At 38.5% G+C, this 138084-nt stretch overlaps 6 protein-coding genes across 19 annotated transcripts; 3 read left to right on the top strand and 3 right to left on the bottom strand.

Moving 5' to 3' along the window:
• Positions 1–916: 916 nt before the first annotated feature.
• LOC117663984 (uncharacterized) lies at positions 917–64364 on the bottom strand. Its single transcript, XM_034414654.2, has 8 exons — positions 64326–64364; positions 15236–15661; positions 13644–13756; positions 12746–12843; positions 7986–8030; positions 7489–7616; positions 4251–4341; positions 917–1603 (listed from the first exon to the last, which is right to left on the bottom strand). The coding sequence occupies exons 2-8, from the start codon at positions 15481–15483 to the stop codon at positions 1592–1594; spliced, it is 735 nt and encodes a 244-aa protein (XP_034270545.2). The 5' UTR covers positions 15484–15661; positions 64326–64364; the 3' UTR covers positions 917–1591.
• BAK1 (BCL2 antagonist/killer 1) lies at positions 23877–56159 on the top strand. 2 transcript variants are annotated; one of them, XM_034414662.3, is made up of 6 exons: positions 23877–24104; positions 36017–36130; positions 46524–46659; positions 46740–46883; positions 49272–49452; positions 50796–56159. In XM_034414662.3, the coding sequence occupies exons 2-6, from the start codon at positions 36049–36051 to the stop codon at positions 50898–50900; spliced, it is 648 nt and encodes a 215-aa protein (XP_034270553.1). In that variant the 5' UTR covers positions 23877–24104; positions 36017–36048; the 3' UTR covers positions 50901–56159. The 2 variants fall into 2 exon arrangements, with proteins under 2 accessions (XP_034270553.1, XP_034270554.1); XM_034414663.3 differs by having other exon boundaries at positions 23881–24591.
• Positions 64365–74682: 10318 nt separating the features above from the next.
• On the top strand, positions 74683–84256 carry APOBEC2 (apolipoprotein B mRNA editing enzyme catalytic subunit 2). Its single transcript, XM_034414659.3, has 3 exons — positions 74683–75040; positions 81448–81983; positions 83677–84256. The coding sequence occupies exons 1-2, from the start codon at positions 74895–74897 to the stop codon at positions 81980–81982; spliced, it is 681 nt and encodes a 226-aa protein (XP_034270550.2). The 5' UTR covers positions 74683–74894; the 3' UTR covers position 81983; positions 83677–84256.
• A 444-nt stretch (positions 84257–84700) lies between these two features.
• On the bottom strand, positions 84701–92522 carry OARD1 (O-acyl-ADP-ribose deacylase 1). 3 transcript variants are annotated; one of them, XM_087889548.1, is made up of 6 exons: positions 92466–92522; positions 91692–91767; positions 88598–88742; positions 87385–87443; positions 85934–86046; positions 84701–85183 (listed from the first exon to the last, which is right to left on the bottom strand). In XM_087889548.1, exons 2-6 carry the CDS (start codon positions 91725–91727, stop codon positions 85081–85083), a joined length of 456 nt encoding a protein of 151 aa, XP_087745674.1. In that variant the 5' UTR covers positions 91728–91767; positions 92466–92522; the 3' UTR covers positions 84701–85080. The 3 variants fall into 3 exon arrangements, with proteins under 3 accessions (XP_087745674.1, XP_034270555.1, XP_034270556.1); XM_034414664.3 differs by lacking the exon at positions 92466–92522 and adding an exon at positions 92157–92297; XM_034414665.3 differs by lacking the exon at positions 92466–92522 and adding an exon at positions 91983–92269.
• On the top strand, positions 92505–116117 carry NFYA (nuclear transcription factor Y subunit alpha). Of its 10 annotated transcripts, none has more exons than XM_034414647.3 (10): positions 92536–92696; positions 99656–99772; positions 100628–100714; positions 103595–103741; positions 105197–105328; positions 105506–105611; positions 106560–106726; positions 107663–107836; positions 109817–109918; positions 113103–116117. In XM_034414647.3, exons 2-10 carry the CDS (start codon positions 99698–99700, stop codon positions 113154–113156), a joined length of 1044 nt encoding a protein of 347 aa, XP_034270538.1. In that variant the 5' UTR covers positions 92536–92696; positions 99656–99697; the 3' UTR covers positions 113157–116117. The 10 variants fall into 10 exon arrangements, with proteins under 10 accessions (XP_034270543.1, XP_034270538.1, XP_034270542.1 ...); XM_034414651.3 differs by having other exon boundaries at positions 106578–106726; XM_034414649.3 differs by having other exon boundaries at positions 100628–100711.
• Positions 116118–121406: 5289 nt separating this feature from the next.
• On the bottom strand, positions 121407–132294 carry ETV7 (ETS variant transcription factor 7). Of its 2 annotated transcripts, none has more exons than XM_034414666.3 (8): positions 132027–132294; positions 128937–129066; positions 128009–128173; positions 127308–127430; positions 125754–125987; positions 124857–124999; positions 124018–124118; positions 121407–122775 (listed from the first exon to the last, which is right to left on the bottom strand). In XM_034414666.3, exons 1-8 carry the CDS (start codon positions 132030–132032, stop codon positions 122670–122672), a joined length of 1008 nt encoding a protein of 335 aa, XP_034270557.2. In that variant the 5' UTR covers positions 132033–132294; the 3' UTR covers positions 121407–122669. The 2 variants fall into 2 exon arrangements, with proteins under 2 accessions (XP_034270557.2, XP_034270558.2); XM_034414667.3 differs by having other exon boundaries at positions 122394–122775; positions 128924–129066; positions 132027–132272.
• Between the last annotated feature and the right edge of the window lie 5790 nt (positions 132295–138084).

Below are 138084 nucleotides of genomic sequence, written 5' to 3' on the forward strand. Positions count from 1 at the left end.
TGTTTTCTAATAACTATTACTTTGGAGCACTTCATACTGAAAAGAAACAAGAAGAAACAAGGCTTAGAATTGCACAAAGCTTGTTCAGTGTTTGAGGTCAAAATTTACCTTTAAAAAAATCAAGATTATAATGAAAATTTTAAAGTTGGAATTCCAAAATTGAAATAGTGTGTACATGGTAGCATTGTGTTTTTAAATATCTGTATGAAGGAATCTATATCTCTGCATCAAGCAGTATATGCCTTCCTTAATTTAAAAGAAATAGTAAGAAGAAAGGAATAGGAATAATATTTTTAAGGACATGGTAGGTATTTTTCCTCTGATCCAAGGGGACAATGCCTTAAAAAAAAATAGGAAGCCATACTACATCTTCTTCAACCATGTTTTTCAGAGGAAGAGTTATAACTATTTGCCCCTTGTGATGAATCTTTGTGACAAATGTCACCTCAGCTGTGATAAAATGTTCACTGAAATCCATTTTCTGTATGTGTTATTTCAGTGAGGATATTTTTTCAAAGCACAATGGCTGTTGAGGAGGCATTTCTACTGAATGCAGTGCAGGCTCCATTGTGTTTAATGTGTGACTTTAAGCACTTGCCAATTTCTAGCAATGCAAGTACATAAAATATGAGATTTGTGTTCTGTCAATGAAGAACCCTGCAAAGGGTTCTGCCAGGTTTGTTTCAACCTATTTGTGAACAGAAAAGTCTATACAAAAACTATGTTTAACAATTTTTTTAAAATGGCTGCTATGCACAGAGTCAGATTTCATTTCTGTACTTGTGAAGTACTGTAGCTTTAAAAAAAATAGTCATTTCCTGCCCATTTGTTTTTTCTCCCCCAAATAACTGAGACCATGGTGTACAGTTTCATATCAAACTAAACTTTTCAAGTCATGATACATCAGGTAAAAGGATTGCTTTAGTGTCTCTTTTTATTTATTTTTTTCATTATCAGCACCATACTCCTTACAATGTTCCAATAAGGTATAACTTTCCCAGCTTCATTCCTAGATACACAAGCCAGGTAGTTTTGCTTCTCTACCGATTCCATGCAGTTGGACCTTAAAACTACTCTTTGTAGGATGAATCATAAAATATTTTACTTAGTAGTGTTTAGAAATTGTGATTATCCCAAACAACTGCTATAAACACAGGCAAAAAAAAAAAAACAATCCAAACTCAGAATATTGACAGGAAAATAGACAATTGGGGAAGTGCATCATGTGTCTTGTGAATGAGCTAAGTGCCAGGATAAATGCTCAACACAAAAATATAAATTCATTGTAAAACTGCATTCTAGGAGGAGAAAGAAAGAAAGAGAAGCAATAGAGTTTGAGAGAGGGAGGATAGAACAATTTATCTGTCTGAAACATATGCTAAAACACATCTGCTAATATTAACAGACTTAGTCCACAGAAAATAAAAGAACATAGATAATGAGCAGCTATTTGTTCCATGAAGAAGAAGAAAATACACAAAAATTTGAAATGTCCTGGTGGATAGAAAATACTTTTTTCCAGTAGATCTGCCCTGTGTAAAGTTGAGAAGGGGAATGCTGTCAGACTCAAGTTGAATCCAGCAATATTATTTCACAACATGCTCTAAAAATAATAAGAGAAGACAGAAAGAATGTTACAGTACAGAAATAGTCAACTTTCTGTTGTCTTATTCTTATATTTGTTACAATGTTGTCCTTCTCACTAGCCACTCTTGAGAAACAGTTGAGTGCAAGAGGTACTGTAGGACCTTGCCAAGGATAAGTTCAACTACTGTTTTGAGATGGGGCTTCTTAAATGGTCTTCCTCTTATGTGAATGAGCCTTTGCAATAGCACTTCTGACAGAAAGCACTAGGAGGAATTGACTTGTTCAACAAAGCATGTTCTAAAATATCTTGGTTTGGTATCATGCGAAAAGACGGTGCTGGGTGACTAAAATCCAACATTTTGATATTCCACAGTGTGCCCAATACACATTGCTTTGGACATCATAATTTAAATGAGGGCTATCAGACCCCCTCCTCCAAAGCTAGAAAAAAGAAATCTACAATTTAAAAGTAAATATATAGTTTCCTACCATTAGTTACTGGTCATTTACCTAAGATTTCCATAATTTTCTCCAAATTAGTGTCATATACTGGTCTACAATTCCAGCAACTGACCATCGTGGCTGGGAATTTTAAAAACTACAGACCCAAATCTAGAGAGAATACTAGTCTGGAAAAGATTAGCTTGTCTCGCAATCAAACTATTATACTTTAAGGATATGCAGAATCTATTTTTCTGACAACTATACAAAATGTTGTTTGCTATCCTGCCACCTGAATGGCACAAGCAAAGAATGCCTCATGAACAGGCCTCATTGCTTTCATTGGCTCTAGCTAACTGCCGGCAGCCATTGCATTTTGAAAGATTTCAGAAGGCAGCTGCCTTTTATGATGATCAAGAAATAGTTTGTTTCCAATCTGGATAATGTTTGTTTGTTTTTTTGTTTAAATTTATCCTCCTCCACAACTCCAATGGACTCCAAAGGTAGCAAATGAAAGAATTCAATGAGATGGCAATAATTATGCTCTTTCTTCCAGCCCTTCTAATCCTTTAATTTCAGACAAAAAAACTCATAAAGCTTCATGGTTAGATTGTTCTTGAGCAGAACATAAAATGCATCACCATTCTTGAACAATTATACTTCAAAAAGAGAAAAACAGAAAATGAGATAAAATAAAGTAAAAAAGAAAAGGAATAACAACAAGGATGTGTTTTTGTAGGGCAGTAAATTATAAATACATACACATGCTGAGTAGCAGGCACTATTGTATGCTATTACATTCCAAACATTTTTTTGTGCATATGGAAGAGGCAGTTGCTGTCTTTGTGTTTTCTGCCACCCTTTGTTCACTGCAGATATTTGGAATTTTTGCTTAGTTGAAGCCAGATGACAGTCTGGTACTCTCAAGAAACACTGGAGAGTTGATTAGGAACTTAACAGTCATATATTGCATAAATAATGTTCCAAAAGACATAATCTCATTCTGAGCTCATCAGATACAAAGGTGAAAAAAAATCATATTGCAACCAAGATATGGAGTCTGGATTGGAAATAAAGTTGTCTTCTCACATGACACCAAGTCAGGATATTTTAAAGCATGCTTTTGTTGACCAAGTCAATGGATTTCTCTCTGCATTATGCTAAACCACAGTGGATTATTTTTTTTGTATTGTGCTAAACTTAACATGGCTAGTTTGTTTTTGGCTCAGGATGATGTAGTGCTAAGCATGAGGGCTAATGTCTCCAAAGGTGGATTTTCATTAAGATGAAATGTCTATTCTGTTTTCTCATCAGCAGTTTCAAATGATAGTTCAAAATATAGGGGAAAGAGGAAGGAAATTCAGTTAGAGAATGCCACACAATTCTAATTTTAGAATTGCTGAATCAGTATGTGTCTGCAACTCAGACATATGATGTGTTTCTACTTAAATTAGTTTTCCAACATCTCACATTAGGCAGGATGTTGTGTGCAACCGATGAGGTCTTGACAGTTACTATATCTTGATTCCAAAGCTCAAATGTTCTCTGAAGAAAAGATGGCCACAGCAATGTATGGAATATTGCAGCTATAAGTTTCCCAAACAAAAATCTACAGTACTTCAGGGGTGGGTTCTAAATATTTTTACTACCGGTTCTGTGGGCGTGGCTTATTTTGTGGGCATGGCTTGATGGTCATGTGACAATTATTTAGGATTTAGCAGAGGTACTGGTCTACCAGGCTTTTAACTGCTTGCAGAACTGTACCGATCTACCCATTTATTTTTTGCAGGCACTGGTCTACCCATTTATTTTTGCAGGCACTGATCTACTCATGTATTTTTGCAGGCACTGATCTACTCGTGTATTTTTGCAGGCACTGGTCTACCCATTTATTTTTGCAGGCACTGATCTACTCATGTATTTTTGCAGGTACCGCTCTACTCATTTGTTTTCTTTTAACACTGATCAGCTGTAGGGTGGCCCTTTGAAGCCCCACAGCAAGAGTTTAAACAGTTTTTTTCCCTCTAGTCATCAGCTGGGACTCAGGAGGCAGCAATAGATTGGGGGTGGGGCCAAATAAAAGGTAAGAATAATGTGGGGGGCGGGGGGCGGGGGGGGGCAGAACCGGTCCGCTGATGTTATATTGTCACTACTACCGGCTCGGGAGAACCGGGCCGAACCGGGAGGAACCCACCACTGCAGTACTTGAGTATACACTGTACCTGAAAATGCTTCGGACTACCATTTGATCCTGTATCTTGACATGCTATTTCATGGTCATCAGCCATTTCCCTAATTTCATTTTCAGGCAGTCTTGATTGGAAATGAAGCATGGGAAGACAAAAAGAAGCAACATTACACATATTAGAAACAAATTTAGAATTGCCATAACTTAGCAAATTCTTGCTTTTTTTAAATTGGAAATAGAAGGGTCTTTCTTGGGATTACTATGAGTTCAACAGTACTTTCATTCCATTTTCAATCTTGCCTCTAAATCTAAATGCTGCAAACAGCTTCTACAAAATAATAATAATAATAATAATAATAATAATAATAATAATAATAATAATAATAATAATAATAATAAGTAGTAGTAGTAGTAGTAGTAGTAGTAGTAGTAGTAGTCGTCACCCATCTCACCACAAGGCAACTCTGTTCAACTCTGTTTTGAAAAAATGTCATTTTCTGCTGTCAAGACTTCTGTCCTATAGGCTTAACATAAAAGTATGCAATTTTAAACCAGCTGAAAAAACATCACAAAACTTTTGGAAGAATCTATTGAACTGCTTCCTAAAGGTCAATGATCAGAGTTCTACACAGATTTCCCCATATTGTATCTTATTAGCAGGTCCTCAATGCTGAAACAGAAGAATAATGAGAGCTTAAGATAGCTCATCACATCTCACATTATTTGTTTCCGTGTTTCTGTGGCTGTATTTCTAATCTATCACACTAAGAAGAAACTATGCAGCTGCAGGTGGAATATAAACAAATAGGGAAAAAGGGGATGCATGCACGCTAGGTTTGGCCAATTAAGCAACTGAGGGTCAATTTAAACTCTATGAAGGAAGTTTCCTGTAATCTTAACATTAGGATAATGCAACACAGATTTTGTACCACAGTGCAGAGAATGCTGAATAAAGGTTGCTCATGATCCCCTTATTTCTGAAAAGGAGACTCAGGAGTTAGAATATTAACTCATATGGTTTGGCTTTCTATTATTATCACATTTGCAGTGGCATGTTATCAGTATTCTATAAATATATATGTGAATATAAAACAATAAAAAGATACCATTGTGAACATAACATTGGATCAATCCCCCTATTATTTGTTGTTCAGTCACTAAGACGTGTACAAGTCTATGCACCCCCATGGACCATGGCATGCCAGGATCCCCTGTCTCAAAAAGTTTGTCCAAACTCAAGCCCCCTGCGTCATTGACACTATCTAATCATTTCATCCTCTGCCTTCTCCTTTTGCCTTCAACTTTTCCCAACATCAGAGACTTTTCCAATGACTCCTCTCTTTTCATTAGATGGCTAAAGTATTTGAGCTTCAATTTCAATATCTGTCCTTCCAAAAAACAGTCAGGATTGATTTCCTTTAGGAAATTCCGCATATTAAAGATAAATATGTTCTTGATATATCCATTGTATTGGCTAAATAAATTATCATATAACATAGAGAAGGTGCCTCCATACTTAATTTGCAGGAATACATTTTTTATATGTGTTGTTTGTCGATATTTCAATTCTGGGACATCGATATTTCAATTTCCAACATAAGGATGAAGAAAATTTTCAAGCAAAGATTTTCAAAGTTGTTTGTTTGAAACATAACATTCCAGAACATTTGTTTCACGCCTCAAACTTTTTAAAAAACTATTGTCTTTCCATCTTTCTCCTGCCCTTTAAAAATTATTACAGTGTGTTATGATTATTTTGCTCCATTTACTAAAATTTGTGATTGGTATCATTGAAAATAAGCTTCAGTAAAATTATTTTAAATTGGACAGTGACACCAAGTGGTCATACCTAGTATTATCCCCAGATGCTACCTGTGCTCCAAATTCAAATATGCTTTTTATCTTCAATCCATTTAGTGAAAATTTTAAAAGCTGTCTTTGGAGAATAAGTTTATCAGGTTGTCACTGTTTTACTCTCTCTTTCCCTCTTTCCCTCTTTCCCTCTTTCGTTCTCTCTCTCTCTCTCTCTCTCTCTCTCTCTCTCTCTCTCTCTCTCTCTCTCTCTTTCTCTCTGACTCTCTCTCTCTCTCTCAAACACACATACACAAACATTGTGAATTTGTAGAACATTTTCTTAGAAATACAAGCATGGCTTCCGACAGGATATACTTATCAGAAACATGGCAAGCTGAGAAACAAAATTGCCTCTTCCAATTTCTATTGCACCTAATATTTCTGTAATTAAAATGCAGATTATTCATAGAATTAACATTGGTTTTGCTTTTGCCTTACAGATGGTATTGACTTTATTCAATGACTTTTATCCAACAGATACTGAAGTAGCTGCTCTGAATTTGTTTAGAAACATCCACTCTGTCCTCAGCTCCTTTCTTATTAAACTAGCAGTAAACTGAGATACCACTTCCTTTGGAATGAGCATACATTTTGAAATATATTACTCTGTGAATTAAAAAAATAAATAAATTGCTAAGCTAAATCAGTGGCCTCCAAGATGTTGGGTGCCCAGTGAAGGAGACAGAGAAATGATAGCAATAGCAATAGCAATAGCACTTAGACTTATATACTGCTCCATAGTCCTTTACAGCACTCTTTGGATGGGATGCAATGTCAGCATATCATCCCCAACAATCTGAGTCTTCATTTTACTGTCCTCAGAAGAATGTAAGGCTGAGTCAACTTTGAGCCAGTCAGGATCAAACTCCTGGCAGTCGGCAGAGTTAGCCTGCAATACTGCATTCTAACCACTATGCACCACAGATGATAAAAGGGAATTGTGTTTTTTGACCCCGAACAATTATAATAGAGGTAAAGGATTAAGAGTGGCGAAAAGGACATGGATTCATGGCGTTAAAGATCTCTTTTCTCTGCACAATATAGTAATTAAAAACAAAGATTTGTATCTGTTAGTTCTTAGTCTAAACTCTTTATATACTGCATATAGTACAACAGGAAAACAGTGAGAAAGAAAAGGCTACCTTCTTTTTCCTAAATCTACCCCCACAGATCTGTCAGATTTTTATACCACGCTAACTGAAATCTCTAAATTGTTTGCTAGGGTCAAGTTTCTTAACATAGTTCTTTTCAGAATCATTAGACTCCCATTATCTATAATGAGCATGAGCCGTAACTTTTGTTTACACATCCCTATTATTACATTAGGTTATGGGTGTAACACTGCAGATGGTTTGACTTTCAGGGCTGTCCCCCTCAAGTCTCCAAAGAATGAGAGGTACCCTTCAAAATATACTTACTCTAAGATGCAAAAAGCCTTAGGGGAACTTGATGTTGTAGCACTGGGGTTTGCAATTCCATATATCATAAGATCCAGTGTGGCTTCATCTTCAGTTACTGGTTGCGTTGGAATAATCTGAACATTGGACTACAAAACAGTACAGGCAGAACACAGATAAGGAATTATTTGAAATTGCCCACTGTGTTAACTGAATCAGTAAAGTAATGTTTTTGACTTTACATGGTGCAAGTTATTTTCTACTTTTCTATTAATAAAAAAATGTTTAATTATAGTCAATTAATATTCATAGACACTCAAGAATCTACTTGTCATTTCAAATAATTTTCAATGATTTATTTTATATAGGATCATATGACTGCATTACATTTTTATTATTTGATGTTACCAGAAATGATGTTACCAAAAAGACCTAAGATTACATTGGGGAGCATACATATTGAAAGTATATGCATAACATGTGAAAATCATGTCCCTTACAGCCCCTTGAAGACTTACCTGGATGGGTAGCCACAGTGGAATCTGCAAATAAGAGTTATTTGCCTGGTGGGTGATCATATAAATTGAAGAAATAAAGCCAATAAATAGTTAAACAAATAAAACTGAAAATGCTTAACATCACACTGATGTGATAATTTGCCATAATTGTTCTCAATGAAACAAGGCATTTTAAATTCCTTTTCTTCCTACTGAAGGCATACTGAAGGATATCTTTGTGCCAGGTCCAAGCTGGTACAGGTAGTTCTCAACTTACAACCATTCGCTTAGTGGCCATTCAAAGTTACGATGACGCTGAAAAGAGTGTTTTTCATACTTATGACCATTGCAGCATCCCCGTAGTCATGTGATCAAAATTCATATGCTTGACAACTGGTTCATATTTATGACAGTTGCAGTGTCCGGGGTCATGTGTTCACCTTTTGCGACCTTCTGACAAGCAAAATCAATGCAGAAGCCAGATTCACTTAACAACAGTGTTACTAACTTAACAACTGTAGCAAGAAAGGTCATAAAATGAAGCAAAACTCACTTAACCATCTTGCTAATAACAGAAATTTTGGGCTCAATTGTGGTCATAAGTCGAGGACTATCTGGACCAAGTTCCACTGTTAATGAAGATATGAAGTATATAACCACTATAAGATGCAGGGAAGAGCAGTATAAAATATGTAATAAGTACAATCTTGGCAATTTTGACAATGTCTACTAATTTACCAACAAAATAGTTCTGCTAGAACTATTTGATGGTACAAGTGTTGCAGTGGGGTCCTTGTCAAGTAACTTACAATGTTTTAGGCCTTCTTCAACAACCCACATTTACTGCTTTTCTCTCACAAAGCAAAAATAGAGCTTTCAGGTGTATTTTATGTAAATTTATATCAAATATCAACAACAGAGGCTATAAATCCAGCAGAACATTCATATCTACAGCAAAATTATTATACCTCAGAAGACAAAAGGATAGATCTACCTAGAAAGATGAAGAGACTTCCGTCATTCATAATACAACAATACTTTCATTAGAAAAAAGCAGAAGTAGGATAAGCCAAATATTTAGTCAAAATAATAACTACTATTAATACTCTTACAAAGTAAATTTGAAAGTGTGCTTTTACACAAAAGGCCCACAATGGAAGATTATTGTCATGTTCTTAAAAGTCCCTTCCATTTGCAGCTTTGCAATTCCACACTTTAAACACAGAGCCTCACAGAGAGGGACTCCTCAGGGTGCCGTCGGCCAGACAATGTCGGCTGGCGACCCCCAGGGGGAGGGCCTTCTCTGTGGCAGCACCGGTCCTTTGGAACGACCTGCCCCCGGAGATCCCAGATCTCCGTGCTTTTCGCCGTGCCCTTAAAACTTTTTTATTTCATCAAGCTGGGCTGGCTTGACCCCCCCCTTAGATATTTTTAATTGCTAAATTGGTTTGAGTTGGGATATTTTAAATTTTATTGGGCCAATACTAGTTTAATTCTTTTAAAATTTTAAATTTTGTATGCGCTGTTTTTATCTTTGGCTGTGCACCGCCCTGAGTCCAGCAGGAGAAGGGCTGTATAAAAAATTGAATTAAATAAATAAATAAATAAATAAATAAATAAATAAATAAACAAACAAACAAACAAACAAACAAACAAACAAACAATATCAGCTCTACATATAAAAGGAGGTACTGTACAACCAGAGGTAGCTACAGTATAGAGCTCTGGGAGCTTCAAAGGATACATCAGGTCTTTCTCTGAAAAGACCTGATGTCTGCCAGGTTTCTGGCGTGCATGCGTGCATGACGATCAGCTGGCTGGCGCACATGCTCATGCAGGAAAACGGAAGACTAGCTCTTCCAGTTTCTAGCACTGCTGCACGCACAAAGGCCAGCTGATCCTCACGTGCGCCAGAAACCCAGAACATAAATGGGTGATGCTGCGCATGCCAGGTGACATGGCTCCGCGTGCCCGAAGTGGCACCGGTGCCATAGGTTCGCCATCACACTATAGCGTGTCCAAGATACTTTGTTGGTTAAAACAAATAACTCCTCCCCACCTACATTCTACATACAGAAATTAACTGGAGCTGGTAGATATCTTTAATAAAACTATGGGCAGTAGGTCAAGTGGTGGCACCTAAGTGACTTTGTATAAAGTGCCAAAGCTCAGATTTTATATTTAGTTGGAAGACTCTCAAGAAACCCCAGAGATGCATCTTGGACTAGGAAAGTTAAAAATGCACCCCAGAAGAAGACAATGGCAAACTGCTTTTGCATCATAGTAAGAAAATACCACAGATATGCCCTTATTGTTATCAGAGATTTAATCTGGCTGGGGTAACACACAGCCCCACAGAGGGAAATGGCCAAGGAATTCAGAAGAAAGACAGGGGAGAAAGTATTTCCCATTGCCTCTTTTGTATCAGACCATTCCAGCTTCCTGAATGACCATCACTATAGAGAAGGCTTTGTTCCATGTCTCAGCCAATTGCACCTCAGTAGTAAAGCAAAGCAGTGCAAAAGCTGTGAGAAAAATAGCATGGGCAGCCTCTTAATGCCTAGCATTCTGTTTTTCTCATTGTGTTCCAAAATTGTACCAGCCCAAAACATTATAAAATGGTTACACTACAAAACATGGCAGCCATTATGTTTTTTCATTGTGGCCATTTTGTTTTCCCCACTCCGTTGCACACTGATAGTGTCCAGGACAACATGGGAAAAATAAGAACGCGTATGACAGCCAAACTATAATGATTCTCCCAAGTCACTGCTTTTTTATTCAATTTTTACAATTGTTTTTTATTGTAATCAAGTAAGTAAATGTGTCTGTCAGTTAAGAACATTCCTTACATCTAATGTAGTAGATTGCTATAATAAGGTGAAACCTGATGTCAGTTTATTTTTCCAAAGTGAAGCCCCAAAGGCAAAGCTGTTAAGCTTTTATGGAAGAGACAATTGTGCTTTTCTGATATCAGAAGCAGACACATAGCAGGCTTGTAAATCAGGTTATATCTAATCAGCCACACAAAGACTTAATGGGAAACTTCTAAAAAGTAAAGAAAGTGAAGAATCGATGAAACAACAACAGCAACCCTGAAGACTAAACTAAAACTTAAACAATGACTTTAACAGCAGCATTTATTTAGAAATAGCTGTTTAGGAGAATACTTTTGCCACCTTGGCTTGGATGTACCATGCAGCTTGACAAGACTTTTACACAACAGTAAGTCTGCCTTTCTAATGCAGATCTATAATTTTTGCTGACAGAAACAGACACTCCTAACTATGGCAGAGGCCATTTCATCTCATACAGCTTTGTAGGACAATTAGGGCAATGTTTGAAGGCATGATTCAGCTGTGAATATATTGCAAAAGCATGTTAAAAGAAGATTTGCTCTCTCCAAAGTATTGAGTTGTCAAAAATCACAACTACAAAGGTTTCCATCAGAAAAGAAATCCCTGAAGATTAGATTTCTGGCCGATTTCATTATGTCATTTGTTTCCTTAAAAATGTCTCGTACACTTCAAAGGTAATCTTTTTTTTCTTTGAGCAATTTGTAGAATGAATGAAAGCTGAAGCATGGCCGTAACTATGGAGCTGGGAATACAGAGTGCAAATCCTGTCATCATTTACTTAGCCTTTCTATATTTTAAGAATCTAAATACCTCAAAGAATTCTGCTTTACTGTGTACTAAGTACAAAAGTATTACAACTCATATATAACTACTACTTCTTTGGGTTGGATTTTTATATAATCTCAGATCACCCTAAATGGACCTTCTTAAACAAAAGACATTCTGGGAAAGACTAATGTACCCCTTCCAAAATGTTTAGATTATTTCTGCATTTATATCCTACCTTTTCTCTTAGAGCTCAAAGCAGCAGGGAGGGGGTGCTCCCTCATTTCCCACCACCACCACATATAATGTTGAGAGAGGGAGGGAGGGAGAGAGGGAGGGAGGGAGGGAGAGAGAGAGAGAGAGAGAGAGAGAGAGAGAGAGAGAGAGAGAGCACTTGAGTTCAAATCATGCTGTGAGCTCTCTGGTTGACTGGGGACTTGAACCTGGATTTTCACTGTCAAATTCCAGCATATTTATATACATATGCCAAAATATATGCATACATTTGTACACTCAAGAGCACAGACACACAGACTCATACTTCTGACTGTGCTCTTTCTGAAAATCTTTCCTTTTACTGCACATCAGAGTAGAAATAGTAGAGCTACTAATATTAGGAGTACTAGTGGAAGTAGTAGAATTGCTACTATTACCCGTAGTAATAATAACACAACAACATACTGTTTCTGATTCCAGGAAAATACTTTGAGCAAAGGAGGTGGTGACAGGGTAAGATGACCTATCAGCATCTCCTTAAACCTGTATATTTCTTGGAGAACCTAAGGAAACACGTGGTTTCTTTAAGCAGGTCTTCAAACAGAGGCTGGTTGTCAAGTTTCATGTTTCAGCCAATAGAAGACCCGGCACTGCAGCAGCCAAACCAGATGATCTCTAAGGTACTTTCCATATCTAAAATTCTACCTCTTTGATCTAATGGAATACATCTTTTATGTTCTCAAACAATTTTCTTGGAATCGTGGAATGTGTGCGAGCCTCCAGGATCTTGCTTTTCGCTTATGGCTTTCTTACCTTCCTCAATGGAATTATATTGCTAATATAAAAAAAAAAGTTCTTTGCAGCAGCAGCAGCAAGACAAGCGAAGAAAGAAAAAGAAGAGAAAGAAAAGGCTTTTCTAAAAGCTTCCTATCTCATAATTACCACTTTAGAAGCAGGAAGCCTCCGGCGCTGCTTGTACATATTGATGAGTCTGTTCCAGGGAGAGAGCTCCGATTTTGGAGATTCTTTTTGTACATCTTCTACAGGAAAGAAAAGCCACATCACAACAGCTTTCAACAGCCAGTGTTTTCCCAGGTTCTGCCTCTTCACTTAACCCAGACAATAAAAGTATCATGTATTTGACTCTATTTACTCTACTTTACTTTGTGTGGTGCAAAGAAAACAGGCAAAAATCAGAAGCAATTTAAAGGAACAAACTGCACACTTGCCCAGAGCAGCAGGACATTTGCACATGAAATGGGAGTGTCTTTGTATTTTCCAACAATTGACCAAACCTACCTGCAGCTCCCTCAGCCTTTCCTTTTGCTCCAGCTCTGTTCAATTAAGAAGTGGAAAGAAAGGGCCCTGACTGGCTGTATTAGCTAGGAAGTAAAATAGATATTGTAGAACAGCCATCCACAATAGCCAAAAATCACAAGTTGGTAGCACCTTTTCTGACTAACACATTTTATTAAAAGGCATAAACTTTTGTGAGCATCTAAAAGCACACAGTATGCTTTTTAATTAAATGTGTTGATGGGAAAGAGTGCTACAAGATTCCTTCTAATTCTAGGAAAGTAGAGTGTATCCTGCTTCAAATTATATAAGAATAGGATTATCTTCTTCCTAAGAGAACCAGCCAATATAGTCAGATGGAATGTAGTGCTCCCGATCATTCATTTTAATGGCCCTTCTAGCACAATATAGTGTAACATGTCTCCTGGTTTCTTTAAATACAACTTTAAACTCTCAGTATTCATGTATCAAAGGAGATGCAAGCGATAGGATTAGCCATAGCTATTTGAAAAATAGATCAGAATAACCATCCTCCATTTTTCACCTTTCAGCAGATGTTCCGTTTCATCTTCAACATTACAATCCTTAATATCTGCCATGGATCCAGCAGCCATTGAGACTCCATCTTCTGCATATGTAACTGGAGTGATTTCATGCCTGAATCCAAAACATGGTTTTTATGAGTACTCCTCTGAAGAATAAATTCCCTGCACTTGATTCTTTACCTATCATGGGGAAGGGGAAATCCCCATTTCTCTTCCCACCTTAATACCTATGCCCAAATCCTTTATTTATTTGGTATATCAGTGGTACCACATAAATGTAGGCACAGACGTTGCCAGAGTCAATAAAACCAGCACTATTGACAACAGTGTTACATGGAATGAGGAAGGAGAGTGAATTGGATTTCCTAGGATCACACATATCCGGAAGCTATACCCCTTTGATTGTATAAATTAAGCTATTAATCTTTTTGCTAATCAGCCCAGTGACTCAGTCCCCATGATTATAATTATAGAGTGTGGAAAACTCTTCACTCAGAAAAGCTTACATAAAGCATTAGTCCTGGTGTCATTGTTTATGTAAACCATAATACTCAAAGCTACCTTCACAGGATAACTAATTCTACTAATTCCTAATTACTACTAATTCTCTCACAAAAGCCCCACAAAAGATTTAGCTTATGGAAGGCAAATTAACATTGTCACATTTTATTTCAGAAAAATCCTTAGGATTCCCCATCTCCCACCCCTTTAGAGTAGTGTAACATACTTTGTTTGGAGCGTGTTCTAAGGCCTTTCTTCTGTGAAAGGAATATTCTGTTTTTGCTGCTGGGTTTCATCAGTCTTCCAGGAATTGGGGCACCATAGGATGAAACAAACTGGGGCTTTTTCTGAAAAAGCTCGTCTAAGAGCAGCAGCTCAGAGACAAGCAAATTTGTGCAATGTTGCCAAATGAATTCCAACAAATGCCAACATTCACTTCTGCATATTTCTCAATAAGAGCAGCTCTCCCACGAACAAAGTTACTATTATCATGTATTCATTAGATTTATATCCTGTTTCAGAGCCTACATGTGTCCCCCTGTGCTAAGTCTAGTTCTGCTGGATTTTTCTCTAACTTTGCATCCTTCACTCCTGGCAGCACGTCAAAATGATAACAAGTGGATGCTGTGAAACATTGGCAGGCTGCCAACTCTCCTCTTCCTTCCCTACATGCCTTTATGAGCCTCATACCACGGGCTTTAGTTATCTGAAGACCCTCATGCCATCAATTCAGTGTATGATATTCTATCTAAAGGAAAGTTAACAAGGAAACCTATTGTCTTAGCCAATCATAGCCAAATAAAAATAGAAACAACCTGACCTCTATAACTAGAAGCTAATTAATAGAAATCCCTGTTGGATTATTATCTAATTCTCTGTTCACATTCTGCCATGAATGAGACAGGGCTTAAGTGAACTATGCCAGTCAATCAAAAAAGAGAATCACTTTTACTTGTCCCCGATAACATGGGAAAGAGCCAGTCTCAGACTGTACACCATGAAAACTAGAAGTCTGCATAATGTGAGGCCAATCAGAAATATTGATTCACGTTATGATGTGTAACCACAACATTGGTAGTACAATACTTACTTTCCTAGTGTTCCTCTATCACTAGAATTGTGGTCCTCCTCTCCTGCAGCAGAAACTCTTTCATTGTTACTTAGCATAGATTCAGCAAAGGGGGCTGTGTCTCCTAGGTCCATCCTTGTTGAGTTAAATAAAGCAGAGACGTTGTTCTCATCCTTAAGGGCAGTGTCTCCAAGAGTTGCTTCCTTCATCAGGGAGAGCTCTTCAGTGGGGCTACTCATTACCACCGGGCAGATTTCACTTGAAGTCATCTTGGGAACGGAAGGCTCTTGGCTTGGGATGGCTACTTCAGTGTCAGACAGGGCACAGTCCAAGAGCTCACTTTTGATGTCATCTTTCTCTTTCACACCTGCCGTAGGTTTTTCCCCTTCTTGGGTCACATGCCTGCTGCCTCCAAATAGGTTTCGGAAGAACTGAAGCACCCAGGCCCTGTTAGAAACAGAGGAGGCTGTAAGAGTTTCCATTCTGAGCCACTTATGGGGCAAGATGGCTGCTCCACTCAAAGGATTGAAAGCAAGGCTTCAAACTGAAAACCCAACTGCTCAGAATCCTCTGGGAATTCTGAGGTTCTCTAAGGGGGTGGGGTCTAAGAATAGGGACTTCCTGGATTTCAGCATCTTGGATTAGATGTCTATCCCTCCCGTTACACTTTCGTAGTCTAGTGACTTCCAGATGTATTTGGACTGCCTCTCATAATTTCAATTGCCCTGCTGAGAGTAGAAGTCATAATCTAATACTCAGAAATTCTATAATAAGGAAGGTTTCCACATAAACAGCTGTGTCTTAGACCGAAATTATCGATCTCTTGGTAATTAATAACATTTGAATAATGATCTTACATAGGAGATAACAGGATACCTATAATGCAGCCCAACAGTGGGGTGCATCATCATTCATCCAAATATCCCAGTATTGCCTTTTACTGTCTACCAGTGTTGCTGTGAAGCTCAGGCACCATAAGTTTGGCATTATGCCGATAAGAATTTGATCCCTGAATGTGAGAGGGATACTTTTACCTTTGCAAAGGGGCTTCTCTGCCCACCTAAAAATATGAATCATCAAGTACAGTAATTCAGGCAAAGCAAAGAGCCTTTAATAAGGGGGGAATCAATTCTTTTTACAGGGCACAGAAATAAAGGATTCATATATTCAGTTTCTGTGATACGTTAGAAAACAAGTGAATCAAACAAAGAAAGACAATGATTACATGTGAGACTTGAACAATAGAAATGTGGCAGGTGGCAAAATTATGGGTTACATTACTCTTTCCCAGCTGAATTTGTATCTTCCTTAAACTTGCAAGTGTATTCAAGGACTTTCAGAATACAGTCTTATTGTTTAGTGCTGAAAATACAAGTTCTTGCATAGCAAGAAATAAAAACTGCTTTCTTAAAGATAAATAAAAGACTAGACTGCCATGTTAAAAGTATTAATATCACCTTTTAAAATGCTAACAATGAAGCCTAAAACACCAGCAACCTCTCCAGAATCTTAAAGAGAAACGTCATGTCTCACATTGTTTGACTTTTTTAAATAGAAGTACTACAGACTGAACCAGGAATCTTCAGATGTAAGGCATGTGCTCTACTAGCAAAATGTCAATATCTTCTGGGATAAATAGCGTATTTCTAGAGGAAGAAACTTTGTGTGTCTTTGTGTATGTACACATGAGCATATGCATACTTGTATGAATGTGTGGCACTTTTCAAGGAATGTTTTCTTAAGGCAGCTCACAATACTATCAGGTTATAACATCAAATTGCAGTCAATACAAGCAACGGTTAAAAAAAACCACAAGAAAACAAAGCAGTATGGAGCTGTTAACATGACCCTGCCTCACGACTTTGTGAAGGATAGCAACTGACTGGTTTTTCTTGCATGGCTGGCTGGTGGGAGTGCACAATCGTTGGGAGAGGCAAAGCAGACACCAATAGCTGCATTATGAATGCCCTCATTCCAGGAAATTATTAGAACAGCAGCTCTTGCTTTCTTTATTCCCAAAGCAGAGAAGTGACAGTCTATCAGGACAGAGGAAAATTATACTGGCAGTCTTTATGCCATTTTAGAGACTGAAGGCAGCCATATTAAACCCACTATCTCGATATGCCAAGAGTGCTGAATTCTGGAGGTGTAAACCAGTGGTGAAATCTGAACCGATTTGCTACCGGTTGGCTGGCCGTGCGTACGCACTGCGCTCGCACGCATGTGCAGTACGTGCCAAAAGGAGGCTTGGGAAGGTAAGTAGAGCAGCGAGGGGGGGGGAAATCAGCTGTGCTGCGCGATTTAGCTTTGCTAGAAAGCAGGATTTCCTGCTTTCTAGCAAAGCTAAACCCCGCGGCACAGCTGATAGTCGGAAATACTGCTGGTATTTTAAACTGCCGGTTCTCACGAACCGGTAGCTTTTTTTTACTACCAGTTTGCCCCAACCGGAGCAAACCGGTAGCATTTCACCCCTGGTGCAAACTCACATTTTGTGGGCATGCAGCTCTATCAAGTTTACTTCTCCCTTCATGAATCTGTCTGTCTTATCTAGATTGTGTTCTTTTAAAATTTCAAGCATAATTCAATTCTACATATACTCTTGATCCTCTATTCTCTCTCCAAATTAATCAGTTTCAATTTACAGCAATTATTTTTTCAACAAATCCTATCCAGGTCCACTCAGTAGCATTTTCATTAACTGTTTTCTGGTAATTGCAGCAAAGCTAATATTGTTGTGAACAAAATAGATCCTTGGACTAGCAAGACCTTAAATTTTCAGGCTAATATTTGAGAGCTCTTAATAAACAGAACATATTATCTCAGTGTACTTAAAACTAAATCAGACTTCTAGTCTAAACACTCCTTTCTTTTAGCGCCTACATTGCAAATACAATCAACAGCAAAATTAAGTATTGAAATGCTTTGCCCTTAGACTTTAATAGGCCATGGTATCATCAACCACAGGCTATTTATGATAAATAATATAGCAATTCTCCCAGATGTAGGATAGAGCTAGTTATGTGTTAGGTTCATCACTCCTTAGCTTTTGAACCCCAAAAGGCTGCCGTTTGTAGTCCTTGACTTACAACCATTCATTTAATGACTGTTCAATGGCACTGAAAAAAAGTGACTTATGACCATTGTCCACACTTATGTGCAGGATCCCCATGGTCATCTAATCAAAATTCAGATGCTTGGCAACTGGCTCGTATTTACAACAGTTGCAGTGTCCTGGGATCATGTGATCCATTTTGCGACTTCAGAGAAGCAAAGTCAAGAGGAAGAAAAAATCCAATTAACAACCATCTTGCTACCTTAAAACTACAGTGATCAGGGCCGGATTTAGATGAAAAGAGGCCCTAGGCTATTCCACTTATGAGGCCCTTTCACCTATAGTGAAAGTGTAATTTTAATTTTGCTAACAATTTGAATGTAGGCCCCTCTTGATCTTGAGGCCCTAGGCTGAAGCCTAGTTAGCCTATAGGAAAATCCGGCCCTGACAGTGATACTTAACAACTGAGGCAAGAAAGGTCATAAAATGGGGCAAAACTCACTTAACTGTCATATCAACAGAAATTTTGGGCTCAATTGTGGCCGTAAGTCGAGGACTATCTATATCATTGCTCAGTTACACTAGCAATTACAACTGCAAGTCCAGAACTCTGGAATCCTCTGGTTCTCTTGAAGTCATCATTTCTACTAACACAATGGCAATGGAAAGAACCTTTGTTTGGACTCAGAAGCTAAGCACCGATGGGCCTAATAAGTACACAGATAGGAGATGACCAGATAATTCCATGGTATACGCAAGACTGGGAAGCCAATAGCCCAGAAGAAAGCAATGACTTCCATCCTCTCATCACAAAAATTTCATGAATGAGTCCATGACATCACCAGAAGTGCAATTCAACTCGAATAAGTCTTTGTTATTTTTATTTGGTTACAAAATTATCATGCATGTGACACAGAGGAGCCCATGAAATTTTAAGTTGTGACTTTAATTAAACTTTAAGCCATGTTAAATGTTTTAGCTCCTGCGTGCCACAAGAATCTTTTGTCGTAGATTTCTGTGTTCTAAAAAGGTTTATGTATGCAGTCTGCATAGTGTCACAAGAATTATATGGCAGCCAGCAGAAACATTTCTGCTGTCAGATGGCACATAATAAAGATGTGTTTGATCTAGAGAACGCCTGATGGATGCTCTGTCCAGACCCCTGCATGATTTGAAGCTTCTGTCTTACCTTTGAATTGGCACAACTTTCATCAGACAGAAAATAAAGAATATGTCAACAGCTAACTGCATCACACTCATTCATTTTTCAGAACAAAAAAAGCTCCATAGAAAGAAGCTCATACCCAGATTCCAATATCATTAGTGATAATTATCTTCAAGAACTTCCCTATTATTATTTGGGTACATCAACTGAAATAAAAAATATGGTTCCATCAAGCTGTAGTCCAATTCTCTTTCAAGGAGACTCATTCCGATATATCATGTCCATTTTTTTTTTACTATTGTATGTTGCAGATGTTTTGTGCTCTTATAGAAATTGTCACAGGATTAAGATCCACCATTTACAGTGCTTTGCTGTTCTCCTTTTTTTTGGAGGTGTTGCAGAATTGTCAAATGCAAACTGTCAGATACAGTCAAAAAAGCGTGCATGTCAACTACCAAACGCAGGAAATTATGCATGATTTTAAAATTTTCAACTGCTTACAGGTAAGTTTCTCTGCCATTTGTATTACAGGTAATCCTTGATTTACAACAGTTTATATAGTGACCGTTGAAAGTTACAACGGCCCAGAAAAAAGTGATTTATGACCATTTTTCACACTTACAACCATTGTAGCAGCCCCATGGTCATGTGATCAAAATTCAGATGCTTGGCAACTGACTCATATTTATGACGGTTGCAGAGTCCCGGGGTCATGTGATCACCTTGACCGACCTTCTGACAGTCAAAGTCAATGGGGAAGCCGAATTCACTCAGCAACCATGTTACTAATTTAATAACTGCAGTGATTCACTTAACAACTCTGGCAAGAAAACTTGTAAAATGGGGCAAAACTCACTTAACAACAGAAATTTTGGGCTCAATTGTGGTCGTAAGTCAAGGACTACCTGTATATCCCATTTTATACAATTTTATTTAATGTATTACATTTCTACCCTGTCTTTATTACTTTATATATAACTCAGAGTAGTGAACATACATAATACTCTTTACTCCTCCCACAACCTCTGTGAAGAGGGTTGGGCTGAGAGAGAATGACTGGCCCAAAATCAGCAGCCAGTTTTCATAACTAAGGCTAGAACTCAGAGTCTCCTGGTTTCTAGGCCAGCACCTTAACCACTATACTAAACATTATGTAGTCACTTGCAGGATTTTTGTTATTATTAGCATTAAAGATGGGTATGGAGAAGTTAATTGATACATTCTATTGCTATTCTTCTCCTATATTGATTCATGTGGAACAGTTTTACTTCCCCTTAAGTTTTCAGAATTGTGCATGTGGCACGGATACAATGTTTTTCAACCTTGGCAGCTTTAAGATGTGAGGACTTCAACTTGTTAAGTGGAATACTATGGTCATTAAACTAATCTGCAGTCACTGAGTGAACACCACAGTCGTGTGAACCCATTCTTCCGAAAAATAGCAAAAAAGGTTGCAAACCATAATCACGTGACCGCAAGACACTGCAACTGATCATAAATGCAAGTCAGTTGCCAAGTGTCCAAATTGCGATCATGTGATTGTGGGCGTGGTGTGATAGTCATAACTTTTTTTTTTATTGCAAAAGTTTTACAATTACATTTTCACCCCTTTTCCCCCCCCCCACCCCCCCAAACTTCCCAACCTCCCTAACCCTCCCTAACTCTCCCCTCCCCCCAGACTTCCCTATAATATACTCATAACTCGTAAAAAAAAAACACACACACACAAAAAAAAAACCCCTTAATATAACACTTGTGTAAACTTGAACTCCTCCCTCCCCTGTATAATTTTTCTTTTTACCTCATTACATTAAAATATTTCTAAAACATTATTTTCAAATAAAAGCTATTTGATACTTTCTAGTTGTGTGATAGTCATAACTTGTACGTGCGAAGTCCAGAGTTTTTTTCAGCACCATTGTAACCAGGGGTGGGTTCTAAAAATTTTTACTACCGATTCTGTGGGCGTGGCTTATTTTGTAGCTTGGTGGGGGTAATGTGACTGGATGGGCGTGGCCAACTTTTTTTTTTTTTTACTTTTAAAAGCATTTTTTCTACAACCTTAAGAGATTGCAGAAAACAATGCTTTGAAAAGCCTCTGTCGATCAGGCAACTCATCTGAGATCGTCAGAGGCTTTTCAAATCTCAGCTGAGCCACGGGATCATCAGAGGCTTTTTTTTTTTAACTTTTAAAAGCATTTTTTCCATTGAAGAGGTTGTAGAAAAAAAATGCTTTTAAAAGTAAAAAAAAAAAAAAGCCTCTGATGAGGTGGGCAGGGTAAGCGAGCGGCGACCGGGCCAGGGACCGGTTCGGGGGCGTGGCCAGCCAATGTTATTACCAGTTCTCCGAACTACTATAAATTTTTACTTCCGGTTCTTGCGAACTGGTGCGAACCGGGAGCAACCGATCAGCAACCGATCGTAACTTTGAATGGTTGCTAAATGAATGGTCACAAATCAACTGATGAAGCTTCTTAGATGAGAAGCAAAATGTTTTCTTCTTCTTCCTCCTCCTCAGGGAAAAGACAATCCAGTTGCCTTTTGAAAAGGCACCTTTGAGACAATCTTACCATTATTCCAAGTGTGTCTGATCTTTTAGTTCATTTATAACCTTCTTAAATCAGATTTTTATTTACCTTTTCCATTTATGTCTAATTCTTTATGTCCTTAAGCTTATAGCTCATTTTTCTTTTATTCAAAATGAAGATAGTCATTTTCAAACTTGTTTTCAAGACCTCCAATATCCTTAATGCAGTTGAATAAGTAATTTTCAAAGGTGATTAGAAAGTGAGTTAATAAACTTGGTGTCCTCAAAAGTTGAAAGCATGGTCGAAAGCATGAGGGTTCCCTTTGCCACCTGACATTCAAACCCATGGGAAACTTCTGTCCTGTCCTGCAACCTCCTCCCAAGGAGCAGCGATACAGAGCGCAAGAGGGCAATCTCTCATCCTCTCCTTGTCCAGAAAGGTTTTGGGCGACCAATCTACTTGCCAATTCTTTATTCTTAGCCATGATCATCATCTCTATCACCATTACAGAGATATCTTAACTCGACATTACTCACCAGGAAGCTCTAGTACCGTTTCTATTTAACATCTACATGAACTATTAGATAAGATCATCTGCCATCATTATATATCTTGGCGAGATGAGGTATCAATACATCTTTAACCCAATGAAATAAGTGATGCTCTTGATGTCCTATCCCAATGCCTGAAATTATGGGGAATAACAGGCTTCAGTGTTGAACTCTGGCAACACTGAGTGCATTTTAAATAATGAATTAAGAATCAAGTCACAGCAGAAATATATGAAAGAAGAGTGGATGAGCAGAGAAAAGAAGGAAGCTTGCAAAAATACACAGTTGAATGGAATTAATGAGAAAGGTGAGAAACTAGGCAATGTAGGAAATGGTAAAAAGCAAAAATGGTTTTCAGAGAGATAGGGAGATGTGGTGTTTGAAGCATTGGGTAAGGCATCAGGCTAGGAACCAGGAAACCCTCGGCCAGTCACTTTCTTATCCCTAGAGAGGAGGCAATGGCAAACCACTTTCAAAGTGATTGTCATTTGAGACTTTCAAGAAAAGATTGGACTGCCATTTGTCAGAAATGGTGTAGGACTGTGATGGCTAACCTTTTTGCCATCGCGTGCCAAAAGCTGGGGGAGTGCAGGGTGGACACGCGCATGTGCCACCCATAATTCTATGTGCCCTGCCCCCCCTACGCATGCTCCCCCCACTTTTGGCATGTGATGGCACGGTGGGCCAAGTAGGCCCATTTTTTTGCCCTCCCCAGTCTCCAGAGGCTTTCTAGGAGCCTGGGGAGGGCAAAAACAGCCTTCCCCACCCCCACCCCCCGGAGGCCCACCGGAGGCCGGAAACAGCACATTTGCCAACTTCCAGTGAGCCCAGAAGGCCCAAAAATCAGCTGGCCAGTGCACGCATGCATGCTGGAGCTGAGTTAGGGCAATGCTTGCGTGCCTACCAATATGGCGCCATGTGCCACCTGTGGCACGCGATAGTTCGCCATCACAGGTGTAGGGTCTCCTGCTTGAGGGGGGGAAGGGGTTGGACTAGATGACCTATAAGGTCCCTTCCAACTCTGTTAATCTGTTAAACAAAGTACAGGGACTAATCCAGGAGTCACCACTAAGAAAAAAAATGAACACAGGATGAATGGTATTGTCCTATAGACTTAGCAAGTTTTCCTTTTGGATTTGGATTAAACCCTTTTTCTCCGCTTTCCATAAACCACAGGGGCTACAGTAGTGTAACCCCCTCCCCGCCCCCCGTGTACGAACGTACGTTTTTCGAGCCCCATTTGCGGAGGGCAAAAGGAAGCGATTCCCTTCCCACCCCCCATTTTCCTGCACAACATACGGCAGCTACGAAGAACACGGCCTCTAGAGGGCGCTGCAAGAAGTCCCGTTGCTTTCACCTGGCTTGTATCTATGATTTTTTTTGGGGGGGGGGGGACGGGACTTCATCCTTCCTTTCGGAGCAAAGAGTCTCTCGCTTTTGCCTGCCCGGCAGCGCAAGACCGCGGGCGGCAGAGAACGAAAGCGGTGCAAGAGCTTGGCGAGGCATCGTCCAGACTTCCTTCTGAACAGCCCGTGGAAAAGCCGGCTGGGGTGGGAAGGGCGCGGCCGTCTCGCCACCGATCCCTAGAAGCGGGGTGAGTGCCGCGGCCGGGAAAGGCGGGGAATCCGCGCGAAGGCGGGTCCTGACGTTGTGGGATGCCCGTGCCGTGCAGAAGCCGCGATCTTCTGCCTCTTCCCGGCCCGAGGAAGCAGGAAGAAATATTGCATCTATTTCTTTGGGGGGGGGGTCGGTCGGTTCTCCTGTGGGTGGGGTCTCTCTCTCTCTCTCCGGGCCTTTGGCTGGATGCGGAGCGGGGGATGCGAGGCTCTGCTGGCGACGCTTGCGCCCTGAAGCGCCGCCTGCTCAGGCTGAGCAAAAGTGCGCCGCAGGCCTAGAGGTGCTTCCGAGGAGCAGGAGAGTCAAAGCAGGGAGGACCCCGGGAAGAAGGACGAGGAGCCTCCAGGCGAGAGATTGCCGAAAAACAGAACGCAATAACAAGCCACCTCTTTCCTCCGAGCTTCCTCCGAGCTTTGCGGTGCATCGCTGGGGAGAAAACCTCGCTCTCGTCGTTTAAAGATATTGTAAGTTGGGAACTACGGGCTGGCAGATATCCAGGATTAATAAGCGTATGACCCGGGGCGTGAAATTTAGAAAGGGGTGTCCGTGTTTTCCTAACGGATCTACGTTCATTTTTTCCCCCCCCCTCTCAGCAATGGTACTGTTAACCGTGGCAAGTTTTCGAGCTGCGTTATCAATGTTCATTGGTGGTTGTTTTGACTTGGTCCTTTTTTTTTTTTCTTGTGCCTTATAATGTAGGGCTGCACGAAATAATTGGCTGACTTTTCTTGGGAGTAACAAAACCCACTTTAAAACTAGCCCCCGGAAAGTGTAAGGCTTGCTCCTATAACGTTGCGAATTTATTTATTTATTTATTTATTTGTTCAATTTGTATGCCGCCTTTCTCCGAAGACTCTAGGCGGCTTACAATGCATTTAAAAACCATATATAAAACATTAAAAGTTAAACCATTAAAAACAATTAAAACCCATGGTATCCCTAACTAAAAACTTCCGTTTTAACCGACCACAGCAAGACGGGTTATCACAAGTATTAAGTGTTCTGGTTGCCAGAGTTAACATTTGTTTCACCTGAATAAAAAAATCAGGGTTTGCACAACAGGAAGCATATGAGATGGGACCTTATTGGGTTGCCTGAACCTAGCCAGTTTAGCTTTAACTTAAGAGTCATTGTGTTTTGCCAATTCATGCATTTGCATGGAGTTGGTTAGTAGATAGTTTGATTGTGCTTTGGCAAAATCTAACTTGTGATATAGCTTTAGAATATTGTTTTCCAACTTTGGCAACTTCCAGATCTATGCACTTCAACTCTTCAGAATTGTGGGCAGTAGACATACTGGTTGGGGAATTCAGGGAGTTCAAGTTTATGTATCTGGAAGTTGCCAAGGTATTTTACAGCAATATTTGCATTAGTTTAAGAATGGCAGTATAAGGTGGATTTTTTTAGGAATATGGTTTTATAAATTGTTCCTTTAAAGATTAAAGTATTATTAAATCTGACTGTCTTAATACTATAAATATAAGGCACTGATTCAGCTTAGATATCAGAAAATGAGGCTTTTCTGAACCTCCTTTACCTAACGATTAATCATTTTGATTGTTTGTCCTACGCACATATGAATACAATGTTTTATCCAGGACAAAAAAAACATACATAGCATAGGACTGACTTTAGGTGGCTTCTACCCTAATTTGTATAGCCCAGATATATTTGACTTTCACTTTCATAATTATCCAAAAAAAAGTTATCAGTTCAATCTATCAGACACAACTCTTCATTTTCAATTGCCGATTTAATTTGGGGATAGCTGAGGAACAGGAAGGCAGAATAAAGGAGAAAAAAACCCCAAGGAATTACTTTCACAGTTGTTTTCCCTGTAAATAAGCAACAATATACAATATACAAAAGCAACAAAGAGCTGCAAAGTGACAAAAATGAAGTAGTATAAATACTCCATGCATTGCTTTTTTCCCCAGGGGTAGAGTCCAATTGAGATTCATTCTTGGTGCTTTGTTATCAGTGTGGTTTTATTAACAGCAGTAGGGAAGTGGTTTGCCCTTAGTACCTTCTGAGATTTTTTGCAGGGGGCTTCCAAGACCACTTTCGTGCCTTGATATTCCTTGATGGCCTTATATCAAAGTAAGAACCAATCCTAGCCTAGTTTTGCTATTTACTGTGAAAGAGAATAAACAAACAAATAGAATTCCCTCCCCCCCCAATTTAGATGCCAGTTGAATGAATTAACAAAATGACTTGCCTGTTTAATACACTGTTTAGCTCCTGTATATTTCACGATTTGAGAGAATCTGTTGAGTTCACAAAACACGCTAAGCCAAAATTAAACCACGTGATAAAAATAATGGGATATATAAACTCAGTCAGCTGTGTTTATTTAATTAGCCATGGTTAAACGAAGGTATTAAGTTGTTTAGAAACACATTTCCCAAGCACATGGTGGCATTTGGGCCAGTAACAACTGGAATAATTTGTTTAACAAAACAGCCGTTATGTTTGATACAATCAAGTTCAAATAGGGCTTCTTAAGAATCTGGCTCAGTTTTAAGTCAAGCTTATGTTCTCTGTAACCTTGCTACAGGCAAACCAAGGCTAGGATGCGTGGTAAATGATTTACTGTGATAAAAGGTGAGAGGAGTGTTAACACGGAAGACTCTAAATTTTTTTGTGTGGGGCAGGCCCAATGGATTGTTTACTCTAAGAAAGCAAGAGGAGTCTTGTATTATGTGCACTGAGGTTATCACTGCCCGTAACTATTGAGAGCTGTAAAAATAAGCGAAGGTTGGCAACTGCATGTGAGGAACATTTATTGCCTGGAGTTGCCGGTTGGTTGCCTGGAGGAACCACTGAGGTACTTCGGTTATTTTTTATTTTATTTTTTTTGTTATTATACAGGTAGTCCTCGACTTACAACAGTTCATTTAGTGACCGTTCAAAGTCATAATGGCACTGAAAAATGTGCCTTACGACCGTTTTACATAGTTACAACCTTTGCGGCATCCCCATGATCATGTGATCAAAATTTGGATGCTTGGCAACTGGTTCATATTTATGCTGTGTCCCAGGGTCATGTGATCACATTTTGCAACCTTCTGACAAGCAAAGTCAATGGGGAAGCCAGATTCACTGAATATCCAGGTTACTAACTTATCAACTGCAGTGATTCACTTAACAACTGTGGCAAGAAAAGTTGTAAAATGGGACAAAACTCACTTTAACAAATGTCTCACTTAACAACAGAACTTTTGGGTTCCATTGTGGTTGTAAGTCAAGGAACTTCCTGTATTAATTTGCTAATTGTCTTTATAGACTTGGTGATGCATCATTTCTTCTGTGCTTGACAGTTGTGGTTATTGTTGAACCTAGTTCTCTAACAGCAGGACAGATTGCTCTCCCGTCTAAAACTGTACCAGGAAAATTAAAGGGGAAAGGGAAGAAAATGACTGCAAGAGAAACCAGTGAAACAAAAAGAGGTGATTGAAAGCTTGTCTTTTGTTGCATTACAATGGAATATGGGAGCAATACCAGGGAATTGAAGGAAGAAAAGAATAAGGTACCATAATATGCTTGGGAATTCTTTTTATTGGAAACAGTTCTGAGTATTATAGGTGCTTCACTAAAGCTGACCAACATTTTTCAAGCTTCCACACAATCCTGAAGATGATATTCCTTTCCGAGTTGCTTTTATTTGAATGGGGGGAAACCCTGAAGAAACGTATGCTGGCTTTTGAATAGGAGAGAGGTGTGGTGTTCCCATGATCCCTAAAGCACTTTTCCCAAATCATTTTTGTGGTTCTTAATCCAGCTCTTCCCTTCATTGCCAGAGAAAAGGGATCAGCTTGAAAACACAAAACGATATTAAACTTAGAACAGCTTTTAGCTAATTTTCCTGTTCTAGAGAATAGACAACACTTGGAACCAATGTTACCTTTATGCCATTTTGTTGTCTTCCTCTTGCAAATTATAACTTTAATTAGAAATTGGAGAAGATCTTATTTATCTCTCTAGCAAGGGTAAATTCTATGTCCAAAAATGAGCAACTATAAACTGGGTATGTCTGAGCCTCTCTGGCAAGAAAAGTTGGCAAAGAGTCTGGTGGTAACAATAGCCAATTCGGATGGTTTTAAAAGAGGACTGCGCTGTGCAGGTTCATAGAGGATTAGACTTATTAGTGGGTAGGAATTTTGATGGCTGTTTATCATTAAATGAAGGAAGAGAGGTGGTCTGTGGGATCACTTCTCTCCCCTCATTTCTGTCTATCTCTCAAAGTCTGATAGAGCAGACATATTTTATGTCCCATCCATTAATCAATGTTCTCAGATGAGGTCTTGTAAACAGGGTCTATGACAATTCACTACAGCCAACTCACCACGGCCAACTCGCCATACCAACTTGCCGCAACCAAGTCACTGTGGAACAAGAGTTATACTAATATCAAAGAAATGGTGGAATAGAATAATTAAATAAAGGATGCAAAAGGAGGGACAAAATGAAATTTGAATGACAAAAATTAAAATATTTTTTTATTTATTTTAAATAATTAATTTGAATTGTCTAATTGTCCCGCCGTGAATTGTTCTGCAGCAAGTTGGCTGTGGTGAGTTGGCTGTGGCAAGTTGTCCCATTCTGATATAAGTATGCCTTCTCTGTTACAGTACCTCGTCTATGGAGTAGGTCTTTGATATTCAAAGAAAACCTGTTGTGGCCACAGTCATCAGCACCATGCCTTAAATGCTGGGAACCAATAAAGAAAGATACCACACTCTAGACAAGAATTGCAATTTTCCCAATTGGAAACTAATTGGCCACTATGTTAATTAGAATGCTGGACTAGATAGTGTTCTTATGTCATCTGAAGTATTGAAATATTCTTCTGAATAAACACATTAGGGTTATTATATTTGTGTCCAAACAGTATCAAAGCATATACTGATTATATTATTTTTTTCCTTTAAAATCTTAAGATTTTTTTAAAAGCAGCAATAATTTCAAATATAGTGTTCATTTAGTTTGCCATATGGGTGGTAGACTAGGCACAAATTGTATCTTTGATTTGTGCCTCTCCAACATAACTCTGTCTTCAAGTTCTAGCATTAATTCAGTCTTGGGGGGAAAAAAAACAATATTGGTTAGGGGGAAAAATAACCAGAGTATGGGAAAAAATCTTTACATAAGACCAAGAGGCTGAACATCAGGGCTTCCATTAACTAGAATTGTTGAATGGGCAAGGACTGTGACCTAAATAATACATTTTATATTACATTCACTTGCCATTGCCTTCAGTCAACAAGCTATATTATACAGGATTGACAGTTTTTCCCCCAATAGGAACTCTGTGCAAATAAAGAAAAAAAGGAACAGCCAAGTGAATTATGTATCTGTAAATGAATTATCAAATAAACAGTCAGTAGAGGAAAAATGGGCATACTCAGCCCTGGCATAATGTGGTAAATCATGCTACACAAATTACCTTCCTAGTGCAACCCAATATTATTTTGAATAAAACCTTTCAGGAAACTTAAAGATTTAGAATTCTGTGAAATTCCTTGGCAACATTGATCTCACTGACATAACTTGATGCAGTGGTAATTTATCAGTTGCCATTATTAATGGCTTTAGTTTTTCATTTCAGTGATGTATGGAGGGCTCATTGTAGTCTCCATGGTGATTTTGTACAATTGTATCATTGTACAAAATTAGTTGCCAACATGCAGTGACATCTTTTCACCAAATAAATAATGAAATAGGAATAACATTTGAAAAAATGTTTTTATACACACACACACACATACATTCAGTGCTAGACATAATAAACTAAGTGGGCTAATTCTCATGGTGTTTCCTATTCTTTTGTATGTGTGGCAAAGAATTCCTTCATATAAATATAAAATAGGCTCAGCAGATTATTTCATTACTGTCAGTAATTTACTGAGTGCCCTCATAGAAGATGATGTGTCTTTTCCCTTTTATCCATCTGTGAATTATTCTGAAAAAAATACCGATTATTATGACATTTCAAGGACTCAGAAATTCAAGTAAGGGAAAGAAAATGTTCTGTCTTAAGACTAAACCCTTATTTACTTAGAAATTAAGATCCCATTGCAGAAATTAGTTATTTCTTTACACAGAGGTTCTCAAACTGTAGTTGTTGACCAGAGTCCCAAGCAACTTAAAGAAGGGCCTGCAATATGCTTCAGGCATGGGATTCAGGCTTGGATCATGAGTGGTACTAAGCTTACAAATCAGTTGTCCACCTGCTTACATTTCTTAGTAGAGGTGCAAGGCTTCTGTGTGTCAAGATCCTTAAATTATAGCGCGAAAATCTGAAAGGAATATTTGTATACTGTCATGTTTATTTGGTTTAGAAAATGTTTACATTTAGGCATTTACATCTGTTCTGTTAAAAAAAAAGTTGGTAAGGTTTTTGTAATTTGATTTTATTGAAAACTAATGCATTTGTGGATGGAAATGGATTGACCTCATTGAGATGAACCAGTCTCTCATTTCTGCATACTGTAATAATACTTGATATTTGTTGATCATGTAGCAAACTATTGCCACATATTGGCAATCCACCGGATGTCTTAAAACTAAGTACATGGCCCCAGCATCTCTGTGAATGTATTAGTGTTATAATGTAGCTGTTGTTTTTGAAATGTCTGCAGAAACAAACCTGTTAGTGAGAGTCAGTGTTTTCCTTTATTTTCCTCTATAAAATTGTACCATTCTATTACTGTTTTTCCTTGAGGAAGAACAAGGAAAGTTTGAAAAAGCACCTTTGGGACAACCATGACCTGGATGACTGAGAATCTCCTTAGAAAACTGTATGTAGTATATTTCTTGCCAAACAGAAGCCCAATGAAATAATGCCTTTTATTTATGGGGAGGGGAGTTCCCATACAACCATATATGATTTATCATGTTAGAGGATCACATTATCTCAATAATTTGAAGACTACCACCTCCTTTAACAATAAGGCCTATTAGAAGGAAATGAATCATTGCATTTTCCCTACTCCTACAGAGGCATTGATATTTTATCATATTCACATGTCTATGGAGAAGGCAAGGATGGGGAGACTCTCTGGATCTCATCTAAAAGCTAGATCCACCATCCCAACAACCAGATGACATTATAGCAACCACAAGACTATTTAGGTGATTATGCAGCACAAAGCACCTTAACATCACCCTGTCTTTTACTGTAAAGGATCCCTCGGGACTTAACATTGTATTAAGCAATCCACACAGGACATGTTAAAATCTTCCATGCCTCCAAGTATCAAATTCTTCCATCAATAAATTGATTGCTAAAATGGTACGTACAGATCATTAAAATGTATTTAAAGTGTATTGGACTCTCCAAAGAGTATATTTTAAAAGATGGACATCAGATTTTCTATTTTGGAAGTGCAGTATAAAATGTTTGAGGATTCACCAACCCATATGATATAATCATTGGGTAAATTGATATCTCTTTGGAATAGTGTGTTAATATGTATAAGCAAATTTATAGGAAACTCTCTAAACGTTAAGGATGTTAATATGAGGTTGAACTATTTACCAAAATGTTGGAATCTGTACATCAGGAATTGTAGGTATAGCAAATGGAGGAGCTAGAAGAATCATATTGAGAAATTGGAAAAATGATACTTAAAATGTTAAGCAGTGTTTGTCAAATACATGATCTATCTAGTTTGAAAAAGGCAGTATATTTTACTAATCAGAAGACGTTGTTATTATGATAGATATATTTTGTAATATATAAGATAGCAGTATATTTATTACTAGCTGAATACCCATGCTCCGCTACAGCTCGATAAACTGATACTTAAGAGTGAAAATTAATGAGTATTATTTATTAATGAGAGAGAGGCCTCTCCTCTCCCCTTCTCTCCCTCAGGCTGGCCCCATAGATCCTCTCCTCTCCCCTTCTCTCCCTCAGCCTTGCCCCACAGAAACATCTCCTATCCTATCCCCTTCTCTCTCTCAGGCTTTCTAGCTCCTTCTCTCCATAAGGCTTGCCCCACAGAAGCCTGTCCTATACTATCCCATTCTCTCCAGAGTTATTTTCAAGTGGGGGAGGGGAGTAGAACGTCTAGCTAATTAGCATCAGAGCGTGTTATAATAATATGGGAAATACTAATGCTCTGATGGTCATTTTGAAAAATCCTTTCTTAGTGAGCACCTAGAAGCCAAGAGGAACATACGTGGCAAATTTCAAGTTTGTAGGCTTTACAGTTCTGGAGATTTCATGATTAATGTGTGAGTGGTTTTCGCTTTTATATATATAGATTATTTATAAGGAATGTTTTTATTTTTTCTGTTTCTTAGTTTGTCTGGGATTGTATTTTTTCTAACTTTCTTTTGGTTCAGTCTCTGTTTAAAATAGAAAAGGGTTTTAAAATATTTTCATCATGCATGTTAGAAATGTAAAATAAATCAATGTACAAGCAAGTTCAGGGCCTCCGTCAACTGATTGATGTATCATCATTTTGAATCCTCGGCACCACATAGATACAGATGTAGATGCTCTCCATGACAATTTATCCCTAACTTGTTCTTTCAAGTCTCCCAAGGATGCACATGTTGCCTTTGTTCATCCACCTTACTCCTCTTCTCTTCTCTTTCCTTCCAACTAGAAAAGAGTTAATTCAGCACAATGCTAGTGGTTTTCTTTTGCAGAAGAAATGAAAGAGGAACCAGAACCAGTCCCAAGTAAATAGATGCATCAGTAAGCAAAGCCAGGAATAAGCAACTGCTTATCAGTTTGTCCAAGTCATACAGGTCCTTAGTGCTAACTATAAAACAGACCTTTGCCTCTTCAGTCTTTCCAACTCCTACAGTAGTTGCACACAAAGAGCAACAACTTCCTTCTTTCGTGAAACCCTTTCTTTATCAAAATTATGACTAAGGTGATTCTTGGAAATCATTGCATATGACAAACAATAGTGAAAACAGAAGTAGACTCAGGAAGATACGGAAGCTGATAAATCTAAACCTCATAATTCCTTACATAAGCAAGAGAAGGGGCACTCCAAAGCAATTAACAACATCTGTATTCAACTGAAAGAGTCAGAAATTGGGCCTTGAGTCTCATTAGATAGTAAAGTGGGTTTTTTTCCAGGGCAGATTTATGGGATTGTGAAGGGGTTTAGAATTGTTGGGCTGCATTAATCAGAAATAAATAAGCAGGGCACCCAGCCAACCATTGCGTTGTATACCCACTGAATGGTGAGTTTATCATACTCTTCCAGAATATCATTTTCTTTCCCTCCTCTTTCAATAGTAGCTGTTTACCAGACTGTCAGCCAGCCCTTCACAGCAGCACCAGATTCTCTGCTTAGTCATATCAGCATTTACTTCAGCTGCATATTACTTTGAGTAGATCTACATTGGTTTGGGCACATAAGCAAATCACTCCCAAATTTCTCATAAAAGATCAAAATGGCCATTACTTTTAAAAAGCAGTCTGGAGTTGCTGAAAGAAAGGCTAAAAATGAGTGGCTTCATGCCATCTCAGATATAAACATCTCTAATTTAAGCTGGAGTTGGGAGAAAGCAGGTATCAGAATTGGGACCATGGCTCATCTATTCTTTAGAGGCCAAGAAAGCCAAGAATTGCACTATGTTTAATTTAATAATAAACACTTATAGGAAAAGAAATCTATTGTTTTACACCAAGCATAATTGGAGCACTCAAAGAGATACATAAAAGGCTTCCTCAATATCTGGAATTATTGAGTTTATCAGACCTGAACACCCTAATTTTACAAAAACCATTCTGCATGGAATTGCAAAGAAAGTTACACAAATGACTGCCTCTCCAGCAGGACAAAAACTGATAGGAGATATGTTGGGAGGTGAGAAAGCAGGAACCCCAATGAATCTACAAAGTGGGCAGACAACTCTGAATATGATTCAGGAGGTACTTCTGAAGACTCAAGAATCGATTGGAAAGAATCATGAGGAATTGAAAAATGACATGGACGAAGTTAAAGGCGCCATAAGAAAATTAGATGATAGAATAGGAGAAATACAAGAGACAATTGTTAACGATCAAGCAATAAAGGGTTTGAAAGTCAAACAGGAGGAATACAAGGTCCAAGCATTCGCAGATCTAGTTTTTATCATGGAAGATCCTTTGGAGACTGGAACCATCTTGATAAATGAAGTTGAAGAATTTGGTAAAGTAGTGGGGCTTAAAATAAATAAGGAAAAAACCAAAATGTTAATGAAGAACTGTACAAAAAGACAACAGGAAGAATTGGAAAGGAAATTGGGGATTCAAATTGATAAAAAGGTGAAATATTTAGGAATTTGGCTTACGGCAAAATGTTCTACAATAAAAGAAGACAATTATGACAAACTAACACAACAAATACAAAAAGATTTAGATATCTGGGCCAAATTACAGTTATCCTTAATAGGTAGAAAGCCGTAATAAAGATGAATGTATTACCTAAATTGTTATATCTGTTTCAATCGATACCAATTAGACTAGGGAAACCGTTTTTTTAACATCTAAATAGAATAATAGGTAAATTTATTTGGCTGGGGGGAAAAGCCCTAATAAAACATAAACTTCTGCAGGACTCCAGAACCAAAGGAGTATTCGGCCTACCCGATTGGGAATTATATTATCAGGCAGTTGCAATAACTTGGTTAAAAGATTGGGTTCAAGTAAGAAACAAGAGAATATTAATATTGGAAGGCCATGACCTCCAATTGGGATGGCATGCGTTCTTTTGGGAAGGGAAAATTAAGACACATACATACTTCCAGAGACATCTAGTGTGAAATGCTTTGATCAATATTTGGAATATTATAAAGAAAAATCATTATATGAAAGTTCCAGTTTGGATATCAACAATGGAGGCCATAATCTATCCCAACGTATTGGTCTTAAATAAAATAGTAAGATATTCGGACCTATTAGATGAACTCAGAAATTTAAAGTCAGAACAGAATCTAATAAAACAAGGAATAAAAATTGACTGGTGGCCATACTTACAGATCAAAGCAAAATATAAAAAAGACAAGGAACAATTTGGCATATACAGAGAACAATTGAAACTTGATAAGATATTATACTTAAGTTTTATTTATAAATATTTCTCATTGCTGTGCAACTTCATCAGATATAGACATATTTATGTCAATCTCAGAATTGAGATTTTGCCAATCTCAGAATTGAAAGTATGGGTATTGCATATATAGGTATATGTTATTTGATTATAGACGTCTAACGCTGTCTCAGCAATTATTATTTTATTATTATTTTTTCTTTTATATGGTGTTTTTATATCCTTGTAAACTGCCTTGAATTGCCATGTGCGAGTAGACAGAAATATAAAATTTCTGACAAAATGAAAGAAAGATCTAAAGGTGTGTTAAATATTGGTTAAAAGTGAGTTGAAATGTCACCAAGTACTATTTATGTAAATAGTTAAAACACTGCACATCCGATACTAATTGAAAATGTTATCATACTTATGTGTTTTATGTTTTATGTTTCTGTTTGAATGTTTGTTTTTCCTTTTTCCTTTTTTTTTTCCTTTTTATTCTTTTTGTTTTGTAAAAAACCTCAATAAAGTTTCTATAAAAAAAAAAGAAATATAAAATTTCTAAATAAATAAATCAATTCAAACCATTGCAAGTTTTTTTAAGCAGCTCTCATTTCCAGTCTGCTTTTCAGGAACTGTTTTGTTGTATATCTATGAGAACAACTGGAATGATAATGTCAAAAATTAAGTTAAGGAAGTTAAGGATCAATGTTTGGAGGGAAGGAATGATGGTGGGGGGGGCATTGCTTTTCTAAGAAAGTGAGGCAGACGTTTTGAGTGATGAAAGCGAGAGTTGGGCTTGTGATCCTGGAACAGTTATAAGGACTATTTTGTCTGTCTTTTTCAGATTAATTCGGTTCTACCAAAGCACATACCAACATGGCCTCATGGAATGGCAGCAACCCAGCAGACAGGAGAAGAACAGGAGAAAGGCGCAGATCATCTCAGGAAACGACATCAGGTAAACATGGTTGCCTCTAGTGATGAATAACCGTTGGCAAGCTTCTTAAGCTTGACAGTAGCAATGGCTTTTGCTAAGAACATAGCTCTACCACATTTTAATGCTTTTTGTAGGAATTTATGTAGCAAGATCAACTCAGATCAGAAGAACAAATGGATCATGGCATAGGGTACATCAAACACGCCTCCCGAGGCCAAATCAGAAGCACCAGGATTTAAACAGAAGGTGGATTAACATATAGGAAGGGGAGCAACCCTTCACTTCTTGAAGTAAATTATCTCTGAGTATACTAAGAATTACAATCCTCACCTCCTGCTTCCCAGTGTGCCCCATCCCGAACATAATACCTAATTAATACCTAATATTGATAATGCCCCTGGATTTAGGGGGGTTCTAATTTGGAGCAAGCTTGTTTAGTACTTTTGTATTCAGATTTTGAGCAGGCATGTTAGGACTTTCTGTCTTTCTTTCTTTGAATTAATAAGTGTGCAGTAACTGCTTTTCCTATTATTTAATTCTCAAATTCAAAAAACCTACATCCAAACCAGGGATGAAATGCTCCCGGTTCGGACCGGATCACCTGATCCGGTAGTGATGGCGGTGGGTGGTTCAGAGAAAATCCCTGCAACTCCCCCCCCATGCCCAGCTGAGCCGCACGATCATCAGAGGCTTTTTTTTTTTTTACTTTTAAAAGCATTTTTTCTACAACCTCTTCCGATGAAAAAATGCTTTTAAAAGTAAAAAAAAAGCTTCTGATGATCGCGCAGCTCAGCTGGGATCATCAGAGGCTTTTCAAAGCATTTTTTTCTGCAACCTCTTGGCCGAAGAGGTGGTAAAACAAATCCTTTGAAAAGTCTCTGGTGATCCCAGCTGAGTTGCCTGATTGGCAGAGAGGTATTTTTTAAAAAGCCTCTCTGACGATCCCAGCTGAGTTGCCTGATCAGCAGAGGCTTTTCAAAGCATTAGAAAAAAATGCTTTGAAAAGTTTTTTTTAAAAAATGTTAGCCACGCCCACCCAGTCACATTACGTTCCAAACCACGCCCACAGAACCAGTAGTAACAAATTTTACATTTCACCCCTGATCCAAACCTTTTGCTTAAGTGGAGAAAACACTTTTCTCTCTCTTTTTGCTTCTTTTTTCCTACTCCGACAAATAAAGTTGCCAGCAACGGACGCCAAGAATTTGTTCCATCTCTGGCTCCTGATAGAGTTGGATTGACAGCACATATCAGCATAATTGATATCCCCCCCCATCCCCCATTATCACTGTCTCAGATGCCTTGGTCTCAGAAAAGTCTCGTCCATATCTTCTGCCCACCAGGTGACCGATAATAAACATCCCTATTATTTGGAGGGCACCCAAGTATATAATCAAGCCATTGCAAAGTGACTAACCATATATATAATCAGTATTGCTTTTGTATCAAGGAGATAAAGGGGAGTACTATATGAGTAATCATCAGGTTGAAATAATTCTTTGTGTTTTATTGGTGGCTGTCACTTTAGAACAATTTTTGCTGGACATGATAAGCAGCTATAAGGGGGAAAAAATCCACTGAGGTTTCATTCAGTTACCAGCATTTGATATATGGGAACCATAAAATGACATCTGCATCAGCTCTTGATAATGTGGAGTTGTTGATGTCATGGTAGGCATAATCTATGTGCAGTATTTTATGACTGCGCCCAAGAATTTATTGGCACCTCTTTCTTTCCCAGAAAAAAAAAATCCTTTTTCTGTATTCTGATATGAAGGAGAAATGAATAAGTATCTGGTGTAATTTACTCATTTGACAAGTCTGCTTCCAAGGAGAGGGTTTCAAAATTATTATTGGAGTGTGTGCATTGTGTAGTAGACTGTTGGAAGCTCAGCTACAATTTTGAATAATTCCTTCAGCTTGGCAGTCATATTTCAGCGTCATCCACCCATATGTGCAATAGTCATTAGAAAAAATTGATCAATGTGTAAGCTCCATCTTAAAATATGTCACAGCAGGTAAATTTATTTTCTGAGCATAGGGGACTTTTGGTCTTATTTGTGAATTACCAGGGTATGAAAACTTTTAGATTGGGGCCAGGGGTTCTGCTGGGTTAGACTCTGCAGACGCCTCAAGTTGTTTCCCAAAATAATTGTCAAATATTTTCTTGGAGTGTGTTAACATCTCATTAGAGATAAACTTGTTGCAGGTTCTTATTTCCTATCCCAGGGATGCAGTTGCCTAAGACTGTGCAAATATTAAATTTAAGCATAGCTTTGTCACTAACATACAAATAGCACATGGGACAGTATATTGTTTGGAATCAAGTCCAAGATTATAATCTTGGACTATAATTATAATTATAATTTGGATTATAATTTTACAGATTTCTGTTTTAGAAGAAAATTTAGTATGCTGCTATAATATATTCATTAATACACTAAACCACTTAGGACTGGCATTTGCATTCATCTCACCTATAGGCAGCTTCTTCAATTTTGTGGCAGTTTATAGGCTATTTGGTTCAACTTTCCCATCCATATATTTCTTTTTCATTTTATTTAATTTATATACCGCCCTACTCCCGAAGGGCAGTGAACAGGCACAAGATAAAACACATAGAATACAAAAATTTAAGAGCAGAAGTAAAATCTAATTAAATCAATTTAGCCCAAGACAAATTTAAAACCCCAGGTTAAGAACAAATTAAAAATTACATTAAAATTTACATTAAAAAGAGAATGGCAGAGGTTAGGCCAGACCAGCCTGGTGAAATAAAAAGGTCTTGAGAGCGCGGCGGAAGGTGCGTAGATCCGGGATCCTCCGTATCTCTGAGAGAGCTCGTTCCAGATAGTAGGTGTCCCCACAGAGAAGGCTCTCCCCCTGGGGGCCGCCAGCCGACATTGTTTGGCTGATGGCACCCAGAGGAGTCCCTCTCTGTGAGAGCGTACCGGCCGGTGGGAGGCTGTTTGCGGCAGCAGGCGGTCCCATAAATAACCAGGCCCTAAGCCATGGAGCGCTCTAAAGGTGGTAACCAAAACCTTGAAGCGCACCTGGAAGACCACCGGGAGCCAGTGCAGCTCGCGCAGGAGAGGTGTGTGTATATATCTTGTGCGCAGATTTAACAGGAAAAAATTTGCTATGTTCTCAATGCAAATGTCTTAAAACCCTTGAATTTTTAAAAAACTATAGATAAAGTGCTTAATATTAGCCTCAACCATATGGGGATAATAATCTTAAGTGGATACCTGCTATATAGATTATCTGAGATAAAATGTTAGTTACTAGGGTACTTGGCTCTTATACCACTGCATAGTCTTGAGATAAGAGTTCTGCAGTATCATTTTGTATGCATTAATGCATAGAGTATGTTTTCATTGCTACAGCTTCATTTGCATCCAAAGAAATTTTATTTTAGTCATTGACCATTAAAAAATGTTTGGCAAAACAAGCAATCCCCTAACATCAATGACTAGCAACGATTTGTGAGTGAAGTCCCAAAGGTGCTTTTTCAAGTTTTGTTTTTCCTTACATTTCCATAATTTTGCTCCATTATGTGTAAGCTTCGCTCCCAAATGTCTACAGAGAATGTCAGTCATCCAGGTCATGGTTGTCCTGAAGGTGCTTTTTCAAAAGTTCTTTCAAAAGCAAAATGTCTTCAAGGAAAAATAAAGTCCAGTTGCCTTTTGAAAAAGCATCTTTGAGACAACCATGATCTGGATGACTGAGAATCTCAATAGACATTTGGAAGTGAAGCTTACACATGACGGAGCAAAATTTTACTACTTTAGAGAGATTTATCCTAGATATCCAACAGATATTGCAAATAAAAATGATCAGGGTACCCCTGAAATATAGATGAAAAGGAGGTAATAATCTGGCCGCAAATATCCCTGTAGAACTCACTATACAAAAGAACACACCTGCCCAATGTATGATTATGAATAATTCCTAATCTATGAATGATAGTGGTGTTTTCAGTGACTTTGGGATCACATTGGCTTATTTACTGAATTTTTAAAAAGTAAATACACAGAATTAGTGCAGAGTTAAAATCATTGTTGAGATATTGGAGCTTTGAGATCAAAATTAAGAATATGCATATGAATATGCCCTTTTTTATTTTGAAAATTTTGAATATTTAACTGTGTTTCAACAACTTGAATGAATGAATATCTAGCCTATTTAACTTACATAGGCTTGTTCCAAAGCAGACTTAATTATATGATATGGAGCAAAATATACTGCATGACCAGGATTTTTAGCTAATGTTACATAATTTGGTCTACTTCAATTATTATTTTTATCCTTTTTAAGTTTTACAGGGGGGAAAAAACAAATGACTAATTATAAAATGTAAATATACAAAAGTTTTATTAGCAATGTGAGATACTTTACAAAAGTAGAGAATTAATTCTGGGGTTTTTGTACAAATTAGGAATCATTTTATTATATTCCAGCAAGCACATTTCTTTCCCGTTTGTGCTACAATAACCATCTCTTTCTTTAAATCCTGCTGTATGAGCTAACTCATTGACTTCCTGCATGTGAGATACTTATTTATCACTCCACTTATTATTCATTGCTGATTGCCTATGAGGCAACAATTTATAGTTCAAGGAGATTAATGCAAGAGGACTAGCAAGGAGGAAACAACCAGTTTTATTTGAATTTGTTAGTGAATTACAGTAGAACAATTTTAAATGGCCCTATGAGACAAGAAGAATGGGCTATTAACATCCAAACTTAAAAGCCTATTTAAAAGCATGTTGAAAAAGATCATTATATAATGCCATAAACATAGTGTGGTTCAAAATTGCATGGAGCTGTGTTTTTTTTCTTTTTCTGAAAGTTACATCTTTTTCTGTCCTGGAATAGTATCCTTTAAAGATGAGTAGAGAGATGCATATTTTTTGTGTTTTTTACGGCTGCTGGTGACATGATGCTGGTAGAATGATGTCACCAAAGGAGGATGAGGAGGATGAAATGTTTAGCTTTTCAGGCAGATTAAGTAACAAAATCTACGCTGTCAGGTTTCTCTTTGGGTTGCGGGTGAAGGGTCTTAAGGCAATGGAAAATAGTGTGGACAATAATAGGCTGCCTGATTTTTTGGTAACAGAAGTTATGTTAACATGTCTAATAATACCTGACCCAAATGCAATTTTATAGCTGTTTTTTTAGAGACAGTTCACTTTACATTTTAAATGTCCTGAAAGTTTTCTTTTAAGCAGACTAAAAAAGGAATAATTTTCAAAAAATGCTCTTTTGCTTATTTTCCTATCCTTTTCAGGATTCATTTACAGTACTTTGCTAAGAAATGGTAGAAATAGAGACTGTGTTCTTAGTTAGCTAGGTTGCAGAGGGAAAAGATTTCTTTTAATTGTTTGCTTGTAACTTGTGGGTGATTTTGCAATGCTTCAATGAAAATATGAGTCAATTACTTACTTTTTCTTTCTGCGGCTGTTCTCCTTTCCCAACCTATGCTGATCTGGTGCAAGGCACTGATTTCTTCTGATTTTTCAGCCATATCAGGACCCTCCATTGTACCTCACCTTAATTAGCCTTCCAATGAAAGTTCAGCTCTTGAAAATAATTTAAGTGGCTTCTTTAAGTGAAAGATGAAAGACTTTCCCATATACTTCCAATCTTCATGCTATAATATAGATACTGTATAAATATGCAATTAGTTGGAGGAGGGCTGCAAATAGCTTGGAAAGGTCAATAGCTTGGAAAGACAGCAAGAGGTTCACTGACATAGTACAAAAAATATTAACTGCATTACAGCTTTCATGGGTATAATTTCTTATTGACGATACTAGTTTTATTTTGCCTTTCATAATACAAATCCTACTAAGGAGATTTATTTAAAAAATATCAAAAATCTTAGCAAAAGGAAATAACGTTTTTGTAAAGAACATTGGTGATTTTTCCCCCCCCAATGGCTGTTGGTAATAGTGCGGTCTTGTTGGAGGGGAAAGGAGAGAAGAAGGTTTGGTGAGGGGACACAGAATATTTCATAAGATTGCAAATTGGTTGGTTTAAAAAAACTCATGTCTAACCGGAAACTAAAGAACACAGCACTGCACTAACCACAAAACCTCATTTAAGGTTGTAGGTTATAGCTATCGTCCTTTGCAATCCTCTGAAAATTAATGTTTTATTTTAACCTGCAGTGTCCATACATGACATAAACATTTGACGAGAGGTCTTAATTGCATTTAGAATAAAGATACTAATCCTAAACCCATCTAGAAGCTGAATGTCAAATGTTCAGCCCAAACATTGTAGATGATAACCCACCCTGGCCACATTCAGCAGTACTAGTGGCACATACAAGGTGTACAGAATTATGGCATCAACTTGCTTCTGACCTTAAATGATTTTGGGAATGACAGTAAGTACATGGTGAAGTATATAGCAAGTGGCAGGAGCATACAGGACCTACATGAAACTTTGGTGATTTTAAATTTTGTTAGATATAAAACATAAATGATAAATATAACATAATCCATATAAAAGTACATGGCATCTCATAATGATTCGTAATGCCCTGTAGAAGAGGGCATTTTCAAGATCATTCTAAACACTCCAATCTCTTTGCCACAAGACTTTGTGACCTTGTGTGGGCTCAAGAAATAAGCAGAGTCAGGTTTACTTAGCTCTTGGATGGAGGATCATAAGGAAATCCCAGACAGGAGGACAGATCACAAAAGACACTGCAATTGTGATACAAGATCCATCCCATATTCATTGTAATATTGTACATGAAAGAAGCAACTTTTATGTGGTACTATCACCACATTTGTTTTGTCGTTTTGACAAATTTTGCAGATGCTTCTGTCCCAAGGCTGTACTTTAAATTGGGAAATTGGCGGGGGGAGGGGGGATCACAGAAGAAGGCAATAGCTCTTACTGTGATTAAGAAAAATAGTATGGACATGTTTAGTTTAGTTTAGTTTAGTTTAGTTTAGTTTAGTTTAGTTTAGTTTAGTTTAGTTTAGTTTAGTTTAGTTTAGTTTAGTTTAATGCGATTTATATGCTGCCCTATCCAATGGACTCAGGGTGGCTCACAACAGTAAAATACACATGTATCTAAAGTCACAAGGAATTGAACTTGACTGAAGCTTACTCCAAGGAAGTGTGTATATATATATGATAAGCATTAGTGTCAATATGTTTGCATTACTGCATTCTGATTTTGTGCTGTCTGGCCTCAGAATTTTCAGGACACATAGCCATTCCCCAATACCTTCATAATAATCCTGGAAGATAGTTTAGGCTGAATTGTCCTAAAATCATCAGTGAGCTATAGGGCTAGATTTAGTTTTACCTTGAATTTCCACAATCCAGCATTTTACTAGCATTGTGCTGGCCTATGATAATGATCCTGCAGCTAGAAAGAATCTTTATTGCTTTGGATATTACCTTACAATAGTTTAGTGCAATAGAAAATGTCCTGCTTTTTTGTTGGGAAATGAGAGGAACAAAAGTTTGCATTTCTTGGCTTTACTTGTTAGCTGAAAAGAAAGATAATGGAGCAAAATATCTAAAATAATATCCATTAAGCACATATAATCATATTCTCAGTTGAAATATAGGGGAACAGAGGGTAAAGTACATGCAGCCCTCTCTATTATGGCTTTGTCTTTTGCACTTCAGGAGTAGAGAGGCCACACACTGGCAATAGGCTTAGGTCTTTTATCAAAACAGCTAAAAATAGCTTGGGGGGGCAGGCACGGTTTAGAAGAAGTAACCAATGACGAAGGGTTAATCTCTTTCTCTGCTGCCTTCTCTTCTGCATTTCTTCTCATCCAGCATATGAAATATTAAAATCGGTCAGCCCTCCAGGGTAAATCAGATCAAGAAATAGGCACCACAGGGATTCGAGGAACGCTATTTTATTATTGCAGAGTATATTAACAGAATATGTATTATCCTCTTTTTTAAGAACAACACAGCCAAGACGGAGCTATCCTGATTCTCTTTGTCACGTTTTCTCATACAGTTTGTCAGGGCTGAGTCATTTCACTTCTCCCACTTCCTTTCTCAAGGCCAGAGTAAAATTTCTCAGCAAAATCTTTTTGGGTGTTTTAATGGGTAAAAAAAAGAGTTATGGGAGAGAGAAGTGTAGAGGGAAAAGCAAATATGGGGGGGGGATAATCCTATTACCAGCTGTTTTTCTGCAGATTGCATTGTCTTCTTCCGTGTTGCTGCTCTGTTTAGTGAGTTCTTAGTTGTGCACAGTTATAGTTCAGCCTGCATGGACTATGACAATGTGTGATGAGTATTATAGGCCAGGCGTCTCCAACCTTGGCAACTTTAAGACTTGTGGACTTCAACTCCCATTATTCAAAATTCAACAAATTCATAAGCAAAGCTGGCTGAGGAATTCTGGGAGTTGAAGTCCACAAGTCTTAAAGTTGCCAAGGTTGGAGACCCCTGTTATAGATTACTGACATCTGTACCTCACCTGTGTATAGAACGTAGCCCATAAGTGTAGACTGATGGAGAATAAGGGGGATTGAAAATTTGAGCCCAATTTCTACTTCCAGCTCCTTCAAGGCTGCCTTCCTTAAGTGAAATTTGACCATCTGATGAACTAAAAAAAAGAAGGCTTGCTGCAGAATTGAGACTTTGGGCATTTCATCATCATGGGCTCTTAGGTGAGAGTTCTCTGCAGTTTTTCCCCTTTCTTTGGAAAAAAGAGGTGCTCCCAGAGATGAGAACTACTGTTTCATTTAGGAAAGCTATGAAGACCTGGCTTTTTAGAGGTCTTTGGGATGATGTGGTGAAGTGGCCCATAGTATATTGTAGAAGTTTAAGATACTATCATGCTTAATATGATTTGGAAGATTTTTTTCTGTTATTTAATATATCAGTGACCAAATTACCATGAGGAAGATTGTAAGCCATTCAGTTTTTACTGCTTCACCATTGCTCTTTCCTGCTGTTCCTAGGTGTCAGATATTAAGTTCTGTAAATTCATAAGTCACAGTTCTTTTTAAGAAGTTTCTTTGCTCTTTATATTGCAGAAGGCAAATATAGTTATTTTGCTGTTTAGTAACAGTAATTCTTCCTTTGTATGTAAAGACAGCAGTTCAGAATGCCATGTTGTACGTATTTGCTGAGATTAAAAAACAAAACTGGATAAGAAAGGCAATGGAAAAGCTCTTCTCCACCCCTCCCCCATTGAGTTAGACTCCCTTTTGGGGGATTAGCAACATAAAGAAACAAGTTATGGAGATTTTCAATCATTCAGATCATGGTTGTCCCAAAGATGCTTTTCAAAAAGCAACTGGACTCACTTGAACTGAAGAAGCTTCTTGGGTGAGAAGTGAAATGTTTTCAAGCAAAAGAGACCAAGAAAGTTCAGTTGCCTTTTGAAAAGTACCTTTGGGATAAAGAAACAAGCTGCAGATTAGCTAAGATCTAGAATTTTAATTTCTTAAAGATGAATTGTGAGTCAAACTCTGTCAATATCCTTAAGCAGAAGCTGCCTTTTTCCATCAGCATCTGCGGTATAATAGACAATGTTGCTGAACATATTTGGAGAGAATTAATTGGAAAATACTTGAACCAGGAAAACAAGATTCAAGTTCTGACTTGACTATCAAGGTCAGTGATGATCTTGGCACATTACTATTAGGTGATGTTCTGTCCATAAGCAGCTTTGAGCAACTTTTAACTGGGAAAACATATTATTAAATCCAATGAGGAAAGTTTTCTGGATTTATAAGCAGAAAAAATTGTCTGTCCTGCTTTACAGGGTTTTGTGATAATAATATAAGCAAGTAAAGAAGGGAAAACCATATCTGTGTGGCCTGGACTCCTTGGGAAAAAGTGGATGTGGAGAGGTAGGAAAAAAATAGATGTGTTATTTCCTTTAAAGCAGGGGTGTCAAACTCAAGGCCGGTGGGTTGAATCCAGCCCACAGATCCAGCTTGAATCCAGCTTAGATCTGGTCCGTGGGCCCACCCTGGAAACAGCAAAGGACTGGCCCATGGTACTTCTGCCAGCAAAAATGGAGCTTCGGAGGGCCACACATAGGACTTCTGGGCTCTGTTTCCTGCCACAATGGGCTCCTGCAGCCCTCTGCCAGTGAAAACAGAGCTCGGGAGGGCTGCATGTTGAGCTGACCATGCCCCCCCCGACACCCGCCCCCCCAAAGTCAAACACAATCCTGATGCAGCCCTCAATGAAATTAAGTTTGACACCCCTGCTTTAAAGGCTTAAGAGACATTCTCGGTGTTTTAGGAAGGGGGCAAAACATGTCCTGCTGAGCGTTGGTGTTTTTGCTCGTGACATTCAGTGGCCTGATCTGAGAGGAGAGGGCCTTGGGCTTCAATGATTGTGACCTACCTCTGCTCAAAATGAAGCTGCTGATCGCTGAAGGATCCTGTTATCTCTTCTGCAGAGGACTTGGTAGCTCAACAGACTGAGGAAGTGTTCCAGAGCTATGCTTTCCATCGATACCAGCAGGAGCAGGAGCAAACTGAGGGGGATGTGCCAGTTGATCCAGAAATTGCCGCAATTCAGCAGGAGCCAAATAGGTAAGTACCACAGGCTCTTAAATGTTTACTTAGTCTGCCTCCATGTTCCAATTTAACCGGTTCATTTGTTCATTGTGCAGCATCAACAGTCAGGTGGGTCGACGCTTAGCTATCATTGCTGATGACATCAATGCACGGTATGACAAGGAGTTCTCTGAGATGCTGAAGTCCTTGCAGCCTTCCCAGGACAATGCATATGAGTACTTCACCAGAATAGCCTCCAGGTAAGTGAGACCATGGCCATCTACCAGAGTTTGATGCTTATGTTTTTTTTAAGGTTGTGGTTGATGTTAACATCTCTACTGCTTGTACATGACAAGGATCCCTGGTGGATGCAAACCAAACAAATAACAAGAATGGAGCAGACTAAAATCACAAATCTAAACTCTGATCTTTTGGGGGGGGGAGGGGGGGTTGCTTTCCATCTAGCTTAAGCTATTCTCATAATCAGATATATCAAACATTTTTTAAAAAAAATATGCTAATTATTACCTTGGTTCCAAAATCCAGCCCCTAATTTAATCATATGTTGCTGTCGCTTTGGGTAACACATGTTCTGTGTAAATGGTTTTTAAGCCTTCAGGAGAATTGGAGGATCTTCTTTATTACATAAAGCACCTCTTGATAGCAGAGTCTTGGATTTACTACTGTGTAGGGGGAAAGGCAATTGGTTCTTCAGTTAAAATATTTTTTTTAATCTTCTGAATGTAAGGCCAGCCTTGTGGCATCTTACAAAACCTTACATATTTGCATTCCTGTTTACTGTATTAATTACAAGGAATCTGCAATTCTATGGCCTTTGGAAAAGGTTCCCACAGAGCAAAGGGTATGTCAGATCTTCCCCTGTGAAGGTGGAAAGAAAGGATCAACTTTGGACAAGGTGCTCTGACTTCAGAAGCTGCCTCGCAGCCTCACTGAAGCTACATGAAACCAAATCACACCCAGGATATATCTCTCATCTGGAGCTCCATGCAGGATGGGGTCCAAGCCAGATTGGAAAAAGAGGGTGGGGTCTTCAATCAATCACACACAGCAATGGCTGCCATTCAGGGCTGGTTGATCGGGTACAGCAGCAAGAGTAGTCTACTGACCTTGCCAGATGTGTTACCTTAGCATGGGAAAGAGGATGCTGGACTAAAAAAATGGCCTTTGATCTGATTCAGAAGAATTCCTCTTCAGGTTCTTAGGCCATCAGAAGTATCATGAAGGCAATGAAAACTGTTATGAACCTGGAGATTATAATGATAGTGATACCCAGACAAGAGGCTGTATGGAACTCCAAAAGTGGTTTAGGGTGTTCCGCTTAGGAAAGATTTAGCCACAGTTTTCCCTTCTGTTTCTTTCTTTCCTTTCCCTTTGATTTTTATTAAAGAAAAGAAACCACAAAGTGTAAAAATCACCAACAGAGAGAAAACAGTGACAGTATGTATACATGCATCTTTACATTCACAAACAATGTTTTCCTGTTCCATCTAAAGTTTATTTAACTCTCTTTCCTATCCTCTTTTCTTGCTGTCCCCTCCTTGGGAAGCCAAGTTTCACCATTTTGCTGCCTTGAGGTAAAACAGCACCTACTGTGCTTTCTCTTTCCTCTTTCTCAGTTGCTATGTACGGGAACACACTCCATGCTATGCCTGCTATGTTTTCAGCCACATTGAAATTCTAATGTAATACAGCTGATTTTTTAAATCGGATATCAGACTCACCCTATCAGATAGCTAAAGATTATTTCTAAGCAACCATATACCAAGTTAAAAATGAAACATCTATAGCTACACGCAAGCACAGGTTTTTAAAAAAGGATGCTGCCCAACATCATGGTGGCAGAATAAGCCTTTATGGACATTGTAGCAGAAAGACAGGCCAGCTTCTTTCCCTCCAGAGTGGGATAGCCAGGTTAGAGCTGATCCTGCAGATTTAAATATTTATGGAGATTCTCAGTCATCCAGATCATGGTTGTCCCAAAGGTACTTTTTCAAGAGGCAACTGGACTTAGTTTTTTTTCTGCGGACAGGCAAAACATCAAAGGGGGGGTGGGGAGCTGCATTTTGCTATTATTTTCAGCAGCCAGTGACCAGAAAGGCAAAGCATTGTACAGGCAAAGAAATGTACAGCTGGGTGTCATCTGCGTACTGGTGGTATCTCACCCCAAAGCCACGGATGATCTCGCCCAGCGGCTTCACATAAATGTTAAACAGAATATATAAAAAAGCTGGAATCAAAACCTAATCATCATGATAATGATTATTATTGGTCTGGGAAGCCGATCAGATTCAGAGGAAGAAAGCTACTTTACACAGTGTTTCTCAACTTTACGGTGAGTGGAGTTGGCTGACTGGGGATTTCTGGGAGTTGAAGTCCACTCATCATAAAGTTGCTACGGTTAAGAAACACAGCTTTAGAAAGTGCACAAGTACACATATAACACCTGTCAGCAGTTTCTTAAACTGCAGAAGTGTTTTCCCAGGATCAAGCTGCAGTTCTTCTTCCCTTTAGAACCATTAGTATGAACGAGATATTAGTTGCTGTGATCGTGGCATCAGTGTAATGCCGTTCCTAAAGCAGAAAAGAACCGAAAATCTCTAATTGCAGCTGACCATTCTCTTCCCCAGTTTGTTTGAAAGTGGCATCAATTGGGGGCGTGTGATAGCCTTGCTGGGCTTCGGCTACAGGATGGCAATCCATGTGTACCAGCATGGCATAACTGGCTTCCTGAGAAGAATTGCACATTACATGGCTGAATTTGTGCTACACAATCGCATTGCACGATGGATTGCTCAGCAAGGAGGATGGGTAAGTGAACCAAAGAAGCATGAGTATTCTTTAGTTTGTATCAAGTCGTCTTCTCCATTTAGGCAACTAGAATCTATTCGGATAGGCAAGAACTGCAGGTTCGAATCTCACCAGGCTCAAGGTTGACTCAGCCTTCCATCCTTTCTAAGGTAGATAAATTGAGAACCCAGTTGTAGGGGCAATAAGCTGACTTTGTATAAATATACAAAAAGGATGAAGGCTATTGCTTAGCGCATTGTAAGCCGCCCTGAGTCTCCGGAGAAGGGCGGCATATAAATCAAATTAAAAAAAAAAACTACCTAGGGCCGTGATGGCGAACCTGTGGCACGCCGAGCCATCTCTCCAGGCACACAGAGCCATTGCCCATTGCTCTTCTGGGTTCTGCCACGCACATGCGCTGGCCAGCTGGTCTTCATGTGTGCATGCACGCTAGAAACTGGAAGACCAGGTGACCGGTGTGCATGCGCATGCCGGAAACTAGAAGCTCAGTTTCCTGGTGCGCACATGCACACCAGGGAACCGCTCTTCTGGTTTCTGGTGCTCCCGCGTGTGCGCACCGGGGAGCTGCTCTTCCAGTTTCCGGCATTCCCCCACGCACATGTGTTCCCGTTTCAGCACTCAGTGCTGAAAAGGTTCGCCAACACTGGTCTAGGGCTTCTAGATGTAATGTGGAAGCCTAACATGCTATTTGGTTCCTTCAACTGAAGAGGCCAAAGAAAATGCATAGCTGCTCTTGACAGGAATTTGAGCCAGAGACCTTTGGAACCTATGAAGCTGTCTTTTCAACTGGGTCAAATGATTGGCCTTTCTAGCTTTGCCTTGTTTGATGGAGGCTGTCCAAGATTGATTGATTGGCAGATGGGTTGATTGCTTTGCTATAATTTATATGCCACAGTTAAAAATTGCTCCAAATGGTTTCCAGGAAGGGCATTCGTAAATCTATCTAGGGATACTGAGGCTAATATTTTCTGTTTCTAAAGCATGCATACTGCCTCTGGACCATGATGCAAAACAGCTAAACAAACAGTAAAATAACACATGGACCTTGATGAATAATTGTGAAGAAAGGCACAGTAGAGAGTTGTCTTCCTTCTAAAAACCAAGTGTATACTTTTTAGTTCTTCAGATACTAGTGTCCCTTTCTGGAATTACTCGGGAATATGCTGAGAGAAGATCTTAAAACAACCTGCCCCAACTTAATGCTTCCTCTTTTGGGGGCTGTAATTCCCAGTGAGCAGGCTGATGGCAATGCAGGAAGTTTAAGACCAACACTTCTAGATAGCACCAGGTTTGGAGAAGGCTGATACAGAATTGGATCTATAACGGTACTGTTCTCTCTCTAGGTGGCAGCACTGGACTTGAGCAATGTTTATTGGAAATACATGTTGATGGTAGCAGCCGTGATTTTGCTGGGCCAATTTGTTCTACGGCGTTTCTTCAGTGAATGACAGGAAAGGAAAATGCTGCTGGTTTGTTGCATAAGAAAGAAAGATCCAAGAAACAACAAAAGGGGAAATTATGCATGTTACCAGCTTCTATTCCACCAGGACATCTATTTATTTATCCTCTGCGTGGTGATTCCAAAGCTGAAGAGCCTGTAGTTTAGTTAAAAGAAGAGTGGAACCAAGCCTGAGGCAGAATTTATTCCATCAAGCGGCCATTGACCAGCAGTTCTTCCATGGGAAACTCCATGGTATTGCAGATGAGAAAATTAGATGCACTTTCCTCTGCAAGGTCTTTTTAAGAAGAACACCACCTCTTTGAGATCATTCTCAGGACTAATTGAATTCTCAATCAGCTGAACCTCATCACCATAGAAAGAGTAAAACCACAAGGGGAATGTTCCTTGATCTGGTGCAAACCAATTTTGAGCAGTTCTGCTCCTACGAGCTGGACAAGGGCTGAAATAATTGAGTAATTGTAGAGCTCTCAGGATTTATCTGAGAATCACACACAAGATTAGATATGCTAGATATGAATATATATCTAGATATTCCAGAGGAGATGAGAAAAAAGTGATAGTAGCTACACTATTTTATAGGCACTTTTTCTTGCACTTGATAATTGCTGTCCTAAGTTGGTTATAACATGGGCAGAGTAGCTCCTCTTGCTTTGAAACAATATTGTAATGACTCTTCTGAGGTGAAGAGAGTCAGCTGCTTGTAAAGATTAAGAAATGAGGCTTGCTTCTTTTCAAAGGATGGTGCTCTATTTCCCTTTTGATTAGGTATGATTGTGGTTCACCTCAAAGGTGGATGTGTGTTTGGGATTGGGTGGAAAAGAAATGATAACATTTCTTCAGGTTCCATTGTACTTGTTTAATATTTTTTTTTGACAATCGTTAAATCTGTCTTACCCAAAGGATGGACAAAATGTGATTTCCTGCTGTCACAGGAGTTGGAATCTGCTTTCCCTAATGAAAAATTGGCAAAATTCAGCCAAGTTGAGCAAATTTTAAGGCCATTTCCTATTAAATTAGTGAGGCTCGCTTCTAAGTAAATATGCATATAATCAGGCTGCAATCTTGTATTGATTTCAGTGGGAAGTTGAATATGTGTTTAATCTTCCATCTGAAATTGGTGGAATATACAAGTGTTTAACATTATTTGGATCATGCTTAACTAAATTTCTCGTTGCCTGTTTCATGAAACATCTCAATGGGAACACAGAATTCTTTGTAACAAAAGCAGGCAAATATGCAAAGCTGAAATTTTCTGTTCAAAATAATTGTTTTTTAATCTTGGGGTTTTTTTATTTTGGGTTTTTTTAAAAAAAATCCAAAGTCAATTCTGGGTTTTTTTCCCAATACTCTTCCAAATGTTTACTTTGTATAGCTTTTTTCTAATGCTGAGTCTCATTTTGACATCTGAGATAAAACTACTACTATGTCAGGAAAAACTGACGTTTTGGATACAACTCTGTTCTCTTTGCACATTTCATAAAGCCATAACTCAATAGTGAAACCTAAGTAGTTTTTCCTGCCATACAATTACCAAAAATTCTTAAGCAGGTGACTTGACTTGACTTGAATATATTATGAATAGTTTTTATATTTCTGAATTTTTTTTAAAAAAAGATACTCCTGAGATTTCCTGAATGCATATGTCAATTTATTTTTAATACTGAAAAACATTAGCAGTTTTCAGTTTAAAGATAGTATCAATCTGAACCTGATCATAGTCTTAAATTAATTGTCATGACAAAGGATAGATAAATATATCTATTTCCTTTTACCTGAATCAGTGTTTGAGGATTTGGCCAATGTTTGAACCTCTTGTGGCAGAAGAGTAATCTAATATACTCATTTTAAAGCACTTTTCTTCTTGAGCTTTCTTTAGAAACTGTATTCATATAGACATAATATAGACATTTTTGTGTGCACATCTCCTTAATATATACACTTATATTATTATTTTTGAATTGCAAATTGTGCAGATTGCAATATGTAGATTCATACTGGTGAGCCTGGTAAGTTCCTAAATTAATTGAACAAATTTCTCTCTTATTCCTAAACATGGCACTCTGCCATGTTTATCTTACACCTGCTTATTTCAAAGGGTGTCCCCTTTTTTGTGCTGGAACTCACTGGCAATGCTTTCAATTCTGGAATATAATCTTTAGAATAAATCTTATTTCCAGAAATTCTTTGTAAAAGAACCCTTTCTAAAGACCTTCATGTTTGAATGGTTCAGCACAGTAACTTAAGATAACTTATAGTTGGGGGTTCAGGCAGATGTTTCTTGTAAGTAAGAGTTGTATGATGGTCATAATTACAACCAGAGCAAATAGAATACAGTTAGTGTCACTGAAGCTTGCTCCATTTTTCACCAGTGCAGTGAATAGTTTTATCTGTAGTCCACAAAACCAGTGCTAAAGCAGCTACTGATATGTAGCAGTCAAGAGCAGAAATTTGGAAGGGCATTGAAAAAAGTCATCTTTTTTAACATTAGGATCAACATTGGGATCTACAAAGTACTTGAAGCATCTATTGCAGTTAATTTTGCTTCCTCAGTGCTGCAAATGAATTGGGCATTTTTCCTCAATAACTTCTTCTGAGGTCCTATTTCAAGTTTGCCTAAAGGGTTCCCCTTCACTTAGTGGGTGAATCTACCTCAGAATTCTCAGGTTTGGGTCCAAGGGAAACCAAGGCCCTATCACTGAAACTGACCATAGTTAGGAGAGGAGCATCATTTAGCCGTTAACCTTAACACCTTATATATGCTTACAGGCACTATAGTAGGCTGTGTTTTTTCCCCTATTATTGGCTCTAGAGTTTGTTGAGATCTAGGTTTCTGGTCCTTCCATTGACTCATTTATACCAAGCAGCAAAGTTTTCCTCTCTCTGCTGCCATTATTCTACTGTCTTTGACAAGTTTATGTGAAGGCCATCATCATTCCCAAACAGTTCTCTTGCTTTAGGCTAACTTTGTCTATAGGCAGCATTGAGGCTACCTTAGGTGCCTCCTGGAGGCCCTGGAACTGATTATTGTTTTTACAACAGGGGAAACTGGAAGTTGTGGATTTTTTTCTGCCTTGGGTGTCAAAATAATTTGGCTAGTTTTGGAATGATAATCCTTACCTTTGCAAGCAAGAAAAGCAGCAGGAAAATTTGCTCTTCTGCCTCAGGTGACAAAACATTTTGGGCTTTATATGAATGAGAAAGTGAGCCCTCAAATGCATAAATAACAAAAAGAGGATACCCAATGAGATTTACAACGCAAAGCTGGACATGACTTCTAAAGAACATTTTCCAGAAGCTTGAGGAACTCCAGGCAAATAATTGCATAGAATAAATGCCTAGTTGCAGATAGGCTTAAAAGAACGTCATTTGCCTTGCTGCATAAAATGTTCATATGTCCACCTTTTATCCTCCCCTGCAAGTTGGAGAAAATGCGGGTCTCATTTCTACTGTGCTCATGAGTAAATATGCCAGAAGAAGTTTAATAAATACCCTGTGATGCCTCTTACTATATAGCATGGTGCTTTCTTCTGCCTTTACCAACTGTGGATGCTTGGGACGTCGCTTTGTCAGGTTTCCCCCAAGAAAAGACAGCATGTGGCCTTCTAAACATTTCATTATAGGTATAACTGTCATGGAATCCCAGGACCCTGCCAGAAATCCTGCTGCAGGTTGCAAGGCACACAAGATGCTCTAGCATTGGTTCTGCTACTCAGTCTGAACTGAAGGGTTGCCTTACACCACTATCCGCTCTGCCTGACCCGCTAGGAAAAACCATGGAAATGGTAGAAAGTTCTTTTTAAGAGAAAGTTGCCTGCCATTGCTAATCACACTGAGTTTCCCCATTAAGATTTGAAAGTGTGACAGGACTCCCAGCCCAGTTTAAAAATCGACATCATCTTGCCAGTTACTACAGTATTGTTTGGGGGGGAATGGGGGAGAGAACAACAATGTCTAATAATAATGTTTTCATTTTTGGTTTAAAATGTGAATAATCTGAGCATAGTATTTTAACCCATAAACATGTAACCCTGAGCCTGATCTTTGTCACCCTGTTGATTTAAGATGTATTTGCCTCAGTACATAAAGGACTTGGCATTAACTGGCTTTTGAGAACTAAATAGTATCATTTGATTTAAATTCTCCATCTGAACCATGGAATATGTGCCTCACTAAAGCATTGTATACATTCCTGATGATATTTGTGGCAACTTTGAATTTACATACATGAAGGCTGAAAACAATGGAAGTAAAATAAGAACTGTCCAGTCAATGAAGAAATATGTTGCTTTTTTTCTCCCTTTAGCTATAGTTCTGTTTTTATAAGTTAAATACTTGAAGGGAATATAATAATGAATGACGTTGCTTCATCTCTAATTTAAAAGGCTACTTATTATTGCATCATACCCTGTTTTAGAACCCACTTTCCTAAGGAGTTTAAAGGGAAATAAATTAGTGCAACTTGCCAACTTTTAAAATGTGTGGACTTCCCCAAATTCCTGTGCTGGCTGGGAAATTGTTTAATAGGTACTAGCCTTTCTGCTAAGCAGCCAGAATCACCTTTTTTCCATTATTTTATTTAGAAATTTGAATTGCCAGAGAAAGCAAGAGCTTTCCACTCACAAAATACCTCTGGAAGTTTTCAAATCACTTACTGTAGGTAGGTACAGTCAAACCCAACGATAGAAAGACAGGTTTTGGAATCAATTCTTTTTTTGAAGGAAGTTGTTGAGATCTTAACTATCCTTTCTACTTGCATTGGGTTGAGGTTTGGAAATACAGTTAAATACAGGATGGCAGCTGGTAGAGGTGCTTCATCTGGCCTCAATGTATCAAGGAGGAGAAACTTTTCTGTTGTTGTTGGATAAAGAAGATAATCAAATCAATCATGTTTTAAGGAAAAAAGAACCACAGGTGGGTTCCATTCTACCTCTATCATAGGAAAAAAAGGAAATGAACCTCTATTGGGGGGGGGGCTGCTATTATTTCTGGAGATACAAAAAATATGCCTTATCATATACCATAAATGTACAAGTATTTCACTGTATGCCATATCCATGAGGAAATGTATTGGGTTTTTACCAGAAAGCTGACTCTTTTATGTACTTCTTTTATTAAAAAAAAAAAAAAAAATCCTCAAATTGTGAAGTGCCTAGCACGTTGTTTGTTGGTTAAAAATAAATGCTATACAGCAGGGTCTGTAAAATATATATTATATACACACATTAAAATAAAACATGTTTATTCATATGCTTCTCTATTCTTTGAGCAGAGAGCTCCGAATTATATTTGAATCTTCTCTTGTTTTTAAGAAAATCATTGAAAAGGGCAGGTGCTCTGAAAGGTACCTATGACTTACAGTCATCACCCTGGAGTGTGAATGCCGTAAAACAGTGGTCCCCAACCTTTTTATCGCCGCGGCCCGCTGAGCGCGCGCAGGGGTGGGGGCACGGCCCAGGAGCTTTTGCGCACGGCCCATTGCGCACGGCCCAGGAGCTTTTGCGCACGGCCCAGGAGCCTTTGCGCTGCAGCGTTCATGTCCCCCGGCCGCTGCGCAGCCCGGTGCCAGGTACTCCACGGCCCGGCACCGGTCCGCGGACCGGGGGTTGGGGACCACTGCCGTAAAAGGTATTGATAATGCTATATCCAGGACTGGATGTAGCAGCTTGAATATGCAATGTTTTTTTCCTTCCTGTTTTTCTGTTTCTAAAGTGTAAGATTGTATTTTCCATGTTGGCAGTCTGATGAGCATAGACAATTAAAGGGAATTGGAAATGACCAGAAGTTAATGAAGGAAAAAGTCAGTTAAGTTATATAGCCATAATGTTTGAAATGGAAAATAGAAAGGAGGACTTAGATTGCAATCTGATACAGTGTGGAGGGGTGCAGCCCTTTTGGAGCTGAGGGCCATTCCTGGCCTTTAAATGGCACGCCAGTGACCCATATTTCAAAAAGCAAGGCAAGGACGCAGAGCTGTATTTCAATTCATTTCAATTTCATTCAGTTTAAAATTTTAAAAAAATCCCTTAAGCGGTTTTCTTTATTGTTTCAATTTTCACAAAAGATCTCCATTCGCCCATTCACAAAAAGATCTCTTGTCAGAATCCACAGCAGCTGGCTGAATGTTCTGTCTCAGGGTGGGATATTTCATACACATACAAGCTTAGGATGGATCAAAGCAAAAATGTTTTGCATAGCTGTTATTAAACCTAATTAAATATAGCAATTAGTTGTATTATTTGCTTCCACATTGAAAATTACAGTTCACAAGGACTTTTGGAAAGGCTCTGGAAGCATTATCCAAAGTGGGAAGGAGGAAGCAAATTGAGCACCTCTGCTGTCCACTCTTGCTGAAGATTAATTGGCCTGATGAATTCCAATAGGCTTATTTATCAGATATGTAAGGAATTGCACAATTGTACACTTTTCATAAAATGGAGGTTGTCATCATTTTATGGTGAGCATTCATTGCATGCCAACAAAAAGCTTGGTTTCAAGCAAGTGTATATATTATTATAAGATAATAATAATACTGTTCTTTCATTTATCTATTATGCACAGGATCCATTCCAAAAAACAAAAAACCCAAATTAAGTCATACCCAATTTTGCGTAGTATGAGGAAGACAGTATTTGGTTCTCCAAATGAATATTTGACTCCAGTTTCTATCACTATTTGCCAAACATACTGGGAGCAATAGAAACTGGACTTCTCACAGCTCCACCCATTGCCCAACTCTGTTGCTGAAAAACTATCAATGTTTTTGTTATAATATTTCATTATCGTGGTTTGCAATCTATTTGAACATATAAAACAACAGAAAGAAGAGTATTAAATACCTGAAAATTTTAAAGTTACTGGTTTTGACTGTTGGCTTGTTATAGTAATTCCTATGGAAGCTATTTAGCTCCGTGTCTGCAGCTGTTCAAAGAACTCTTGGGGATTTTGCAGTCTGAACAACCATAGACACACTCAGTCTCAGTGACATTACAGCTATTTACTACAAAGAGCTCCCTTTTGGATCTGAGGGCCTTCATTTTTTCCCCCCTGAGTTTTGGGCTTCTGCTCTGCACAGGTTTAAACATTTAGAAGTCTTTTTCCAAAATATGTAAAGTATACCTCTCCTATTTTCAGGCAGGAAAGGAAACTTTACACACATTTTTAAAACAGAAGCCTCAAAATACTTCGCATTAGAAACAGAATTTGGAATTTTGAGAACCTACTGTATGCTACCAAAGAAGACTAATCACAAAACACTAATTTCTAGAAAGCAAATACGTTTCACAGATATTGCAATAAGAAAAAAAAGTCTCAATTTGGAATAAAACCAACTCCTTGGAATGTTCTTTTTCCTTGAAACATTTTGCACAGATTGTATTCCAAAAAAACAAAACTCAAAAATTTTGTGTCCTATATATGGAGAGAAATGGAACTAAAAACAAGTCTCTTGTTCCCTTCTATAAAAGTTTCTTCCTCACTGAGGTGGTGATGCTATAGGGTGGACACTTTCGGCTAGTAAGTTCACCAAAGAATTGACCAAGGGAATGATTATCTCTAGAGCAGAGGTCTCCAATCTTGGCAACTTTAAGATTTCTGGACTTCAACTCCCAGGAATTCTGGGAGTTAAAATCTACAAGTCTTAAAGTTGCCAAGATTGGAGACCCCTGCTCTAGAATAATTTTGAAAACAAATTTTAAAACATGTTTTCTTCAGAGCTCATACATTTGGAAGTGGTTGGCCACAGAATGTTTATTTCAGATAATTTTGTATACTTTTAATGCTTTGCCCTCTGCCTACCTACTGTGGCCATGGAAAGCTGCACAGCTCCACGTCAAGGAGACACTTCAGTGTCAGTTGCTACAACGATCCAATTTGAAGTATCTCCTTCAGTCAAAAACTCAAGTTTCTCCACACTGAAACCTTAATGCTGGTGGAAAAAGTCATTTGCTCCAGTGCTTCAAAGGTGGCAGGCAGTGTACATAGTTCAAAGGGGCTTGAAACAAGCATTTTACTGTAATTCAACAAAATGTGGAGCAAATTAGTTGTATCAAAGTGCTTGTTTTAAGCCTCACTGCCTAATCCCTTCCAGAATTTATTGTAAAATGCCTCCAGACACATGTGGAATTCCGAGGCTTCTTTAAAACATTTCTTAAAAAATAAGACTGAAGTTGGAAATTGATGTTTGATTGACCTCCATTTTGAAATTATAGGTTGGGGAAAATCAGATGGGACAGAGGCTGTCTGTTGCCAAGCACCATGTTGGATATCTCGGTTATAAGGAAAGAGGGCAGCAATCTTTTGTCTCTTAATGGGACAAAAGAGTTGCCTCCAAGTTTAAGCCTCCCATAAAAATGTATAGACTTGACATCATAGGAGAACCACTAAAGCTGAATGAAAATAGTTCAAATAACTAAATTAGAAGGTTAAAATTCTTTATTGGCCAAGTGTGATTGGACAGACAAAGAATTTGTCTTTGGTGCATATGCTCTCAGTGTACATAAAAAGAGAAGATACATTCGTCAAGAATCATAAGGTACAACACTTAATGATAGTCATAGGGTACAAATAAGCAATCAAATCATACTAGGAAACAATATAAATCGTAAGAATACAGCAACAAGTTAGTCATACAGTCGTAAGTGGAAGGAGATGGGTGATAGGAACGATAAGATTAATAGTAATAGTAATGCAGACTTAGTGAATAATTTGACAGTGTTGAGGGAATTAAGAGGACAGTCAATATATACACTTTCTACTGACACAGCAATACTGAACAACAGTATTGTTATCAAAGGGGTGTCCATGCTCGAAAATATTCCTTTTGCTGAGTAATGTTCCCATCATACAACTCACAGCAAAAAGCCCTTCGGTTCTACCTTGCAACCTACCAACCTCAAGGATGAATGGAGCAATGAACCATAGTTCTTCCGGCACTCTTATTTTATACCTAGTCCTTGAATTATGAGATCATCATCTATTCTTAATGCCCTGCCTGTTGGAAGATTGGCCAGTGGCCTATAGAAAGAGACTCAGAAAGAATGCTTGCAGCCGCACCTGCTATCACAGGCTCTTTCCCCCTTTGTTCAGAGAAAGGTTAAATTGTAATGAAAGACAAACGGCCCTCATAAAAAGTGCAGCTGTCTACCCTGCTGAGCCTCCTAATGTGAACACTGCCTCTCCACATTGTCAAAGGGATGATATGATAAATGAAAAGTTTGCACACACGGTCTTGTCAACGAAGCCAACATTGGAGTAGGGATATTTCAGTCCAGAACCATCTTTGCTCCTGATTTTCTGCTTCATAAGCAACAGTTATTGTCCTGGGTGAGAGAAAGAAACCAGATGAGAGCTAGCAAAAGGGAGAATGGCCATAGAGAAGAGAATCGACAATCGGAAAGGCCCTCAGACTCCACCCTGCACAGTTTATAGTGGAAATGAACACTTTTTTATTAGGATTCTTAAACTCAAATTAAATACAAGAAGAGGTGACGAGAAGGAGCTGACCTATGCCTTATTGCCTGCAATCTGTTTCATTTCCTTCAAGTCCTCAGCTGGCACAAATGCAACAGATTTTCCACTCCAGCACCCTTACAGGCTTTGGACCGCTAGGATTAATTCAAAACTGTCACGAGTGTTTCCAGGATTGCTGTGGCTACTTGCCTACTCACAAACAGTATGGTTTCAATCAAGCCATCTCCTGTTTGTAATTACCTGCAAGCCTTCCCTGCCCTAGTTAATTGCAGGTTAACTCCCCATATAAGCAAGGACCTTTTCGCTTGCTACTCGGGCCTAGACTCTGGTTTAGGCCTAAATGCACAGCTCCTGCAGGAAGCTATGTGCAAATGCCGCAGATGGGAGAAGAATGCAGATAAGGACTCCAGACGCCGTTGCAGAGAAACTCCCACTGATGCTTGCCTTTTGCTGTTTTGTAGCACGCAAGCTATCATCGGGACTGCTGTTGCTGGACCTTCTTCCTCCCACAAGCTTCAAGCAATGTTTGCTGTTTGAACTGTTTTTACTTCAGGTGACTTTTAGCTGTGAAGTTTGTGCTGCACCCCTTCTATTACCTCGATGATGTATCGACGCCGAAGCTGCTTATCTTCATGTTAGCTTTATTCTCTTGTGAACTGTTTCGGTATTGTGGAGAGGAATCTAGGGAGATAGCCTTGCTTCACATACCCAGATAAGACTTTGTTTTTAATGTGCTTTCTTAAAGACATAGTGCTTTTTAAATGTTTTAAAGTAAATTATATTTGTACACAAGACGCCTCTGTCAGATTTATTTCAGTCTCAGTGTGTTTGCTCATGAGCTGGTTCACGGTCCGGGGTACCCCTCAACCCCATTCCCTAACAAAAACGTTTATTATTTCCTTTTATTTCCTATATATTTTAATCTGCACCAGCGTCTTCAGGGAAGGGCCTCCCTTCTAGCTTGGCACCAAGTTGAGCAGTTTAGAGCAGGGTTTCTCAAGTTCAGCAACTTTTAAGATGTGCAGACTTCAGCTCCCAGAATCCCCCATGCTGGCTGTGGAATTCTGGGAGTTGAAATCCACACCTTAACCTTGCTGAGCTGGAGAAACCCTGCTCTAGGCAGAGCATCCCCTGCAAAAGGAGGCCAATCCAGTTATTCCATTTGTGGCTCCAATATCAATTAGACACCTGGAGATTAAAAATAAAAAGCCACATTCCAAGCTATTTGTGTAGGCACTGCACAAAATAAAATATTTGCAGAAATCATTATCAAAAGTCCAAGGAAAACACTGATAATGTGGCAGTGCTGATATATATATTTTTATATATCTTCCTTTTAGCAGTCAGATGGTGGCTGGGAAGCAAAGGAGCCTCAGTCTGCACCATGAAAACATCTTGTTACTGACTGGCTAGACTACCCACTAATATATCTATGTATATCTCCATCACCCTATATATGACCCTTTGGGGAAAGCAATATTATGAAAAATGCAGAAAAGTGGTAAGAAATCATGAACAAAAGAAAATAAAGGCAGGAAATAAAAAGAAAAAGTAAAGCAAATTCAATTGAGTCAGTACCAGTACCCATTCGCTATTGCCTCTCCATACATTTCTGTCCTTGCAAACCATTCCACTTCCATCTCTCCACACGTCCATCCATACGCTGCCTTTTATCCCTGAAGTTTAGATGCTCTCTGGGGCTGCCTTTGAAGATCATCCAGAAGGTGTAATTTGTTCAGAATGCAGCAGCTCTCAATGAACGTTTATTGCTGGAGAAATATCTGTATTGTAAGCACTGCATTGGCAGCCAATAATTTACCTGTACAATCCGAAGTGCTAGTTGCTACCCATAAAGCCATTTATGGCTTGATGTTTTGACACTGTTCTGCCCCAGCTACAGACCACAAAGAATGCAGCACACACAAAGTCCATACAAACCTTAGTTTACTAATTAAGGACTTCTAATGAGTTTTCTTAGTAGTTGTTCGAACACAAGTACAGTTTAAATCAGTCTTTTCTGAACAAGGGCTGGTAATTTAACTTCATTAACAGGCGACAAGAATCCAAAGAATAATAACTCAATTCTGAAGCACAGTGTTTCAGATAACCGTAATCTTACTGTGGTTGGCAGAATGCCCAGAAGCAATTTGCAGGAAAACTGACAAGAAAGAAGCAAGAGCCAATCAAACGTTTCTGGAATCAAGATGCAAAAGAATATGAACAAAGTTGTTTCCTGCAAATTGCCTCAGTCGTCGTCCTTCCTTAAATAGGCTAGGCAGTGGCCAATTAGCCCCAAGCCTTACTCTCGAGGAGACCTCCTCCTGAGGAGCCACTCCTGCCTTTTGGCAGCTCTGCACGCTCGTGCATCAAGTAGAGGCTCCTCCTCTTCTTCCTCTTCACTTATGGGAGCTTCTGGAGGTTCTGAAGGCCCTGGCTGAATCCCCGTCTCTGGCACCACATTTTCTCCACCCTCCTCATTGTCTGACTCGAGTGCCATCTGCACAGGCTGCTGGTGCATCACCACACCAGCCTCCTCGCTGTCGGAATCAGCTACTAACTGCACAGGCCGCTGACGGGCCACAACAGGCACATGCAGGATCTCCTCTAAGAAGAGTCAATTCTTCTGAGGTTCCTCCTTAAAAAACTGTTCATGGTGCCCCATTTTTGTGAAGTGAAAGAGGCTGCTTTTTGGTAATCCCCCTATATTTCGGAATAAGCTCATCCAGAACTAGATTAGCTCTTTATGGTAGTTATCTAAAACTGAGCTCTTCTGGAGAGCATGGGGGATTAATGAGAAGTTGCCATCTGTGTCAAATTCATTGCTCGGTTTTATATTTATATTTTTTACTCTGGACATTTTATTTCTTTGCATTGATGTCTGTATTTTCTTTTGTTGTTGCTGCCAGCCAGTGGGATTTGTGAGTTATACAGGCAGCATACAGACCTAATAAGTAAATAAATTTTTGAAGAAAATGTTTGCTGAAAGCCTCTCTTGCATCAGGCGCATAGTATCACAACTCCAGTTCTTGATTTAATTCATATGTTTTACTATTTGAAGAGACAGCTGAAAGCAGTTAGTTAATAGCACTTCCAGAAAATTCTGGGTAATCCCGTGAGCTAAGCATCTGCTCCTTAAAACAAATGACTTCCACCAAATAATTTTATTCAGTGCTGTTTGAGCATCATAAAACATCACACTAATTCTTTGCAATCGCAATAGTGCTAAATTCCATCTGGACACATCAGCTCTGCTTTAATGCCATAAAAAATGAAATAACTATTTACAGGCAGTGAAGAAGTTTTAATGCTCCTTACATTGCTGGCAAATCCCTAATGGAAATTGATATCTAGCTTTTATTTGCATTTAACCTACATCTGTAATATTGTTATTGTGTATTCAAATAGCTTGTACTAACTTTGGTGAAGACGTGTTCCCAAGTGCATATGGTTAATGAAGGCTATGAGGAAAGAACATCAGTAATTAAACTGCAAATCCAATTGCTCCAATGTTTATGCATCTAAGTTTGTTACAGTACAGGCCTGTTTGAAATGCATATTTGGGGCTGATGCTGCTATAAACATAAGAATATAAGCAGAGCATTTTTTAAAAATTATACTGTATACTCAGCCACTGCTGAGCCACTGTCAGTAGAAATAATCAACAGGTGATCCTAGAAGTCAACTAACAGGTGGCCCTAAAAGTCCAGAGCACTTTTTCCAAATTATTTTTCAAATGGGCAGGATCTTAGTAACTATAGGGACCAGCTAAGCTGATGTTTTCAATCCGATGCCACCTTCCTAGATTCAGCTGTCCAAGCAACAAACATCTGGAATAGGCAACTGGGAGCAGATTAAAAGCACATAACTGTAAACCATTTAGGAACATCATACTACAATGCCTCAGTTCAATAATCTGCTTCAAAAATAAAAAGGATAACTCTACCTTTGCAAGGAAAAAGGAAGCAAGCTTGAAGACGCACTTAAATGTGTATACGCATGTATATATATGTCTTGCTAGCAGTCCATGGTTGGTAACCAGCTTGCTTCATGGATCCTGTCAATGCAATATTTCTACTTCAGAATCTGGTGTGAAAGACTAAAGAAAATACGGTGTTCATCCAATAAAATATTCCCATTGCTTGGACTCTACTGTAAGCAAGCATGGGATGAAATGGTCTGTTTATTTCTTGGCTTCATCTAAGACAATTTTTCTAAAACAGAATATGAAGCAGGACTCAGTATACAGGGTCATACTGAGAGAAGTTGTCATTATTTTACTGCCCCAGAGGTAGATTCTGTAGTGCACTTAATGAGGATACCATCTCCAGTTATCCATATCTTGGAAGATAAGAGTTAATTATTGTAAATCTCAGAATGATGGGTACTGTTTATTGCAGGTGCCTTGGGTTGTTTAGAATGTTTACTAAATCATTCAATGATTGTTCAAGACAAAGAGTAATAAGCTTTGGGATATAAAGCAAATCCTAGTAATATGAAGAAATGAGCAGCAAGGTACTAAAGCAACTAAATCATTAAATTTCTTCTACAGTTTTGTATTCTGTCTGTTTGAAATATCTACAGATAAAATTTCAGCAGTGCCATACTGTAACATCATTGCTCTAAGTTACATTTAACTAGAGTAAAGCTTATTTTGGAAGTTGGGCTTAAAGAGGATATTAGCCACTAAGTTCTGACTTGCTTTTCTGCAGCAATTCTTCATATTTGGTGTGGAAGGACTTGCATAGCTTCAGCAACTGAGCAATTGTTTCATAGCCAAGGAGTTCCATTTTTCCTAAACTAAGCAGACTCTGATATTTGGAGCTCATAAACTGAAGCCAGTAAGAATCTTTTTTAACGTATAGATAATATTGATGCTTGTATTATAAATCTTTAGTTAGACATCTGCTAGGCTTTCAATCTGCTCTGGAATGGGGAAACTTTTTCAAAGGGAAAAAAAATCTAATTTTTGTTGTTTAAATGTACCAGGAAAGTGCAGAGGAGTCATTGAGAAGTTTAATACTCAGTTTAACCAAGGGAATAGCCTAGGAAAAAATGATGGCTTGATAACATTATTTTCTTTAAACAAATGCCCCATGCCAGTTATACCAAGACCCAGTAAACAGCAGTGTAAATGGAAAGAGTTGATGTATTCATAATCTTGTATGGAAAAGTCACACTTGCTTCCTCTTAAATATCATTTTTATTCCTCTAGCAATTATTTTTACTGTATACACAGGGTGCCATTGGAAGAATTCTCCAATGCACCCCATTTTTCTTCAAACCTAGACATGCTTGCCAGAGTCTGACATAAAAATATAATTTCCAACTGAACCAGGGAATTGTTTCCTGCAAGTGTTTTTGACCTCTTGATTTGACCGGAATATTACCTTTGCACGAAACCTTGAACCAAATTGAGTATATGCCTTGGGGGGAAGGGGAATGTATCACATAATTAGCTATAGCTAAAAACAATATTTTTTTCAAACTATGTCCCCTTAATCCCTTCAGCTGCCCATCCACTGCATAACATCCTATAGTGGCAATATCCTATCTCCAAACAAGAATGGTTTTATAAAGTAGCGAAGTATAGAGGAACTCAGGAAGGCTGACAGAAAAATACATCCAAATACTCAAATACTTTATCCATTTTCAATATCTAAGTGCAAGCAAGTGGACTTCACTTATCCAATTGAATGTTCAAGTTGTTTACCTACATAAAGTATCATTTAGCTGGTTCTGCAAAGTTAAGCAGGATCTATCTTGGCTAGTACTTTGATGAAGGACTAGCTGGGAAGTCCAGTGTTGTAAGCCTGACTTGGAAGTAAAAAAAAAATCCAGAAGATACAGCAACCCTCATTTATGTTATGTCAAGGAAACTAACTCATCAAGATATGAGCTCAACTCAAAGGTGACATACTAAAGAACAACAAGCCCCTAAAAATAAAAATAAAAATCAATATTTGGACTGAATTACATTGGGAATAAAGATTGATTTCTGTAGGTTGAAGAGGGGCAAAGGATATATCAAGGTTCCCCTACCCACTTCTTGAACTATATTCTGTGTTCAGACACATCCAGATCAAAATCTATCTTAATCTTCATTCCAGACTGAATGTTCTGTGACTCAGCCTTACAGTATGCTTGGCATGGTAGAAACACCTGGAAGACACCAGATCATCCAAGACATTAAGCATTATTTTGCTTTCTCTTCTTGGAAAGTATTAAAAAAAAAACCCCATTCATGTAGGATAAAATTGCTTTGCCTTCAAGAAGTATAAAAACCAGAAGAGCCTTGGTAGTACAGTGGTCTAAAGACCCTGTTATTAAGACCAGCTGCCTGCAATTACTGCAGGTTCGAATCTCGCCAGGCTCAAGGTTGACTCAGCCTTCCATCCTTTCTAAGGTAGGTAAATTGAGGACCCAGTTGTTGGGGCAATAAGCTGACTTTGTATAAATATACAAAAAGGATGAAGGCTATTGCTTAGCACATTGTAAGCCGCCCTGAGTCTCCGGAGAAGGGCGGCATATAAATCAAATTAAAAAAAAAAAAAAGAAGTCTTGGGATATCGCTGGGTAAAGGTAATCCAAGATTGATTTATGCTGATTGAAAACCTTGGTATATTTAATCAATTCCCTTTTATAAAATATCTGTTGTTTTATTTAATTGATCAATTCAGACTCTTCTCTGTTGGATTAATTAATAATCTGAATACACTGAATTGGGAACTAGAAAGGTTTTTGTTTTTTTTTTAATATTGTCACCTCACCTGGTGTGGGTGGGTTTATTCATGTACCAGACTGCTGCATACACTTCCTGTGAGTTTATGCATTGATCAAGACTCAAAAGAGGAAAGGTAATTTGGGATATGCAATGCATGAATGCCCATCCTGTACCTCTTAAGAGTTAAAAGTATTTTTTACAAGTCTGCAATTCCAGGAAAAGGATCCCCCTCTTTAAAGTATTGTTGTCAGATTCAGTGTGTCCACCTATGCCAACATCTAATTGCAATCACTGCACATGATCTAGCATTTAAGAGGGAAAAAAGAAAACTCTGAAAAGGAGACATATCCTTCCTAGAAGGGCAAACCTTAGGGCTAGATTATTGTGTGTCCAGACTGTAATTTAGCAATTGTTGTAAATCATGGGAGTGATGACACACATAAGAAAACCTGACAAGCTGTTATACATTCCCCGCTCCACTCCCTCACTCCCAGGTTATCACAAAGGTGAAAAGGTTTTAGCACAGATACAATATCCTGAGCAATTCTGTTCTTCCGAATACCAGCACCCTGATTTCCACATGTTCCCAGCTCAATTATCTTGGCAAAGCAGAAGGGGGACAATTCCTGAAGGGAAAAAATTGGGACACATACGAAAGATAGCACAGCTTGGCCCTGAGTTCTGAAAGAGATTGTAGAGCCAGGGTGGAGTCAGTTGCTCTGATAGCTGTGATTTTGCCAAAGCAGTAAGTGGATGGTGCTGTAAGCCACAAAGCTGTAGCTGGGTTTCCATCTCCTAAAATGCATGCAAAGATTCAAATGTTTGGAATGGAGAAGGAGTAATTTCCAGTAAAATAATCTTTTTGCTACTGCAAGGTGAGGTGGAGGGAGGGAGAGAGAGAGAGAGAGAGAACTTTCCAATACAGAGATACTGGTGTTTAAACTAAAGAAGCTCCGTTTGGTGCTGGGGTCTGTAGATTTTGTATTTTGAAAAGGCAAGAGAAGATTTATTATCCCTTCTTTGTTCCAGAAGCCCTTGATATACCCTGAAATCTTTTCAGCATCCAAGGGAATCTTTAATCTTATTTAAAATAATCCGTCTGAATTCCATGAGCTTTATTCCAAGGTAACATAAGATTGCAGCATAAGCCTACATGGGCACAGTTCCGGCATTTCCATTATAAACTGTGAATTTTGGGGCTTCAATACCATGCTCTGCTCTCCCCCACCCCCTTTCTCATATTTTATTTCATGCCAACCTGGCAAACAGTTGAATAACTCAAAAGCTAGCTAAAGGTTGTGCCTTGTTCTAATAGAGGCATTACCTTGCCAGAGATTTTTTTTTTTATGTTTTCTAACTTAGCTATTTTTCACCATTGCATGGATCATGGGACAGCTGATTAAAACTCCATCAACATGTTTTTTGGCATCTGTCACTGGGAGCATATAACAAACCTTACACTGATTCCTGGGTACAATTTAGGGAGCCGATGTTAACTTGTAAAGCCCTTTTAAAGCTTGGCACCTGGCTAACTGCAGGACCAACTATTCCGATCAGGAACAGACAGTTAATTAGCTCAGAGAAACTAATCTCACATTTTTTAAAGTTCCAAGAGTCTGAAACAAACAGGCGTTGTTTTCCCATGGCAGTACTGATTTTGTGGAATAAACTCTCGGTTGAGATCAGATTAGCCCATTCCTTGTTGTTATTTCAGAAGCATTTTAAAAAACAATTGTTCTCCTGATTTTATTCTTCCCACCTTCATTTTCTCTTTTTATTATTTGTAGTGTGCTGTTTTGGTTGTGTTGCTGGATGTCTTTGAATTGCAGTGTATGTGTGCATGTAGAACTATGGGATAGATAGATAGATAGATAGATAGATAGATAGATAGATAGATAGATAGATAGATGGATGGATGGATGGATGGATGGATGGATGGATGGATGGATGGATGGATGGATGGATGGATGGATGGATGGATGTGGACGGATGGATAGATATAGATATAGAGATACAGATACAGATATAGAGATTGAGATTGAGATTAGATATAGATTAGACAGACAGACAGACAGACAGACAGACACATGCACTGTGATTTAGCAGGGCTTTCAATGAGAAGGAAAAATCTGCTTTGGAGGTTGTGGGAAGTGGATATAAATTTGTTCTTCCTGAAACCAGGAATATACATTATTTTCCCATAATGGCCTGCAGCTGCAGATAGCAGCCACCACATTGTCCAGGAAAAGAAATGGCTGCTTTAAGGAGCTGCAGATAGGTTGTATGATAATCCTTCAGTGCACCATCTTTGTATCTGTACTGCTTCACATAGGCTGTACAGCCTATGATTTAAAAACATATAGCACCATCTAGTGACGTGAAGAAAACACAATTATTCCTCATGACAAAACATTGTTTTTTGGTATCTTTTGCAAACACTTAGGACAGTGTTTTTCAACCTTCACCACTTTAAAATGAGTGAACTTCAACTCCATGGGGAATTCTGGGAGTTGAAGTCCACATCCTAAAGTGGCCGAGGTTAAAAAAAACACTGGTCTAACCAGAGAGGCACTTGCTCACTAGAATTTCAAGCAGGAGCTTTTCCCAACATGGCTTGGATATTCCAGGAATAGAATTTGGAATCTTTTGTAGGCAAAACTATTATGCTACAAGATAGAAAGAAAAGAAAGTTTGCATAGAGCTAGAAGAAAGTGAGCATGGCCAGAACAAAAGCATACTTGGAAGCACAGCCAATTTCATACCTACTTCGTATACAGAATGGAAAACTCTAATACACCGTTATATGTACAGAGATACAAGTGAAATATTTTAAACAACTTTTAAAAAATTATGTACTTGTAATATTTATCTAATTTTTTGTTCTATGCAATAGCATTTACCTTCTGAGACTTCAGTTATGGAAATCTCAAAGCAAGCAGGAATAGGAAGTATGATGAATGGTAAATTGCTACTTCCCATTATCATGTCCCATAGAATTACCTAGTGAAGACTTATGTCCCAGAACTCTTTGATTTCCATAAAGCAAATGGGTTGTCTAAGTTTATGGCCATTTACAAAATATACCTAGCTATTAGATTATTCAAGCATATCTATTGCAATAGACTCCTCTGAATTAACTCATGTCATCTCCTACAGATGTACTTGCATTCTGAAAATCTTAATAAGGATGCTGATCAGTAGGGAAAAAATTCAAACTAATTCTAGAAAGATAATGCAAGCTATCATATGACATGAGCATTTCTCTCCTTGATTTTTTTTTCCATGCTACTGCTACTCCATACTGAGCATAGTTCTACAATAGGGAGCAAATGCTATGAAAGATTTCAGCTATGAAATCTTATCAATCCATTCCTGACACTCCTGGAAAAATTCCCAAGAATTAGGAGTGGGGTAGAGAGATGCTATAGCCTACAAAGCTGGAAAAATAAAGGACACACACACCCCTAGTTTACTATTTACTAATTCATTGTTTATTGCTTTGCAATAGTTACACAGGAAGGGACAGTGAAGCTTTGGAATTACTGCCAGACAACATATCCAGGGATATGTTTTATTTTGATAACCAGCTGTCCCTTTTATTCTAAAGAGCACACCTCATCTCTGCATGATACAGTGTCTTATTTCACTTTTGCCTTTGGCCAGCTAAATATTTTCTGATCCTGTACCCGTGAGACTGTTGCTCTTCAGAATTCTTTATAATTAAAAAATAACCTAGTTAGTTTGCTGGACATCCAGCAAAGCTATGGTAATATAGGCATGCAATCCAACAAAGCATCCCTTAAACAATTGATTGACAAAAGATCCTAAACACAAACATAATTTGAAGGAGAGCTGTCAATAGATAGAGCCAAGGCAATTTTGACTGCTGCACAATATTTATAAGACAATGAGATAAAAGCTAGCTTTAGTCATAGTGAGTAAAGTTAAGACTAGATCACAAATTGTGATTGACCAGCCTTATAAGTGATAGAAATTAAGATTGTTACTGTTTTAATATGTTTGAACATTAAAAAGAACAAGAATCCCTGCATTGTTTTTAATAAACTTGACAGATTGCAGGACAATTTTGGCAGGGCAATATAGAAGTACTGAATAATATTGGACGTAACCGTATGAGATGTGTGTCAGGATGACATTTGAACTGTCATAGAAAAAGTGACTCATGTCAAACTGCAATTATAAAAACAATGAAATAAAAAAATGAGGACGTCAAAGGTATGCTATAGAAAATCATTGCAACCGTTCTTTTTAAACTCTATTTACTTATATAACAAAGCAGCCTTAACATAAAATAAATTTCCTAATTATTATACAAAGCTGATAAGTCATCCAATGTGGATGCTACTGCATATTCAGCAAATGGAACATCTAAGTATATTGTCCCATATGTATCTAGACTTCAGCTCTCATAACTATCTAGCATAGCCAATGACTTGTAAGGGATTATGGGAATTGAAGTCCATCACATCTGGAGAATGCCAGTTTACAGAAGATAGTTTTGCATAAGGATCACACTACTTTAACAAATGTGTTGTAGAGCTTGCTGAGAACACCAATTTCCCTAAGGTTTTCATAGGCAGTTGTCCTTACATTGGATCAAACTGTGGCTAACAATGGTATGATATGTGGCACTTTTCCACATCTTCAATCAGGAGACTTTCTTAGTTATAACTGGACTAGAAAAATCCAGGGTTCTGCTTCTTGTTATATTTTCCCCATTCTAGTTTGGGGGAGGATAACATACTTTCTTCCACAATGGGCGAGGCCTCTTTTTTTATCAGGCATAAGATGAATCAACTGATTTGAAAACCACCAGGGGCAAAAAGAGATGAAACGTAAATCTGTAACATGGACTGTTTCTATTTCAGTAAAGTAGTTTAGGTTCCTGGTCAGCATCCTTTTGTTTTGCAATGCTTTCTTTCTATTTCTAATAGATTGGGGGGGGCGGTATGTGTACACATACACCCGTTTATGTCTGCAAATAAACATAGCTTTTTGTATGTATAGAATCAAATAAACCATTTGATCTGTAAAACATAGCATCGCTACGTAACATCTGTGGCTGGTCTACGCAGAGCCCTTGGTAGTCTGTCTGTGCAAATGCCGAGTTCTGCCCTAGAAGGAGTTCAGCAGCAGCTGAGGAGAGAAAACTTCTAGGCCAGATCTACATTCCAGAGATAAGATTAAAGCTGAACATTGATCTGCAAGGCTTGGCTGGCTCCAGTGAAAGTTAAAGCAGTAAGAATGATGGGACCCTGATTAATCCAGCAGTCAAGAGTTTCCAAAAATAAAGCTGGCCAGAGGGACACAAGAAGAGGAGGGGAAGAGTATCACTCAACAGCTCAGGATTCCCATCCCTATAATTCCTCTGTAAAATGTCAAATGTGACAGTCATAGGTTTGGAATACTGGAATTTAAACATAAGTTAAGGGAAAAAACAATAAAACTTTGTGCCAAAAGTATTTCATATTATTTTTTAAAAATTAACAAAAAACACTTCTCCTAATAAGATGAAATCAAAGAGTGCCCTTTCGATATATGGTACAACCACTATCATGATCCCCAGCTACCTGGCTTGGAATTATGGGAGTTATGGTCCAACATGGATCTTGAATGGGTTACGCTGCAATATAGATATATGATTGCAATCTACTGGTATATATCTAGCATTTGTTCTTAATTAGCCAATTTTTATAACAAAACCCACACCAGCAATGCAGGTTACCAAATACACCATGACTGTTCTACGCATCCCAACAATCAAGTCCTGGTACTACCTGTTAATCGGTACCAGTACAATGGAAATTCTGCTAAATAATTCTGAAGCTTGAACATTGGCAATCATTTTGTAAGTACTATATTAAACAGAAGAACTGAAGAAAAAAAAATAAAACATTTCATTTAGATAAGAAAAAGTTGAGTTAGATAGACTGAAATGCTCTTACAAAGGTTTACTGGGTTATTTTGAGAGTTAGCTTTGTTTTTAAAAATCTACTTTTAATTTTACAAGACAGGGTATTTCACTGTTCCCCGTTCTCTCTAACATAGCCATTTGTGCTATATTCGCAACCATTCTGGATATTGTTTTCAAACATTCAATTCTGAAAGAGCTGCAGAGGGTAAAAGAACCAGCAAAAAAAGTGCTTCATCTTTCATAAGCCGAAGTACAAAAAATGTCACTATTTTTAATTAATTTATTAATTTATTAATTCAATTTGTATGCCGCCCCTCTCCGAAGACTCAGGGCGGCTCACAATGCATTTAAAATCATTATAAAAAACATTTAAGAATTAAATACATTTTAAAAACATTTTAAATTCACATCACATATTATTTTTGTAAATTACACAGATTACAATTGTCAATGTGGCTAATATATATTTGCAAATGTATACGTTTTACAAATATGCTTGTTGAGTGCTTTGTTGTGTGTTTATTTTTTCAAATTGCCTTTCTATAGAATAGGTATTTATCAGAAATAATTGAGAATCATGGGATATATCAATGTATAACAGTAAGTCAACCATCTAAGCAGTTTTGATATCATAATACTTTTTTTTAAAAGGTTGTAAAAGTGAGTACAAAGTATAAGATTATCTACCATACTTTAGCTTCTACCTTGCATGTCTCACTAATACAATTATCTGCAAAATAATATTGCTGAGTGAATATGAATAATGAGTAAGCAGTATATTTCTTAAATCCTCTAATAAGAAAAATTAGTGCACTTTCATTTCTTTGCTGCAGCACCAACTGCAGTTCAGAGAAGGAACCAAGTTTTTACTTCTTACAAACCAGCTGCAGAGTCCATCCCATATCTCAAGCAGAATCAATTTCATACCTCATCTAGTTAGATTTTTCACATTTCCATATTCATTTGCACATTCTTTTTCTTATTTTAATATCTTGCCTCAAGATAATAGCAGTTGGTGCTGGTCCCTTAACTTGGAATTCCAGCTGAGCACAATATTCCCACTGCCAGATTGACTGTAAGTCACAAAGGAAAAAGCCAGCTGAGCATTAGAAGGCTTTTATAATAGCATTCTTAAATCTTCAATGAAAGTCAAACTGTGTCCAACAGGTTTTCTGTCAGCTGCCTAAGGAGGTGAGGAAACTGAAATCAATTAGGTTCAGATAATAGTGCAATACTTTCACCTGAAATATTTTCAGTCTGTGCTTTTCAATACATCTGCCTAAGAAGTAAGGCATTTTAAAGCTGTCACTTTCATGTCAGGAACAAAATTCAGGTTTGAACAAAAAAACCAACCCTCTGACATTTTATTTCAGTTCCACCTAATAATATCAGGAGCATTCTTTTTAATAAAGCTACCTGCCTCTTTCTGACACCTCTGGAAGGTAGTCCCTCAAGGGCAGGAAGAAGGCATCTCAGTAAGTCCAAGAGCATAGGAAAGCGGCCAGCTCTTCTGCACCGTGTCAGATTTCTGTCATGGCTATGGATAAATAGGTTACTTTTGCATCCCCCATTACCTAATCCACCCACGCTCCACTCATCACTTCATATTTAAAATAAAAGAGGAGTAAAAGAATGTCTCAGGCCAGAGTTAAAAGTGAAGGAGGTGATATCTGAGAGCGCTGGGGGTCATCCTAGCCTATTCCCATCTCTGCCACTGCTCCCATTCCATATATAGCTCCTGAGAACTGCCATTTCCAGCTCTCTGTCTCCCTCCCTGCTCCATTTCTGCTTCTGAAGCCTGTGCCCAATTCTTGGCCACTGCTGTGGTCTTTGGGCACCCACTACAGTACAACAGGATGGCTGAGAAGCAGGAACAACCTCCAGTAGCCCAGAATGGTGAAAAGGCTGAAAAGGCAGAAAATGCAGAAAATGCAGAGGAATCCGCGGAGGGGGAAAAGCCAAAGGAACTGGAGGAATTGCCACCCTTTGAAATTGTCACAGGGTAAGAGCCCTATTTCATTGCCAAGTTGACAGAGCAACTCCTTGCTTAGGAATCTGCGTAAGCTAACATGTTTGCAAGTTTCTTTAAAAAGAAATGCCAATCTCACATGTGAGGATTTTGCCATTAATAATGAAAGCAGATTGTATCTGAGTCCTGCAATAAAATGGGGAGAGACTTAAATTATATCCAGCCAGGCTGAGCTGAGATATATTTGGAGCAAAGCCACTTATTTTAGCATGATCATGTGTGGCACTGAAATGATTATTCTCCCTTTGCAAATGAAAAAAAGAAAATAAATCTTATCCATGACTTAGCTGTACAGTATTGCTTTGCGAAGCCCATAAGACTGCTTAAAAGCATGCATTTTTCCACATCAAAAATTCTGTTAAAAAGCACTGAAAGGTAAAGTGAAAAGGTAGACAAACTTAAGGCTAAATTCATTCCCTGGAAAAATAAGAACTGCTTGTTTATTTGGAGGTATTTAAAAACAGATAAACAGAAAGGCCTAATTGCAGCAGTGAGTGGTAAGTAAGTTCATTGGATAACTCTGAAAGGATTGAGATAAGAGAAATACATTTTAAAAAAACAAACCTAGCCTGAGTGATCATTCTGTATCAGGAATTCTTTTCTGCAATCATTTATAGAAGGAGGGGGGATCAAAGAAAAAATAAAATTTGTTAAGCATTTGTACAGTTTAGTATGTTATTAAATATAATTGAATTAATATTATAATTGAATTAAATATTCATATGATTTCAGAATCAAGCATGTAGCATTATCTTGGTGCTTTTTACAACTAACTACTGTAATTATATTTCCTGGACAAACTCAATCTGTGTAGTTGCTAAGACTCAAATCTGACTTGATGGCACACATTCAATAAAAAATCAACTAACTGGTTTATCACACCTTTAATCAACTAAGTACACACAAATTTGTTGGATTTCAAATCCTACAATCTCCTAGATGGCATGTTGGAACCTCAGATGAGCCAGTTCAGTTTTCATTTTGTACATTTAAAAAAAAAACAGAATTACCATAAATGTCAGTGAAGGATCTAGATACGGTATGTATTGTCAAGTCATTGTCAGCTGGGATCATTGTCTGTCTGTGCCATTTGCTTTTTTAGTAATACATATGACCTATGAAAAGTAAGTGTTAAAAAGTGAAGCTTGCAGTGAAACCCTGAGACTATACTTTGCTATTATCCAAATCTATAGACAAATGCTAGATGAAAGCTCTCTAAGGTTCAGTTCTTATGATAGGCATTAATTTTTCTAGCCTAGCCCATTAAGTCATGCCAGGGTGGAGCAATGGCTAAATTTTAGTCATTCCTTTGTCTAATGGCAAAAATAGCAACAAGGCAATGTGGGCCAATTTGTAAATGTCAGTGTTGCTGCAGAGAATATTGTATTATTTGAAACTACAGTAAGAATGTAAGCAAATGCTCCATCTTTTAGGCAATAAATCCCACTGAACTCCTAGTAAGATTATAAACTAGAGCAGGGGTGTCCAATCTTGGCAACTTTAAGATTTATGGATTTCATCCCCCAGAATTCTCCAGCCAGCCATGGTTGAAGTCCACAAGTCTCAAAGTTGCCAAGGTTGGACACTCCTGCACTAAAGTCCTTATAAAATAATCCCAATTCATGGTTCAAAAATGCCTTTGGGCATTGCTTCTGGTCAGTTGAATCAAAGCTTCCCCAAGATATTCTGGTAGCTGAATCAAAGCACACAATGGGATTTCTCCATTCCCTTCAGAGAACCTTGCTCACTTTTGAGGTAATGGTGTTTTAGCAGCGTACAAGATTAACAAGGCCAGGACCGATACACAGCCCTCACAGCTCCCTCTTCTAACCCTTTGGAGATATTCTGTCCTACAGGAACTGCTGCCTAAAGGAATAGTTTCTAATGCAAAGGATAATAGTACTGACTGAAAGACGAAGCCCATGTGTGTGTGTGTGTCCCCATAGGCAATGGCACCCAGAGACTGTCAAAAGTTGTTAAACTGTAATTTTAATCATAACAAAAATTATCAAATGTGTAACTGAAGGATACCCATTAATATTTATTAAAATATATAACATTACTTAGATATGTAATTTTAATCTTACCTGTGAGTGGAATAAATCATATTTAATCTCTGGTTTGACCTCAATAAGTCTTTTTGATGTGTGACTCCCCATCATGTCATTCAAGTCCAAGTGCTGCCCTTCACCTGAAAGCAGATGTGACTTAAACTTAGGGGTAAGATCCTATGTAGGATCATTTATTTATTTAATCCTCCCTCCTATTTTCTCACATCAACCAGCCTGTGAGGTGAGTTGGACTGAGAGAAAGTGACTGGCCCCAAATTAAAAAGGTTCATGGAAGGCAGAGTCTATAATGCTGGCAGTTCTGTTTAGACTGCTGGAAAAGCAAATTAGAAAATATGTACCCTGGGGAACTAGGAAAGCATAATGTTTAATTTATTGATTATATTTATATTTCATGTTATCTCCAAGAAGCTAAAGGTCACACACATGGTGAGGTCTTTCTCACCATCAGCCTCATGTCATCATCGCAACAATGTCATCATAGATTAGTTTAGAATGATTGTATATTGGAATTTTATCCCAGTCCTAAAATTTTCAGTTGAGTCTGTGTCAAATTACTTTCATTTAATAGATTGAGTCTTATTTAAAATAAAAGGAACATTAGTAGCCTACTTTTGTAATGTTGTTAAATTTCTTTACATCTTCAATAAGATGCCTGTTTTCTTTGTCAGGTTTAATTTAAACGTTTTATCCATAAAACAGTATTATTCTAAGATTTACATCACCCCCATGGCCACAAAATTAAGTTATAGTTTCAATTATTTACATATTAGCATGATGAAAAAAGACATTTAGCTAATGAGGAATTAAAAACCTTAAGAATAGCAACAGTGCTGCCTAATTATCCCTGGCAGTTGAAACATTTCAGCTACAATCACTAGATTACAAGTTTGCTTTCTTGCCAAAGTTTCTTTTAACTCTGCCCCAAGCGGATGTATCTGTGGAATTGTGTGCCCTATGGCCTGATCAGTTTTTAGAATTAAGATTATTCCTTGCTCCATTTTTCAACACTCCATTTTTCAACAATCCATATTTCTTGAGATATATGGATCATTCATTTACACTACATTGTTCTGCAGCCAAAATTAAGTAGTTAGAACCACTTCATGATTATGTTATCTCCCCTGCCAGGTAAATATGATGTAATCCTCAACCTGTCCCCATCACACTTTAACCAGGTGAAACTGACAAGAGTTCTAGCACTTTCCCCTTCTAGCCCAAATGATGAGTTGTTGTTTTTTTCTTTATCAGTTCACAGCACATTCCCAAAGATATCCACTAAAAAGAAAGTAATTGGTGCTTCATTGAGAGGGGTAAGAAGCAGGAAAGTCCACTAATCAAGAATAATGGAACCCAGACATAATCCTGGTCAGCATAGTTGCCAAAACCTGAAATCCATAATTATTTTTTAAAAGCCAGTTTCCTTTATAACCAGTTTTATCTAATAAACTTAAACTTAAAACTTAAAAACTTAAACTTATGACATAAGCAATTTAGCAGGAATAGCATCCTATCACTGATCTCCAGGTAGATAGATGGCTCTCTTCAGGCAGAAGAATGTTAAAAATATAACTTTTCATAAAAGAACTAATCTAGAAGTAATTCTTTACTTCTTTAATACAGATTAAATAAAGACCAATCCATTCACTAGTACAAGAATGCTAATGTAACCTAATAACTCTCTTGTGCATAGCTACCATTACTTTTTGGGCTTCTATATTTTATTTCAATGTGGAAATGAAACTACATTGTACTGTAGTTCAGAAAATCTCGTGAAATAATCATTTTTTTAATCTTAAAGATATCACAAAATTTTCTGCTTTGTCTGTCAACAATAGAGCAATCTGGCCATTTATTTTATTGCAATTTTTATTTAGCCAAACAAAATCTATCCTTTCTTTTTTTTTAAAAAAAAAAACAATTTTATGAGGTGGAAGATTCAATTATTTTCAGGACGCACCCTTCATATAATCATATTGAAATGATTGAAAATATTTGCCTAGTAGCATATGGATATACAGGTAGTCTTCTACTTACAACCACAATTGAGCCCAAAATTTATGTTACTGAGACATTTGTTAAGTGAATTTTGCCCCATTTTATGGCCTTTCTTGCCATAGTTGTTAAGTGAATCACCGTAGTTGTTAACTTAGTAACACAGTTGTTAAATCAATCTGGCTTCCCCATTGACTTTGCTTGTCAGAAAGTCGTAAAAGGTGATCACATGATCCCTGGACACTGCAACTGTCATAAATGTGAGTCAATTCCCAAGCGTCCAAATTTTGATCACATGATCAACAGGATGCTGCAATGGTCAGAAGTGTGAAAAAGGGTCATAAGTCATTTTTTCAGTGCTGTTGTAACTTGGACAGTTACTAAATAAACTGTTCTAAATCGAGAGCTACCTGTAATTCCTAGGGTAAATAAAAATAATGAGAAAACTACTTCAGTATTCATTAATAGTGAGCATGCTATTAAAAGCGCCTTGGTAGTACAGTGGTCTGAAGCACCCTGTTATTAAGAACAGCTGCCTGCAATTACTGCAGGTTCGAATCTCGCCAAGGCTCAAGGTTGACTCAGCCTTCCATCCTTTCTAAGGTAGGTAAATTGAGGACCCAGTTGTGGGGGCAATAAGCTGACTTTGTATAAATATACAAAAGAATGAAGGCTATTGCTTAGCGCATTGTAAGCTGCCGTGATTTTTCGGAGAAGGGCGGCATATAAATCAATTTTTTTAAAAAAATGTGTAGTATAAAAGTTTGCTAGTTGGAACCCAGAGAAAAACTAATAACAGGGATGAACAATTTTTCAAAAATAAAGACTTAAAAGTTTTCTAACTTCAACTTTCCAACAGCATATATAAATTGTACATCAATATTATACAGAAAGGAGAGCTTAATTTAAAATCTGTATATCTCATACTTCACAGCAGTATAGATCAACTGCCTAACAAATCAGGATAATTGAAGAGGTACTGACAGCTGAATTTCCTGGCAATGATCATTATAAGGGAGACATGCATGCATCCAAAGTCTATGAATACATGTGTTATGAAGATTGCTTTGCTTTCCTTCTTAATCTTTTAATTGGACTGGACTGGAGTAGAAGGGATGGGGCATTAGAGATTGTCTGCAATGAAAAGGCCAAAAAAAAAAAAAATCTTATCCATTGCTATTGCCACAGACTTGCAGAAAAAGACTTGTAAGTGTTTTGGAGGTACAATCACACTGTTTCTACACCATCATCTTATACTGCAACAGCTAGGCTACTTAGTATTGTTAATATTGTCACTTGGGGCACTGGGAGAAAAAAACAGGACAGGAAAATTAAGAATTTTTCCTTTCCTACCAATTTACCATTGAAAATATTCTGCAATATTCTCACACATTCACGTCTCACTGAACACGTACTTGGGAATCTTTAAAAGAATAATAAAGAAAGGAAGACATTATATGATTTACATTTATTTTCCATAAGGCTTCTGGTATAAAAGTTATTTAAAGTACATTGCAATTAAAGAAGAGTGCTAAATGTTTTTAAAGGTTTATTTTCAAGGACTCAAGAATTATGTCACCCATTTTCAGTAAAATAAGAACTATTTGTGCTTTATTGATTTTATTCTTTTATATAAAATAATATTGACTGGGTAATGTGTATGAGTTAAAACAAATCTATTCTGAGGGGAAAACTGGTAGAAAAGTAAAGAAAATGTGAGTAAAGTGCTTACTGGCTTCTGGCTTTAGAATGTAGAATAATTACATACTTCTCTAGTAGACTGCATCACCATTCTAAAAGAAAATAAGAAAATGAACAAAATGTAAATTATGCTTTTAATTGGATGTATCTTCAATAGAATACAAAAACAGTACATAGCACACAGCCTACGCTTTGCACAACTTTCCAGTTTAAATCCCAATAAATTAAACTACTGAACTGAAATTCTATTAATTTTTTTTATCCAGGTGAGAAATGTTGCCCAATACATTTAGACAGCACTATGTTGGAAAAAAATTTGCTCTAAAAAAAAAAAAGCTGGTAATAGTTGTAATATTGTGAGATTCGTCTTTTTACTTTTTCTCAATTCAAAGCAAATTCCTAGCAATTCCTATTCCATAGCTCCAGAAAACTTATTGGTGAGGTTTCTTCTACATAAACTGTAAGGGGGAAATAGCTATTGTCAAGTTACTTTCCACTTGTATACTTTGGGGAACAATAGTGTTGTCATAAAATTACCTTAACAAAATCGAAACTGTATAAGCAGTTACATTATAACCTCTGTATCCACACTGATACTTTCACTCCTCTCTCCAGGGAACGGCTTCCAGCCTTCTTTTTCAATTTCCAGTTCAAGAATGTTGAATACAGTTCAGGAAGAAACAAGACCTTCCTATGCTACATCATAGAGATTCAGGGCAAGGAGTCAAAAATATTACGGGGCTACCTGGAAGATGAACATGCAGCAGCCCATGCAGAAGATGCCTTCTTCAATACCATCTTGCCCAAGTGCGAGTCTGGCTTGCGCTACAGTGTCACCTGGTACGTCAGTTGTAGCCCCTGTGTAGGCTGTGCTGATCGGATAGTTAAAGCACTTCAGAAGAATAAGAACCTACATCTCTCCATTGCAGTTGGTCGTCTATTCATGTGGGAGGAACCTGACATGCAAGCTGCCTTGAAGAAAATGAAAACAGCTGGTTGTAAATTGAGGATCATGAAACCTCAAGATTTTGAGTATCTCTGGCAAAACTTTGTAGAGCAGGAGGGAGAAGCAAAGGCATTTACACCCTGGGAAGACATTCAAGAGAACTTCCAATTTTATGATGAAAAGCTTGCTGAACTTTTGCACTGAGGTTAGTGTTAAGTGTGATTTTGAAATCTCCCTGTTTAGGGTACTTTTTCAGACCATCATAAATTTAATTTTGGTTTTTAATGTAGCAGCTTTGGGTAGATTAGAGCACACATCTCTGCATTTCACTGCAGGGGCATACTGAATCTTATTTTATCAACCGCTGGCACATTGCAGGAACCCCTCTAGATTTATTCAGGAGACAGCAAGGAGAAATAAATGTCCTGGCAGTAGGTTGATCAAGGAGAAACATAATCTGATCCCAGAATAAGTATCAAGAATTCAAGTCTTTTCTATGCATATCAAACGTAGAACACTACAGGCTGAAAAGGCACAAAAGTAAAACAAATTGACAGTGATTTCCAAAGTTGCTTTCAGCTACAACAGTATTCCCTCAGACTGGATTATGCACAAAAATAGCAAAATTCCATAGCTCAAATTGGCCTCTAGATTAGAATTCTAATCTGCATGTTTCACTAATCTCTAGCTATGTATTGTAATTCCCCAATCTTTAACAGAGATTTCTGCATGACTGCAGGTAATCCCACTTCTTTGGTGAATGACATGCAAAATACAGAGTTGCTCCCCCTTTTTAAAAGAAAAATCCCACCTCTTTATTGCTTCTTTACAAGATTGTTTCTGCTCCAACCTTGACTCACAGCTTGTTTTCCCATAGTGCTTCTAGAGTCTGGATCCCATGGAATCCATTCTTTCTTCACTCACCACACTTCCATAGGGCAATGATTCCATTAGGTCAGTTAGAAAAACCGATTGGTGGAAATAGCAAATGAATACAGGAATCAGTCTTACAAGAAGCCAAACCAATGATCTATCTATTGTAATTCAGTATTTTTTCAAACTTGGCACCCTTAAGGTGTGGACTTCAACTCTCAGAACTCCACCCATAAAGTTGCCAATTTTGAAAAACACTGATCTAATTCAACAGTTGCAGCTGCTTATGTTTCAGGGAGCAATACTTTAGTGGAATTGAAACACAATATTTCTGAATGCAAAGGAATGCTCTAACACAGACAGGGGTGTCAAATTGGTGGCCCATGGACCAGATGAGTCATGCACAGGCCACACCCACCCCAGCTCCGCGAAGGCGAAAAACGTAGCAAAACATCATGTGATGGCAATGTGACGCAGCAAGTTTGACATCTGTGCTCTAACACTAAACTAGGTCTCTCTCTAATCCATCTGCTATGCTGTTTAAACAGAAATATAACAATTATAGTGAAGCATTTTTCAAGTGGTGCTGCATTTTCTGCAGTACAAATTCCATGCTGCAAATCACATCAATTTGAATCAGAATATAAAAAAGAACATAAATAATATTTTACAGTATTTTAATCAACTAAAACAAACATATAATTACAATAAAGTTAACCTAGAATCTTAAAAGTATAACATTAAATTTGCTTTGTTTGTTTAGGAAATTTATTTGCCACCTATCTCATATCCTATATGGCAAAAATCTCAATCTCTATAAAATTATCAAGAGATTTGAAGAAGCTATTATGAAAGTGTCTCTGGCTACATAAAGGGTGACAAATGAATTTTATGAATTTAGAACAGTGAAGAAATCAAACCCCCTCCAAAATAAGGAACGTTTATATTAGTTCTCCTATTTTGCAAGAAATAAAACACCATATTGCTGACAAAACCACTTTGTGCCTGTTTTTCTGTCTCTCCAGGAAAAAATGTGCCAACCCATGGAGCAACAAGCATGATATACTCTCAACATTTGGGACTCTCAATTCAGTTTTCCAAAGCTGCTTTGAAACAGGAAACACCAGAAGTCTCCAGCTGACTCACTGCTATGCTGATAGACTAAAAATACATTTATTATGGTGCATGTAGGGATTTGATTTTTTTAAATACATAAACCTGCAGTGCTGTTATTCACATAGAAGAAAAAATATTATAAACAAAGAACAAAATCAAAGCAAAATTCTATCACTTGTAAGTTTAGAAAAGTCCCCTCCAAAGAAACTTTAAAAAATAAATTTAACAATTGCGTATTTTTAATTTTTAAAATTTTAAAATTAATATGCAGTGAATAGTAGGAGAAATCAAAGGGAAATGTTAATAGGGAAAGAGATTACTAATTATTTTATTGACAGTGAGCATTCACAAAGCATTGGTTGAGGGAGATAGAAATATTTTTTGCACTTGTGAACTGATTAACATATATATTATAAAAAAGTTTGGTCTCTGTTAAACAATGAGAAATAATTTCCTAATAAATGTTGGCTTAGCTGCTTATAAAATTTATTTAAAGCATTTTTATTATAATTTTTTTAAAATTAAACAAATGACAAGAATACAATCTCACTAAATACACCTAGTTTTCAGTAAGTTGTCCCCAATTACATTTCTAATTTGAAAAGACCTCTTTCACGTAAGAGATTTAAAATATGATTTTTATTCCATTATCCATTTTTATTATAAATTTGGTCTGGAGATAGTCAAAAATTGCCCTTATATTCACACTAAATTATTTTATCTAGCACTCATTTGCTACTTTAGCAATAAGTACTCTGTTAAAGAAACCACCTAAGCAAATCTGATCCAGCATTCTATGATGTGTATGAACTTGTTCATGGAATGTTTAAATAGCACCCCCATACATTTCAACAATGGACCTGGGTGGACAGGAATAATTTTACATGTGCAACTGATATACTGCAATATTTCAAAAGCATAAATACATAAAACTTGTATTTGGAAAAGCTCTTTTATTTATATACGTGAACATCTGATTTTTTTGTAAACATTTAAATCTTTAACTGAAACATAACTTTCCACCTTATTCTAATTTCTTGATTAGAATACATGATTGCCAATCTAGATCAAAAATTTTCAGTTTTATTCAGTGTTTTTCTCAAAATAACATCTTCCAATTGCTAAATAGGAGATAGATACACAAAGTATCTGAACACTAGAATGCACATTTTGACTTTTTAAAAAAAAATTGAGTAGAGCAGATGACTTAAAGAATTGTGGATACTGGAATTGAGATAATTCTATCTCAAGATAGAAGTCTATGCCAGTTAAGATACAAGGATATAACAACAAACAGAAAATTATACTAGGAATTAAAGAGTATAAACTGTAATATGAATATTTGTATCTTCAAATACTTCTTCAAGCATTGTTGAAACTTTCTTCCAGTCCAGTCGGTCAAGTCCACAACCAATCCTGAAATATAGAGGATACAAGATGTCTTTTTGGGATATTTTCTTTGAAATATTTATTTCACCATGATTTATAGGAAGCATATAAGCAATGCCAAAATAAGGATTAGTTCAAAGCAACATATTAGGTGCAAATATGAGACAATACTAATCGCATGGCAAATATCTCAATAGTCACACTTATTGATTTCTTCTAAAGAAACATCCCCATTATTATTAATATTAGCCCACATGTGGAAAAAAGTCTTGTGGCTCACAAAAATATGAGTGTGTGTGTAACATTCTAAGAAACTAAAATTCATTCACTAACTTATTAGGTATATCACTAAACTAAAATCTAGATTTAAAAAAAAAACCTCATCCATAATTATGACCATCTAACAAGCAGCTTCATTTTAGGTCACATTTTTCAAGCTATAGAAGTGTGACGCTCTCAAACACTGTACGTTTTCTCAGTTATACAATCATATATCAGAACTTGAAAAGTATTCTCTTCCATTTAATAACACCTTCAAATTTAATGAAAACAGGTCTTTTGCTTTAAATATACAAAAATATGTTCTGAATGTGCTTAATCTAAAAAGTCAGCAGTTCTTCCAGTTCTTTTGGACTTATTATGAAGCCTTGCTTTAGAGCTTTTACAAAGACAAAATATTTCAATATAAATAAAAAATTAGATTTTCAATTAATGAAAAACTATTTTGTCAATGTGTAAATATAATATAGTAACTTTATAATATAAAAATGAGCTTACTTTGGCATAGAAATGTGAGTTACTGCATTTTTCAGACAATGGATTTTCATAGCTTCTAAACTCTTCCGTAAATTGTCATATGTAGGTTTATGAAAATATTTGTTCTTTGAGATCTAAAAAGTGGTAAAATGTAGATTAGACACATTTTAGATTTGATTCCTTTTATGTTGCATGTTATGTGTCTACTTAGAAATCTTGTCAATTCAGTGGAAAATCCTTGATAAACATGTTCCAAATAGCAGCCTTAACCCAGGAACAAATCCTTTGCTTCTGGATAGACATACAAAGGATTGCAGTTAACTAATATATTATGGTCATGTATTAGATTTTAAATCTTTAAAATTAATGTTTATGAAATTAATACAGTAATTACTGTAATGGGATTCTATAGACTGCATTGGGAAAGAGTCATATAATGATCCTCAAAAGTTTTCATTGATTATGTATTGCATCAGCCCCAACCTTTTGGGCACCAGGGACTGGTTCCATGGAGGTTTTTTCCACGGACTAGAGGGGGCGTGATTTCACATGTTGCTGCATCCCACAGATGGGGCTTTACTTGTTTGCACAGCCTGGTTTCTGGCCCAGTGCCAGTCCATGGACCGGGGTTTGGGGACCCCTGCTGTAGTGATTAATAATAAATATAAAATGGCACTCTTAATTCATCAGTCAAAGGAATTCTTAGGTGTTATAATGTGTGCTGTCTAGTGGAAAAAAAGCAGAAATAGAATAAATTCTAAAATATCTTTTTGGATGATAATTTAGAGGATAATGATAAATGAATAAAATTTAATTAAAATCTTTCAGACCCATTCACTACTTGCTTTCAGATAGACATAATAGGAATATACTCAAATTATAAACACAATTTATTTAGAAGAAATCTGATTTAAAATGTTACTTCTAAATGATTTGGTTTAATCATTTCAAATGATTTGAAAGAGATCGAAGTAAAACTTCATGAATCATTGAATATCTTTGATTACAACTGAAACAATACCACTTATCACAGGAAAACCGTGATTATCTGATGTCAAGTGAAAACTTATTAGATAGTAATAGCAGTTAAACTTATATACTGCTTCATAGTGCTTTACAGCCCTCTCTAGACAGTTTATAGTCAGCATATTGCCCCCAACAATCTGAGTCCTCATTTTATCGACCTCAGAAGGATGGAAGGCTGAGTCAACCTTGAACCAGTGAGAATTGAACTGCTGCCAATCAGCAGAATTAGCCTGCAACATTGCATTCTAAGCACTGCACCACCACAGCTAATCTCTCATGCAGTAAACATTGCATTTCTATAGCAATTCCTTCAGAGAAACTATTAAAAATTTCAGCAATATTTGTCAATAGAGAGGATGTTTAACTTTTGCCAATCATAAATTCTTGATGCATAAATCATATATTTATCTGTAGAATAAATATCAATAATGTGCCCAATGACATACCAAGTAATATATGTATCTAGTTTCTCTCTTCAGAATAGCCACATCTCCAGTCTTCTTGTCTATGTCAGATTTTTTTAAGAAAAATCAGTTAATTCCTAATCTCCAGAGTACTGAAAATATGTTTGAAAAAAATATTTTTCAAAACTATTGTAACAAACATATAAGAAACCACTATGTCTTCCCCTATTCTCATGTATTTTTAGAAAGAAACTAAACAATATATAAATTGACCATGTATGAAAAATGTACAGCATAGGATTCAATGAGTTACAGATGAACTACACTTAATCAAGTGTAGGTAAAAATTAGATAAGCGCTTATATAAGATTTGTTCTAAAAAGGTGAGGTAATATGATCACTGTCATATTTCTAACATTTCCAAGTTACAATTCCACATTATACTAGGCAGTAAAACTGAATAAACTGGTTACAAGTGTATTAATAGTCTACATCGGGGTGTCAAACTGGCAGCCCATGGGCCAGATGAGTCACACGCAGGCCACACCCACTCCACCGCCGCGAAGGGAAAAACGTCAATGTCACATGACAGCAACGTGACACAGCAAGTTTGACACCTGTGGTCTACATATAGGTCACATTTAAAAACTATAATGTACTGATACAATTCCTGCCCCATCAATAGTCTCCAAAGTCCCAGGCATAGAGCTAATGTACAAAGTAAGCTCTTCAATCACCTAGTGGTTCTATTCATTTGTTGTTGCTGCTGCTGCTGTTGCTAACACAGGCCTTGTTTAGATACTTTTAAACAAAAGTAATGAACTTCTGGCTGCTTGTTTCACAAGGCAGGGGCATACAATGATGAAAATTAGCAGCTCCATTTAAAAGAGTCATATAGCTACAGCAAGTTAAACCTCTTCTGAGGCAAGCTTAACTACTGATTGTTATTTAATAATTGTATTATTTTTGTTACTGTTAACTATGTTTATACTTGTTTTAAATTGTTTCTCATGGAAACAATGAAATAAGAAGGGGCAATTATCCCTGACCACTAAATGTCCTCAAAAGCTAGTCTAGAAACTCCCGCACTCAAACCCCCCCCCCCCCGGAGCATATTATAAAGGTATTAGTGGAGCAGGATAGAAAAAAAAGTATCTGCCATCTGAAGAAATCTATTTGCATAATGCTCACTTTTACTGTATAGTACCTAGATTCTGTGGTTCTATAAACTGCTCTACCATGGCCCTTTACTTACGTTGGTTCAAAAGTTCCTGAACACCACCAAACTTCTTCTTAAAAACAGCAGCTATGCCAGCACTCATGTGACAATCCTCACTAATACAGTGCGCCAAGGAATCTGTTTCTGGACAAGTAAAAAGATCTCCCTGCACATATTTAATCTGGGTAAAAATGAAAGAGAAGACTCAATATATGAGATAAAATTCCAGAACTAGAAAATGTAAGGCAATATATAAAGATAATATCACAATTTAAGCTGCTGACTGCTACACATGAGAGATTTTAAAATGTATTTACTAAATTTCTTACTATATAAAATAGAGCTTCTTTTGAGATATGCACAAAATAAAATAATAAAATAGAATTTATTTCCGAGAAAAATATGCATTATGCCTTCAGTAACATATGCTGCCAGCATCCATAAATTGAGCTTAACTCCTGGTGATTTCATTTAGTTTTCTGGGCAACAGTACTATACTGGCTTGCAACTGCCACTTTCTCAGACATTTTCTTGATTTCCTACAATAATAAGTTCAAAGCTGTTTTCTCTAATATCCAAAGGATGGCACATATCCACATAAATATTAAAGTCTCTTTATTTCCTTTCACAGCTGTACATTGTGCAAAGAAACAGAAGAGACTTTTCTAAAGTCTAACACCTAGATTCAGGATCCTCCTCTTTGTGGAGATTTGATACTAAGTTGGCTTTATTTTAATGTCAGCTTCTTACCTGGCTGTTCATCTGTTGACAGCTCTATACGTTTTGGATTACTGACTTGTTTTATTTTAATTTATTCAACTGCCTTTCTTATTTTTAAATTTGTATTAGGAAAACTAAAATTTTACATTTTTCTTTTGAATCATCGTCATAATTCTCTTCAAAAGGAACTTCCATTGAATTAAGCAATCATTTTCTTAAAGCCTTCAGTGGAATCATTACACTGACTACTAGCAACTATAGTTAAAACAGACACAACTGGTTAACTTATTTTAGAAACAAAATTCTACAGTTGCTGAGTTAGGGGACTCTGAGTTGTGGACTCTGTGAACGGCACTTGGTGAATCTATAAAACAGAGAATTACGCCACCAGTACTTATAGAGTGCCACTGAATTTTTTAGTATGCTTTTCTAAATAGCAGAATCTGGTGTGTTTCCACTAAGAAAACATACATCACTGCAAACATATCAGGAAAATAATAATTATAAACCTTTAAGGGAGTAATTATTTTATCTCTTGCTACTGAAATCTAAGGCTTCATGCTATATAAAAATAGATTTTGAGATATTGGGAAACTTCTTATATAGACTCATGCAGCAATCTATTCTGGGAACTCTTATGCTGTAACATAAAATCAATTTAAGTATTCCATGCTAACAATCAACAAATCATTTATTCTCTAAACATTAGAATGGTAGAAAACTCTTCTATTCTTTCTAAAGGTACATGTCTCTTACCGCAGAACTTTAGGACAATTTCTGTCTTAATGACCTGTGATACTGGATTAAAGGCTTATTACCTGTGATTAACAATTAACAATTCTTAAACCTTCATTTTCTGTATCAATACTAAAAAACAGTCCTATCAAAATTTCAATAGGTCCAATGAATTATATGCAAGTTCCAATTACTTTCAAGTAAATATACATGATTTAAATTGGGTTAGTTTATATTATGGTTTGTTTATAATATAATCAATAACACTGCAGAAGGTAAAAACGCAAGGGAGCTTCACCTTGACTTCACTTTCTATAATTATTACCTCTTTGCAACCTGCAAAGGAGAAATTATTTGGGAGAGTTTTTGTCCTTAGATGATCTATTCTAATTTAATTAATATTCTAATTTAATTTATATGATAATATATCATATAAAATATCACTTTTATGTATTATTATATATGATGTATATCATATAAAAGTGATGTTCACAGAACACACTTAAGTTCAATCAGATCACATTAAATTTCACATAATTTGGAATTTTATATCACTGTGATTTTCAAGCATGATTTATGACTTAGAATATAGCAAACACAGCCTCTGCACAACATGCTTAAGGTCCATAGTCTGCAAAATAATGCAATATGCATGGAAGCAAATATACATCCAGACATATGCACTGACACCAATGACACAGACTTCAGAGGATAATTAGAACTGCAGAAAAAACAATTACTACCAACCTGCCTTCCATTGAGGACCTGTATACTGCACAAGTCAAAAAGAGGGCTGTGAAAATACTTAGACCCCTCGCATCCTGGACATAAACTGTTTCAACTCCTACTCTCAAAACTACCTATAGAGCACTGTACACCAAGACAACTAGATAGAACAGTTTTTTCTTGAACGTCATAACTCTGCTAAACAAATAATCCCCTCAAACTGTCAAACTATTTACTAAGGCTACATTACTATTGTTATTGGTCTTCTCATGGTTCCTGTTGGCCATCTCCTCCCACTTGTGACTGCATGACTGTAACTTTGTTGCTTATATCTTGCGATTTATATTGATATAGTTTCCTAGTATGATTTGATTGCTTATTGTATCGTATGATTGTCACTGGGTGTTGTGCCTTGTGATTTTTGACGAGTGTATCTTGTCTTTTTATGTACACTGAGAGCATATGCACCAAAGACAAATTCCTTGTGTCCAATCACACTTGGCCAATAAAGAATTCTATTCTGTTCTATTCTATTAGGCTCCAAGCCTCACCTTTCTTTTAGCGTATTTATTTGGAACTATTCCTCTTGGCCCCATAAAGTTTCTAGTAGATAGTAGCCACTTTGTTAAAAGGAAAACAGCATTGACTTAAACATTGCAGAATGTATTATTAGAGGATGGATAAAATATAAAAAGTAGTACTGAAAATGGATTGTATTATAACCTATTTGGCAGAACTATATTGCTAGCATTTTATGATGAAGTGAAACCTATGGAAAAATTAATTCCAAGTTTTACAAATATGATTTAGGATTTTTTTCCTGCACAAACAAAAGCCTAAAATCAATCCTCCATAGCAAGATGTTTTTTTTTTAAAGAGACCAGCTAAAACTATCTTTAGAATTCAAAACTGAATTGCAATAAATTTTTTAAAAAACTCCACTACAAACCCTTTCTTCATTTCCAGAAATCCGGGTATTAGCCATAACTGAGTGGATCACAGGGGGTTTTTTTCAGCTACAAGGACTAGAAAATAATAATGTTCACATTCATGGCAGGAAAAGCAAACAAAGAGAAATGACTACTAAATATATATATATAATTGCTGTAAACCCAAACTATCAAATACGAATTAGGGCACCAGTTACGTAGCGATAACCTTCCCCCCCCACCCACCCAAAAAAATATTATTTCTGAGACTTTTTAACACATCCTTCGCCTTCTCGTGTGAAAAGGCCTACCCAGGGCCACAACAATACTGTTTCTGAGACAACCGGCCAAGTTGCACCAAAGGGCGGGCGGCTGCCTCTCGAGGCGCCTTCAAGGCATGACGTCTTTTTCCTTAGCCCGCCCCCGCCCACGAACTCTCTAAGCCAGCGATGGCGAAAGTAAGGAGAAAAAAAAAAGAACCACACCGGCCACCAGCCTTGTACATATACAACGGCAGCAATCAGTTTCGCCTCCCACTAAGTTCTAAGTTCTGTTATGGCAACCGTCTTTGGGAGCCCCTTAAACAAAACACACAAAATGTCAGCCTTCGCGTGGGCCTCCCTAGGAAGAGGACTCTATGGCACCGGCCAAGAGCATGCGTTATAGAAAGAAGGGGATCCGTGAAGTGCCATTGAAAAAAAGCTTCTGGGGGGAAAAAATTGTCCCGCACATGCGTAGAAAAGCCATCTCGAGAATGGAGGGGTTGAAAGGGGACAGAAACGGTCCAAACGCACCCGTCAGTTCGAAAGAAGCCAACGCATGCGTGCAGTTTTAAACCAGCGCAAGCATCCGCGGGAGGAACTTTTCTACCGCGCCTGCGCGAGGGCACCCTCGCCTTCTCTTTGTTGGGCTTCGGGGGGTTGGGCGCCATTTTGCGCGGCGGCTGAGTGGAGGCGCTGATTGGGTTTCGGGGACCGGTGGCGGAGCCAATCAGAGCGGGACCCGAACCGGGGGAGCAAGGCACGGTGAGTTCGAGCAGCCAATATGGAGCCCCCGAGCGCCGGCCCAAGAGCCGGGATTGGCGGGGCCGAGTGGCCAGTCAGAAGGCCGCGCGCGGGCTAGGGCTGGGCGAGCGCTGGGGCAGCGAGTGGCTGTGGCCCGTTGGCGCCCGGAACCTACATCGAAGTGGGATGGGTGGCTGACGTGGGAACCGGGATGTCACTGTTTGGGGCGAATAGGGTTAGGTAGTCCAGTCTTGGTCGGCCGGTCCCCGCGGGACCGCCGGAGGACCTTCGGAAATGCCTTTGTGTGGCCTTCGCCCGAGGAAGGGGACGAGAGAAAGCCCGTGGGGCGTTTCCTCCGGTGGCTTCACGGGGCGGCTTTCAGTGGCCTGTGTAAGAGGTTCGCCATCCTGTGTTTGGCGGCCTCTGGCCCTGGAGGTCAGTTTCACTCGCACGCCTTTCAGGGCACGGTCTGTAACCGAACACCGCGGGGCTGGGAGCGCTGCGTTTCTCCGTCAGCTGCTCTGCCAAATTTTTGCCTCTAAAAAGTACGCCTTCGGTCGAGACCGATATTGTAACCGAGAAGGCCTCTTCGTAGCTGCTTTTTCCCATGACACAAAACAAAGGGGTTTTCCTTACATATCGGGTTACAATTATACTAAAATAATCTGCCTCAGATGAAAGCCACTGCTGCTTATGCCCGTTATAAACTGCTCTCATACCTTACTACCAATGTACATTGCATAGGCTGACCGGTAACCCGAAAGAAGAACCTTTCAATAAACGGTCGAGTTAAGGCATGTTTTTCTTCTCTCGTGTTAGAATAACGTTATGGTGATTTATTGTATTTTTTTGTGCTTGAAATCTTTTTATGTACTTCCTGTACAACATCATTTAGTGGCTTTCAACATAGTTCCATATGACAAAGAGTATATGGAATGTAGTATATACTACATACTATATAGTATGTAGTATAGGATTTCTTAAATTCAAGGTTAGGGAACAATAGATTTGTTTTTGTTTTGTAGTTTCATTATGTTCTGTGTTTGTTTATATATTATACCATTGAACATAAAAGCTTACAGAGACCGTGCTTTGTGGCAGAAAGGGAATGGGTTGTATTACTGGCTTTTTTATAAAAAAAGCTAATCAAATTACTGTTTATATGCAAGTATAGGTGAAACTCGAAAAATTAGAATATCATGCAAAAGTTCATTTATTTCAGTAATGCAATAAATGGGGTTTTCATGACAATTATGATAAATCAAAGCTTGAATTTTCTCGCTTTGCATGTAATGAGTCTATCTCATATATTAGTTTCACCTTTTAAAATTACTGAATTATTTTACTGAAATAAATGAACTTTTGCACAATATTCTAATTTTTCGAGTTTCACCTGTAAGCTTAACATGTAGTTAAAATAGAGAAAGGAAGGCGATATTTCAAATATAAGTACAACAGTTTTCAATTGGCTATCTCTGTAATTTGACAAATGTGCATCATTTTTCTGCTGAAAACAAAAAGGATAGAATTTAATAGTAACAAAATAACAGTTGGAAGGAACCTTGGAAGTCTTCTTAATCCCAACCCCGTGGTCAAGCAGAAACCCTATACCATTTCAGACAAATGGCTGTCCAATCTTTTCTTTAAAATCTCCAGTGTTGCAGCACCCACAATTTCTGGAGGGAAGTTATTCCACTCATTAATACAAAATCTCACAATAGTATAGCTTGCTTGTCTCCTCCTTGGCCTCACAATTGAATTTAGAAGGAAGTCAGACCTCAGACCTGAAGTCAACATCAGTAGGATTTGCTGAAATAATGTGTCTTGTACAAATACATTTGATGAAAAACAATTCCAGTTTCTTGACTGAATTAACATTGGCAGTGTCCTGCAAAATTAATCAGAACATGTGAATATTTGAATGTTGTTTACCTGAACCATTGTAGTCCCACTCCTGCTGGTTTCAACCTACCTCATGCTTGGATCTGTTGGAGGTACTTCCACTACTTCAGTCTCCACCAATCCTAAGGCCAATATACTTAGAGCTGTTAAGTAGGAAACTATCAGATGTTTGTTGTTGACAATTATAAATTCCTTTCCAAGAGGATGTAAATTTCCCACTGAACAGTTTGCCTATTACCTTGCCTATTGTTGATGGGCGTAAAATGAGTAAAAACTCTGTGCATTCTTGAATTCCCAAGAGGATAAGAAGGTATAAACTGAGTAATAAATGCAGTAATACCTATAGTAAAAAAATTGCTTGATAAGTGCATGCCCAAGATGGCGGCTCCTTGCTGAGCCGCGATTACCGAAGGGGTAATACTGGCAATTACAGGGGGTCTCTGGGGGCCAGTTGCAACATCTAAGGCCCCCACCCGGCTAGAGGAGGTTTTCGCCGACCATTTGAGAGCTTTCTTGCTCTCCAGGACATGTTTGACCGAGAGGAGTCGGTCATGACATGGAGGAAGTGCGGGGCGGCGTTATTGGCCGGATGGCTGCGGCGGCGTCAGCAACACAGCACCCTCGGTGGGTACCTCGTCAGAACCCTGGAAGCCCAGCATGTTTCTAAGGGCTAGGGGAGACGAGGATGAAGGCGAGGTGGCTGACAGTGGCTGCGATGGCGGCGGCAGCAGAGGCGGCGGTAATGGCGGCTGCTGGCTGGTGGTGGGATGGCGGCAGCAGCCGAAGAGCTATGAGGGAGGTGGTGGGAGCAAACCCAGCAGTTTTCTACCCTGGACTGTTCACCACCAATGTCTTGGGGGTGATTAAATGGGGCAGCGATGTGACCAGGGAAAGACCTGGGGGTGATTTGGGGGACTGGAAGATGATTTAGGGGTGTTTTCCCCTGGACACTTTTGTACTGCTTCCCCCCCTCTCTTGGGCCGGCTTTCAGGCCTAGGATAGTCACTTGCTACCCGCCTATGTCCAGTCTGCTGGAAACTACCATCTTTCCATCTACTCCCCACTTTATTATCTCCCGATATGGCCGCTGCACTGACTTTGTAGACTGACTTCTGTTTCCTGGCCACATGGACTGACGTTGCTCCATCTTCTCAGACAGAGAATCGTATCTTGGGACATGAGTATTGAGGGAGTCGGCTCCTGGCAGTTATTTTAACATCAACACCATTGATACCTTGGATTATCTTGAGACTCCTCCCACTGCCATGAAAGGGCAGTGGAGTTTCCAAAGTACAAATACCTAAGACTTATGTTTTCTCTTTGTTGGACTTCTAAATCATCATAGTCGACCCCCTGATTATAAGCCACCATTTACTCCCGATATTTGATGTATTCAACAGCTGAGCTCCTTGGGCTGCGAGACTCCCCCATCTCGCAGATTTGGCCCTCTACCCTATCGAGGGCCTACCTTGATGACGGGTCTTGGAACCCCGAGAGGTGGCATGCAGCAAAAAAGAGAGTGAGGGATTTTTAACGAAGGCTTGTGTAAAGTTTTGAAGGGGTTTGAAGGGTGGGAAGGACCTGGGGGGGTCCACAGAACCTCAGAGCGGCTGAGTGGGTTTGAGGGTCAAGGCGGGAGGAGAGAGGGAGGGGGTTTAGATAGGGAACCGGGGGCTGAGGTGAAGGGCTATTCCATCAAAATAGTGGGTGGGAGGGGCAGATATGGCGGGCGTAGGGGGGGAAATCATGTTCGGGGAGTACGCACCCGCTGCCTACAAGCGGTGGCATGCTCTGACCCTCAAGACGCCTCTTGTATTCCAGGTTGTGCAGAGTCTCAGGGCCCGAACCTTCAGCTGCTGTTGTGTAATGTCAGGTCTGCGACTAAAAAAGCCCCCCTCATTCATGATTTAGTTCAGGAGGGGGATGGGGACCTGGCAGGGATTACGGAGACCTGGTTGGCCCACGGGGGGGGGGGGTTCCCTTCATGGAGATGTGCCCACCAGGCTTCCGTGCATTTCATCAGCCAAGGGCCCAGGGGAGGGGCGGGGGGGATAGAGGTGATTATTAAAGAAAGTCTTAGTCCGAGGGAGGCCACTGTTCCTCAGATAGCCGGCTGTAAATCCCTCCTTGTGAAGTGGGGTCATGGGGTGCAGATGGGCTTGTTGATTGCGTACCTGGCTCCCTGCCACGTGACAGCAGCCCTGCCTGAGCTGCTCGACGTAATAGCCGGGGTGGCGGTGGATACCCCCAGGCTTCTGGTCATGGGGGATTTCAACCTGCCATCCGTCGGTGAAACGTCAGAAGCAGCTCGGGGGTGTATGGCTTCCATGACGGCCATGGATCTGACCCAGTTAGTTCATGACCCCTCCCACATCGGGGGACACACGCTGGACTTGATTTTTGTCTCTGGTCAGTGGTTGAATGATCTTACAATAGGAGACCTAGTTATTAAGCCCTTGTCATGGACAGATCACTCGCTCCTTCAGTTAGACTTTCGAACCGCTTCCCCTCGTCGCAGGGAGACGGAACCGACCAGGTGGTTCCGTCCCAGGCGCCTGATGGACCCTGAGAGATTCCTGACAGAGCTTGGGCCATTCCCAGAGACTCTGACTCGCGACTCGGCTGAGGAACTGGTGGCCGCCTGGGATAGGGCGGCCGCTGGAGCCTTGGATTGCGTCGCGCCTTTGCGGCCTCTGACTCGGTGCCGATCTCAACCAGCTCCTTGGTTCTCCGAGGAGCTGAGGGAGATGAAGCGCCGGAAAAGATGCCTAGAGAGCGATTGGAGGTCCAGCTGTACTGAATCTGACCAGACACTGGTGAGTTCTTATATCAAGACCTACCTAGTGGCAATAAGAGTGGCAAAATCCAACTATTTCTCCACTCTTATTGCATCTCCAGAGAACCACCCAGCCGCCTTGTTTAGGGTGACCCGCTCTCTCCTACGGGAGCGAGGGAGGATCCCTTGCAGGGTAGAGCTGAGGATTTTGGACAATTCCTGCATGATAAAATCACTCAGATTTGGGCCGGCCTGGACTCCGATTGGATAGCTTCGGACGGGATGTCGGAGGTGAGTCTTGAGAGTGTCACCTGGGAAGAGTTTGACCATGTGACTCCTGAGGACGTGGACAGGATTTTGGGGAGGTTTAATGCTACCACATGTTTACTGGACCCGTGTCCCTCCTGGTTGGTGCTGGCCTCCTGGGAGGTTACACGAGGCTGGTTTCAGGAGATTACCAACGCTTCATTGAGTGAGAGGGTCTTCCCATCCACCCTGAAAGAGGCGGTGGTGAGGCCCCTCCTCAAGAAGCCTTCCCGGCTGTATTAGCTAATGTCCTGTCTCCAACCTCCGCTTTGCGGCGAAGGTTGTTGAGAGTGTGGTGGCGCGACAACTTCCTCGATTCCTGGATGAAGCTGTCTATCTAGATCTGTGCCAGTCGGGCTTCAGGGCGGGTTACAGCACGGAAAGGGCATTGATCGCATTGGTTGATGATCTCTGGAGGGCCCGGGACAGGGGTTGCTCCTCTGTCTTGGTCCTCCTAGATCTCTCAGCGGCTTTTGATACCATCGATCATGGTATCACGCTGCGTTGGCTAGAGGGGGTGGGAGTGGGGGGCACTGTGCTACGGTGGTTCTCCTTCCTTTCTGACCGTACACAATTTGTGTTGACGGGGGGCAGAGGTCGACCTCGAGGTTCCTCACTTGTGGGGTGCCGCAAGGGTCGGTACTCTCGCCTCTTCTGTTTAACATTTATGTGAAGCCGCTGGGTGAGATCATCCGTGGCTTTGGGGTGAAGTGTCAACTGTATGCCAATGACACGCAGTTGTACATTTCTACCCCAGGCCACCCCAATGATGCCCTTGATGTGATGTCCCGCTGCCTGGAGGCCGTGCGGATCTGGATGGGAAGGAACAGGCTCAGACTCAACCCCTCCAAGACTGAGTGGCTGTGGCTCCCGACGGCCCGATATAGCCAGCTGACACCATCACTGGCTATTGGGGATGAGATCTTACCCCCCTCAGAGAGGGCTCACAACTTGGGCGTCCTCCTGGACTCATGGCTGTCCTTGGAGGATCATATGACGGCCGTGGCCAGGGGGGCCTTTTATCAGGTTCGCCTGATCTCCCAGTTGTATCCCTTTCTGGATCGGGACGCCCTGCGCACAGTCACTCACGCCCTCGTCACTTCTCAGCTGGACTATTGTAATACTCTCTACATGGGGCTCCCCTTGAGGAGCACCCGGAGGCCCCAGCTGGTCCAGAATGCAGCCGCGCAAGTAATAATGGGGGTGACTCATCGCTCCCATGTAATACCCATCTTGCGCGAGCTGCACTGGCTCCCGGTGGTCTTCCAGGTGCGCTTCAAGGTGTTGGTTACCACCTTTAAAGCGCTCTATGGCTTAGGACCTGGTTATCTACAGGACCGCATTCTGCCACCGATTGCCTCCCACCGACCAATACGCTCCCACAGAGAGGGTCTCCTCAGGGTGCCGTCAGCCAAACAGTGTAGGCTGATAATCCCCAGGGGGAGAGCCTTCTCTGTGGGGGCCCCAGCCCTATGGAATGAACTGCCCCCGGACATACAAAGGATCCCCGACCTCCGTGCCTTCCATTGCGCTCTGAAGACCCTATTATTCCAACAAGCTGGACTGACAGGATAAAGGTTTTTTAAATTGGGTTTTGATAGGGGTTTTAAAATGATCTTAGTTGGATGTTTTAAATTTGGCTGATTGATTGAATTATTTTAATAAGCTTTTAATTTTTGTTGTACATTGTTTTTACCATGGCTGTTCACCCCCCTGAGTCCCTCGGGAGAAGGGCGGTATACAAATATAATAATAATTTTTTTTTTTTAAATCCTCCCTCTCATAACTTCTAGAGGCTCAGTACTTTAGCCCAGTCATCTGCCCCTAATGCCACCAGTAAGTTTCCCTTTTGAAATTCTGCTTCACCTGGAAATTTTCTTCGTTTCCCAATTTCTACCATTTTACTATGTTGCAGTTGGACCCACTTTGATAGTTTAGGGTTCCCAGATAACTTGCACTCAGTACACACTGACAATGTTCTATGTTTTTTTTTTAGGTTTCTGATTGAAGATTGGATAAAGAATCGATACAGAAAACTATGGAGCAGTATACCACAAACAGCAGTAGCTCAACAGAACAGATAGTTGTGCAGGCTGGACAAATACAGCAACAGGTATGATAGTTATTTGTAATTCAGATTTCAATATGTTGGTTCTTAACAGTTTTAAGTGCCCAGAAGAATAGGTACTTCCATATTCATCGTTAGAATTGTGCAAAGTATTGGGTTATCCTTTTTGCTGCAAAAGAAGCATCACTTCTTTGAGTGTAAAAGCAATCATGCTCCTCCCCAGTGTTTTTGCCCATATATGTGCACAGAGGGTACGTCTGCCAGAATTTCTGCCAAAATGAATTGTACTTCCATATGGTTTGCATAGCCCTACAAGGGCACATTCAGTCTCTATACATTAAAATATAATTATGAAAACTAAACGGTATGTCTATTTCTTGGCCCGGTCTAACACTAATGTAATGATTTGTTTGTGGGTGATGTTTGCATAAGATAATTTAATACTTAACTACAGTACTACGTATAAAGTTAGAGATCTCTTGGATTAATGTAAATTAGGTTATGCTTATCATACTGGGGTTTGTTTTTGTTATCTATGTTTCTTAAATTTCAATGCTTTTTTCTGAGAGAGATCACAGTATAAGGCTTACACTGATTTAGGCACAATACAATATCAGTGTGTTCAGATTTCTTCCTTCCAGAAGCCACAAGTCAGTCGTCTGTTTCTTTTCTGTCCTTATTTAGAGCTTCCAAACTTTGCACTGAGAAAGGGTGTACTTTGCTTCTTTTTGACCTGAGAATAATATTCAGATTAAACATTGATAGGCTACCACATTAGAAATGGACTCACTCATTCCTCCTTGTAGGGCCTGTTGTCTCTTCTGGCAGTTTTTTTTTTTTAATCTTGTCTTGAGCATTTCCTCCTGCCAAGTTTCAAGCTCTTCCTGTTCCTGTTCCCAGCAGCAGGGTGGTGTGACTGCTGTCCAGTTGCAGACTGAGGCTCAGGTGGCATCTGCCTCAGGCCAGCAAGTTCAGACCCTCCAGGTAGTGGTGATCTATCTGTTGTTTTTGTGTGAGCACTGCATGAATCACACTATCACTGCATGTTCAATGCTGTGTTTGCACTGGGGCTTGAAATGGAAACAGAAAAATAGTGGCAGTTATAATTATAAATAACATCTCATGTTCCTAAATGGGATGGAATAAGCTTCTCAACCGATTCTCATGCTTGCTGTGAATCAAAGGAGTTATAGTTCAATATATGAACTATATGCATATGTATGGGTGATAGCTCATTCTAACTGTAGCAGATAACAGTCAAATTAACTGTTAAAATGTTGGATTATCCAGTTAAAAATGCATGTCGCAAACTAACTTATCTGAAACTTCTATTACTACAGATTTTTAAAAATAGGGATAATATGCTGGGGGGGGAGGGACTGTGGGCTTGCCACCCTTCAAAAAATCTTTTTAATAAAGAATACTTAAAATTATATATTTGAGGGGTTGTTTTCCCTTTTACCAGTGAGATTTGCAAAAAAAAAAAGAATTTTAGTTTGAGAGATTTAGTTAATGGATTATGTTTAGGACAAAAATCAATAATATATGTTAGCTTAAAATATTAAAATACTGGAGAACAAAGATTTCAGATCCTGATTTGTGTTCTTCTGAAATGGTAAATGTCATGTGAAGACTCTTATCATTTGTTAAAAAAGACAAGAATACTATTACTTTCCGTTTCCTCTGCCCTTTTAAGGATTAGTGTTACAAAGCACATTAACATCCATCTTTTGATGTCATCAGAGGTATCTTTTTTCTTGTTTAGAATTTTTTTTTGCATTATTACACTTTTCAAAATATTCAGTATTTTATTATATCTAAGAAATAATAAAATAATGTTGATAAAGTTTATTTGCATTGCATTGACCTACTCTGAATTTTACAATATGTTCCTTTTTAGCTCTTCTATTTCTTGTTTTGTTAGTCTTTTCCAGCCTAGAATTATCCATATATATTCAATTTCAAATCCATAATTTGGTAATTATGAAAATAAAAATCCAGTGTTTTGAAATAGTTTTTATTTAGCTGGCCTAAGTCGCATAGAATGTCTCCCTTCAGAAGACATTCATATTTTATATTGTACTTGGATTTCCATTTCAGGTCCCAAATACGTCTGAATTAGTTACAAGTGCACATACAGGTAGACCTTGACTTATGACCACAATTGAGCCCAAACTTTCTGTTGTTAAGCAAGACAGATGTTAAGTGAGTTTTGCCCCATTTTACAACCTTTCCTGCCTCAGTTATTAAGTGAATCACTGCAGTTGTTAAGATAATAATATGGTTGTTAACTGAATGTGGCTTCCCCATTGACTCTGCTTGTCAGAAGGCTGTAAAAGGTGATCGCAGAACCCTGGGACACTGCAACCGTCATAAATACATGCCAATTGCCAAGTATCCAAACTTTGAACACATGACCATGGGGATGCTGCTATGGTTGTAAGTGTGAAAAACAAGCATAAGTCGATCTTTTCAGTGCCATTGTAACTTCGAACAGTCACTAAACAAATGGTTGTAAGTCAAGCACTACCTGTATTCATAAAAACATTTGAGTTTCATTAAATTTAGCAGCCTATCTTCAAAAGATACTGCTACTTCTTGGTGTCTCAAATTAATAGGAGATGATATAGTATGCAGTTCTTTGGATTCAGTCTTAGAAAAACATGGTGGCTGCTTTGAGATGTTGCAAACAGGTGGTCTGTTTGTATCCTGTGCACTCAAAACAGTTGTTAAGTGAGTTGTGCTCAAATATGCGATGTTTTTAGCCTTGGTTGTTAAGTGAATTACTGCAATTGTTAGCTGAATCACAGTGTCATTAAACAGATCTGACTTCCTCCATTGACTTTGCTTATCAGAAGCCTGCTGGGAAGATCAGAAATGGCAATCACATAACCCTGTGATGGTCATAAATCATAAATCACTTTTGTCAGTGCCATTGTAACTTCAAATGATCAAAATTCGATGTTCAGGACTAGCTATATGTCGTTGGGAAACAGGTTATGAGTTTGCACCCTGCAATTTTCAGGGTCATTTCCCTTTTCCTCCTCCTCTTTCTCCTTCTCGATTAGAAATGGTCTTCCAGTTGTTAGCCATTTTTTATTTTCTGATGCTTCCAAAACCCTCAAAGATGGGTTTGCCAATGACTTTAGTCAGAATCCATGGAGCTCAAATTGCTTGGCCCATGTACTTGGCCTATTGTGACTCCTTTTGTCCCATAAACTTGTCCCAAATGTTAGGGTTGCTTTGTCAGGCTTTTCATTTTTTGTGGTCAGTCCTTTCCTACTTTCAAGAGTTTTGTAGAATTAATGCTGATTTGCTCTAAACTGCAAGTTATGTTGGAACTGAATTATTCCATTGTCATGTCGCTTGATCTTCTCTATAGTGGCACGATTCTTTGTTTTAGTTGCTCTGTAGCCTCTGCAGTTCTCCTTATTGTGCTTTACATACAGATTTGCTTTGTTTTTTTTATTTTTCAAGTTTCCTTGCCTCAAATTCTTCAAAGTGCTCAAATCTGTGCAAATTTCTTTATCTTTAATTCCAGTCACATTTTACATTTTGTTCTTTTATTTCTTAATAATGTCATTCCTTTGTATTTTTATATATTTGTATTTCCTATTATTCCTTCATATTTTTATATTATTATGTTTAGTCACACAGTCATCAGATATTTAGACTTGATTTGACATTTTTATTCACCTATCCAGGCCTTTTCAGGGACCTAGAATAGGCAGATACTGTTTTTGATGGCATATTATGATGATGATGATTTTCTGCAGAACTTCTACATAGGAAAATGTTGGTGCCTGAAGCTAATTGCTTATCTGAGCTTGTGTTTCATTGTGGTTCTTTTCTTTTCCCATTCTTTAGGTCCAGGGTCAGCCACTGATGGTACAAGTGAGTGGAGGCCAGCTAATCACATCAACTGGTCAACCAATTATGGTACAGGCTGTACCTGGAAGCCAGGGTCAAACTATTATGCAAGTTCCGGTTTCAGGATCACAAGGACTTCAGCAGGTCAGCATGCCCAAATGATGTACAAATTAGTGTTAAGCAATGCAGTGATTCTATTAAATCGGTTTTCAATCAAATCGATTTACCAAAATCAATTTAAAGACTAAATCATCAAATTACTAGCTTCAGATTGATTCAGCAATTTGGAAAAGGTTCTGTACTAGCATTTTCCCTAATTAATTTGAAGGATCAAATCAATTAGTTTGAATGGGTTCAAATTAATCCATACATTTCTAGATAAACCAGCTGTGTCTAGAAAAATACCAAAAATATTCCTCTGCCTAGGAAAATACAAGGAAGCTCAAACTGAAGTAACCATGACTTGTTGCTTTCCCCATCAACTGAAATTTAAAGATGCAATATGTCTGAATGAACAGAAACTCATCTATGTTCTTTTTGCTAATAAATGTAAATTATTTCAATAAATTAGTTTAATTCTTTTTTTAAAAAAAGTATTACATTTCTGTGAAGAAATTTCTTACATTTTTACTCTGTGAAACAAAATAATGTTTGTGTTTACCATTTTTATTGTAATATAGGTAGGCCTTGCTTAACAACCAGGTTTTTTTTAACCAATCCTTCAAAGTTTTGACAATCCCCTCAAAAGTACTGATGACCCAGTTCCAGAGTTCTGATGACAGCATAATCATGATTGCATTTCAGGCCCTTGGGAACCCAGCACACTTTTACAGCCAGTTGCAGTGTTCCTTGGTTATGCTTACAACTGCCATATTTGCTTAATGCTTAATTTGCTTAACCACAAAAAAGGTCATAAAATTTGGTTGGTCACGTGGGTGCTTCAACTTATGACTGTAATGACTTTAATGTAATGACTGTAATGACGGACATTCCAGGCTCCATTACAGTTGTAAGTAAAGGACTACCTATAGGGCCTCTCAACTTAATCCAGTTGGTGCTTCCCAAAATCATTAGTACTGATGGTGGATCTGTGATTCTCCAGATGTTGCTGGAATACTTGGTAGTATCACTTGGGTTAGTTGCCTAGCCTTCATCTTTAAAGGAAGAGACTTATAACAATAAAAATAATGCGCTGCTTCCAAATGATGAGATTTCAGCTTCATTTTGTAATCTTTGTAATAAAATTAGTTTAATGTTATTAATTGGGGTCATATTGAACATTGTGCAAGAATACTCCCCTGCTTGATAAAGAAGAGCTAATACTATATGTTAAAACACTTCTTGCTTAAGACTTCATATTCTTTTGAATTGTGAAGAATGTTTCCTAGGAGTATTTTTTAATACTCTTGCTGTAGAAAATACGTATAGTGGTGCAGCAAACTCACTCTTCAGCATTGTTTTATTGTTGCTTTTGTTATTTAATGTGCATAATTTCCCCCTAGCTTTTGTTTGGTTAACAAATCACCTCAGAATAATCAATTAAAGCCATAATTAGGAATAGTAGATAACAGCATCTTCTTCTATTTTATATGTCCACAGATTCAGTTGGTCCAACCTAGTCAGATTCAGATTCAAGGTGGACAAGCGGTACAAGTTCAGGGCCAGCAGGGCCAGACACAGCAAATCATCATCCAGCAGCCACAGACAGCAGTAACAGCTGGCCAAACACAGGTAGCATATTAAAAGGGGGAAGAAGTTGGAGAGGGGTTCAACTAAAGGGAGGAAGGTCAATGGAACATGCAGGAAAATTGATTTTTGGCATAGTGTTTTATGTGAAACCATGGGAAATTCCAAGGTATAATAGTTTTATATTATTGTTTTAATTTTGTGTGATGTTTGCTTCTGCAGACCCAGCCACAGATTGCAGTCCAAGGACAACAGGTAGCGCAGACAGCAGAAGGTCAGACAATTGTCTATCAACCAGTTAATGCTGATGGAACAATTCTTCAACAAGGTAGGAATTCTATGTGATACAACCATTTTCTAAGAAATATTAACTGTTTCAGAATTACATGCATTTTTTAAAATTTCTGGAACATGAGTGGGTAGCTAACAAGTTGTATACAGTCCTTGTCAGCCTCTCTACAGTGTGCCCTTTAACAAGAGCTGTATTTGCTCTTCTGGTAGTTTTCCAGTCTCCTGTTAGAGGGGAGTACTAGAGAGTGCTCCCTTTCCCAGAGCACCAGTGTTTTCATACTGACATCTGGTTTACATACTATTTCCTGATCACCTCAAAGCTACACTGTTCTCTTTCTTCAGTTCCATGTTTTACCAGACATACTTTCTTAGAGGTATGTATATATGCATGTCAGTAGCATCTATACAAGATAAAGATGTTTCTGTTTTAACAGATGTCAACAGATGCTACATTTGCATTTCACTTCAAAGAGCCTAATCTAAAATACTATGGTCTTAATTCTACTCAAAGCTAACATGTAGTATGAATTTTCTGCTAAGTTATGCATAAGATAACAGACATCCCTGTTCCCAATAGCTAATATTCAGAAATGCATTCCCATAGACTGGAAAGCCCTTTAGCACTTCCTGTCTGTAGCATTCTGTTCCATGAGTTTATTTAAGCCTATATAAAGCTTAGTGGACATTATTATTCTTTTGTGGGAATGATACAGTTCAATTAGCAACAAGTGAAAAGTAAGTTATCACTTATACTTTAATACTTATTGCCTTAACAATAACGTATTTAGCAGAAATCTTGAATTTCACGCTAGGTTAGCTTTGTTTAGAAATACATGCTTAACTCGTATGTGGATAGGTCATTTTAGATCTCAGTTTAAAAAATCATATCCAAAACATCCATAAGCATGGCTCAGAATGAGGGAATAACATTTGAAATGGGACTAAATTTGTTCCTTATTTTTTATGCGTTCTGTTCTGTTTAAAGTTACAGTCCCTGTTACAGGCATGATCACCATCCCAGCAGCCAGTTTGGCTGGAGCACAGATTGTTCAGACTGGAGCCAACACCAATACAACTAGCAGTGGACAAGGGACAGTAACAGTGACTCTGCCTGTTGCTGGAAATGTGGTTAACTCTGGTGGAATGGTCATGGTATGTATTGCATTCTATACTCCCCCTTCTATTATTGTGTATTATTGTATACCACAAATGGGCAAACTTTGTGGCCTTCGGGAACATTGCCAATTTTTTTCTCATGGCTTTTGTCCCAGCAAAGTTGCTTAAAATAACTAATTTTCCTGAACCTTGCCAGCAGGACAAACAAACAAAAGATATAGTAGCATCATTGGGCAGGAAAGTACTATATTAGCTCATCTACTGATAAGCTGAACTTCAAATTTTTAACCAAAATATCATTAAAAATGTGCAATCCGCAGATATCACCTATCTACATTTTTCATTGTATTTTGGTTAGAAATTTGAACCTTGGGCTTATCAGTGGCTGAACATATATGTGAATATATATGAGAAATGTAGTACTTTAGAAAAGTAGCATGGTATTTATTTGGGGCTAAATCCATACATGGATAAGCCAAAGTCAATTTTAGGTCCATTTTGGAACCTAAAATACTCAAATTATCCATGAGTATATAGAATAATGAAATTTCCCTCCATTCCAATGATGGGTTGTTTTATTAGTATGTGTGATATATGTGAATGAGTACTTTTGAATGATTGCAAAGCCCCTTCTCAGAAACATTCATGAGCCAGAGCACCAAAAAGATTGCCAGCTTGATTTATAAACTAGATCATTTCTTTTTATCTTGATATCCATTCGCTTTTTTATTTTTAAAGAAATTTGCTTTGATTTTGCATATTTGGAATATAGTTGATGTAATAGAAATATTCAAACTACAGATACTTTTATGTTAATTTCTATGAGATTTGCTGCAGAATTTTGAGAATATTTTTTCAGGAAGTGAGTTGAATTCTAGGAGTTGGTTGTGTTCACTTCCCACTCCTACTTTGTCTTTCCGTGCCTCTTGGTGAGAAACAATTTAATCAGTATATTTCCCTGCTTTGATGTAGATGGTGCCAGGTGCTGGATCAGTGCCAGCTATCCAAAGAATACCTTTGCCTGGGGCTGAGATGTTGGAGGAAGAGCCACTGTACGTAAATGCAAAACAGTATCACCGGATTTTGAAGAGAAGGCAAGCAAGAGCCAAGTTAGAAGCTGAAGGAAAAATACCTAAAGAGAGGCGGGTAAGATTATCAATTGCTATTACAATTCATGAGGCGCAGAAGATAAATAGCTATATAGCATTACGATTGCTCAGTAACATCCATCTGTAAAAGTCTTTTCCCATAATTATAATGAACCATATTGGACTCAAAAGGATACCATATTTACAGTATAAACTGATGCCTTTTTGTTTAATGAATAGAAATAGATTATTGGTTTTCAAAGTCTTTCTTGGCAAGTCACTAGAAGTAGATTGCCTATGTTTTTTTAGTCATAGAAATTGCATACACTTTAATGAGTTAAAATAAATTTTAGTTGAAAATTACTGAAAAAGTTCTTAGCCGATCATAGAAGGACGAGAGAAGATGTGTATAATTGTACATGTGGAATACAATGCATTTTCACAAGCAGTACAATACATTAATACTAATGCCTTGTTTAGACAGTGACACAAATTTGTTTAGGACAATGGTACAAATTTTGGTTATCTCTTGTTAAGAAATACAGACTTGACAGTGCAATAAATGAGCAAGATGTAGAAATGAATCAGTTATCCTGGAGAAAGAAATAAGCAGTCTTTGCAACTTTAATTATATGAGGTAATATGGAGGCTTGGTTATTATACAAGGGATAGTTACATAATACAAAGTGACTCTATGAACAAAGAGATGGGTTCTGAACATTAAAAGAATAAAGCTCAAAATTATTAGCCATGTAGGAGTTTCCATATGTTTTGTATTCCTTTCATTTTTTTTTGTTTCTTCTCTAATCTTTCTAGCCAAACAAATAACTTACCCCAAAATATCATTATTCATTCTTTTTCTCAGATCTTTGAGCAATTCTCTTCTTTATTTTTTCTACTAGAGATGCCTAGGAATTAGAATTAGATAAAATGCCTCTGTAGTTAAATACCAGAAGAAGCTCTATAGACATGCCCACATTTCCTTTTTCACTTTTATGCACTCCAGGTTAACTTACAGGTCATTCCAAATACTGTCTTGTTCTTAGTTAAAGTAATATTTAGCAATTACTCCAGCTAGATTCCAGGCCCAAGATCTCTGAGTATTTACTTATACAGGCAGCCTATATAAATCTTCAGGTCCCAACTTTTCTGTTTGATGATTTGTGTGGGGAATTAGTGCACATTTGTTAGACAGTTGGCAGTTCCCAGATATTTCTTCTTTTATCATCATGAGAGCTGGGAGGAAAAAAGCAGTAGCCATAAGAAATCTGTAACATGTCACCTTTATTTTAAAGCAGAAGTTGTTTGATCAAAAAATATAAACGTTGATATATTTTGATGGTTCTACATTTGATCATTTGATCAAACGTTCATTTGATCCCTAAACATAAGAGTTTTCCTTTATGAAACATCTGAGGTTTCCCTTACTGAAAAGGCCGTGTTGGACAGTAGATGCAAAGACCAAATGGGCTTTCGTTTTTACCTCTTGACATCAATCCAGCCTAATTGTAAAAATGCTAGTTAAAATTACTGGAATAAGTTAATTACAATTGATGCTCTTTAGGTCTGTGAGGCCTCAACACTAGATTTTGGGAAAATTTCTTCTTTCAGACTAGATGATAATGAGCAGTGGTCACCAACCAGAGGTCCACGGATCACTGTTGGTCCGCAAGAAAATTTTGGTGGTCTGCAGAAAAATTATTTGCATTTTTTATATTGCACTAAATACTATTTATCTTTTTTTAAAAAAATCATATTAGTGTCCATGGGATTTAAAATTATGAATTTAGTGGTCTCTGAGGTCTGAAGGGTTGGTGACCCCTGATACTGAGCATTTTTCTCTTCCTTTTTAGCCTTAGCATTATTTCAACCTTTTCAGTACCTGGTCTTTAGTTAAGATGGATGGATGGATGGATGGATGGATGGGTGGATGGATGGATGGATGGATGGATGGATGGATGGATGGATGGATATATATGTGTTCTAGCATTACATAAGGTGTGCTTTCATCTCTACAATTTTGTAATTGTATATACAGAAATATCTCCATGAATCCAGACATCGTCATGCGATGGCAAGGAAACGAGGAGAAGGGGGACGTTTCTTTTCTCCAAAAGAAAAAGATAGTCCCCATATGCAGGTAAATGAAATTTATTTACTTACTTAAGTTGATCTTCATGGGTAGGTGCTTCCAATTTACAAATTTAGCATTAACCAGAAATAAGTTCTGAATTCTTGTTACTTTTTTCTCACTTTACAAAGCATGCAAACTTAGTTCACTTTGACATTTTCATCTAGCTCCAGGGTGGATAAAAATCAATGATTTTTAAAAAAATTTTTTAAAAAATCAGATTTTTTTTATTTAAATCGGATTTTTTTTTATTTTTATCGAATTTATTTTAATAAAAAACTTTTGGGGTAAAAATCTATCGTAAGATAGTTTTCTATTTAAGATACATAAATAATTTAGTTTATTCAGCATGAAATGGAGCTTAGTTATGTAGCATGAGGCTGTATATTCTGCAACACTGGGACTCTCGGTGAGTCAACAGTGGGTCAAAGGAGTAGCAGAGATGACAGTTGCTCTTTAAAAATTATGATTTAAATTGAGTTGATTTAAATCAAGCCTTTTTACTAGTGATTTAAATCATGATTTAAATTGTAATTTAAATCAACTCGATTTAAATCAAATCCACCCTGTCTAGCTCAGTTATTAAAAACTATGGAACACTTAAGTAATCCATCTCAGAAAACAGTCATCTCCCTGTGAGTGTGTGGGAGTATGTTTTCTTATATATGTTTAAATTGTTATATAAAAATAAAATTTATATTGTTAGTACATTATGGTATAGGTAGTTTTAAAAACAGTACCGCTGGTATTTATTTAGCAACTGGCTTTGACAGAAATCTTACTTAATTGTGAGATGATCTGCTTTCCTTTCCTTTATAGAACAGCTTAAAAATTATGTTATTCACAAAATAATTCTGCTTATTTATTTATTTTTATTTACATATTTTAAAATTTACATTAGAAATCATAAACACTATTTGTTTCTGAACTTTGAGAGGTTGGATGGTCTTAAAACATAAAAGATAGGCATTAACAAATAGGGTTTTTTCCACATCTGAAACCAATTCTTTATGGTTCAGGAGTTTGGCTGAACCATTTTTGGTAGGTTACAGTCTGGGCAATCCCATAACAAATCGAGAGAGATCTTAAAAAGGGGAGTTGGGCAGTGCATCTCACCCCTGTCTCTCCTTCTCCATCGTATGGTTTACATGCCAGCCTGTTCTCCCATTGATCTTTTCAGAGCCTTCAGTTCCTCCCACCTCCTTAGCTCTCAGCTTCAAGAGTGGCAAATTCGAAAGTGACTTTTCCATCCACATGACATTTTTGCCCCCTGCTCATTGGTTTTAATTGTGTTAAGTAGACTTAGGAGTGTCAGAAGATGTCAGCAGTCACACACTGAAATAACTGTTCAAATCACCATATTTTTCAGACTATAAGACTCTCCGAAGTATAAGACACACCTAGCTTTGGGGGAGGAAAACAAGGGTGGGGGGAATCTGCCTCTGTCTTCCAGCAATTTATCACTTTGCAGCAAACAGCCTGGTCAGCTTTAGCACAAGCAGCTGATTGGCAGTTGGATCAGCTTTCCGGAATACCGCCTATCAGCTGTCCCAGGCTACGGGGATTGCCACTGCTCATCACCGCTGTCATTGCCCATTGCCTCTACCACCTATCACCGCCTCCGCACATCCTGTTTTCAGCCTCCACACATCCCGTTTTTGACCCATTTCAGGCAACCTATCCCCACCACCTGGAATGGGCCAAAAACGGGGCGCACAAAGGTCAAAAGTGGGGCGTGCAGAGGCGGTTGCAGGCAGTGGCAATCCCTGCAGCCTGGAACAGCTGATAGGCGGTATTCTGGGAGGCCAATCCAACCATCAATCAGCTGTTTGTGCTAAATCAGGTTGTGCTGAAGCTGACCAGGCTGTTTGCTGTTTGCTGCAAGAAGGTAAATTGCTGGGAGGCAGAGGCCGAAGTGTAGGGGCTGGTGGGTGGGCGGAGCTTCGGCAACATTCACTGTATAAGATGGACAGACATTTCCACCCACTTTTTGTGGGGAGAAAAGTGCATCTTATACACCGAAAAATACGATATATCTTATGATCTAGAAAGATTATGGTACTTCTGTTCATACTCATTCATAAGAGAGATTGTAGGTACAGAAGATCCAACTCTAATTACTTTTCATTTCATACTGAAGCAAATTAAATATTGCATTTCCTATTTTGCTTGAAAACAACAACATATTTTTCATGATATGTGAATAGCAAACAAGTAATGCCTTCTTTTTTGACAATTAAGACCTTTAAACGTGTACCCTCATAATAAGCCTTTCTTCAGTCTGATACCGTAGCTTCCTTAGCAAGTTTTCTGCAAAACACTGATATTGCCTACTTTTGCACATTTCATAATTCAGAAGCAAATTAGAATTATCCACTGAAGGATGTTGCCTTGTGTGCAGGAATCTAAAGTACAAGCCTGCCATTCTACAATACTTAATTAGAATCACAAGGCTGCAGCCATGGCAGCTGGCTAAACAAATGTATTGCAGCATAGTGTATATAATATTGTTTATATAAACATCATAGTATACTGAGGGAAAATCTAAGGGGAGCAGAAACTATCCGGGGAGTTGGAGACAGATGCTACCTACATTCTGCCAATTGGTCATCCCTTAAACATGCAATACTGTAACCTACTTTGCTAGATGTTGAAATACCATATTTTTCAGACTATAAGACACTCCAGACTATAAGACACATATTAGCTTTAGAGGAGGAAAACAAGGGAAAAAAATTATATGCCTCTACCACCCATTCGCCGCTGCCCATTTGCCACCAATCACTGCGAATGGGCGGCAGTGATAGGCTCCAGCGGCAGCAATTCCCGCCACCTAGAACAGCTGATCGGCGCCGCACCAAGCCCTCCCCCACTGCAATATTCACTGTATAAGACGCACAGACATTTCCACCCACTTTGGGGGGAGGGGGAAAGTGCGTCTTATATTCCGAAAAATATGGTATATACTATCGGTATAGTAAGCTAACATCTAGCTGTATTAGTTTGAGTACCACATTCCAAGTAGAAACTGTATAATAAATCCTTCTCCAGATAGTCTCCTTGAAGCAAGTTTCTGTCATTCCTGATTTGTACTATAGCAACATAATGTCTACCTTTAAATAACATGTGTTTATGTTTAGATACTATGAAATAGATAATAGAGATTACAAAACCTTTTTTTACATATATACAGGATTCTGGCCAGGCAAGTGAAGAAGCTATGACACAGATGATTAGAGTATCCTAACAACCAACTAAATAACAAAACATCTGGACAAACATCTTGTGTCTCTGCAATTGTTCCCTCTCCTTTCTATCAAATCAACTTCTGAAGGGGAAAATTTGCTACAACCTTGTTCTTTATCAGAACAAATAATATACTCGCAGTGAGTCATTTGTTTTAGCTTTTAAATGCAGTGGATTCAATCAACTGAGGTACTAATGGAGTGTCCATTCACTCTTCTCAGACCGGGGATTGAAAGTCTGGCTCAAGAGGCCTTTAACATTCTTGGCAGGACAAAGGCCCAGCTTGATAGCAATAGCAATAACTGACTTGTTATACGACAGCTATACCGTTTGGAAACTATGGGGTTTGAACCACACAGAAATACTAATGTTTGAAACAGCCAGAGCTGACATGTTTTGTTTTTTCAATGTGATTTTTTAGTCTCACAGATGCCGCTTTTTATTAGGATTATTATTACTTTCTAGCAGCATAACTTTCTATTGTTGAAGCATAATCTCTCATAAAATCTTGACAAGATGCCGAAAGTTGTCCTTGAAATACTGTCCATCATATATCTATCTGGGACAAAATTAATCTCATCTCAGGGAATGGCCATTGATTTTATGGCTAGTAAAGTGTTTTGTAGCAGAATTGTGTTTTTGACAGTTAAAGTTCATTAACTTGCTCCCCTAAAACCTGGCCCTGCAGGTTGTGGAATGTCTCCAGTTATGCAAACTAATCCTTTGCCTGGACCCATTGATTTTCTGTGATCAAAGGATAAGATGCAATACTGACCTGTGAACATCAGACAGTATGTAAGGACCATTCATGTAACCAAATCAAAACTCTCTATATCCTGTCAAAATTCAGACTGCTTTGGATATGAAAATATAAACTCTCCTTTCAAATTTTACATATAATGTACTTTGTAAATCTAACAATTCAAAATCTATTATTTCCTCTTGTGAAGAGCTTTTTCTTCCCCTTGGTCCTGAATGACCAAGTCTTATGTTTTATTCTTACACAAAACTGCAAAACCATAGTCGTTTTTTGCAATCTCACTTGATCATTCAGATTTTGACATCAGATCTGACATTCCTTCCTGCACATACCACTTTGTTTCATTTGTATATCTTCCATTACTTAATTCTGGTAAATGCCAAGACGTCTGCTTTTCAGCCCTTCAGTTGCTCAGCAAATCTGAGAATGGAGGAATACTGGAGTTGGTCTGTTACGAAAAACAGCAGTGAGCTTGACACAAGTACTGCATACAAAAAGTGGTCTGGTAATTGACCAATACATTTTTAAAAGGGGGTCTTGTGATTTTGGAAGAAGTGGTCCCTTACTGGAAACAGTAGACATTGGTCCTCACTTAAATTTTGTTGTAGCTTGGAGAAGTCTGCCTTCACAGAATTCCTTTTTTACTTGAAATAGAAGCAAGTTCAAAAGGGATGAAGAGAGAGTATGTAAATGCAAATTATTGTTATAAAAACAACAACTTATATTTAACAGGCTGGTAAACCTTTGGAATTAGTTTTGACAAATTTCAACTTGAAGTTGGCTGTGGACCGAATTTTAAGCAGTTGCTGGTCACATGAAGTCAGTGCTCTAACTTAAGCTCTTGGCAGCAAAGGGATTTGTTTCATTTGGTATCTGTAAAGTCCTGTTTAAGTCTGTATTATAGCTTGGGTATTTATAAATGTGTTTCCTTCAGTCTTTCTGATCTTTCCTTTATATTTTCAGTATACTGGGTATTTGATTATTGTCTTGTTTTTCAGCTGGCTGCTTCAGCATGTAGCATTTCTCTTCACTGTTTTAAATAACAAATATCTGATTGGTATTTAAGTGATGGTATTAGTGAAGGAACTATTAATGCTTTGTGGGTGGGGAATGGATTTTCCTTTCTACTATTGTTGTATATTGGCCTTCCTACATCTTTTATCTTCCAGATGTGTTTAGGTCCATTGCTCCTATAATTCCCATTGACAATTCCCAAAGGCTATGCTTTCTGGGAATTCTTGGGATTAATCCCAAAATATCTGTAGAACATCAGGTTTGGGAGGTTGCTGTAAATATTAAAAGCACTGATGCATTTTGAAATAATGCTGAATGAGGGGAAGATACTTTATTGTTTGGGTTAGGGATTTTTCTTCCCATAAATTCCTCTTTTCAGATGTCATTTTAATACTGCATATTGGGGTATTAAGAGGATCAAGGTTCTCCTAATTCTAATGTATATTTAAAACATAACAATACATTTGCAACTTAAAACTATCTAGCCATTGCAACCTTTACATTTATTAAAAATAGAAATAAAAATGGTCTTTGTGATTTCTGTATGTAGATGAAGCAGAAACCTATTTAATTTTAGTCTTTAGAAAATTTCTCTAGTTAGGTTTTTCTGTAATGGTGTAAATTACCTGATAGAATCTATTATTCCAATGGCTTAGATTTCATGTGTGTAGGACAAATATATTTCAAACTATTTTTTAATCTTGGGAATCTCAAACTACAAGATAATGCAAAATGTTTTGTTCTCAAGCAAAAATTAAAAGTAAAGTAATACCAAATGCAAACTCTTAATTAGAAATGAAAAGAGAGACCATGACATGCTTAATTGGAAATAGATTTAAGGATAAAGATGTAGTGGGTTTAAGGAACGTGTGAATTCTTCTTTTGAATTAGAAAGCACTGGAATGTTGAGCCTATATAAAATGGCTTGATACTTAGGGAGGGAATAGGTAACCCCCAAGTGATGTTTCTTCCAAAATTTTGCATGTAAAAAAAAAACTTATTTTTCTTTTTTCTTTTTGGGTTGTGAATGGAGCTGGGGCATTGATATTTGTGAAATTGTAATGCAAAGTTTGTATATAGTTCAAAAGTTTATAATTTTTTATTCTGCATTTTGAAGTGTATTTTGTCTTTAATAGATACAACTGTAAGTACTGTGTACACTATTAAACCAATAAAATGTTTATAAAATATGTTGTTCATTGCATTCACATTTTATCTGGAATTACAGGGATACTCAGCAGTTCTGAACAGCTAGAAATATTCTTTAAAAGTTTGAAGTTGTAGAAACATTTTCTCAAAAGCAGGTTATAAAAGCTATGCATTTTCACTGCATAATTACATTAAGTATCCAATAGTTACCCATCTTGCATGATTAAAGAACTGTCTTGCATTTTACTAGAAGGCTGCTGATTCAATCCTTTGTTCCATAAACTTTCTTATACTGGAATGTAAACTACAATTTACTTTGGCTTTAAAAATAGCTTACAATTTCCCCACATTTTGAATTGAATTTATGGAAATTTCCATAAATTAATCTGGAATCATTATTTCCTCCTTCAATTGGGAGCGAGGGAAGACCCCTTGCAGGATAGGGCTGAGGATTTTGTGCAATTCCTGCATGATAAAGTCATTCAGATTCAGGATGGCTTGGACTCCGATTGGGTAGATTCAGATGGGGTGACAGAGGGGGGTCTTGAGAATGTTATCTGGGAGGGGTTTGACCTTGTGACTCCTGAGGACGTGGACAGGATTCTGGGTAGGCTTAGCGCTGCCACATGTTTATTGGACCCATGTCCCTCCTGGTTGGTGCTGCTCTCCTGGGCGGTAACACGAGGCTGGCTTCAGGGGATTATTAACACTTCGTTGAGGGAGGGGTTCCATGCCAGTTCCATGGGGGAGAAAAAATCAGCGCCTTCCCAGCCGTCCAAGTCCAAGTCCCAGCTCGCTGGTCCTGGGCAGGGTCCCCAGATGGAACTAAAGGGGCCCAGGGTTCAGCAGCCCTCTCGGGGAGGGGCGGGTAGAGAAGTCATATAGGGTTAATACCCCAAAGACGCCTCACGCCCAGGGAAAGTAAAGACAAGTAAATTTGTCTTTACTTGTTTGAAAAATGCTTCAATTATGAGGGTATAAGGATTTTATAAACTTTTGCACCCTAGTCTAATGTGTCTCAAAAATCAAGGTAATGCTTTTTAATACTACATACTTTGTAAAGAAAAATGTTAACAGTTGGATTTCCGAATTTAAAAGATTTGGTTTTGAAGTCAAGGGCTTGCACATGGTTCAGCTTGGCACTCAGTATCTCTAACAAGTTATAGCAATGTCATAATAGCAATAGCACTTAGATTTATATACCATTTCACAGTGCTTTACAACCCTCTCTAAGCAGGTTACAGAGTCAGCATATTGCTCCCGCAATTTTACTGACCTTGGAAGAATGGAAGGCTGAGTCAGCCTGGAGCTGGTGAGACTCGAACTGCTGGTAGCCAGCAGTCAGCAGAAGGAGCCTGTAGTACTGCATTCTAACCACTGCACAACCACAGCTATGATGATGATGATGGTTTTTTTTTTTAATTTGATTTATATGCCGCCCTTCTCCAGAGACTCAGGGCGGCTTACAATGCGCTAAGCAATAGCCTTCATACTTTTGTATATTTATACAAAGTCAGCTTATTGCCCCCACAATCTGGGTCCTCCTTTTACCTACCTTAGAAAGGATGGAAGGCTGAGTCAACCTTGAGCCTTGGCGAGATTCGAACCTGCAGTAATTGCAGGCAGCTGGTCTTAATCAGCAGCTTAATAACAGGGTTCCTTAGACCACTGTTATGGACCAAGACCAAGGCTCTTATGCACATGTTATGATGCAAATGGTGCTTACGTACTTATATCATGACATCTGACACTCATACATAAATTGCATCATGTGCAATGGCTGATGTCATGTTATGTTATTTGTCCCCTTGCCTCCCCAGATGCTGATAATGCCACTCAAACATAGCATTTTTTTCCTGAAGCATGCCATTTAAAAAATATGGCTCCTCTCGAACTTTTACTAAGATTATAGAACATTCACCTCCCAAATAAAATTAAATAAAATTAATGCTATTGACATCAGTTCAAATATAATGGAAAACTGTTCTTTTTATCAGCACTATGATAAGATTCAACTGGCAGTTCATGTCAACATCCAGCACCTGCTGTGCTTTGAAGTCATAAAGTGCAGGGCAATTTTATTTTGCCTCATACTTTTGATGCATAATCAGAATGCCTTCACTTTCACTTGCAACTTCTCTATCCATATCATGCTAAATATCAGAGATTTCAGCCCATTCTAAGCCTAGCACCAAACAATTATATTTGGAAGACAAAGCATTTTTGAAAAGGCTTGGCTAGGGAGAAAGGCAAGTGAAAGTGTACAAAGTAGATCAGTAAGACTACCCGCCACAAAGAATTCACCTAAAACCTAACCCTTTACTAGTGTCTCTTACATATAAGGTCCAAAATGCAGTCAGTTATTTCCAAAGTTGAACTAGTCACTATGATTATCAGAGTAATCTGAAGGTAATGTCTGTATATGATGATTCTGATGCAGTATGATTCTGCATCAAGGGAGATGTAAATTAGGCCTGCACAATGTATGGCCCATGGACAACAAATGTCCTGCACAACAGTCCAGCTTTAAAAAAAAGATCTCAGTAAATGTATCTGTTTATTCACCAGATGCTGCCAGGTGAGGAAAGAAGTGAGTGCGCTTAGAAATGTGGGAGAATATGTTGCTGCATGGGTTGGGAAGGATGTGAAGGAGCTTTGCCAGAGATGGCATGCAGGTTGGGAAGAGCAAATAGGTGAGTAGCATAGGTTGGGAAGGGTGTTGGGGGGGCGCGTGTTAGGTGCTCTGTGGATCATGTTGGCTACATGAAGGAAAAGTAGGTCAAGATGGATGCATGAAGGTCAGTGTGTGTATGTGAGGTATGGTATCAGCCTGGGTGAGAAGTGGTTGAGAAGCTTGCTTGGGAGTGAGCAAGGGGTGCTGTGCAAATCAAAGACAGTGCACTGAGACGGCACAGGTTGCGAAATGCATGTAAGTGCCCAAGAGTTATCACAGGGTTGGGATGGGTGCATGGGATGCTATGGGGTGAAGGAAGGAGCCTTGGTGGCACAGCAGACTAAAGTGCTGTTAAGTAACACCAGCTGCCTGCAATTACTGCAGGTTCGAATCTCACCAGGCTCAAGGTTGACTCAGCCTTCCATCCTTTCGAGGTAGGTAAAATGAGGACCCGGATTGTGGGGGCGATAAGCTGACTTTGTATAAAAAAGAACACCGCTTGGGGGGGGGGGCGAAAGCCCTACTAAGCAGGTATATATAAAAGTATGAAGGCTATTGCTTAACCCATCGTAAGCCGCCCTGAGTCTCCGGAGAAGGGCGGCATATAAATCGAACCAATAAACAATAATAAACAATAAACTGGGACTGCCAGGATTGCCATTGCTAAGCCCTGTGTTCACATGATGTGCTTTACTACTGCATCACTTAGCAATGGAAATTCTGGTCCCAATTGAAATCATAACTCAAGGACTACTTGTAGCTCCCTTCCTAAGATATATACATAGGATTGTGTAAGCTGCTAGTCACTTCAGCAGCTGTATTAGAAAACAAGATTCTTGTTTTCTAGATGTACAGGGGTAGATGTACAGGGGTATGCAAAAGGTGCTGCAGAAAAAGGAAACATTTGGGGGTCTGTGGATTGAAAAGGCACACAGTGGGGTCCCCAAAACAAGCTGCATGGGTCATGGAAGTTGCATGGGGTGTGCAACAGGTGCTGCATGAGTTAGGGAAGGCAAGTGGAGAGGGGCACAATCGTGGGAAGGTGTGGGGAGTTTGCATGGACCAGGAAGGGTTCATGGGTGTTCCTTCTTCCCTTCCCCTTTCCCAGCAGGCAGGTAAATGGTTGCTGCTGAGTGAGGAAAGGAGTGAGGGATTGCAAGACTGGCTGGGAAATTGTCAAGGAATGAAAAAAATGAAGATCTAGAGACCGCAGCAACAACCCAGCAGCCTAGCATATAAATAAAAATATTTTACCGCAGATCCCATTCATCTCTTAGAAAACAAACAAAATAGAAACTTCAGAGTACAAGATAAAAACTATTTATTAAATATAATTAATTACTTTGATTTTGATCTATAAAAACCACTCGGCAATTCGATGAGATTATAAAATCTGTAAGAAAACTGGGCAAACTTTTACCTGTGAAAGCTGCACCAAATGATAATTTGTTATAGATGATTACAGTAATTCATTTACCTTCTTTCTCCCAGTGACCTTGAGTGGACTGCCTGGGAAAAGAGGTAACACTGTCCTAAATCAAGTTTACTTCTTTACAAATCAAGTTTTGTTGTTGTTGTTGCAGGCTTCCCATCCCTTTACTAGCAAGGGTACTAACAGCAATGAAATGCCAGCAATCAGGAAATGGTTGCTGGAAGAATCAAGCAAAACATACAGGAAACAATTAACACTTAGATTTGCAAATTTCATGTTGTTTTAATTCTAAGAAGAAAATTATTTCCATTTTTTAAAAGTAAGCAGAGTGAAAGTCAAATGAATCCCATAGCTGACTTTGATAGCGATTAAATATTGCCAAGCAAGTCTTTATCTGGATTCACATAAGCCATGTCATGCCCTATATTGGAGAGATTTCAACCCAGTCTAATTGTTGAAGCACACACAGTGGCTTCATTCACAATACAAGTAGTCCACCACTAATTCAGCAACAGATCAAAATTATGACAACATCGAATGAGGACTTAACGACTGGTGCACAAAGTTTCAACTGTGGCGACATCCCCGCAGTCATAGGATTGCATTCTGGGCATACAGGTGCCCAGCTCACGATTAAAACTTGGCAGCAAGCCACAATCACGAGATCACCATTTGCAACATTTCTTGCCAGCTTCTTACAGTCAAACTCGATGGGGAAGCTGGCAATGAAGGTCGCAATGTGCTCCTGTAAAACACTCCCCCACAGCCTTATCTTCTGAGGAAACCCACTACAGAGTAAGAGATCTCATACTCTGTAGCATTCTCTCACCTGTTGTGGTCCAAGTGAGAGGGATCTAGGAGTCAATCATTTAAGTATGAGCCAAATCAGGGGTGAAATGCTCCCGGATCGCCCGAAAATCCCTGCCCCCCCCTTTGCCCAGCTGAGCCGCGCAATCATCAGAGGCTTTTTTTTATTTTTAAAAGCATTTTTTCTACAACCTCTTTGGCTGAAAAAATGCTTTTAAAATTTTTAAAAAAAGCCTCTTTATGATTGCGCGGCTCAGCTGGGATTGTCAGAGGCTTTAAAAAAAGCCGAAGAGGTTGTAGAAAAAATGGTTTTAAAAGTAAAAAAAAAAAAGTTGGCCACGCCCACTCAGTCATATTACCCCACTACCACCAAGCCACGCCCACAGAACCAGTAGTAACAAATTTTACATTTCACCACTGAGCCAGATGTATGCTAGTTGCCAATAAAGCCAGTGCAGTCCTAGGTTGCATCAACAGAGGGGTAGTACCAAAATCACATTAGATGTTAGTATCACTAATGAAGAGTAGAACTAGGGGTGGCACGATAGCAGTCTTCCAATATTTGAGGAGCTGTCACAGAGAAGAAGGGGTCAACCTATTTTGCAAAGCTCCTGAAGGCAAGGCAAGAATTAATGGATAAAAGCCAATGGTAAAATCCAATTTTTTTTACTATCGGTTCTGTGGGCGTGGCTTGGTGGGCGTGATGTGGCTTGATGGGAGTGGCAGAGGAAGGATACTGCAAAATCTCCATTCCCACCCCACTCCTGGGGGAAGGATACTGCAAAATCTCCATTCCCACCCCACTCTGGGGCCAGCCAGAGCAGTGGTGGGTTGCCCCCAGTTTTCACCGGTTCTATAGAATCAGTAATAAAACCGGCGGGAGGCCCTGCCCACCAATGTCATCAAAATGCTTCTGCGCATGTGCAGAAGAGCGCACACACGGCTCCGTTGCAAACCAGTAGTAAAGGTAAGTAGAACCCATCCCTGAGCCAGAGGTGGTATTTGCCGGTTCTCCGAACTACTAAAAATTTCCACTACCGGTTCTCCAGAACCTGTCAGAACTTGCTGGATTTCACCCCTGATAAAAGCTTAACAAAGAGAGATCCAACCTAGCAATAAGGAAAATTTCCCTGTCAGTTAGAACAATTAATCACTGGCTTGTTCAAGAAATTGTGGGTGCTCCATGAATGGAAGTTTTAAAGAAGAGATTAGACAGCTATTTGTCCAGAATGCTATAGGTTTCCTGCTTGAGCAGGGAGTTGAACTAGAAGACCTCCAAGGTGCCTTCCAACTCTGTTATTCTGAAAGTATTCTGTAACAATGATCATTGCAAGTATCTGAGGCTTTTTGTTGTTTTTTTCCAGATGAAAAACTGCTTAATTTCCCATGAGGTGTTTTTATATGGGTAGGAGAATAACTTTGAGAACACCTAAGAAATTCTACAGCCACATGACTGAACTGATTTGTAGATTCAGTTTTTAAACTTTGTTTTGCACAAATACTTCTATTACGTTTGACAGCAGACGTCCACTGGATTAGTTCTTTGCATTTCATTTACAGGATGCACAATTCCCCAAGGCCTTTTTTGTTTTCTGTCTTCATATAGACATCAAATGTTTTCCTGCTGATTAACACAAGCTCTTGATGGCCACTATGGCATGGCAAAATTGGCAAATGTCTACAGTGAGATTTCTGGTAAAATGTTTGAGTCCTCTCCTTTCTGCTCTTCATTGTTCAATTTACTGGCTGTGTACTGTTTTATTTCTCCAGGAACTTTTAGGAATCTGGAATTAAGTATTAAAAAAAATAATCAACTTTTTTTTCCTGATAATCCAATACCCTCCCGACTCCTTTCAGTAATACACAAAGATATACACATACAAAAACACATAATCCAGGGACGAAAAGGGATTGCTCTGTATCTATTAAAATATTTATGTTAATGCAGGAAGTCAAACAGTGTTGCACTGGATATGCTAATATCCCTGCTTTCTTATATGAAAAGATACTTTAAAATGAAAAATGTGCTTCTAGTCCTATTTGCATAGAATTTCAAAACACATTAGTCAAGTATTAAAATGCAATTGTAATTCATTTTGTTGACAAGGGATTATGGTCCAGAATTTCCAAGATTCAAAGGATAAAGTTGTAATGAAGGAGGAAAAAACATCCTCCCAAAAATACATAAAAGTTATTGCGCTTAAACCTGTCAATCAAGATTATTTAATTATGAAATTTATATAGCCACTCATCTCGCCTGGTATTCCTAGGTGGCTCATGGCAACCAGGAAAAATATCAACATAAAAATATATCACACCTTTCCTATCAAGGTAATAGATACTGTTAATCCTCTGACTCAACCCCTTGGGCAAAAATCAGCAAAGTCTGAAAAACATAAACTCTGAGCAACCAAGCAGGGACAGGAAGGTTCTCTCCATCAGACCAGCTTTAGAAATAAGATGGGGGAATCCCATTTTTTTTCCTTTGTTCTTTTGCTTTACATTCCCAGAGGAGAGGCATCTATTCAGACTGGCTTCTTATCAGGAAAGGAAAAGCAGAGAAAGAAAATAGCCATCCTTTGAAATGTGGAATTAGGTACAGTTTAGAATCCTTTCTAACATTTAATTTATGGGCTGATTTGTGCTGTGTTTTTGTTGCACTGTATTTTGGATGTGTGGCTGTTCCTGAAAGATTCCTGTTGAGTTAAAGCTTCCAGGAGTTATCCTTTCTTTTTACTCTTTTGCCACTGTTTTCAATTCTAAATAAGTTTCATAAGCTTAATCAACATAATAAAATATGTGTATCATCTTCTCATTTCTGGTATCAATAGGGTCATTCAAACAGGGTGTGAAATAGGGTGTGAAACTTGGCCTTTCACACATCTCAGTCATTTGATGACCAAACCATTTGAGAGAAAAATTTTTACTCTGTTTCTCTTAAGTAAAGTTGCAGAGAGCACCCACTGAACAAGGACTGTGGGAGGGGAAATGCACGGGAGAGGCTCAGGGATGCATCTTGACCTTACCTGAATAATAATTTCTGTCCAGCTTCCTTTTTGATGATGTTGAGTTTATAATAATGCCTCAATGCTCTTGACATCTTCTCATATGTCATATTCCTTCGGTTCTGAAAATAGTTTAAAATTGTGATTATAACATCAGTTTGCTTTCTCCTGCCTAATTACTAATTTGAATTAGAAAAGAGTTGTCAGGAAACCTGCATGCATAACCTCTTTCAGTGGAGATAGGATGGGAATTATGTAACCAAACATAAATACCTTGTTTTACATACAGTTAAAGTACTAGCTTTATGAATTAATTTAGAATTATAAGAATGTAAAAGGGAAACACTCTGATGCAATGATAAGATAGCAAACTAAGACCTAGGAAACCCACATTTAAGTCCCCATTCAATCTCTAGCAGACTCTGGCCAGTCGTAATATTTCAGCTCAACTTATTATGCCAAATTGTTCTGATGATTAAATGAGGAATGCCAGTGCATGCTACCTTGAATTCTTACAGGAAAGTCAAGGCAGACATACTGTATAATAAATACATGCAAGTACTCCCTTTTTCCCAGACTGTATCAAATCATTTTCTGTGCTCCCCTTTAATCTGTCATAATAGCTAGGATATTCCCAGCTCTACTTTTAACACAACTGACCAACATTATGACAAATGTACATTTACCCACACCTTGGGAATATAACTTTGTTAAATTATCTCCAAAGAACATTGGGGGACTATAGAAGATGTACAAATTGGTGCCCTCCAGGTAGGCTGAGAGTACTAGTCCTAATCAGTGCATCTGAACAGAAATTTATCTCTACTTATGGAGTTTAGAAGGATCGCCTTATTTAGTACCTTTTGATTACCCCAGAGTCCAGCAAGGCCTTTGGGATCTACAACCCGAAAGATCTTGGTTTCTTTGTCTTCCCACTTGATAACTGATTCATACTGGCTATCAGAGAGGAGCCGGTAGATGTAATCCAAAAGTAACCTACAGTCTGAGAATTAGTTACATTGAGAGAAATGTTGTTCAAGACAGAATAACATGGATTAGTTCAGTGGTGAAATGTAAAATTTGCTACTACCGGTTCTGTGGGCGTGGCTTGGTGGTGGGGAGGTAATGTGACTGAGTGGGCGTGGCCAAGATTTTTTTTATACTTTTGAAATCATTTTTTCTACAACCTCTTTGGCTGAAGAGGTTGTAAAACAAATGCTTTAAAAAGCCTCTGACGATCCCAGCTGAGTTGCCTGATCGTCAGAAGTTTTTTTTTCTTTTAAAAGCCTCTGACAATCCCAGCTGAGCCACGCGATCATCAGAGGTTTTTTTTTTTTACTTTTAAAAGCATTTTTTCGGCCGAAGAGGTTGTAGAAAAAATGCTTTAAATTTTTTTTTTTTAAAAGCCTTTAATGATCGTGCGCCTCACCTGGGCATGGGGGAGGCAGGGATTTTTGCTACCGGTTCTCTGAACCACCCGCTGCCATTGCTACCGGATCAGATGATCTGGTCCGAACCGGGAGCATTTCACCCCTGGATTAGTTCCTGCTACACTACATCACTTTTAAAGACAGCTGTAGGATGCATTTGCAAGTGACCATAGCTGAATAGTGAATAAAGTTGGGTTCCCATGCTTCCAAATCTGTGCTGTTAACCAATGGGGGGAGTGGAGCAAATGCCCATGATGTATAAGAACAAGTAAGCATTCCTGTCGACTACATAGCAAAAGAATAACATCTTGGTAACCTTACCCTTACCTGCTATTTTTCCACTGACCAGAGCAGCTGATTTTACAGGAAAAGAGCAAATGTTTCCACCATGGCTGATCTCTGGGTTGCTATAAGCAAGAGGGGTCATTCCAGGAGTACAGAGTGTCTTGGTGGAAGACTGAGATGAATCCGAGTAACCTGCATGACTAGTGAAGATTGTTGGATATTCTGAAGGCAATGCAGGGACCTTAGCTGGGAAATTTTCTAACTGGCACTTGGTACCTGTGAGAAGAGACCAGATTCAAAACAGAGCTTTTGACATTTTCTAAGCCAGCCCTCTTCAATCTGGAGCTCACTAAGTACAGTACAACGATCTGAAGAAATACCAGGTTGGGAAAGGCAGATCTATGCTAATCAACTGGAAATCGATGTAACAGAAGGTACTGCGATTAGATACATTAGCTGTGGTTGTTTTGCTGTGAACACAGTCATCTTTGAAGTCTATTTGATCATATATTTCTTTTATATAAAGAAAACTCTTATCAGGTTTGTCCCAGGCTATCTGTGCCTAGACCAATTCTTGAATATTTTGTAAATGTTTATGATAGTGATCCATACAAATTCATTATTTATTTACCTAAACTTTACTGTAGGCAGACAGGCAGCAGAGAGACAGATACATTCAGCTGACCGAGTCAGAGTACTGGTTTGCTTAAGCTAATGCCATCCTAACTGATGTATCCATGGAAAAGACATACAGTATAGCAGGAGCCACTTCCTGTGGCTTTGCTATAAAGATCACTTAGTTTACTTTCATCTTAACTCCCCAACTGTTTTTTTTTTCCTTTTGAGTCATATCTTTAAATTAGAAAGTTATGTGAAGGAATGCTTTGCCTACAGAATTATAGTTGACCTCCCATAAGCTGCTCTAGTAATGTTGGAGAAGATTCCTGAGAATACCTCAGATAAAGAATTCAAACAAATGGCTCAATGAATACATCAGTCCAGAGTTCCCACCTGAGACACAACCGGGCTCAGATAATATTTTGAATATATTATGCAGAGTGAAATTTCTAATGTTGGAAAAGATAGAAGAAAATAAATGAAGAGATGACCAGAAGCAAGTTGGATTGACTCAATTTCAGCAGTGATGGGTATACTAAGTTTGGGCCAGTTTTGGGACAAAACCTCCTGGAGACAATTTATGAAGTCACTAAGAGTCACCACAGACCTGATGGCACATTATCAATTGAACCTGTTCTGTCAGTATGGTAACCAATAAGCTGTTGAGCATTAACATTGCAAGATCTCAGGAAGAGGTAATTCCTAATTTAGGAAATGAGGTGCTGAAGACTGTATATGGAACCCTCTGGAGCAGGGGTCTCCAACCTTGGCAACTTTAAGACTTGTGGACTTCAACTCCCAGAGTTGTATTCTGGGGGTTGAAGTCCACAAGTCTTAAAGTTGCCAAGGTTGGGGACCCCTGCTCTGGGGGATCAGTATGGATTTTGCCTGTGTATCTTCCTGTATACATACTGGCCCATAATGTGAGCCAAAGATTATTTAGCATGATGCATATAACCACTGTTGCACAGCACTCACCTTCTGCAGCGCTCTGGGTCAGGTTATGGTCTATATCCCAAAAGGAAATGTTAAAGAGAGGGCTACACACAAGGGCTCTTCTCTGGGTCTTTATGTATTGGAGTAATTCATATAATACATCTCCTGTGAGAAAAGAAACATAAATACCAATCCCACTCCATTTGTATCAATACCAACTGGTGACAAAAATGATGCAATTTTTGAGTACCTCCACCCTCTCCATTTGCTGTTTATTTCAAAAGGACTATTTCAACTATTTCAACTTGGGAATTTCTAATGTTTGCAAACCAGAAATATAGTTTTGTTGCACGTTTGTGGGAATCTGAAATTTTCTGTTAAAAACTTGCGATGCATTCAGCACATTCAGTTTGAATTAATTTACCTCCTGCCCCAAGGAAGCACAATTTGAAAAAAATGTATTAATATAAACATGATCAACCACAGCCACTAGAGTAACCTGGTTCTTTCCATCAGACATCTATCATATTGTAAAGCTGCCCGATCCATGGGCTTTAGTTCAACCAATAATTTCTTGTCAATAAAACACAATTTGGAAGGAAAATCTATTTCAAAGGACATTAGAGACTTCATGCATCTCATAGTCTTTGAGTTATTCCTCATTTATACTTGCTACATGGGATAATTCCGCGATAAGAATGCAAACACACAAAGCCTTGACCAAGGAGGGCAACACCTCTAACCTGAATTAGGAGCCCGAAATTTGAAATCTTCCTTGGTGAGAATACAAAGGGCTTTTCCATTCATTTCAAAATTACTATCATCAGATTTCCTGAGTGAATATTCTTTTTCAGCCCATCTTAGCCAGTGAATCACATCATCTTTGCTCCATAGAAAGGGTTGGATTCCTGAAAACAATCCAGGTTACATGTAAATTAACATTTCTACCCAATCAATGTTTTGCCCTTCTTTTGGAAGAAGCATAAAATGCCTCAAAAAGCAAGTAAAGGACATCTCAGCAATTATTATTAGAACTCATTCACTCCAACTAATAACACTCTCCATAGATTTTAAACATAGGTCAATAAATTTTCAAAAGGAGATTTTTTTAAAAAAGAATATTCTCTGTGATAGGAAGCAACCTTACGCCAGGTCCAACTAACTGATCATCTAATCCTTGTTTCCTCAACCAGATGTCTACAAGATGTATCAGCCTAGAATCCCACTGACTGCAGGCAATTTTTTGCCTGATCTGATAGACTCCAACTCAAGATGTACTATATATAGTTATGTGACTATAAGTACAGCTGGGGAATACTGGAGTTGCAGTCCAAAGACAACTAATTTGTATAGTGTTGTCCTTACATTAGGGGCAGGTAACACTTTCTAAGCCAAGATTGCTTAACCACAAACGGTATAGTGGAACTGCACTCCAAAAAGTAGAAGAACCAAGCTAAAATTTAAATTAGATTTAATTTTTAAATGTAATCAAAATAAAAATAAACTCATTTAATACAGATAATAAGAAAATATATATGCCATCCTTCTGTTTAGTGTCACATTAAAATTACAACTCGGTGGCTCAGCTTGGAGAAGCTTGCAGAGCACATATCCAAAGCTTTAAGGAACCACCTTTGAAAAGCTGCCTTAAATAATACCTCTTCTACTCACTGAGTCGGCCTGGCAATGTCCAGATTTGTCCATCATACAGCGACTTTACTGATGTCTTCGAAGTGGAATTCAATGGTAAGGGCAAAGCTGATGTGGCCACAGGAGTCAAAGAGCCAGCTGCCACTTCAACCTTAAGGGAGGAGAAAGACACTGAAGCTATACAATAACTCAGATGTATTTCCCCAGTGCCTCTTCTGTTACTCTGCACTGCCTAGAAGCCGGATAAGTAAGAATCTATGAAGGATAATGTTTGTAATGTAACCAGAACCAATACGCTTCATCAGAAAGAACCAGGTGAAAAATTGTTCCTACTCTTTATGGGAAAACTTGGATCAACAATTGTCTCCAAAGCTAAACTATACCGCAGAATTGCTATGTGGATAAAATGGATCAAATACACAGAGAAAGGATGAGATAAAAGCTGTAGACATATAAAAGGGTTATTAAAAACATTAAGTAATTAAGAAAAAAATTGCTGGGCATTCCTAGAACCATTCTGTTGAGAGAGATCTGCTGAACAAATTGGCTGGTGGAAAAGACTACTGTACGCTTTTGGAAGAACAGAGCAGATTGGCAAATGTGTTTTGAATCCAAGAAGTCCAGAAAAGAGACACTTTTCTCTCCTCCCTCAGACATAAGGAAGTCCAGAGGGGAAAGTACAGAAACCAGCAGCAGAAGACAGAGAAACGGATATAAAAAGCTTTGTTTGAAATTGTCTACATTAAAGTGTTTATGTGTATCTTCTTAAACAAAGCCCATGATATATATTACACATCACTGTAAACTGAGAACTCTGTAAATTGAAATCTTTGTGTATGTGTGTAGAAATTAGGAGCTGAGATTAAGCATATGAAGTGAGCACTCAGGTAACCTAAACTGGAGTTGATTAGTGTTTGCAAGGGTGATCACTGCTAAATCCCAGGATTGTTGAGTCTGGGAAATTAAACACAAACACACACCTACCTAGCAGAGGCATGTGAGGGTGTGTGTGTGTGTGGGGGGGGAAGGCAAGATGGCTAAGATGGTGAGATGGAAGCGCCACTGATTTTTATGTGTGTCACCATTAAAACCACCATCTTAATTTATTTGGCCACATTCTGGAAGACACTCCTGAAATCCGGAAAGAAAGCAGCTGCAGATTGTTAAAACTCACAAATCAACAAATACCTAAGTTTAGAAATTGTACCTAAGAGTTCACCAAATATTTGATGAAGTAAACCCTTAATTCATGAATGTATATTCCATAATAAACAAATTATGTTTATTCTTCATCGTATCACAAGAACCATTGCTGATTTTGCAGCTGCAATTCTTTTACCATTGCATGCATGTGTTACGAAGATTGACTTTTAAAAGTTTCAGATTCATTCTTAAATACCAGGCGATGAAAAAAATGAAAGTGAAAGATGCCTACATGCTTTCATTTCAGTTTTGTTCTGGTAGCTTGTTAAAAAAAATATTTTTAGTACTGTACTTTAATTATAATGGTATAGCGTATGGGGTGTCATTTTTACTGGTTTGATATTTTATATATCTATATTTATACATGTACCCATTTTTAATTTGATTGTAAATTGTTCCGTCCTGCCAAGCAGTATATAAATTCATGCAACCTGCCTGTAAATAAGTAAAGGATTTCCAAAGATCTTTCTTTCAAAAGAAAGAGTAGCATACCATGTCAGTGTACACAACAATAATGCATGGTTTAAACAAATGTTCCCACAGATGGTGTTCAGTTGTCCTCATTCTCTGATTGTGGAGAAATGTCTTTTGACTTACAAAAGATAAGGCTTCTACAGCTTCTCATACAGGAATGCATAACTCACATGGTCTTCTAAGATCAGCGTTTTTCAGACATGGTAACTTTAAGATCTGCAGAGGTTCAAACTCAATTTGCTGGCTGGGGAATTCTGGGAGTTGAAGTCCACACATCTTAAAGTTGCCAAATCTGAAAACTGCTGATCTAAAGCAAAGGGCTAATTGGGAAAAGAAAGGGAGGGAGTAAGATTGCCCTTATCTGAATTAAATTTTCCCAATCAGGCACTATCATTTGTGTCAAAGTGCAGTACCCATAATTCCCAACAATGGCATGCTATGAGTCCCATGGGTTAAGGAATGCTGGCTTGCAGGGATTAAGAGACTTGCCTTCTGCCATAACTACTCCTCTTGGGATCATTCTTCTCTCAGAGCTGAGGATGACCTTGACCTAGCCTTGAAGACTTATTTTGAGATGGGCAGCTATAGAAATTGATTGGTTGAATGAATACATGAATGAAAACATGCCCTGAAGCAAGGCTTTGTTCTTTTCATGTATTCAAATTATGTTTATACTTTTATCTGTTATCTTATATATGCTTGACAAATAAATAAATAAAAATAAAAATAAATAAATGCTGAACGGGAATCACTGCAGCACAACCGAAGACCCCAGGTTGAGGAAGGCTGGTTGAAAATGTAGGCTTAAAATAGCTCCCTTCCACTTTCTACCCCAGAGTTTAAGATAGAGGGAAGGATACAGTCCCGAATAAAAAAAGAAAAGTGTTTAAGCTTTGCTTGCATGAATCTAGCCTTAGAATAAGGGAGCCACTATTTCCCCATTTGAAACAGCTTCATTAACTCACACACCCGGATTAATTTTGCCCAACAAAAAACATTGTTTCTCAAAGAAAACAGTTAGTTGCTTAACGTCTCCCTTTTCTTGTGAAAAGTCTGGGGAATTCCGGACTTTGTCCATTTTGAAACGATTTTCTTTTGAACCTCCAAGGGGAATGCTTTCCGTGGATTCAGCCTAGTCCAGAGAACCCCCCCCCCAACGCTTTCTGAAACGAGGGAAGCACCCGTGCAGAGACGGTGCCCTCCAAACCGCCTCAATGTATGCATCCCGTGTTTCTAGCCCGTATGAAGGAGAGAGATGTGGGGCTCTTGGAAACGCCGCCTGGGTCAGACCTTAGCATGAATGCATTGGGCGAGAGGACGTGAAAGAAGGCTCGGACGGAGCCTACGGGGATCTAGGGCGCTGGGGCGGGGCAGGGAGAGCAAGGGGAAGATCGAAAGGTCAGAGAGCACCTGCTGCTCTCCCCAAGCCCTTACCTGCATTACAAGGGGAGTCGAGGGGAGAGGGAGAACCGCGGGGCCGGGATCGTCCGGATGCGCGCACAATCCCAGCTTTCCTTCAGCCCAGGCGGTGCTCGCTGTCCTTCCGGAAAACGAAAACGAAAGGCGGCGCTCGGAAAGGTGCTGGAGGTTGGCCCGTGTCACAGCCGCCGTCCGCGCCCGGAGCGACCTCTGAGTTTCTTTTCTTGCCTCACAGCTTCCGCCCCTCGGCGAACCGCCTGCGGGACTGGCGGCGCTTCCAAAGACCCGCGCTGCACTCTCACGACGCCTCCCTCCCCCCACAACCGTAAACTCTTCAGACGAGGTTGGGTTGACCTCGTGTTGCCCGCTCGATGGATCGGGGTTGCGATTTCGCACCCCAAAACTAGGGCCGTTGCCCCGAGGCAGGAAAGCACAAGCGAAACCTTGCGGGGAGAAACCCGCCCCTCCCCCCTTCCAAACGCTGGCTTATGGTGCGGAGTCAAACCAAGTTGAGAAGGCGTGCTAATATTTGTTTTTATTTAATTCCAAGGAAGGTTTGCCATATCAATTGGTGCCTCCGAACAAACCGCGGGTGCATGTGCACTTTACCTTCAGAGTCATAAATAAATAAATAAATAAATAAATAAATAATCCATTTAAATAACTTGTATGCAAATCGTGCCTCACGGTATTCCTGGGAAATGTGTTTTTTTTTTAAATTTGAGGGCGGCTTACAATGCGTTAAGCAATAGCCTTCATACTTTTTGTATATTTATACAAAGTCAGCTTATTGCCCCCACAGTCTGGGTCCTCATTTTACCTACCTTAGAAAGGATGGAAGGCTGAGTCAACCTTGAGCCTGATGAGATTTGAATTTACAGTAATCGCAGACAGCTTGATGTTAATAACAGGCTATTAGTCTGCTGCCCCACCAGCAGACTATAAATAGAGTGGGGGGGGGATTGTGTTTTACTTCTCCCTGGAAGTTATGCAAAGAAAACTCTATACTAGCCAACCAAGTCAGAGTCCTCTTCAGTCTAGGGCAGGCCTGCACAGCTTTTTTGGCTGAGGGGGGGTGCCAAGCCCTTTTCACTTTTTAAAAAGGTGAGTCTAGGACAAAAGTGGTGAAGCCAGGACAAAACTAAATCTAGTTAAACTCGCTATAATTAATCCTCAAGTTTCCAAAGTGTTCTGACCCATTTAAAATGTGAAATGGCTGACAACTTTTGGGGACCACCTGGCACCTCAGGTGGTACTTGTCAGGGGGCAATTCTCCTTCTGATACATTAAGGCAATCGTGCTGATACACAAGCATAGAATCCTTGAATTACTTTTGATCTATGCTACTACCGGTAATAGAAATTATCCTGATAGTTAAATGTAATCAGTTTTGAACAACCAATTTGCTGCTTCTTGCTGGAAACTGTCTCAAAGCCTTACAGATTTATTACAGATTCATGTAATAAATAAGCCACCAATGCACTACTTGAATGAAAGGGTAAGGTTCCAGGAACTTTGCTGCCAAAATCTCATTATCAACCTGATCAGCCTAGATTAGTCAATACCGTTTAGTTTTCTGGGCATCAGTGAATGTAGGAAATCAAGTGACTGCCTACCTACTACCAGTTTACAATACATTGAGAAGACACCATTATTGAATTGTAAGATTACCAGATCTAGAAAACTAAAATCTGAATGATCTCTAGATGCAGCAAAGATTAACATTGTCTGGATATCTTTCATATTTTTTCTGCCTTCTAGCAGGTGTCCAGATTCTTGTAGCCCAGGTCTGGCACCTTCATAAAAGTTAATTGTACTGAGATGAATGTGTTCACACTTGTGATGGCCTTTGGCAGAGCTGGTATGTGATGTTGCATCTATCCTTATGCTCCTTCATTTCTTAATGGCTTTTGATGCCATCAATCACAATATCCTTCCGGACCAGCAGTAGGGACTAAGGGTGGAGGATACCATATTAACAGGGGTTCTCCTCCTTCTTCTGTGGCCTGTTTCAATTGGTGCCAGTGTTGGGAAAATGGTCAAATCCACATGCAATTTTTGTGGCACAATGTAGGGGCTTGACTCTTTCCCCCTCCTGTTCTACATCTACATGAAACCAGTGCTTGAGTTCATACATTGATTTGGGGTTTGGGATCATTAGTATACTATTCAATTGTGCATCTTGATCCTGGACCATCCTTGACTTGCTGTCAATGTTCTGTTCCAGTGTCTAGAGAGGCTGTGAAGATTTGATCCTGGGAAGCTTCCATCTCTATAGTCTTGGATAAGGCAGCATTATCCTTTGAGATTGGGCAATGTGGGAGTTGCTTTGGATTCAAACTCCTGCTTGAGGAGGAGAAAACAGCTGTTTCCATGAGAATCTTCACCTAGACCCATCTAATGTGCTTGTTGTGCCTGTTCCTGATTTGGAAGACCCTCCAGATTATTATTCATGCCCTAACCACCTCATGAATGGACTACAGTATTGTGTTGTGCTCTATATAGATGTGCCTTTGAAAGCCATGATGAAGCTACAGGTGGTCTAGAATGAGACAGCATAGTAGTAATTAGTAGTAATGCCACACCTCCCGGTGTGTGGGTCGGTGTGTTTCCATTGTTTTCTATCATCAAAATATTTTGGATTTACATAATTGCTTTTGAGTTTGTTCTGTCAATATATACCTCAGACTTTTTTGATGAGATATTTGGATGAAATCTTTTGTTTCAAGCTCAGAGTAGCAATTAGCATTCCATATTTGAAATTTTTAAACAAACAAACAAACAAACAAACAAACAAACAAACTGGGAGCTGGCTGACAGCAAATCAGCCTCACCACCTTCTTTATTTCCAGTAGATTCTACATGCAACCTGGTTCCCAGAAACAGAAAATAAATATTGTAGGTGACTAAAACTTTCTTTGGAAAATAAAAATAGATTGAGCTAGTAGAGAACACCTTGGGAGGAAGAATGGGTAGCAGGAAGTAATTTCACTAGTTTATGACCAGCCATTGGTGCTCATGCTTATTGCTGGAAATTACTGAGGGGAATTTCCAGTTTAGTTTGTATCCAGCACATTCTCAGTCATTCTCTCTATCCAGATCAGAACAAGCACAGAAGCCACTCAGTTTGGCTAGCAAAATATCTTGCCTGATCTTTATTTATTAAACACCCAGCAAATGTCAAACAGAGTTAACTGGCAAAACCAGGATAAAAAGCAAGAAAAATAGACAGCAGCAACAACAAACAACAGGCAACAATTTACATTATCTATGTACAGTATCTATATTTATCAAAAGGAACAGGATTTTTCAGCACCACTGAAAATAATGCTGTTAGCATGAAGAATCTCAAAGGGAACAGCCTTTGCTTATTCCAGCTTTAATCTTTGTATGTACATAACAGTAGCAGAATAAAGATGGTAAATAGGAAAGTATTCTGAACCATGAAAGAAACAATCTGATGAAAGGAGATGATGTGTCCAACATTTAAGACATTTTCTCAACAAGGGTCCCTTGACAGTGAGAAGGGCAGCATATAAATTCAATAAACAAAATAAAAAATAAAATAAATATCAAATGTACCCATTAACCCCAAAAATGTCAAGGGCGGGGGGGGGGGAGAGAGAAAAATATTTAGTGATGTTCACAGGGATATAGTATGTCAACATTTACAAGATGGCAGGCATGGTACAATGAGTTGTACGTGCTTTTGCAGTTTCAAAGACCTTCTGGTCTCTTTCTTATTTTCTTTCACTTGCTGTTCACCTTTAAAGCTTGAAATCTTTGTATTAAATACCTTTGTGTTTCCTAAGAATGCCAGATACAGACCACCCTCCATCAAGCTCTTAGACTTAGACCTTACCTCCAAAGAGGAGGGGTGTATTTCTTTTTTACACAGTGCATATTCCATGAGGTGTTTTCAGGTTTATGAATCACTAGGAGGAAGGTACTATGTGACTGGTCTCCTCCTACCGAGGACACATCAGATATAGTTAGGTTTTTTTTCCCCCAGGTTATTCTATGGGGCTCAAACTCTAGGCTCTGATGAATACCCAATACATGCAGACCTCAACTTACAAACTGGGATGAAACTGGGATCTGAAAACACTACACAATCTTCTCTCAGGCTTTTTAATGTGTTTATGGTAATAGCTAGATGCATTAATAGAGGGATAGAATCACGTGAAATTCTACTACCACTTTACAAGCCTTATTGAGACCACACTTGGAATACTGCATCCAGTTCTAGTCACCAAATGTATAAAAGTCTCTGGAAAGAGTGCAGAGAAAAGCAACAAGAATGATCAGGGGGCTGGAGGCTAAAACATATGAAGAACTGTTACAGGAATTGGGCATGTCTAGTCTAATGAAAAGAACTAGGTGTGACATGAGAGCAATGTTCCAATATCTAAGGGGCTCCTACAAAGACGAGGGGTTTAAACTATTTTCCAAAGCACCAAAAGGCAAGACAAGAAACAATGGATGGAAACTAATCAAGGAGAGAAGCAACCTAGAAGTAAGGAGAAATTTCCTAATAGTGAGAGGAATCAACCAATGGAAGTTGTGGGTGCACCATCACTGGAGGCTTTCCAATAGAAACTGGACAACCATTTGCCTGGAATGGGATTGGGTCTCCTGCTTGAGCAGTGAGTTGGATTAGAAGACCTCCAAGGTTACCTCCAACTATTATTGTATGTTCTATGCTTTAATGTTGTTGCTATTTTTTGTTATTTAATTCCCTTATTTTTGTTCTTAGGTTTTGCTTTTATCATTTTAGAAATATTTTAGATAAAAAGACAAGTCAATCAATCGGCACTTTCATATTTCCTTCCTTAGTAGATAGCCACATTGGTTTAAGAATAGTTTATTAATAAACCACAAATAGTTGGATTCATACAATATTCAACAAACTTCAGTTTACAGACCATTATAGGTGGATTGCCTTGACATAAAACCAAACAAATCACTTACGGTAGCTTATTGTATGATGATGTGTTTGGTATCATATAGATACATTTTAATGAAATTTTACTTTTCATTAAATTATTAAACTTTTATGATGTGGACATTAAGATAGTAATAACTGACATGGAATATATTAGAACAGCTTAAATGTGGAAAGAAGTATGTGCAAGAGACTCAGTGAAGTTTATCAACCGTACATAGATTTTAGAGAAGCTATCAACAAGAAACTGGGTAGGGAGCAATTATCCAAGGCCAGGAAAGGATGCAGCTGCCCTTGTAAGAAGCTCCCAATAGCCTGTCCTTTGCTATTAGAAAACAGTATTGGCAGGGCCTTGATCATCCAATCCTAGACTCATCTTTGCTTTTTGAACATTTGTCCCTCTTCTGCATACACCCCTGGTCCATAAATTCTTGAAACCATATTGTGCTCTTTGAATCCAGACCAGAGGTGGGTTGCTCCCGGTTCAGTCAGGTTCTATAGAACTGGTAGTAAAACCGGTGGGAGGCTCCGGCCACCCACCATGACGTCACCATGGATGATCGGCGCATGCACAGAAGCGTGCATGCTCCTGCTCCCGCTGCTAATCGGTAGTAAAAGTAAGTGGAACCCACCCCGATCCAGACTTCTGCCTATTCCTAGTGGCAAATGTCACTACATTATCTCTGCGAAAGCCTGGAGAATAGGGGAAAATCTCAGCTCACTGGAGTTAGGCCTCCATAGGAGGGAAAGAGAGTGACAAAACATGTGCTGTTCTGTCGTGATGCAAGCATAAAAAAAGAGTATCATAATTTTACTAGGTGCTTTGGGGCATCATGGGCAGGAACAGATCCTACACAGCAAATCTTTTTACTTTCAGAAAAGGATCCAGGAAACATAAATTAATTGGCACTGGTTCCTGGGAACATTCCGAAGTAGTGTTTTTCAAACTTGGCAACTTTAAGATGCATGGACTTCAACTCCCAGAATTCTCCATTTAGTCCCACAGAAATGATGTATAAAATACCGTAGTTCTCCAAATACCTATTTCACTAGGTATGTAGCTTGCAGAGGCATGCCAGAATCAGAATTAGAAGTGGTAACTTTATTAGAGAATCCACTCCCTGCAAA

Source organism: Pantherophis guttatus, chromosome 3 (genome assembly GCF_059756535.1).
Source record: "Pantherophis guttatus breed Tessera chromosome 3, ASM5975653v1, whole genome shotgun sequence".
NCBI lineage: Eukaryota > Metazoa > Chordata > Lepidosauria > Squamata > Colubridae > Pantherophis > Pantherophis guttatus.

What these genes read in the sequence shown, in the direction of transcription:
- NFYA (XM_034414647.3), top strand. Translation starts at nt 99,698, where the DNA reads ATGGAGCAGTATACCACAAACAGCAGTAGCTCAACAGAACAGATAGTT. An exon ending in CTGGACAAATACAGCAACAG is followed by an intron (nt 99,773 to 100,627) that starts GTATGATAGTTA and finishes TCCTGTTCCCAG; the next exon opens with CAGCAGGGTGGTGTGACTGC. An exon ending in TGGAACAATTCTTCAACAAG is followed by an intron (nt 105,612 to 106,559) that starts GTAGGAATTCTA and finishes TTCTGTTTAAAG; the next exon opens with TTACAGTCCCTGTTACAGGC.
- BAK1 (XM_034414662.3), top strand. Translation starts at nt 36,049, where the DNA reads ATGGCCTCATGGAATGGCAGCAACCCAGCAGACAGGAGAAGAACAGGA. An exon ending in ATCTCAGGAAACGACATCAG is followed by an intron (nt 36,131 to 46,523) that starts GTAAACATGGTT and finishes TCTCTTCTGCAG; the next exon opens with AGGACTTGGTAGCTCAACAG. An exon ending in TTCACCAGAATAGCCTCCAG is followed by an intron (nt 46,884 to 49,271) that starts GTAAGTGAGACC and finishes TCTCTTCCCCAG; the next exon opens with TTTGTTTGAAAGTGGCATCA.
- APOBEC2 (XM_034414659.3), top strand. Translation starts at nt 74,895, where the DNA reads ATGGCTGAGAAGCAGGAACAACCTCCAGTAGCCCAGAATGGTGAAAAG. An exon ending in CCCTTTGAAATTGTCACAGG is followed by an intron (nt 75,041 to 81,447) that starts GTAAGAGCCCTA and finishes TCCTCTCTCCAG; the next exon opens with GGAACGGCTTCCAGCCTTCT.
- LOC117663984 (XM_034414654.2), bottom strand. Translation starts at nt 15,483, where the DNA reads ATGACTTCAAGTGAAATCTGCCCGGTGGTAATGAGTAGCCCCACTGAA. An exon ending in AACGGAACATCTGCTGAAAG is followed by an intron (nt 12,844 to 13,643) that starts GTGAAAAATGGA and finishes TCTTTCCTGTAG; the next exon opens with AAGATGTACAAAAAGAATCT. An exon ending in GGCTTCCTGCTTCTAAAGTG is followed by an intron (nt 8,031 to 12,745) that starts GTAATTATGAGA and finishes ATCACCCACCAG; the next exon opens with GCAAATAACTCTTATTTGCA.
- ETV7 (XM_034414666.3), bottom strand. An exon ending in GACCCAGAGCGCTGCAGAAG is followed by an intron (nt 125,988 to 127,307) that starts GTGAGTGCTGTG and finishes CTCTTCTCACAG; the next exon opens with GTACCAAGTGCCAGTTAGAA. An exon ending in GGACAGAAATTATTATTCAG is followed by an intron (nt 122,776 to 124,017) that starts GTAAGGTCAAGA and finishes ACTTAATTCCAG; the next exon opens with ATTCCTAAAAGTTCCTGGAG.
- OARD1 (XM_087889548.1), bottom strand. Translation starts at nt 91,727, where the DNA reads ATGGCTAATACCCGGATTTCTGGAAATGAAGAAAGG. An exon ending in CTAGATACATATATTACTTG is followed by an intron (nt 86,047 to 87,384) that starts GTATGTCATTGG and finishes ACCACTTTTTAG; the next exon opens with ATCTCAAAGAACAAATATTT. An exon ending in ACTCACATTTCTATGCCAAA is followed by an intron (nt 85,184 to 85,933) that starts GTAAGCTCATTT and finishes TCTATATTTCAG; the next exon opens with GATTGGTTGTGGACTTGACC.